At 36.2% G+C, this 144,179-nt stretch overlaps 4 protein-coding genes and 1 pseudogene across 4 annotated transcripts; 1 reads left to right on the plus strand and 4 right to left on the minus strand.

Moving 5' to 3' along the window:
- Positions 1 to 14,378: 14,378 nt before the first annotated feature.
- LOC148950776 (DNA-binding protein Ets97D-like) lies at positions 14,379 to 53,475 on the plus strand. The gene is made up of 6 exons (XM_089090449.1): positions 14,379 to 14,414; positions 32,341 to 32,683; positions 36,850 to 37,121; positions 48,593 to 48,706; positions 52,092 to 52,321; positions 53,313 to 53,475. Exons 2-6 carry the CDS (start codon positions 32,358 to 32,360, stop codon positions 53,466 to 53,468), a joined length of 1,098 nt encoding a protein of 365 aa, XP_088946575.1. The 5' UTR covers positions 14,379 to 14,414; positions 32,341 to 32,357; the 3' UTR covers positions 53,469 to 53,475.
- On the minus strand, positions 19,123 to 19,932 carry LOC148950777 (uncharacterized). Its single transcript, XM_089090429.1, has one exon. It carries the CDS (start codon positions 19,930 to 19,932, stop codon positions 19,123 to 19,125), a length of 810 nt encoding a protein of 269 aa, XP_088946555.1.
- Positions 22,008 to 22,349, minus strand: LOC148950778 (uncharacterized). Its single transcript, XM_089090431.1, has one exon. The coding sequence runs from the start codon at positions 22,347 to 22,349 to the stop codon at positions 22,008 to 22,010; it is 342 nt and encodes a 113-aa protein (XP_088946557.1).
- Positions 53,476 to 56,737: 3,262 nt separating the features above from the next.
- LOC148950779 (activator of 90 kDa heat shock protein ATPase homolog 1) lies at positions 56,738 to 104,331 on the minus strand. The gene is made up of 8 exons (XM_089090450.1): positions 104,119 to 104,331; positions 90,535 to 90,620; positions 85,517 to 85,713; positions 83,059 to 83,179; positions 72,591 to 72,799; positions 68,756 to 68,857; positions 63,895 to 64,031; positions 56,738 to 56,875 (listed from the first exon to the last, which is right to left on the minus strand). Exons 1-8 carry the CDS (start codon positions 104,196 to 104,198, stop codon positions 56,788 to 56,790), a joined length of 1,020 nt encoding a protein of 339 aa, XP_088946576.1. The 5' UTR covers positions 104,199 to 104,331; the 3' UTR covers positions 56,738 to 56,787.
- Positions 104,332 to 143,300: 38,969 nt separating this feature from the next.
- The window catches only part of LOC148950780 (cuticle protein CP14.6 pseudogene), a 25,410-nt pseudogene continuing 24,531 nt past the window's right edge, over positions 143,301 to 144,179 (minus strand).

The following is a 144,179-nucleotide window of genomic DNA, read 5'->3' on the forward strand; positions in this document are numbered from 1 at the left end:
TGCAAAAAATTCCTGAGATGAAGTAAGTTAAAATAATAAAAGTATTGAATTCGCAAAAATAAAAATAGGAGATATGCGACAGTACAGGTCAAACGAAATTAAGAAAATAGCGGAACTGTGGGGAAATATAGTAAAATCTAATATGACACCACAAGAGACTGTAATAGCATAGCATAGTGTCAGTATGAATCTAATAGACAAGGAAAATAAAGAGCAATATTATAGATTTGCAATAAGGAAGATAAAACTGCTCCCCAACACGATGCAAAAAATTCAAATATCACAGATGATTGAGCCAGTGGTTAGCAAATCCGAAATATGGTTTGCGACCCCATCAGTTGAAATTCCCAAAAATCTGCTATGCGAAGTACAGATCATATCTTACGACAAAGGAGGTTTTATTTGGTTAACTAATAACCACGAAGATGATAAAATTACAATTCAAAATGGGACGTGTTTAGTTCAAATCCAGGTTTTATCAGAGAATTATTTAATAGTTTGGAAAATTCTAAAAGAAACCTAGTTAATGGCATTAAAACCTCAAATAACAGGTACCCTCTAACTAAATCGCAATTTTTAAAAAAATTTAATATGGAGCACATTACGGACATGGAACTTAAGAAAAAATTATACGAATTATTATGGAATTTTAAAGATGTGTTTTCGGCATCTGAAGATGACATCGGGCTGATACCATTTTATGAACACTCAATTTTAACGACTGGAAATTCCGGAACGAGACAGCCATATCGTGTTCCGTATAAGCACAAAGAATGGTTAAAAAATAAAATCCATGAATTACAAAAAAATGAAATTATACGCCCCAGTATAAGTCCGTATAGTTCACCAGTGATCCTAGTACCAGAGAAGAATGGAGATCTTAGACTTGTAGTAGATCACAGACCCCTTAACATACAAGAAGTTAGCGAAAAATTTACTCTACCGAGAATAGCCGAAATTCTTGACTCGATTTCAAGCAAAAACAAAATTTTTACTTCTTTGGACCTTACCCAAGGCTACCACCAAGTGAAAATAGCTGAAAAAGATGTCCATAAAACTGCATTTCAGCAGCTGAATGTGGTTCATACGAATACTTAAGAGTACCTTTTGAACTTCAGACAAGTTCAAGCGCGCTATGTAGGCCCCTATTACACCTGTTAAGAGGATTAAAGAATATAATACATTTTGTCGACGATGTAATATGCGTGGGACAAAATGCTGAACAACACTTAGCAACGTTAGCTAAGGTGTTCGAGAAATTCAGACAGGGCAACTTAAAATGCCGACCTGAGAAAGTAAACTTATTTCAACCTAAAATTAAATTTTTAGGAGTAGTAGTAACACAAGGAGAGATATCCCCAGACCCTGATAAAATAAAATGTGTTGAAAACCTCAAACCCCCCAGAACTATGAAAGAATTAAGGGGAATTTTAGGTCTTACTGGCTATTTTAGTAAATTCATGCGCAATTACGCCCAAATTGCAAAAACCCTCACGAAATTCACTAAAGAGAAATTCCAAAATGTTACGTGGTCCGAGGAAGCTCAATTTTCTCTATACCGTCTAGAACGGCGCTCGCTTCAGAACCAATTTTATTACTTCCTGATTTCAAAAAAGGACGATTTGTGGTCGCAACCGATGATAGTTCAAAAGGCATTGGGGCTATTCTTTCGCAAATAATCCCCATGGGAAACCCTGATCCTTTACAAGGACTTTCTAATAAAAAAAATAGAAAAAGTTATATGCTATTCGAGTAGAACCTTATCAAAAGGCGAAAGTAGTTATTCCACCACAAACTTAAAATTATAATCTATAATCCATCACTTGGACAAATTTAGACACTACTTAATCGGTAGAAAATTTATAGTACGATCAAACCATGAAAGCTTGCAGTACCTACACAAATTTAAAAAACCTACGGGTATCCTAGCCAGATGGATTATGAAAACCCAATACATAGATTACGAAGTTGAATATTTAAAGGGTAAAGAAGATGTAGCTTGCGACCTTTTAACTAGATATCCAGAAAATATTCCGTCGGAAGCTGAAGAAAATGAAGTTAACGCTATCAATGCTAAGAGCAAACATAAATGTAAGAAAAACAAAGTCAAAGACATAGTAAAGGAAAATAAGGTTAACTATTGTCCCTTGTCATTAGAAAATATAAAAAGAAAGCAAAAAAGGACGAAATGTGTTCGGCGCTTATTAATTATTTTGTGAATGACGATGCGTTACCGGATAAATTCAAAACTCTTAGAAAAGAGATAGATAATTTTTACTATGATCTTAATGAAGAAATACTATGTAGAATCGTGACGGCTGAGACAAATACAAACCAAACCTCAATAATACCTGTATTACCACAAAACTTAATAGTGCCTGCATTTGAATATTTTCATTCAGATATAGGTGGACATTTAGGAGTAATGAAAACGTTACATAAATTTAAACAATATTTTTACGTGCCGTCGGCAATGACAAAACTTGAAGAATTTGTAAGTACATGCGAAGCGTGTAACTTAAGAAAAATACCCCCAGCTTATCTTAATCCTCCAATGGGAAGGGTCCCGGTAGCAAAGTACCCCTTCGATATTATGTCATTTGACTTATAAGGAACGAGCGGAGGCTTGCCTGTTTCTAGCAGAGGCCATACTTGTATTCTTTCAGCTATAGACCATTTTTCAGGATTTACTTTTGCAAAAGCATTAAAAAATCAAGGTGCTTATGCCACCAGTAAGGCGTTAGCAAAATTGTTTTCAAAATTTGGCGTTTCAAATAAGATTTTGAGCGACAACGGAGCTAATTTTGTTTCAAAGGTAACAAAAGACTTAATGAGTTTTCTTAATATAGAGAAAATGGTGACAGCTCCGATCCACCCACAAGCCAATTTTAAAATATAAAATAGGATTACAATATTCTCGAACGTATTAATTATTTATACGAAACACAATAGGAACGACTGGGTTCAATTCTTACCTTATTTAAATAACGTGGTAAGTACATCCTATTTAGAAACAACTAAGGACATTCCTTTTTATTTACTTTTCGGTCGTGATTTTAGAATCCCGCATAATGAGATTATTGAATCTCGGCAGTATTATAATAACTCGGAAGATTACAAACAAGAATTCATAAATAGGATGAGGAAAACTTATAAAATAGTTAGGGAAGAGTTGGAAAAATGTAAAATAAACCAAGAGCTAAGAAACCAACCCAAAGTCAAGGGGAATATAGATTTCAAAGTAGGAGATTGCGTCTACCTAAAGAACGAAGCAAAAACGGAAGGCAAAAAACTTTCCAACAAATATTCTGGACCGTACAGAATAGTCAAAAAGTACGATTACGATTATACTTTTAAAATGGAAAACCCAATAGTGGAAGAACTTACAAGGCTCATGTTAGCCAAATAAAAAGAGCCAAATTTCCAGAGAGATGGGTATCACATCCATCCTTTGCAGATTCATCAGATGCAGAAAATGAGCCCCCTAGATCAAGATTGGCAGAGCTAAAAACCTTTAATTTTAAACAAAGTTATTTCGAAGATTACAGTGACGAGAAAAACTTTGAAGAATTTTTATCAATGAAAAATCTAGTTATTCCCAAGAAAAAAATCCCTAATACCAGGGTTTTTTCCTGAAATAAAAGCGCCAAAAGATCCAAAACTTTATTCATCTGCGCGCGCAGGAGAACTGGATTATACGATATCTCCAAAAACCCAATTTTTCCTCGATAGAATTTCGACCCCTTTTCCCCCAAAAGATGTCCAGACGATATGGTTTCCCCTGCAACACCGATAGAAAGGCCCCTGTCTCTACAGCAGGAATTAAACAGAGCTGTAGAAACCCCCGGTATTACCGTAATGAAAAATCCTCCCAAAGATTCAAGTAAAACAAATCTGCGAGAATCTATGGATTTAATAAATTTCCCTATAAGAACAAGTCAAAGTGCATTGCCCGAGAATAAAACTACCAAGGATGACCAGCAAGGACAATATCATGATATAACTGTGTCCAAGGTCAAGCCTAAACAGTGGACTTCATGGAGGGAAACCCTAGTGCAAAAAATGCCCCATCCCCCTGAAGACATGGCATTCAAACAGTGGAGGAACCCCGCGAAAACTCTTGATTCCTCTCAAAGCGTTCAAGGATCTTTCAAATCTCCCGAGTTGAAAAATCAAAGCGAGGACTTAGAGAATAAACCTTCTACTTCCAAAGGAGTAGAAATTTACGAAGGAAGAGCAGGTGATACCTCAAAAAGTGCCACATCTAAAAGTTCTAACCCGGATTTGTCGGAAACTAGTTCCGAAGAGTCTGACGGTGAATCAGACCATATAGTAGTTAAAGAAATAGGGAAAGCAAGACCGACCTCAGCAGCCGCACACTGAAACAAACAAAATTAAAAGGGCAAGAATTTTTTAAAAAACAATACAAAAAGTTTGACATTATTTCGCTAAAAAAACCGGAAAAGAAAAAACCGCAAGAAACAGAGGAAAAAAATACGACCCAGTCAGGCAGAACGGTTAAAAAACCTGACAGATGGAAATATCCCTAATTAATGTAAAGGCCAATTTCAAATCCCTTATAAGAATCAACTTGTGATCCACCATAATAAATTTAACAGTGTGCAAGTAAAGTTAACCAAGTCAATATTAATGAAAAAAAAAAATAATAATAATAATACGAGTGATGTCAAAACATTGGTGATCAGAGAGAAAGGTGGGAACAGAAAAAACCAAAGGTAGGAAGCTCGTGGTAGACTGAAACCGACAAGTGGTGTTGGACCACGTTTTGTGGGAAGCCTGGCGAGGAACTCAAAGCCCATGCAGATTTTAATTTGTTGTGGGCGTGCTCGCCCACGGATTTTCTATGAAAAATCGACCCATGTCCTAACCAATATGGATATTATCCAAAATAAGAAATTACCAGTACAGAAGCGTCTAATTATATGAAATGTTTTGTCTTAGTGCAGACTATAATTATTTTAAGCCTACACATAACATAGGATACCAGTGTAATTACGTGCTGCACGCTTGCTTATTAATGTGTTTCTTACTCGAGAAATATAATGTAAAATTAAATTGTATAGCGATTATTAGCTACGCTTTAAAGTTATATCTCAACCAGTCATAGAGGTATATCACGACCAGAATAAAGCTCGGAAGTCCTAACTTTACTTTCCTAACCTATCTAATCCTAAAATACTTATTCTGTTTTACGCCTACAAATCATTTTTCTTTGGCCAATGCCACAAAATGATTATATAATAAAAAATAACCTAAGTTAAAAAAATTAAAGTGCCTTTGAAAAAAATAATAACAAAGCAGTAAAAAAACGAATTTTGCGAAAAACGGGTAAAATTAATAATAAATTAATTCTAGAAACAAAAAATAAGATGAGGCTTAAGAATATCATCATAATCCTCGTTGTTCACGCAGTGGCCCAAGATCGTGTAAAACATGGAGTAATATTCAAGCATGAAAATTCATTGCTAGCGAGCCATGACGCATGGAAGATCTTTATGAAATTGGACCCCAAACCCTTCGAGACCTTGTTTCAACAAGTAACAAGACTAGAAAGAAACACGAATGAATTTAAAGAATCGACCAATTTCTGGTGGAACATACTATTGGCCGTATTCGCGACTTCCCTGACCATAAGAACCCTATTGACTTGTAATTACGGAAAAATTCTGAGACTAAGAAGGCGAAAATCAAGAGAAGAACACGGGGAAACAGCTGAAATGCAGAGGTTAAACCTGTAACCCCATGAGAACGTCTAAGCCAAGAAATAGGGAAGACATTAGAAAACGAGCGGGTATAGAGGTCTCCACTCGTCCTTGCTGTCTTGTTCCCTCATTGTAGTATCGTTTAAGTAAAACCGTGTGGTTATGACGCTGCAACATGCGTTTCTTAAACAGCACGGACGTGCGTGAACAATGCAGGCATGAAATATGTTGTAAAATTAGACCTCAAATTTAATCATGTAGCATAAACTCTGTTTAAATGATTATTTTAAATCTAATGTAAAATTAACTAAGTGTTGAAAGAATTTAAAATAAAGTGTGTGTAGCAGTGTAGATTAGAAAGTATAATAAGAAGCCACACTTAAATCTAAAAATTTAATATTTTATATCATAGTTTGGCTAAAACAATTTAGAAAAAAATTCTATGTATTGAAGTTCCCAATGGTAATTATGCCATTTTATTATAACCAGAATGGTAAAGAATTTGTTTTGAGTCCTAATATCAGTATATTTATTTAATTCTGCTTTATATTGTAAAATTAACGTATTCAGTCGATAAGTGATATATTTGTACTATGAGTGTTTGATTTAAAGAACGTGTGATTCTACCTCCTTATTCTTATTACCGGAACGGGATTTAAATATCGGCTATTAACGATTACAATGAGTTGCGCAGTGCAGATACAACCTAGTAGCATCTATTTTCATCATACCTCAACCAACGAAGAGTACTCACCATAGACCCCAGGCAATTTTCATCCCAGTTTCGTCTACGAAAACAACAGTTACCTTTGATCATTATTTCTTCGATCACAAACCATATTACATATCAGGTAACATTATATTTGAATCTCAGTATCCAGTGCTTTATCGAACTATATAATCACATAAATTCGGAGAACCCCATCGACCAGTACAAGATATAAGTACATAAATGTCGCCTTTGATAATCATTATGGACCCATATACCATATGACCGTATAGTCATGATACTTGACGACCCCAAAAACTATTTATGTGTCACAGACTCACGCGTTAAATCCCTTTCGACCATCACTCGAAATCCATCCTATACCCTCTGTGTGGAAAATTCATATCTGTTATCCCATAAGTATTACGAGATAATTTCTGAACAATGGACCTGGAAACCAAAATTAACCCCAGTGACCAACCCCTTAGTGACAATAAACCCCCCAACAAGTTAAAGTCAATATGTTGAAGGAGTCACTAAAGTTTGATGTCGACCTGTTCCAAACCCAAACTTTAATTCCCCCATGATTAACCTAGGAGTTACCGCAAAGGTTAATAGACGCAAGCCATGAGCTAACCATTTTATAAGAGACACAAATGAACAATTTTGCGCGAGAATACATTCTCTATGTGCCTCAAAATATCCCAAAAATGATATGCTGAGAAGAAAATAAACGCACTCCCAGTGTTCCACCCCTTAATGATAAGGCACCCTATGAACTATTGAAAAGCAAGTGAGAATTAACTCTGATAGCATATTCCCACATCTGTAGTTGGAAGCATCATTTCCCAGTTGACAATTAGAGAAAGCCTGTCGTGTGAACACAATCGTGCTTGAACTGTCCCATGAAGAAACCATAACATAAGTGCTTCAAAAAATTTTGCCAAGACGAAAAGAGTGAAGGAAAATAATTTACAACAGAAGGATTGAGTACGCTAAAAAGACTCGAAGGTGATGAAATAGATGTGAATTTACATATGTTACTTCTTAACAACTTTGATAACTCAAAAATCCCAATATCCTATCATTAACGATGCGTAGCCAACATCCCCAGTGAAAGTGTTTTAATTTTACCAGTGAATATGGTAAACCCAATATTGTGTGTATTAAATCGTTTTTGTATGTAGTGTTAGATGTCCATATAGAGTTATGTGTAGCGTTGTCGAGCTATTCATTTAATGTAGCATAGATAGAAAGTAGTGTGCCATATAGACAGCAAAATAAAAAAAAAAGCCTTGTAAAAAGTGAATTCAAAAAAAAAATCTTATGTAAAGGTAGAATAGCCATAATCTTGTTGGAAATGTAAAAGTAATTGGTGTTAGACGTAGAAAAAAAAATCTTTAGTATAGTACCTAGCCTAGAACCATGAATAATCTCAGTCTGGTAGATGAATTTTAGATAGAGATGTAAAAAAAAAGAATAAGAAAAGTAATAGAGAAAATTTTTAGCACTCATGATCAAGCCATAACATAAATATAAAATAATTATGTAGAAGAAATAGTTAATAAATGTCGAACATTTTAAAAGCCCAAAGGCAAGCAAGTACTAATGACGGGACGTCATTAACTGATGGGAAGGGTAATATATACCGTGAGCAAAATGCGATGTATTAAAAATACCGAAATAAAGTTTCTTCCTTCCAAAGAAAATTCCGACTTCGTATAATTAAGTTAAACCTAGTTTAAAAAATAAAAAGTCCTTAATCAGCAAAGAAAAAAACTGCAGTTAGCTCCAGACGAAGAATGGCGCTATCCAAGCCTTAGATTCCGCTAAGATAGTAAGCAATAAAAAATATGCTACGCACAATATTTCTAAGGAAGTTTAAACGATAAGAGCTGTTTGAACGTCTAAATCATCAAAAATAGTTATGAAAGATTATTGGACGAAGGGTTCGCATCCTTGGGCCACTTGGGCCAATGGTGAGCCAGTTCTTACAGCGCAGGACTAAAGAGCTACGTTTGATAGTGGGGTAAAAGTGCTTTTTGAAGATATTCGTAATGTAGAGTCAGGATCATTTAGACATAATTATTTCGACGTTCAAGCTTTGCAATTCTTTCATTGTTGTATCTCAGTCACCCTTATGGTCATTTGAAGTGACCCATTGCTGTTCACCCTAATATGTAAGTTTCAATAAATCTATTGCTTTTTTACCTGTGTTTATTTCATTTTTTATGTCTGTAGCCAGCCTAGTAACAGGTAATTAGTTCGCAAATCTCCAAGGACGTTCCCAGGGAATCTGATCTACAGATCGCTCGAAGAAAAGAGGTCACATTTATATGGCTACACATGTTATTTTCTCTCAATAATTGAGGGTGGCGCGGTTATAAATTTACTTCATTCCCCATCGTTGTGGCGCAGGGCTCGATGGCACAATCTTTGGCGCTATAAGTGGCGCTATCGGAGAACTTATAAGGTGTAAGTTCGCAGTTTTAAAGTACGATATTAGATTTGACGGGGTCAATATTTATTACCGCAATCAAGCCCAGTCCTTTCTTTTACAGCCACATTTTTATAGTCACACATAAAAATCTCCATCGTTACATGAACAGCTTAATGGCTCAAAATAATTGTTGAGTATTTTTGATGAGTCAATGGCGCAATTACTTAACACGTGCAAGCTAATCGGTATTTGGTAACACTTTTGAGTCATTTTCTTTTCTACTTCCAACCAATAGCATACCCTTTGGGATTGATGGGGTGAGTTTAAATGAAACTATTCATTTTTCACTTGATCGAAAGATATAAGAAGTCTTATTGAAAAAAAAACACTTTTTACTCTAGCATTTTGGGCTTCCTTGGCTTAACAAAGGTGCAGGCTACATTTTTGTTTAGATCAACATGGCTTTGAAGTATTTCCAACGGAGCAACTGTAACTAAAACAACCAACACTTTCTCAGTTAACCAAGAAAAATCATTACTCTATAAAAACATTTAAAAAGGTCTATTCTTGTAAATTTTTTTTTATAAAATTCTCATAAGCCCAGACATACAGAACCAAATTTTTCAAAAAAGTACAAAAGGTATACTTGTGTTATTTTTGTTATAGTTTAGCCTATAATCTGCAAACTAATTTACTTACTTTTACTTCATTCTTCGCACACGGACTGGTGCATAAGGTGACTATGGTGCATTTCCTCGCCGACCTCAACTGAGCCTGCGGCTATAGGTCTTCCAAAGATGTTTCCGCCAGTGTGGTACCCTTCTTTAGACTTTGACCAAGAGCCCATTTCTACTGTCTCCTCTTTTGATACCGAAATGATTCTAGCACCGGACATCATGGAGGAGCCTATCATATGGCTGTAACACCATCGTCGCTTAATTGAAATTTTATGGGCGATCAATGATTGCTTTTTTCACGGATTTATTTGTTCGTAATTTTATTAAATAAGTGGATTCTCAGGATCCCCCAGAGGATCCAAACACTTCTGTAACTGTTTATCAAGTTTTTTTGTCAGTGTCAATGTACCGCATTCTTCTATTAGTACAGGGAGGATATTACTTTAAGAATATTGGGAATGTCACTAGTAGGTTTGAAATTTTGACAAAGGTGGCCTTAAAGCATTTGAAAAGAAACCAATTTAAGTTCTTATAAACTTAAACATATGAAGAAGAAGAAGTTCTAAGCATTCTTTTAACATTTTGCTAAACTGACATCGAGGCAAACCTTCAACATTACAACCTTCGTTAGATTTAAGAATGATTTGACTCTAGCCAAGTCAGAGAATGCGCTAAACTGTGATAAAATTACAAGAAAAGATATAAAAGGAGCATGAAAAAGTTTGTGACACCTTGGGTGTGAAGGAAGATATGTATTGTGAGGACGAATTAGTGATAGTAATAAAAGTATTAAAAAGTAATAAGACCCCAGGTGCCAATAGTGTGGTAAGTAAGTTTCTTAAATATGGTGTTTATAAGCTTAGACATTTGTTACTGAAGATTGCAAATATAGTTTTTGAAACGGGAAGTACTTAGCAATTTTAGAAAAACCCTAATTAAAATCCTTTGCATAAGAAAGGTGATATGAGTGAGTGTGGTAATTACAGAAGCATTAATTTGGTCTTTATAGGTAACAAATTACTTAGTAGGATGATAATTTTAAACATGGAGGTACTATATAGATAAGGTTTGAGCGATAATAATTGAGAAATGCACCATTACTCCTCAGTTTTATAGATTATGAGTTTTTGATTTAGATGATAGAGGAGCTTTAGCGAAAGTCTTATCCTCGTATTGCATACCAGACAAATACATTAATGCGATTAGTGCTATGTACAAGAATAACGCTGCTGCGGTTGACGTAGGAATGAAGTCAGTATGTGGTTCCTTATTAAATCAAGATCTAAGTAGAGTTGCGTTCTATTCCCATCTATAGAGATCATTCTGATAGACTTTTTTTAATGTAGGAAAGCTTGGAAAGCAAGCAAGGAAAGAAAGGAAAGCAAGGATTGAAGTATTGTAGATGAAAGTGTTAGCAAAATTAATGAAGGGTGCAACAACAGGCTTAAAAATTAATGATAAGAAGACTAAGTCGCCAAGGGTGGGAATAAGTGAAGATGAAAAGGTGACACTGGGTAACGAAAAGATAGATTAAGTGGACAAAAGTGGAAAATTTTTTGGAAGAATAGGAAGATAAGTGCGCGATTCAATGTTTGGTAACCGACTAACTGACCATATTTCAAACAGTAGGCTGTATGAAAAGTGTAGCTCAATCCCGCTTTGTAGGGCTATAATGAGAGAAAACTTGTGATGGCTAGAGCACGTTCTGTGGATGAAGAAGGACAGATTCATTGGTGAGTTGCTAGCGGTAGTAGTAGTAGTAGTCTTCATTGGTGCTTTTTAAAACTCAAAAAGCGGTATTAGCCTACAATCGGGACATTGAGAAGGAAATATATTAAGAAAACAATTCATACTTCATAATATGTATAAAAATGTATTCAACACATTTTGAATGTGCTTTCACTAGAATTTGCTCCCCTCCCCCTAAAGTTCAAATATATAGCCCAAATTATATATTTTCGATGCGCCATTCTTGTTTCAACCGTCTACCCGTAATTTGAATTAACGCTGAGGAAATCAAGAAACGGAAAATAGCTTTGGAAATATTCAATTTGGGCTGTCAATTTGCACATTAGGGGATTCATGGTAAAATATAGCGGAAGCACCTTCAAAAGTGGTAATTAAACTTTTTCTTTATTTTATGAAGTAAGAATTGTTTTCTTAACACGTTTCATTCTCAATAGCTCCAAATGTTGGCCAATACCCAAAAGGCAAATCAGGAAAACATGAATTGAGTATCTTCATAAAGGACAAAAAACCAACAAAGAGAAAAAAACTCAATGAAAAAAAAAAAAAACAAACGAGACTGTGGCCAGTGGAGAGAAAAGAATTGACAAATGCAAAACAACGCGGATATTTCGCCTGTATCACAAACAAGGCGTCTTCAGCAAGAAAGGCAGAAGAAGAACAAGATAAAAAAAAAACGAGTTAAAACTAAAAAAAAACATAAAACCACCACCAAGAAAAAAATTTTTTACAATTGGCGCAAACTGATCCACGTAGGGAAAAGATGCTATTAGGGAGTTACTTTAGAGAGAACACCAGAGCAACTGAGGAACAAAAAAATGGAAATCACTTTAACTATTCTGTTTTAAAATAATCCTTTAATTGGCTATTATTGAAGCAGTTTGTTTTGATCTAGCAGGTTAAATAGTCCCCTGGGGCTTATTTATAATCTTAACTCCCTTATTGACTGTTGACTCACTCTTTAGAAGATCATAACAAGTTGGGTCAATATTTAAACTACCTGTGTTAGCAAACATGTGTTTTTTAATTTCAATGGCTTCTTTCGCCCATTGTGTATACCCCTTATCATTTGAAATAGCTAGGGCCTCATCAAATTTTACAAAGTGATCTGGTTGAAACCAAATATGTTCAGCTAAAGCTGAAACAAATGCTTCTGGAGGCTTGCTTAATTGAAGGGTTTTTTCTATTGAATTTCGGTGTTCAATAAACCTTTCAACAAATTGTGTGGTAAAGCAAATTGGTGAGTCCTACCAATATAGAACTTCCCACAAGAACACGGAATTTTATACACCCCACTTACTAAATTTCCCCGGGTTAAATCCTTACCATAACTAAAAAAAACTACCTATTAGCCTGAACGATTGGAAACATTTATCAATACCAAATTTACACAAAATCCGTGAGGGTTTCTCACCCAAACCAGGTACATATGGCAATGAAATGAAACTTTTTGATATATTTAAATCTAAAGACTGAGAAACCCCAATAACCCTACTATCATGTTTTACACGTCTATTTTCAATTACTTTGTCAATAAACTTAATTGGGTAATTATTACAAAACAAAATATCCCTCAAGTATAACAATTCCGAATCCAGAAATTCCTGGGAACAAATTCTAAAGGCTCTATCCACTAGTGAAATTACAACCTCCCATTTCACCGATATAGGGTGGCAAGAATGAAAATTCAAATACCTATCATTCTGGGTAGGTTTTCTGTAAGTCGAGAAAAGTAAATGGAGATCCCTTTTAATTAACAAAATATCCAGAAAAGGTAATTTATTATTTTCCTCAAACTCAACTGTAAATTTAATATTGTTATCAAAACTATTATAGGTCTAAAGAGTCCAATCCATGTTTGCAAACGCAAACCACATCATCCATGAACCTCCCTCAGAAACAAGGGGATATTCTAAAACAGTATATAGCGGAGGTTTCAATAGCATCTATGAAAAGATTTGACAATAAAGGAGAGAGAGAAGCCCCCATAGGTAACCCAAAAATTTGTTTATAAAACTCTCCTCTAAAACCAAAATAAAAAGAAAATTTCATTTACAAGGATGATGACTTTCATAACGACTTCAATATCCAAGCTAGAATAAGTCACGTCTTGGATTATATAACAATGTTTTTCTAATTCACTTTTTTAAGTGTCCCCACACCTTTTTAAGTCCCAATATGAGTGCATTGGTAAGACATCAAAACTACAGAAAATGGAACTCTCCTCCAACGTGAAATTTCTCAATTTATTTGTAAGATCAGTCGAATTTTTTAAATATGATTTTTGTGTTCCCAAAAGTGTGCTCCCTTTGTATTCCAAAACAATTTGCTGCTTCTGTCAATTATTATTTGTCTTTGGTTAAAAAACATGCTAATTTGTTAAATCAACAAATTTTCTTAAAAAATTGCAAGAAGGAATCGGTGATTCCGAAATCTTTTAAAATATTTACCCATTTTGGATTTGAAAATGAAACAAAATTAAAAAACAAATTAAGCCTAATGGCTTTAAATCACGTAATTTCAACTGTCGTTTTAACTGTCTAACTGTCTAAGGACTTAAATTCTGTTGAAACCCTTTTAAGGAATAACCTTCCATTTCACATTTTTATGCGAATTAAGGAAATGGCCATTAGATCTTTTCTTCATGATTTTCATTTGTCTAAGGTTCGTCTGGTTGACAAGTGTTGGTTGTTGACTCTTTGTTGGTTTTTTTGTCATGGCTGGCCAATTCGGCTTAAGATCTTTCATTTGACAAAAGACAAATCCAAAGAAATGGAAAACGGTTTTCACCCGGGTGACTTCGGCTGGAAAAGCCATAGTTGAGACGGAGTTCTACAGAAAAATCCATGCTCCCCTTCCCCCCGAGAATTAATAACTTGCTCAAAACAACGCACAAATTTCTCAGATTTTCTGCGTAAATGCTAAGCCCCCCTATGAATTTTTCATGGGCAGCCTTGGCCTTGAACTGCTTGAACGCACTTTCCCTGCGAACTTGTGCTGATGAATTCCTTATGTTCATGGAAGGCTTTCAAACATCTTTTTAACTTTTGACAATGCTGCTCAAGACACGGGAGATTTCAAAGTAGAAACACGGATTCTTGACGAATAATGCCAGAAAAGTAATAGATAATTTTTTATTGTTGACAGGAGGGTTATTTCTGGTTGGGCAAGGTATAAGCCATAGGCCAGGAAAGACCTTGGGCCTTCTAAGTTTTTGTAAATGGTATGCTTGTAGTCAGGAGAATGAAACTACCAGGAATGTATAGATAGCCTTAATGATCTTCTTGGAGGATATTTTGAAGCACCTTCTCCTCCAGAATGTACTTTCCTTCTCCCTCCAGAATGCAATGACTGTTCAGGACCTCTGACAATACTTCTGTTAATAAAGTTAAGCTTGACAAAATAGCCTAGATCTTCTCCAATGCAACACAAGAAAAGTGTTTTGAGCCTTAGCCTAGGTTATACATTTGCTCAGTCTCAATTTATTAGGTTTTAAAGATGTGAAAATCTAGGTAAATATTTAACAAATCATATTATTGAGTAACAACTAAAGTGAATAGGCCTATACCATTTGATGCCTTTTTTTATGCTGATTACAAATATAGGCTAACAATCATTTCTATTGGAAATGAATTTTAACCCCCCCCCCCTATATATGTCAATTCAGGATATATATTTGCACATATGGGGGTAGGGGTTAGGTTAGGGGGGGGGGGCTGAAATTCATTTCTGATAGAAATGATTATTGTATTTGTAATCAGCATAAAAAAGGCATCAAATGGTGTATTCACTTTATTCCTAACTCAATAATATGATTTGGTAATTATTTACCAAAATCTATTTCTCAATTTTAGGAAACAACTTGGGTAATGTTTATATTAATGTATTATTCAGATAGCTAAGAAACAAATGGTAAAATTCTAGTTTAGCTACTTTTTGCTATCTTGTAAAGGGGTTAGGTTAAGAAAATGAAACTTTCAGGAATGGGCCAACAGACTAAAGTATGTCCTGAGAAGGTATTTTGAAGTACCTACCTCCACTCCTTCTCCCTCTAGAGGACCCTGACCTTTGATGACCTTTAAAAATCTTTGTGTTATCAAAATGAAACCTTGCAAAATAGATCTTCTTTTTAAATGAAGTACAACAAAACAACTGTTTTTATCTTCACAACTTTGCTGAATCTTAATGTATGAGGTTGCAATACACTCCCTATTGCATAAATGCAATACATTTATGAGGTGCAAATACATTTCCTAAATTTAGAAAATACCCATTGATAGGTCTGAAAATTCTACTCAAATAACAGGAATATTTTTTTGGTTCTGGATTCATTACTGAAATTTTAATTTTCCTAACCTATCCCCTTTCCAAGATAAAAAGTAGCTAAATTAGAATTTTATCCAACTAACTCACCTCTATAGTCAGAATTGCATCCTGAATCCAAATTTAATGTGCATTTATGTCAGAAATGAACTTTACCTTCACCCCTATATATACCTATTCAGGGTAAATTCCAATTCAGGATATATATTTGCACATTAGGGAATGGGGATAAAGTTCATTTCTGACACAAATGAATAGGCCTATTAAATTTGGATTCAGGGTGCAATTCTGACTATAGAGGTAAGTTTGTTTCTTAGCTGTCTGAATAATCTGTTAATATAAATGTTACCTAACAACTCATGATATGGCTTAAAATTCTACTGAAATAATAGGAAATGCATTTTCAAAACTAAAGCCAATGAAAAAGAGTCTCAAAACTTAAAATTCAGGTTAAACTTTTTTTGTCAGAATTCAGATAGGCGTAAACCTGTCATTTAATGCAATCTTCTCAGCCCTGGAAATAAGAAAAGAGTATACATAGTTGCTTGGTAGGCTAACATCTTTTTCAGGGTATGTTTATGGTTCAGGATTCATTCCTGAACGTTTCTTTCACCTAATTCAACTGCTTTCCAAAGGTAGCAAGAAAACCCTAAAACAGAATTTTACCAAAAACACAAAAGAAGAAACCTTAAATTACATCTTCTAACAACTAAGGCTCCAGGAGCTTGTATATGTTTTCAGGTTGTATTGACAAAAGTTCTTGGCTCATTATTTTGCAGATTATCACTTTATATGTATATACAGGATTGTTGAGTATTGGAAACACTTCATGGGTAAGGAATATTAGATGCTTAGACCCTGTTTGATGTTGCTTGTTCATCCCACTGTTTCTTCCATGGTTTGTTTTTCTAGTCATGGTTGACACTGACCTTGAAGCTTTTGTAAACATCTAATGGTTGACCCATTCTGATGGCAACATACTAATAAAATAAATGTAGGCTTGGTTAGTACCATTAGATTATTTATTTTATGTTCTTTTCAAATATCATGGTTTCTGCAGTATGTTTCTAATAATCAGACTCTTCCATTGTTATCCACTTTAAAATAATTTTTCATAACATTCATATCCCCAATTACATTGTTCTCACTGAGGCAAAACTAACTTCATCAAATCAAAGATGTGGAAACCTATATAAAAAATAAGAAGTCCTAGTTCATAATTAATCCTCTTCAGAAGGAAATGCTATAATATTCTGAAAATGACTTCAGTAAAGTTATAAAATTCTTACTTGTATCATTCCTAAGAGGACTTCCCTTTATTTACCCCTCCCCTCTATTTTGCAAATTTATAGCCCAAATTATATATTTGGTTTACATAGTATATAAATGTATATTGAAAAATGTATATAAAATATATAATTTGAGAATGCATGTTTGCACATTAGGGGCAGGGGTGTTGTCTGGGGGGGCAGTCGCCTCCCCCCAATAACGTTGAGGAAAAATATTATACATCCCATGCCCTTTGACTATCCAGATATGGGCCCTTCTTGCCCCCTCCCCCCCCCCCAATAAAAAAGCTGGAGATTTGCTCCTGATTAGGGGGCTGGGGTAAAGTGAAGTATAGTGCTTTCAGAAATTATATAAGTAAGTACGGTATTTAAACATTTTAAAGTTGTGCTCAGAATTTTATAGTGTTTTTTTTCTGAACAGATGTAATTATAAATTATGAACTAGAAAAATGACATCATCATTAGATTCAGCACACCAATTAGATATATTATTAGAGCAATAGGCTGTACAAGGCATTTACAGAATAAACAATAAAATACAAGTAGAACAATAGATAATTTTTTTCTATACTTACTTACTTACTTAAGTCCCATCCGTCCTCGAAGGTCGTTTTGGGGCCTCTTCATTCACTATGTTATTGATGTGGCGTCTGTATGAGCATCTATCTTCAGTCAGGCGTAGAAGTTGTGGCAGGTTGAGTGTAGAGAAGTTGTCTTTCCATCTCTTAGGTGGCCGACCGCTGGGGCAAGAACCATGCACGCGACCATCAAAGACTATTTTCAGCAGATGAGAATTTTCCATACACTGGATGTGGCCTAGCCACCTAAGTTGTTGCAGTTTTATTTTATCAAGTATGGTGTGTTTGATCTTGAGGCTTTCAAACAACCTAATATTAGAGATCCTGTCCAGGTATGTAATGCCAGCAATACGGCAGAGTGACTTCGTTTCAAATGTGGCTAGGTGACATTAGTCATCTGTTTTGAGGGTCCATGATTTACAAGAGTAAATAGCAATGGGGATAATCAGTGTGTTAAAGAGTCTTGTTTTCAGCAGTGTCAACAAATTCTTGTTCCTCCAGATCGGCATCAAGGCTTTAAAGCTAGAGTTTGCAAGCAGCAGGCACCTCTTAATATCTTTCAAGTGGTTTTTATCGGACGTTATAAGGCTACCAAGATAGGTGAAATCTTCGACCCATTCTATGTTGTCACCACCGAGCTGGAGGCTTAAGGTTTCTTGTTTTTCCTACTTTCGCGAGCAGAGCATGGCCTTCGTCTTTGAGGAATTGATGGTCATTCCAAAGGAGCTGGTGGTTGATTGGATGTTGTCGGCCTGGGACTGAAGATCCCCAAGGTTCTCAGCTACTTGGTCTATGTCGTCTGCATAAGCTAATTTATCAATCGATATTCCCCCAATGTGGACACCTGACGAGTTGTCAAGGAGTGAGAAGACAGCGGTAAGGAACAGGTTAAACAGTTCCGGTGAAAGCAAGCAACCCTGCAGCACACCAGTCGATGTTTCAAAGCTATTGGAAAGGCCTTTTCCTGTCATGATGCAGCTTCTGGATTTTGAGCACATATCTCTGATCAATGATGCTAAGTTCTGTGGTATACCAAAATGGAGAAGAATTTGCCATAGACCTTCTCTCCATATGAGGTCGAAAGCCTGCTTAAAGTCAATGAATAGGTGGAAAATACTACGTCCAAGTTCAAGATATTTTTCCATAATCTGACGTACCGTAAACATCTGATCAATCGTTGACCTGTTTGGGCGGAAACCAGCCTGATATTCTGGAATCACAGTTGAAGATATAGCTCTTATACGCTCCGGCATTACTCTAGTGAGTATTTTAGCGGCGTGGCTCGTAAGGCTTATAGGCCTGTAGTTATCACAGATTGCTTTCGAGCCTTTCTTATGGATTGGAACTATTGTGGCTTCACACCATGAGGAGGGGAAGTGACCTTCTTCCCAAGCAGCAGTAGCAATTTTTAGGTATAGGTTAACAAGGGGATTGCAATTTACTTTTAGTAATTCTGGTTGGATTCCATCTGGGCCTGCAGCTTTGTTTGTCCTTAAACCCTTGATAGCCGATTCTATCTCAGATCAAAGTGGGAGTAGGCTTGGGTCTGCGGCGATTGCGGGAAAGCTGTTAAGCACCGATGGGTCTGGGAGGATCGTTGAGTTTAATTTGCTCTCAAAGTGTTCTTTCCATCTGGTTCAGATCCCGTCTGTAGTTTGGATCTGGTTACCATCTTCATCAAGGAGGGTACAGGCTTTCAGTCCCTTTTTTTTGGCTAGTTCCCTCACTCGCCTGTACATGAAGTGAGAGTCACCTTTCTTGAATGCCATTTCGCATTGCTCACATTGTTCCCTTATATAGGAGCGGTGAGCACGGCGAGTGGCTTTCTCTACCCCACGGTTCAATCGTTTGTACATATCCCGACTTTCTCTATCTAGTTTGTTAGTGTGGTTGCGTTTTTCCTCACATAATGAGATTATCTCATCTGTGATCCAAGGTTTTTGGTCCGCCTTTTGGACTCCCAGGGTCGACTGGGCAACATCGCATATAACCTGCGAGCTACTCTTCACAAGATTGTCAATGTCATCTTTTGATAGAGTTAGTGGGGATGTAGAGAGGAGTTGAGAAATTCTTTTGGAAAGAGTAGCGGTGTAATTTTGTCGAGTAGTTTGGTCTTTTAAGAGGTCTACTCTGAATCTGGGAGGCTTTCTGGAGAGTTTCGTGGCCGCTTTTAGACGCATTTTAAAGGAAGTCATAACAAGCGAGTTGTTGCTATCAAAGTTGCCGCCAGCCAAAGTGACTGTGTTTGTGATGGAAGATTCCCAGCGTCTAGATACGAGGATATAATCTATTAGATTCTGAGTCCTTCCATCTGGGGATGTCCAGGTTGTTTTACGTCGGGCTCTGTGTTTGAAGAATGTGTTAGTGATAACAAGATCACTATCTCGGCAAAATTCCATTAGGCGCTCACCTCTCTTGTTCAGCTGGCCATGGCCAAATTTGCCCATCACGTCCTCGTTGCCAGATGGGTCGTCACCGACAATGGCGTTGAAATCCCTGATGACAAAGACTATATCTTTTTTTTGGTACGGAGTCCACTAGACACTGAAGTTGGAGATAAAAGTTTTCGGATTCTTCATCATCTCTGCTAGAGTCGGGTGCATATACTTGGATGATTGTAAGATTTGCTGGTGAGCCTTTCAGGCAGATCATGATCAGACGTTCTGAGATGGGTGTTGCTGCGATTAGTGATCTCCTAGCCTTACTGGAGAGTAAGAAGCCTACTCCCTGCTGGTGTTTCCCATCAGCACGTCCTGATAGTACAAGAGTAGCTTCATCAAGTTTTTCTTTGCCGGTGACTGGGAGGTAGGTTTCGGATATGCCGACTACGTCCCAATTGTAATGGTTTATCTCTCTCAGGAGGAGTTCCTTTTTTCCTTGTTTTGCAAGCATTCTGATATTAAGGGTACCAATTGATAAAGTCGATTTAGGTGATATAATAGCCTCCAGGGAGGGAGTTGTCAAAGTTGAGGTATTCGCGCGATTAGTGGTCGTCGTATCGTTGGCTGCCCCGAACGCGGTAGATCTAAACGCATGGCCTTCGTCGGTTTCCCTGGACGCGGTAGCAAAGGTTCTCACATTAATTTGTTTGCTAATTATCATCATAAAAGTGAAAAAAGGGGTTTCTTGGCTGCTGTCAGGACATCGGCAAGCGACTCCTGTCTGTCCCTAGCAGGGGCCGACTATAACTTCTACCGATAATGCGTCCTTATGGTATCCTGCATCACCAACAATTTACTCATTGCTGGGGGAGTGGATTGTGACTGGCGGGACGTGTCCACGCGCCAGTGGGCCCAGCCCAGTGCACATCAGAGGGGCCATCCTCCTCCTCCACCTGTATTTATGTCCCCCAGGTGAGGGTGTTTCAAGACCCCCAGAGACTGGGCCCCCTTGGTCCGCGCCTCCTCTCTCCATGGAGGTATCCTACATATATGTAGGAAGTTCCCCTATCCGCCACCTGGGGACGCGCTGAGTGGCCTGGGGGAGGCCCGGCTGGGAAGGTAACTCAGTAGGTAACTCAGTGGAATGCAAACTTTAAATGATTATTTTGACCAATATCCAAGGGTTATCCTCAGAAAAACAAATGAAAAAAAAAATATAAAAGAAACTCACATTAAAACTAAAATCTTTTCAAAAACAGTTTAGTCCTTATTGAACTTCCCTGAAGTAATGATGCTAGGACTTGTTTTAAAAAGATTTTAGTTTTAATGATTGTATTTTAATGTGAGTTTCTTTTATATATTTTTTTCATTTGTTTTTCTGAGGATGGCCCTTGGATATAGGGTAAAAATATTCATTTAAAGTTTGCATTCTGCTGTCTTATAGAAAAAATTTCCTATTGTTCTACTTGTATTTTGTTGTTTATGATGGAAAGGCAGTGCAGTATTTGTTGCTACTTACATTGACAAGATAACTTGTTTCATTAGCATTTTCCTTCAGAAGAGGCCACCTTACCTTATTACCTTAGTTCCTCCAATACCATCCAGGGCAAATAGGGCATCAGAAAGACTTTGCCATTCTTCTCGAAGCTGGGCAGCAGCTAATACATCCACCCAGTCTGGCAAAATTGCAGCGTTTATTGTTCCTTGGTCTTTTTTTTGTACATCTGGAGTAGAATATTCATCTGCTGGCCTCTGCGTCTTGAGCCCCCTGGATTCCATTGGAATGTCATCTTTGGTAGTCTACAGTCTGGCATTCTTAATACATGACCAAGAAAGTGCCATTATCTATACTTGATTACTTCTGTGACAGGTGGTTGCATGGCGTGGGTTTGTATTTGTTCTTATGTGATGGAAAGGCAGTGTGGTCTTTGTTGCTACTTACATTTACAAGATAAATTGTTTCATTAGCATCTTTCTTTCAGAAGAGGCCAACCACTAATTATTCACGAGGATTTTCCAATGAAAATACATAACTTACAGGAACAGTGCCTCTTACTAGGATATCATATCCTGTTATGGCACTCTCTAATTTTGGCTCAACATAGTGCACCTAGTGCACAAAGTCATATCACTTTTGTATGTTATGTATTGTGAATAAACACTTCTTTCTGTAGATGCTTGTCAAGATGGTTTTTTAAGCTGTTTAGAGTTGGTGCCAACACTACTTCTTCGGGGAACGAGTTCCAGTCTTTAACTGCTCTAAGTGACCAGATAGAAGATCTCTGTCTAGTTGATGCTGTTTGTTTCTGGATCTTTGCAGAATGAGCCATAGTATAGACATTAGTCTGACTACAGAAGAATTTGCCGAACTTGGTTCTAACTAGATCCTTTCTTGATTTGAAAATCTGGATCAGGTCCCCTCTTTTTCTTCTATAGTTTAGGCTTGGGACCTTCATTTGCTTCAGGTGCTCTTCATAGGACATTTCTTTTAGTCCAGGGAGTTGTTTGGTAGATAGATATTTATTTCGAGAAATTACTATCACAAGCCCTGAAGGGCCGAATTTGAATTTTGAAGTCCATAAAAAAACAAATAAACAAGAAAATCATAACAAAAGCATAAAAACTAAAAAATTGGCAAACAATGCAAAAAAAAAAAAAAAAACTATTGGAATGCTATATGATTCCTTTGTCACTTATATTAGAAACTGCAAAATGCAAAACTGCAAAATTATAAAACCAAGGAGTTTAAGAGATGTGACAGAGGTTTCAGGAGGAATAGGAGCAAGAAAAAGGGGAGGGGATTTAAGGAAACTTACTGAGACTATTGCGGATTTAGAAGGGTTAACTGTCATGTCAAGGGAAGAGGCCTCACAGGCAATATCTTGGAGTATGCCCATTGGGTTGCTAAAAATGTTTTTATGACATATCTCTAAAAATGTCAAGTTATCGACAAATTTCCAACTATTGTCACAAAGAGTTGAAAGGGTGTTAATCATAAGAGAAAAAGGGAGAGGGCCTAGAATAGTCACCTGAGGACTGCCATTAAATATGGGGAGATGATCTGAGAAACAATTTCGATATTTAACTGCTTGGGATCTATTAGAGAGAAAAGAGGCAACAAGCTTAACAAGGAAAGTTTCAATATGGAATTCATTTATAAATTTATCTATGAGTAAGTTGAGGTTAATAAAATTGGAAGCTTTATGAAAATCAATAGAAATCAGATTCAGCCAAGTGTTAGGTTTTTCAAGTAATTTACCCATGGTATCAACAAGATGGATCAGGTAATGAGAGGTTGACATGGATTTGAGATTACCAAACCGTCTAAAATCAATGAGGGGGAGGACTTTCATCTTAAGCCAGTCTGCAAGAAAACTTTCATACAATTTTGAAAAATTGAGGTGAGGGTAATAGGACAAATGCCAAAAAAGCCAGGCTTCCCATTTTCTTTTTGATTGGGGTAATTAAGCATTGTTTCCAATATTGAGGTAACTGTCCAGATCCGGTAATTTCATTAAACAGGGTGGATAGGGGTTTTGAGAGGTAATCACTGAAAGCTCTAATCAGAGGAACAGGAAAATCTAAAGGGCAAATGCTTGATCGTTTTAGTTTTTCAATTTTTTTACAACATCAAGTGGGGAAATATGTGGGAGTGAAAAAGGATCAGGAACACCTGGAAATGCATAAGATAGTTGTGGGAGACTCTGGACAATACAAGCCAGAAACTTATTGAGGTCATTAGTTGTGACCTTTGGAGGTTCATTTATATTAAAATTTAGTTGTTCTTGACTCTTGCCGGTTAGTTCTTTAATTTCAGAGTACCAATTCTTTGGTTTATCATGGCACAAGTTTTTAATTATTATTTTTTATAGTAGGCTCGGGCAGCTTTTCTAATTTGACTTTTTAATTTCTTTCTTAATTTATTTGCTTCAGCTAAAATACCCCTGTTAAATAAGCTTATTTTCGTATGGTTTAACATTTTTATGTGATTATCAAACAGTTTGTGGTAACGAACTGTAAGTAAGGAGCAACCCGGCTCAATGGTAACCGAAACTCTAAAAACCGGAATTTTGGTACCAATAGATACATCAAAAGAATCAGATTTTAATTCTGATTTCAAATATATAAGTTTCATCAAGTTTAATCTTACCCATCAAAACTAACGCGCCTGAGAAAATTTGGCTGATTTTTGAAAAAAAGGGGGAAAGACCCCTAAAGGCTATAGCACCATAATGAAAATCACACCATCACATTCAGCATATCAGAGAATCCCACTGCGGAGGTTTCAAGCTCCTATCTACAAAAATGTGGAATTTTGCATTTTTGACCAGAGGAAAGATCACAGATGCGTGTTAATTTGTTTGTTTTTTTGTTTTTTTTTTTTTTTTTTTTTCCAGGGGTAATCGTATTGACCCAGTGGTCCTAGAATATCGTAAGAGGGCTCATTGGAACGGAAAGTAAAAGTTTTAGTGCTCTTTTTAAGTGACAAAAAAAAATGGAGGGCAACTAGGCCCCCTCCCACGCTCATTTTTTTCTCAAAGTCACCCAATTAAAATTTTGAGATAGCCATTTTGTTTAGCATAGTCGAAAATCTAATAAATATGTCTTTTACGATGACTTAATCCCCCATAGTTCCCAGGGGAAGGGCTGCAAGTTATGAACTTTGCCCATTGCTTGCATATTGTATTGGTTATTGGGAAGTATACAGACATTTTCAGGGAAAAAAATTTTTTGGTGGGGGGGGGAGAGGGGCTTTAGGAGGGGGTTACTCGGGATAATCTTTCCGTGGAGGATGTTTCTTTGGGGTAAGGGACATTTCTATGAAGGGGGCGCCGGATTTCCCAGCATTATTTAAAAAACGATCAGAAATTAAACAAAAAAAAACAAAAAAGTTTTTTCAACTGAAAGTAAGAAGCAGCATTAGAACTTAAAACGAACAGAAATTATTACGTATATGAGGGGTTTCTCCCCCAAGTCAATACCTCGCTCTTTACGCTACAGTTTTTTTTAGTGTTTTCAAAAAAGCTATCTATTCTAATTAAACGGCCTTTGTAATTCTGGGGTTTGTTAATTAAATTTTTTTTTAACTTTTAACTCAAAGAGCGTGTTATTGAATAAGGGTATAACCCCTTTCATATATTGAGTAACATAAACGTAATAAAAAAAACAATAAAAAAAAAAACAAGCGATACGGCTCAATAGTAATCGAAACTTTTAAAAACGGAACATTGATGTCAATAAATGTATCAAAAGAATGGGCTTATAATGCTGATTCTGAATATACAAATTTTGTTAAGTTTAGTATTACTCATCAAAGGCTACGAGCCTGAGAAAACTTACCTGATTTTTTAAAGAGGGGGAAACATCCCCTAAAAGTGAAAAATTTTTAATTAAAATCACTGTCAGATTCAGCGTATCAGAAAACCCTTTAACATAGGTTTCAAGCTCATATCTGCAAAAATCTGCAACTTTTTATTTTTTTCCAGAAGAAAAATATACCACAATAGAAGTTCGTTACGTAAGTTAATCTGTAAATTACGTCAGAACCAAATTTAGAGACAGCCATTTAGCAAAAGAAAAGTAACATATTTATGCAAATTTTGTTTACTTATTCAATGACGGTGAGCCAAAATAAAAGCTGAATTAACTAAAAAACGATCATAAATTAAATAAAAAAAACAAGTTTTTTTAACTGGAATTAAGGAACAACGTTAAAATTTAAAATGAACAGAAATTATTCCATATATGAATGGGGTTGTCTCCTCCTCAACGTCTCGCTCTTTACGCTAAAGTTTGATTCTTTCTCACAACTCTGTTTTTCAAAAAATAAAAAACTTAAGCGTAAAGAGCGAGGCGTTGAGGAGGGGACAGCCCCTTTCATATACGGAATAATTTCTGTTCGTTTTAAATTTTAATGTTGCTCCTTACTTTCAGTTTAAAAAACTTATTTTTTTATTTAATTTATGTAAGGTTTATCACTGGAGCATTTTCTGATTTTTTTTTTCTGGGAAACATAATGAGTAGGAATCAGTTAGTTTTTGTGAAAAATCAAAATTTTATTATCAAGGTTATTAGAATTATAAAGGTCTGACCATCTTTCACTGGTCAGCCATGATCCAAAAGAAAAAAGGCCTGTGTGACTGAGGGGACGGCAAACCCCTATGGAGGTAGTAAAGGAATGTTCAATGACTGAAGAGGGAGAAAAAAAGACCATAGGGGTAACTGCCTCCTAATGGTGGCAGTGCTTGCAGGGAGTTGTAATACTTACTCATGTTTGAACAAATAACATCCAGAGAGGTGTTACCTTTTGTTGTAGATATTTTAATCAGTTGTTTAATATTAAGAGAGGTACAAATAGAGTCTATCCTCAGGTCATTTGCATTGCCAAGTAAGCAAATACCAGCATTTGGATACTTTGATAACACAAAGTCAGCACTTATAAGAAATTGTTGTATAAATTTGCGTTTCTGGTCAATACTTTGGTTAGGGGAATGATAAAAGACAGCGGTTACAATTAAATTGAAAGGGCGGGAAGTACTTTCGGTCTAAGGCTCAGCCATAGGATTGCATCATAATCTGATAAGTTTTGGGTGGGGATGAGTTTAGGTTGGAGGTTATCTCAGAAAAAAAATAAAATACCACCCCCTTTTTTCCCCAGAGGGTGATTGGGAGGGCGAAGTTTTATAAACTGAGTATAATTGCTGATTTTTAGGAAATCTGGGTTCTGGGACTGAACCTCTGTCAGAGCAATAATATTAATTTTATGAATTTCAGAAATACCCTCGAGTTTGGTAATTTTATCAAAATTCAGGCTCTCAGCAAAGTAGGAAAGTTGGAAATTTAAACCGATTTGAGTATTGGGATTTTTTTTTCAATTTGGGATGGAGTTATTTGGGGTTGGAGTTTATGAGAAGGATGATGTGGGTAAGGGATGGTTTTGAGGCACAATTAAAAGGCGGGACTGGACCAGCCTTGAGAGAAAAGGAGGACAGCAGACAAATTATGGGGATATTATTAAGTTGGGATGGAACTACGGTGGAATTCGTCTCACTATTTGAAGTTTTAGAAACTCTGCATGGAGGTGCTACCTGTGGATCATTCTGCCTGCTTACTCTTAAACCAGAGTCATACTGGTAGGGTAGCCAGGGGGGATAAAGTGCAAGGGAGGGGAGAAAGGTTTCCTGGTGATCTGGGAATAAGTCAAATTGGGAGTGTTCTTTATATGGGGGGGGGGCAAGATGATGCTGAGGGAGGGAAGTATGGTGGAGGGTGTCTGAGAGGGGAGGGGTTGGGTTTGTTTCAGCACATAAAAGGTGGAGTCCAGAACCGGCTGGTAACTTCTTGGACGCACGGAGAAGAAAGGAGTCGAAAGGAATTGGATTTTTGGGAGGAATATGAGTGAGGGGGGGTTTGGGGATGGTCCGAATTGAGTAAAGTGATTGTGGGGGTTGGACTGACTGGGCACGTGTGTAAGTACTTGGGGGGGGGGAGGATTGTTTTGAGGGATGGATTCCTGAGGTATACTGCTCTGTATCAGGTATGCAGGGGGATAAGACTGAAAGTCGAATGGAACATGAACTAGGGGAGGGCGGGGGTCGTGAATACTTTCGGCGTCTCCCTAAAAAACGTTGGGTTTTAAACTTACGCTCCAACCCTGAAGATGCATGAGTAAAAGTACACAACTTGTCAAAACAAGATAAAACAGAACACAGATCAACTTGGTAAAAAAAACACTTATCAGACACACAGACTCCCGAAATAAAATGACGACAAATATGTAGAAACTTGCTTTTTTTGTGAAACTTGCAGAAACCACTATTAAATGATTGCAGATCACATTTTCCTTTCTGCTTATTTTTACATTTATTTTCCTTTAATCCATCACTTTCGTAATTTTTTCAAAAATAATAACAATGTCATCGTCTGGTAATGACTTCTCCATAACCTTGTTAATCCTTTCGTTTTGTTCATTATCACCTGGTAATTTATGCAAAAAAAAACGGAAGTCACTGGACTATTCACGAACTCAAGGGCGTCATCAGTAGTCATACTACATGTAGGTATTTGTATGCTATCATGGGATACTTTGCAATTAATGCTGGATTTGCTGAACTCTGATAATTGATCCCCTAGTGTATTAATAATTGCTTCATTGTTTTTTAGGTCCTCTTGTAATTTGGTAATTTTTGATTTAAGGGTCACTTGATTGTTTTTTAGATTGTAGAGATCATCTTCCATAAGAAGGCGGTGGGAATTATGGGAGTTGATATTTTCACTTAATTTTATAATTTCCAGATCACATTCATGGAGTATATTGTTGCCAGTTTTTTGGTCATTGAGAAATATTTCAACTTGTTTTTTCAAATCTTCTATGGCTACTTCATGCTCTGAATTCTTCTCTAACTGGAAATTGTATTTAGATCGGAGATCAGCCAGCTGTTTGATATGTTTAACACAGTCAACACAAGGGGGGACTTGGAAAGCTTGATTTTTTTAAACTGATTTTGGGGTTTTAGGTTTTGTGACAGATTTGGGTGTAGTTCATGGTTTAGAGCCAGGGGGTAGAGAAAGTGGTATTAAAGGTGGTTCAGGGTCATCATTCAAAGAACGGGAGGACTTGCAGTTTAAACATAGCCACTCACCACATTGTTTTCTCTCCTCAATAGAAATGCCTGCACACTTTGGATGGAACCACTGTTGACACCAACTGCAGTGCATTGTTCCACTAGCAGCACGAAGTCTGCACTCTGGGCATGTGAATTTCATGGGCCTTGACATAATAGTGAAACAAAAAATCCAGATAATATAGCTCGAAACTGGTGGCATGTCCCTGCACCTTTTTGATTCTGATAGCATCGCTAATGTATGAGGGGCTCCAGAGTATGTTTCCATACTCAATGGTTGATCGCACAAGGGCTTTGTAGAGTCTGGTGAAAGTTTTAGTGTCTAAATGCCTAAAAGACTGCCTGATTAGACCAACCAGCCTGCTTGCCTTATTTGCAATGAGATCTGTGTGTTGGTGGAATTTTAGCCCTGAGTCTATAAAAATCTCCCTATCTCTTTCACAATCAGTGTGTGATATGACTGAGACAGTGTTTCTTCTTGCTAATGTGAGGGTGTCATCGATGTTTTTTGGTGTGGGTCAAATCCATAAAGGCTTGTACTTTGTAGCATTGGAGCTTTATTCTAGGCTCTCAAGATTACCATTCAATATGTTAATGTTGCACTGCAGGATAGTTATATCTTTTGGTTTTGCCTCTAGCCTGGAAAGCTTTGTGTCATCTGCAAATAGCTTGATGCAGCTGGTGATACCTTCAGTTGTGCTATTTATGTGGAGGATGAAGAGTATTGGCCCTATTACACTCCCCTGGATGATGCCACTTGGTACACTAGCTTTTGATGACAATATGTCTTCCATTTTAACAATCTGGCTACGGTCAAGTAGAAAGGAAGATATCCACAAAATCATCTGCTCACTTTTACCGAAGGTACGAAGCCGTGAGAGCAGGGTGCTATGGGGGACTTTGTCAAAAAGTCTTTTTTCTACATCAAACAGAAGCACCAGAATACTCAGGCCACTTTCAAGGCTGTTGTCCACTCGTCCAAAACTTTTAGGAGTTGATTTGTGCAGTTGCTTCTTTGCATGAAGCCAAACTGTTCTACACTAATCAGTTGATTTTCAGATACAAAATTCATAATCTTGTCATGGACTAATTTGTCCATAATATTGGAGAGCTGGGAAGTTAGGCTTATTGACCTGTAGTTGGAGGCACTGCATTCATCCCCCTTCTTATGTATGGGCACAACATTAGCTTGTTTCCATTTAGCTGGGACTATACCATGCTGTAGGGATGTAATAAACACGTGAGTAAGTGGCTCTGCAAGCTCCTCAGCAGCAATCTTCAGCCATCTTAGCGGTCAGTAGTAGTGCTGGCTTCTGGGGATTTGGTAGTTTATACTGAGCTGAAGAACTGGCTCAGTACTTCTGCTTTTCAGCCGGGGTGATGACTTTATTGCCATTATCTTGGTTCAGGTCAGGGATTCCAGTTCTACTAGTGAGCTTTTTGTTGACGTGTTTCCAAAAAATTTTGGGTTGGTTTTTGCCTTGCTGGCAACATACTGTTCCTGCTCCTTTTCAACTTTTCTGGATTCACTGCGGACTTTATTGCTAGCTTGTTGGTATGCTTTTTTGTTCTCCTCGCTCCTGAATTCTTGTAATTTCTTAAACTTCAATTGTTTAATGTTCATCAGTCGCTTCATATTGGGGTCTAATTTTGGTAGAGTTTTTAGGACTGTTTCTTGCTAGTGATTGAGCAGCAAGCAACTGCTGTTTTGATGATGTCAGTGACTAGTTGTAGCTGATTGTTTACATCATCTTCGAGCCTCATTCATTCCCAATCTACACTTTGCATCATGCTCTTGTACTTAGCTGCATCTAACCTGGTTATGGTCTTCTTTGTATATTTGTTTGGCTTTGCGGAGTCTGATGTCTGCTGATATGCTCAAACTACTCAGAAAAAAAAAAATTAATCCATAAAAGGAATTTTCCAGCTTTTAGGGGGGAGGTAATGCCACACTCCTCAATTGATGCCCCTGATCCGTATAAGTTGTTGTCCTCTTCCTTCAGAAGAGGCCAAACACTAATTATTCACTAGGATTTTGCAATGAAAATATCCAAAAAAGGAATTTTACAACTTTCATGGGGGAGGCAAGGCCCCACTCCTCAATTGATGCCCCTGCTCCCAGTACTAACATCTAGTCCATGGTTGTTATGGCATACATTTAAAACTTGTATGCCTATATGGATAGGCCTTCTAGGTCTACGAAAACTTATCTTTAACCAAACTTTTCTAGGATAACTTATCACATTTTAGATTTAGCTAATTTCAGAGTACTAACCCTATAGTAGGCTAGGCTACAATCTTGTGATTGTATCTCACCCTTCTTACTCTATCTTTTTTTCAGTCTGATACTAATTAAGAAAATGTTTCCTGCATTACCTTAAATTGCAATGTCCATCAAAGTAAGGAAGAATCCTGTAGAGCTGCTGGTCAGTGATGATGGGAAGCTGGTGTCCCATTATGTCTTCCATGGTCTGAAGGACCAGCTCTTGTTCATGATAATCTTAAATACATCAAAAAAGGGTGTGGTTACAGCTATCCCAGGAAGATTTTTCCAATGGGCTGCCACTCTTTTGGAGATGTAGTGGTTGTGGACTCTGGTATATACTCTCTTCCAGGATAACTTTTTACTACGCCCTTTTTGTCATGAAGAATTCAAAGAGCTGAAAGGGCTTTTGACAGGAGGATTTGGCATTCAAAAGCTTATAGGTCATTAGGAAACCACTTGTCTGGCATCTATAAATGAGTGTTGGGACCTTTAGCATTTTCAATTGAGATGGGTAATCAAAATTCTTGCATCCATCAACAACTTTTGTTACCTGCCTTTGGACTTAGTCAATTTTCTGCTGATTCCCCATGTTCAAGGATGTTGCAACACACATCCGAACTTCTAGCAGTTGTTGCAGGAGACCCTTTTACTGCATGACATAACATTGGGGGATCTACTATGTACAGTATGATAAATTATGCCAAGGATCTGAGATTGTTTAGCATATGCTGTTTTTGTATGACTGTAGAATTTCAATTCCTCATCAACAACAGTTCCCAAATCTCTATCAGCTAATTTTCCGGAGCCATCCCCTCCAATAATACAGTGCTGCCAGCTTTCATTCTTTCTTCAAAAATGCACTGTCTTACATTTTTTTTATAATTAAAATCAAGCTTCCCCTTGTGGGCACAAAGTGAGAGTGCATTTATATCTTCCTGTATGAAAGCTCTTGTCATTAACAACTCTGCAAATCCAATATATTTTCAGTCATCAGCATAAAGTCTCATCTTATTTCTTACAACTTTTGGAGCATAATTACTGTTGATATTGAACAAAATTTGACCCAAAATTATTCCCTGAGAAACACCACTAATATATACATTTCTCTTCAGTTCCAATTTGGAATGTTACGGTTATATTTTTGCATAGTTTTTTTTTCCCACAGTTTACTGGCAAATAATGGCAGTATCTGTCTTTTGCTACTGTGGTAATTTACACTTTGTAGATCTACAGGATGGTATATTTTTTTGCTAATTTTCTGCTGATTTTTCACACACTTTTTTATTTTTAAACTTGGTGCTTGGTAAGTGCTAAAACTGTGATCCTGCATTGAACATCTTTTGCATGAAAAATTGAGTTCCTGGGTTTTCCTTATTTTTTAAGAGGTATATGGTTGTGTAAGTTTCCAACTAACCAATTTAAAGATTCATTTTTATTTCATTTCATTTCATTCATCATATTTCATTTTTAGTGTCCTTGGCACTTTAACAACATAAAAAGTTATGTGTCAAGGGAGTACTTTGAGACTATTCAAAAAAGTTTAAATTTCAATGACTATTGCCACATTCCAACACTATTTTTTAGGATTAGTTCATGACAACATGGATGGAGCTGGATCTAGTATCATCATAGGACAAGAAACAGCATCCTTTAGTTTTCTGTTAGACTTTAATGAACCAGTTGGTACAATTGTAAAGAATCTGAAGGAATCATACAATGTTTGTGTAAATGAGCCAGAAATTTACCTTCAAAATATTGAATATCTTAACAAAAATACTAAGCTATCTGAAATATGCATTGAAAAAGAAGGCAAAGGCCAAATTCAAGTGGAGATATCAACTGGAGCAAATGGAAACACCAAAATAAATATCCTAGATGTGATTAGGCCTGCAGATGGAGCTGTAAGTGAAGAAGAAATTAAGACAAGGTAATTTAAATTTTTTACAGTTTTCCAGTTGCATTTTGTAAATCTTCATAGTCTTTATTTTATACTGCTAAGCATTAGAAAATGCTTAGATTTGAAAGCTAAATAAAATGTAATTATTTCCTAAAAAAAATTACAAAGAAACATGAGACTAAAACCAATCATTTAATGAGAGAAAATAAAAAAAATCCAGACATGGCTGGATGTTACTGTAAGCTTAAAGACACGAGTGGTTCTTCATAGTAGGTCTTCATAATTTAAATTTCATGCCACTTTACATTAGAAAGCACTTAGATTTGAAAGCTTGGTAAAGTTTGGGTATTTGCTGAAGAATTATGTTTTGTAAAACATAATTATTCCGTAAAAAAGTATGAAAAGAGGTAGGACCAAAGACAATCATTATTTCAAAACAAAATCTGATTATTTTGACAAAGCCTTTCGCCTAGTTTTCTGAGTATCCATGTCCCATGCACCCTAGTTTAGTATACCAATGACTGGAAGGGCCAAGATATACACTAAACTAGGTTTTTTATTTAGTGGAAGGGGGTGGATGTTGTTTTAAGCTGAAGAACTATAGTGGTCCATTCTACTGGTGTCAACAATCTTTCGTTTTATACTCCTATTTGCAAACTTATGAACAATTTTATTCATCGTGACAAAATAACAGAAAAGGCTCTTGTTCAGCTTCTTAGATTACCATGTGTACAGCGTTAAAGATTTCTGAGGGAGGGGTACAGCATTTCAGAGCCAAGCAGACATAGCTCGAATAGTTGCTTGTTTGCTGTCAGCTTTCTGTATATAGTTTGGCTACCTTAAAGTGCATTTCCTCATCAAATTAGAGAAATTTTGAAGGGGTAGATTCTCTATTGAGTCAAGCATGTAGATGTAGATTATTCCAGTTTCGGGCCATTGTTTCAAGAAACTGGGGGTCGTTAATACTCATTTGGTTTTGCCATTACTCAGGAAAAGATTAGTTTTGGCATCCCTTTGCCATCATCTAAAAACTGAAATTGTTTTATTTTTAATAATTTTAACATCCTTTATCAGGTATCCATGTGATTGCCCAGCAATGATCCCAGCTGGTCGACAAGTATAATAAAAACTGCCTAAATTGGACTTTACTTCTTCCTATAATTTTACATGATGAAAATAGAAAATAAGGCAAGAATAGTTAATTGAAAAGGGAATATAAAAAAAATTATAAAAACAACAGAGAAGAGACTATGTTTAGCTATTTGTTTTCACTCCAAGAAAAATCGAAACGGTTCAAGCATGCTTTGTATTGGTCTGGACAAACAGGGTGAAATTTACCGATAGGTTACTAGCCAAGGATCCACCTTGTGGTAGGGGGGGGGGTGAGTCAATCCTAATAAAGATTAGATTTAAGGTAATTTCTCATGACTAAAATTGTGACCAAGATTTATTCCAATTATTGCTGGCATGCTCAGCTGACAATCAAACAGTTTGTGGTAACTGTGTGTTGTGTGGTTTTACTTTAAGTAAGGAGCAACCCGGCTCAATAGTAGCCAAAACTCTAAAAACGGGATTTCGATATCAATAGATAGATCAAAAGAATCAGATTTTAATACTGATTTCAAATATATAAATTTCATCAAGTTTAATCCTACCCATCAAAAGTTACTCGCCTGAGAAAATTTGGCTGATTTTCGAAAAAAGGGGGAAAGACCCCCTAAAAGCTATAGCATCTATATGAAGGTCACACCATCAAATCCAGCGTATCAGAAAACCCTACTCAAGAGATTTCAAGCTCCTATCTGCAAAAATGTAGATTTTTGTATTTTTTACCAGAAGGAAGATCATGGGTGTGTGTTTATATTTTTTTTTTTTGTTTTTTTTTCCAGGGGTGATCGTATCAACCCAGTGGTCCTAGAATATCGTGGGAGGGCTCATTCGAACGGAAATTAAGGGTTCTAGTGCTATTTTTAAGTGACAAAAAAATGGAGGGCAACTAGGCCCCCTCCCACGCTCATTTTTTTCCAAAGTCACCCGATCAAAATTTTGAGATAGCCATTTTGTTCAGCATGGTCGAAAATATAATAAATATGTTTTTCAACGGGGATTTTTACTGGTTGTGGGTGGGGGGAGGTTCGGGGGTTATGTGGGAGGATCTTTCCATGGAGGAAGTTTTCATGGGGGAAGGGACATTGCTATGAAGGGGCGCCTGGTTTCCCAGCATTATTTAAAAAAACGATCAGAAATTCAATAAAAAAATAAACAAGTTTTTCGACTAAAAGTAAGGAGCAACATCAAAACTCAAAACGAACAGAAATTATTAAGTGTATGATTAGGTTCACCCCCTAGTCAATACCTCGCTCTTTAAGCCAAAGATTTTTAAGTACTTTCATAAGAGCTATTTAATCTAATTACCGGCCTTTGTGATTAAGGGGTCATTTTTAAAGAATTAGAACAAATTTTGAACTTTAGTGTACAGAACGAGGTATTGACTAGGGGGCGAACCCCCTAATATACGTATTAAAAAAAATGGACATAGAAGTTCGTTACGTAAGTTAATTCGTAAGTTACGTATATTGATTACTAATAAAAACGTTCGTAAATAAAATTAAACAAGTTTCGAGAAAGTTATTTAGCCAAATAAAAGTAAAATTAAAATGTAATTTTTTTTTCATTATTAATGTACGGTGAGCCAAAATCAAAACCTCCATTAATTCAAAAACGTTCAAAAATTAAATTAAAAAAAAAATTAACTGAAAGTAAGGAGCATTATTAAAACTTAAACGAATAGAAATTATTCCGTTTATGAAAGGGGCTGCCCCCTCCTCAACGCCTCGTTCCTTATGCTAAAGTTAGACTCTTTCTCACAACTCTATTTTTTAAAACAATAAAAAAACTTTAGCGTAAAGACTGAGGCGTTGAGGAGGGGACAGTCCCTTTCATATACGGAATAATTTCTGTTATTTTTAAGTTTTAATGTTGCTCCTTACTTTCAGTTAAAAAAACTTGTTATTTTTAAAATTTAATTCAGTAAAAAAATGACAAAGTCATAGGGTTTATTTATAACCAAGAGATGATTAACAAAATCCTAAAAAAAAGTTCATGTTGAAAAAACAAGAAAAAACAAAGAAGAAATCAAAGAAAAAAAGAAGAAAAAACAAAGACAAATTGAGCTACCAAATAGCATCCTGATAGTTTGAAACTATTTGGATTTTTTTTTAACTCGTTTTCCTCAACTCACCAACTTGTTTGCTCTTGTTTGTCATATAAATTTGTTAATATATGAGCCTTTTTTTTATCACTGCTGAAAGTTTAATTTCGTCGAAATTTTACAAGTATCTGCACTTCTGATGACCGTGCAATAATACAATATTTCTTGAAACTTTTCTTGCTTTGATTAGGTAAAATTAAGAAAATATCATAAACTGGTGATTGAACACACCAAAAAGTATAAACAAGACACTATTATACAAGTCTTGATGGCGTAGCAGTACGGGCACTTGCATATAGCTACGTGATTAAATGCTTTTATTACATTTTAGCTAACTGTTAACACTGAAATCTTAGCCTGAAAGTCTTATGATTAAAGCGATTATTAGATTCTACATTAAATATATCTTAATAAGGAAGCTTTCCGGAAACAAAAGGAGGGAGGGGAAGGTTAAAACAGCTATTCTTTCAGAGTCTATCCCAGACTAGGTTTTGTGGCAAAAATAGGTGAGTTAAATAGAAAATATAAGATCCTGCTTTTTTCAAGTTCAAAAACTTGAACCTGGAAGAAGCAGAACAATAACGAAATATTGTCGCTCTTACAAAACGCTTCCAGTTGTGCGTAAAGATTCTTTACAATTTAGTGACGAAATGACGCCATTATGACGTCATTATGACTTTACTATTTAATGACGCAAAATTATCAATAGGGACTACAATATCTGAAGTCTCATTGGAAATATTAAACAAATACGTTCCTTGATGTACAACCTATTTACTCAAATAGAGATGACAGTTATTCATCGGATTTTGACGAAAATGCAAGTAGATTGCCTAAGTAGCTTGTCACTTTCTACAATTTTACAAGTTGATGCAGAAAGACTTCTGGTAAGCAGATCGAAATCACTTGATTTAAGTTGAACGAGGTAATGTTATTTGATCAATTTGACTTTACAGGGTATATTTAATGCTTATTTATTTGATAGATGGGTTGAAGATCCTCTATTCAAAGCAGAACAAGAAAGATTGAAAATGCCTGATGATCCTTGCGAATGGACAAGGGAACATGTACAATTTTGGTTGAATTGGGCTGTAAAAAGGTTCTCATTGAAACAGATAAATCCAGCCATGTGGAAAAATATTGATGGTGTTTCATTATGTACAATGACCCACACAATCTTCAAAAAGTTGGTAAAAGTTGATGAAAATGATAATTTCTGGACTCATATGAAGCTCTTGAAGGAATGCAAGTTTGTTGGTAAGTTTCCCTCATATTCTCTTTCAAAATATGCCATGATCTACTGTATTGTAAACACTTAACAGAAGAAAGTACTGCAGAGGAGTGAAAGGGGAGGTGCCATTTCGAGTTTGCCAAATTTTACTGCTAGTTTGAGGTGCTAATTTTTCTGCTTGAGGTTTAGTTGTAGCATAGTGCTAATAAATAAAGTTCTACTGGCACTACTAACAACCATGGAACGCTAATTCAGAAAAATGTCGGAGAGGGCAACAAGGATTTTTTTTTCCAATTTTCGTTTAATAAAACTACAAAGAAAGGTATTTTGTTTGATTATTTTTTTTTGGGGGGGGGGGTGGTTGTTTTCAAATGACTGTACCAAAAAATGTAGGGAGAAAATGTTGCAGGATTTTTTTTTCAATAAAGAAAGAAAAAACGAGCAAAAAATTTTTCTTTTTTTTTATAGGCCAAATGAAATTACTGAAAAAAAAACACAACAAAGCTAATATTTTGAGAGGACAAACGCCTCTCTTCTTTAGTGCAAAACGAAATAATGTATCCAAAAACAGACGCGGAAAGTCAATGTGAAAAGAACCAAAAAACAAAAAACATAAAAGATGACTAAAATTCAATAAAATCCAAAACCTAAAAGAATTCAAACCAAATACCTAACAACCATAAAAGTGAGCTATTCGCCAACATCGGCAATTTGTAAAAAATCCAAAAAAATTTAAACTACCATCGACGGATACTAGCGAACAACTGAGAGAGAAAAGAAAACAATTCATTCACTCAAAAAACAAAACGAACCAGGATTTCTAGACAAAGACTTTCTGAGAAATTACACCGTTTAAAATTGAAAAACTCGCTAATAATCCACCTTTTGTCCCAAATGCGTATCCTGGTCCTGCTGTGATAAATCTCAGCTCCACGCCCCTTACAACAGAGCAAAACCAGGTTCTGTCGAAAGTATTGAAACTTTCAATAGCCCTCTTGAAAATACCTTACAGTGAAATCATGGCGAACAAAGAAGGGGCATTTCATGAATCTCCTGCGGATATTGGAGAGACTGCTGTGGTTAGAGCACAATTTGTTGAAACTTTGTTGGATTCGCCTTCTGTTAATAATCCAAATTTTAAAAAAATTTAGTAAAAATGAACACTTGGTCTTACACGCACTACATAAAGATCATTCCAGAATTATTACGAAAGCCAATAAAGGGAATACTGTTGTTGTCTTAGATTCAGAGGATTACGACAAAAAAGTCAGGGACATTCTAAGTGATCCTAACAAACATGACTAAAAACCTACCAATCTCAAAAAAAAATTTGTCATTGAAATCCGAAGAGATTTCTTATCTTAAAGGAAAAAAGGAGATCACAGATCAATTGTGCAAAAAGTTTAACACATGTGGATTTACGTCCCTACGCTCTTATAGTCTGCCTAAAGTTTATAAGCCCGGTAATCCACTTCGACCCATTGTTTCTTCTTTTAATTCTCCTACAGCAAAAATAAGGAAATTCTTATCAGTTGTATTTCGCCCACTAATTCAGGCTCAAAAATCCTATATTAAAAATTCCGCTGATATTTTTGCCAAGGCAAAGCAAGTTTCGGTTAAACCAAATACAAGAATTGGCAGTTTTGATGCAGATTCAATTAATACCAATTGTGATCCTCAAAAAGCCGAAATGATTTTGGAGCTTAAACTTAATTCTAACCCATCTATATCAGAAAAATCTACTCTTTTGAATCAGACACTTCTTTCTCTTACAGCACTTTGTAACAGAATTTCTTTTTTACTTCCATTATAGAGGCATTTTTTATAGACAGAAATATGGGCTTTCAATGGGTGCCCCCCTTTCTCCAATACAGGCTGATATCGTCATGGAAGACCTCGAAGAAAGGGCTATTTTGCAAAGTTTTTGTAAACCTGAATTTTGGGTTCGTTTTAAAGATGATATTTTTTATTTGTGAGAGCATACTGACGATTCTCTTGGTTCTTTTCTTCACTTGTTCAATTCCTTGGATCCAAAACTCAAATTTACTCAGGAATCAGAGATAGAGAGGCGTCTTCCTTTCTTAGATGTTCTGGTGCAACGAAATGATACATGTTTCGAGTTTAGTGTCTATGGAAAACCCACACATATTGACCGTTACTTAAATTATTCCTCTAATCATTCTCCTGCTGTGAAAAGAGGAGTTGTCACTTCTCTAGTTGATGGAGCATTGAAAGTTTGTTCAACACGCTTCTTGGATTTAGAGCTCAACCACTTTAGAGATATTTTATTTGGGAATGGGTATCCAATTAGTTTAATAAATTCTGTAATTGCAAAACGCATTAAAAGATTATCAGATAGTTCCACAGAAAACACAAATCAAAGGGAAAATTTAGTGTATCTTGGTCTCCCATATGTTAAAGGGGTTTCAGACCACGTTTCAAACCATCTAAGAAAAAAATAACATTTACACTTTTTATAGACCCAGAAAAACTATCAGGTCCCAAATTTATCAAGGTAAAGACCCTATCCCGATAGGTGAAAACTCCGGTGTCTACAGAATTCCTTGTTCGTGTGGTCTTTGGTATATCGGAAGAACTAATCAGCGACCAACGGATAGATTAAATCAGCACTCTAGTTAAGTTAATAATACACTTAAAAAGCGGAAAAAACCAGAAAATTTTGACTCTGCCCTTGCAGAGCACATTTTTCAAAACCTAGACTATATTATTCTGTTTAATCAAGCTAGCCTAATTTTGCATGACAAAGGTATTTTCCAGCACTACAGAGAAGCTGTTGAAAGTTATAAGTACCAACATTTAGGTCTAGCTTTGAACAGAGATTCTGGTGATTTAAGAATCCGATACTTTAGTAATCCCTGAAATAAACCTTGAACCACTTTCCCAGTTATATAATCAAACACGTGAACAACCCCTTAGGTCTCAAAGGGTGTCTGCAGGAAATGCATTAATTAAAATCCGAAGTCCGAAGTTCTCCGAAGTTCTCCAACTTATTTAATTGCTGGTTCGTTTTGTTTTTTGATTGAATGAATTGTTTTCTTTTCTTTCTCAGTTGTTCGCTAGTATTCGTCGATGGCAGTTCATACTTTATTGGATTCTGTACAAATCACGTATATTTGCGAATGACTCGCTTTTATGGTTGGTAGGTATTTGGTTTTAATTCTTTTAATTTTTGGCTTTTATTGAATTTTATTCGTCTTTTAAATTTTTGGTTTTTTGGTTCTTTTCACATTGACTTTCCGCGTTTGTTTTTGGATATATTATTTCGTTTTGCACTGAAGAAGAGAGGCGTTTGTCCTCTCGAAATATTCGCTTTGATGTGTTTTTTTTTTTTCAGTACTTTCATTTGGCCTATAAAAAAACAACATTTTTGCTCGATTTTTCTTTCTTTATGTGATGTCAGGCCAATGTGGTTTAAGAAATTGTCTTTTTTTTTCAATTTTTATTGAACCAAACTACAAAGAACGATTTTTTTTTTTTGGGGGGGGGGGTGGTGGTTCAAATGACTGTACCATAAAACTTATTTAAAAAAACATGTAAGGGGGGGGGAATACAATCTAGGGGGAATGTCTTCCTCCCCCAGTTTTTCGCTCCTGCTAACAGCTCATTACAGCTCGAAGCTGTTTAAGGTAAACACAGCATTATGCTGTATCAGTTTATTGACTGATTATTTACCTCATGGGTCGCCACTCCTCGAGTGAGAAGACCTTGCAACAAGCACGTTTGAATGAAAGTCCTCAGTGCTTCCAGGCAGGACTTCATCCACTGCGATATCTTAGGGGGAGTGATTGTAAGAGCTGAATAAGTTGGACATATGCACAAGAAGTTAGAAGGTTTGGTGCTATAATCCTTAAAAAAAACGGTAAGATTAGGTCGATTAAATCAATTGCCTATATGTATTATTTCAGTTTCAGCCCTTTTGGTAAGGTTTTGCTCCATTAGGTTGTTTGGGGAAAGGGCAAGATTCTGGGAATTGAAGGGAGGGCGTAGATTATGTTGAGCCTCGTTTTCTCGTGGAGAGAAAATGCATCACCCAAAGGGGCAATAATATATAGTTCCCTAGGATCCATTACAAAATCCTAACAAGGATTGGGGGGGGGTGGATCTTGGAGATAAATTGGGAGAGAGGTTGTCAATTATATTAGTTTCTCAGCTACAAGAGTACACCAATAAAACCACAAGAATAGTCACCCTCCCCCCCCATCCAAGTTGGCTCCATGACACAAAAAAACGGAAAAATGGAAAGAAAAATTAAATAAAAATTAAACAGTAAAATAAGAAAAAAACTGATGCCGTTAATCAATTTTAATCGGACGATACGTGGCCTCACACTCTCTTCCCCCCAAGAAAAAAGCAAATTAGAGATAAAAATGTGATACTACTCTCTTACAGCCAACTCGAAAATAAAAATGCATAACACCATCCTTTCATAATCAACTTAAAAAAATTAACTAATTTCGAAAATCAATCTTTACACACATAAATAAAGAAAAAGTAACAGTCTTAATTAATGTATAACCAAGCTATGTGAAAATAATAAAAGACTTTGTCAATCACTATTTATAGATATAAATTAATGTTTAAATATTCAATCGGGTGCCAAAGGAATGACAGGCCAATGGTCACAGTGATGGAAGTGTAGTTTTGAAGATGCCACCAGAGAGTGAAAGTGATACCGAACGTAACGCGTGGCAGGGACCTTTATGCTGTCAGAACATCGTAGGCAATACTACGAGCTGTCAGATATGAAATAGGAGACTAGAAGACAATTGAAAGTTTCTGATGCAGTCGTGTAAAATTAAAAGAAGCAGATGGAAGGACATAAACTGATCTAAGGTTTGAGATGGCTGAACAGCAGATGAGTTTGCTAGCTTCACAACGAGTTTGGCCTCTTTACGAAGAGACGCTATACTCCGTAAATTCTACTGGAAAGTAGAAATTCATATGGTAGAACAGTAAGAAATATATCATCGGATCAATGTGAAGAAATAAAGCCATAGAATACATCTGAAGAATATGTACTTCAGCTTACACATGGTGTTCATATTCCTGGTAGTTTTGGCTTTTATTGCATTGACATATATCAATTTGAAGACAAGTTCTCATCATAAAGAATTCCATGGAAAGAGAAATAACCATTTTCAGAACTGGCTGTATCACTATAATGCCGTGATAAATTATAGAGAATCTGGAAAAAACCTAGACCTGGAAACATGAAGAGCCAAGTAATTCCCATCAAACAATGAAAGAGCTCTCTCTAATTAAGCAAGAAGATTTGTCCTCAGCAAAGGTTCGTCAAATGCTATCGTAGATCAAGTACTGTCATCAGTAATTGCTTTTTTCATCAGGATCTTACTGGGATCTGGTTCATGAGCGTGAGAGGGGTAGCACAAACGGAATACAACTCAGTGGCGGATCCAGGGGAGGGTCGACCCCCCCCCTAACGTAGTCTAAAGTAGTGCAATTTACTTAATTAATGCAAGTTTGCGTTAATTAAACTCGCTCCTAACGCAAGTTTATCAAATCAACCTATTTTGCCCCCCCCCCTAAAAAAATCCTGGATCCGCCCTTGATACAACTTCGGACTGCACATTTTTACTGCATAAAAGAGCTCATTAACGTCAATCCAAAAAAAAGTGGTTGAGCCCAGGATGAAACGCCATGGGACTCCAGGTTTCAACGTCAAAGTCATTTAGAGTGTTCTTGCCAACGAAGATCTTCCTGCTAGAAAGATACGAATGGAACGAAGAGTGAGCAGTTGCTCGCACTCTGACGTTGTCAAGTTTTTCAAGCAGAATGACGAATGTTAAGGAATCGAGTGTCTTCTTTGCAACTACAAGTAAAGCAGCTGGGATTAGTCCAGAATATAAGGCCGAATGGATGAAATTAAAAACCTCAGAACATGCGTGCTCTGTAAAATGACCAGTACGAAACTCAAACTGAAATTTATGAAGAAATTGTTTTGCGCCGAGAAAGCTTGTGAGCCTTGACAGCATAGTCTTCCCCAAAATATGACTGAAGACTGATAGGAGAGACATCAGTCTCTAGTTTGAAGGGTCGTTTCAAGAAAAAAGAACTAAAACTCTTGTGCTTCTAAGCGCTTTTGGGAAAATATCAAGATCATAAAAAGCATGAACAACCTTAGTTAAGGGTGAAAGAATTGATGACAAAATGAACTTAATAGCCTTAGTCGAAATGTGACTTTGTCCTGACGAGAAAGCGTCCTGTAGTGAAGGAACAGTCTTAAAGCTTTCCAGCGCCGTTAATTTTAGACAAGTTAGGCCTAATAAGGTTCGTAATCAGGATCAGAAGGCGCTAGAGAAATACCTGCTGCTTCATTTTGACTAACATCAAAGACATAAGACTGTTGGTGACTTTTGACAACTTCTTTACCGAATACCAACTAACCGTTGATAACTAGACTTTCAGGTAAAACTGATTTTGGAAAATCTGGTTGTAAGGCCGAATTAATAAGTCAACAAGTTTTAGTTTTCACAACTTTCCCAAATTCACACAAAGTTCTAAAATAGAAAAAAAAAGTCTGAGTTTGCTTGGTGAATAATTGATTTAAAATGGTTCCTGTAACTCTTATATTCATCCAAGTGACGGACATGAAAAGATGTTTTCTATTTCCTCCAAGATTTTTTTTCCAGGTCTTGAGTAAACATAGAATCATCTTAGGGGATAAATATATGTTACCGAGTGTCCGAAATTCGTGAATGTCGACATTCACCGGTGAATCACCGAAATACCCTTTTTTTTCCTTGGATTTAGTCAGCGTTGCCAGTCAACTTTTATAGTTTAATGCGAGGTTTGATGATGATGGGTTAGGTTAGATTAGGTTTGGATAGGTTACTTTGGGTTATCTTAGGTCAGGTTTTTAACCCATTTCTGATATTTAACCCATAACCTAATCTAACCTAGCCTAAACTAACATAATCTAACCTAACTTTAACTTTTACCTTTATAGCTTGCATAAGACTGAAAATCTGACTCGCAAAGCTAATTGAATCCAAGCAGATAAAAGTGAATTTCCGACATTCACCGGTGAATGTCGACATTAACTGGTGAATTTCGATATTAACCATATTTCTGAATTTAACTATATATATATATATATATATATATATATATATATATATATATATATATATATATATATATATATATATATATATATATATATATATATATATATGTATATATATATATATATATATATATATATATCAAACAGTTCGTGGTAACGAACTGTAAGTACAGAGCAACCCGGCTCAATAGTAACCCAAACTCTAAAAAACGGAATAATGACACCAATAGATAGATCAAAAGAATGAGATTTTTATGCTGATTTCAAATATATAAGTTTCATGAAGTTTAATCTTACCCATCCAAACTTACGCGAAACAAAATTTGCACTTTACTGAAAAAAAATATAAATGTTTCTATTTTTATAACCCTAATAAATCAAATAATATAAACATTTTGATCACTAAATATCAGTATATGTATATTAAACTGACAATGCACAATCATTTGTATTTTTTCAGTAAAGGGCAAATTTTGTTCTGGCCCTGGGAAGGCATAGGGATTTTGCGCCCAACTTGTGCTAATTTCTGTTCGTTTTGAGTTTGTCTCTGTTGTTTATTCTAATTTGTGGTCATTCTGGTTTTCATTCAGTTATCGATGCTGATATGCGGTAGTTTCACGCTTGGTAAGTTATTTGATTTTATTTTTGTTCAATTTTTTTTCCATGAGGTTCTTCGCATTGCTTCGAAAAACTACTTTTGTGGAAAAATGGTTTTTTTTTTAACTAATTTCTGTTCGTTTTATATTGACATAGTCTTTTCAGGGAAAAATAAAATAGCACTTTAAATCTTTTCGTTTTTTAAGACTTTATAGTTTGGCCTGCTATTTGTATGCTGGAGAAAAATTTTCAGCAATTTTTAACAACATACACCATTTTAAAGATCTGGCACCAAATAATACTGTTTAATTTAGTTTCGTACCTCATCTATTAGACCTGAAATGAAAAACTTGACAGCATCCGCCAAAAAATAAGGTTACTGTCTTTGATAGCTTAGATAAGCGGACGCTATTTTGGTTTGGTTAAATCTCAAGAGCAGGAGCAGCCCAGAAAGTATGAATATGGTTCCCCCAGTTGCTTTTGGGATAATCCTGAGATGCTTTATTGGGAATTAGCATTATCACGGTGCATTTTTGTTTAATCTTAAGGCAATATTTAGTTTTAAACATAATGGGCAAATTGGAGGGTGTGCGTGGGAGGGTGGGAATAAAAGGGGGATTGGTTGCCCTCCAATCACTTTCGACTATTAAAAAGGGCATCAGCCCTTTCTATTTTTAATCCAATCAGCCCCTTTCGAAGTTCCTACGACAACTCCTTCGATACGAAGTGCTCCGGTCTAAACAACAACAACAACAAAAAATATTACTAATCACTTTCGACTATTAAAAAGGGTACTAGCCCTTTGAATTTCAAATAGAATGAGCTCTTTTTCAAGTTTCTACGACAAAGATTTCAATAAAAACCTTATATGCCCCCAGGACATAACTTAAAACCCTTGCCCTAAGGGCTGTTGGGGAGTATCCTCCTCAAAACATAATTTTCTATCTGGAAATCAACTACGCTGAACAAAATGGCTATCTCAAAATTTTGATTGGATGTGTTTGGGGGAATAATGGCCTTGGGGAGGGGGCTAGTTGCCCTCCAATAACTTTTGTTTATTAAAAAGGGCTCTAGCCCTTTGAATTTCCAATCGAATGAGCCTTTTTTGAAGTTTCTACGACAATGTCTTCTATAAATACCTTATATGCCCCCAGGGCATAACTTAAAACCCTTGCCCCGAGGGTCGTGGGGGAGTGTCCTCCTCAAAACATATTTTTTATCTGGAAATCAACTACGCTGAACAAAATGGCTATCTCAAAATTTGTATTGGATGTGTTTGGGGAATGATGGGCGTGGAGGGGGGGCTAGTTGCCCTCCAATCACTTTAGACTATTAAAAAGGGCACTAGCCCTTTGAATTTCCAATCGAATGAGCCCTTTTTTGAAGTTTCTACAACAACGCCTTCTATAAAAACCTTATATGCCCCCAGGGCATAACTTAAAACCCTTGCCCTTAGGGTTGTGGGGGAGTTTCCTCCTCAAAAACATTTTCTATCTGGAAATCAACTAGGCTGAACAAAATGGCTATCTCGAAATTTTGATTTGATGTGTTAGGGGGAATGATGGGCGTGGGGAGGGCTAGTTGCCCTCCAATCACTTTTGACTATTAAAAAGGTCACTCGAACTCTCAATTTCCAATCGAATGAACTCCTTTTGAAATTTCTACGACGACCCTTCCATCTGAAGTGCACTGATCTAAAGGAAAAAAATAATAAATAGTACATTGTGCCAACATCGTTCTTATGTGCCCTCGGGGCGTAACTTAAAACCCTTGCCCAGAGAGTTATGGGGGGGTTTCCTCCTTAAAAACATATTTTCTATCTGGAAATCAACTACGCTGAACAAAATGGCTATCTCAGAATTTTGATTGGATGTGTTTGGGGGAATGATCGGCGTGGGGGGGGGGGGGGCTAGTTGCCCTCCAATCACTTTCGAATATTAAAAAGGGGACTAGCCACTTCAATTTCCAATCGAATGAGCCCTTTTTTGAAGTTTCTACAACAACTCCTTCGATACGAAGTGCCTGGCTGAAAAAAAAACAACACATTGTGCCCACATCGTTCTTTACTTAGGCAGTGCTAGCGCGCTGTCTATGATTGTTTTTTTGCTCTTTTGGATTCCTAAAAAGCCTTACTTGTATTAAAAACTGGTTTTCAATAACAATTAAAAAACAAAAAAGCATTTTAAAGTTTTTTGGCTTCCTTATAGAATATATGTCATGTAGACTAGTGCTGAACTGCTGCTGTTTTGGATTGCTTTTGGCTGTTGGATATTATTCATTTTTTCTTTAGGGGATTCATTGCAAGTTCGAAACTCATAAATATCTAATATCATTTAAATTATAATCTGCATCTAAAAGGAGTAAATTGGTCAAATTGAAAAATACATGATGGTGAAACACTTCAATTACAATGAAAAAAAAAACACTAATAAAAGTTATAATTTTCACTTGTAATAGCTTGTAAATACCTTATATTAGAAGAACTTCCAATTGCATAAAAAAGCACAAGTATCAAGTTAAAGCTACAATTTGAAATTTCTCCAATGACAATGAAAAAGAGGTTTGTTTCTGTTTTATCATGATTATTGTCCAAAAGTGGGAACAGAATTCATCCCAATTTCAGATTGTAAGAAATCCAAAAATACCCAAGACAATGAACAAGTCCCGATGGGGGGGGGGCGTGGGTCTATTAAAATACAGTAGTTCTATAGTTTCCCAGGGAATTTGATATCATTTTCTTCCGTCTCCGATTTAAATTAAAAAAGAAAATTAACTTTTTGGCATCCCTGCTTTCAATTAAAAAAAATTCATGGTATTATCATTTAAAAAAGATAGCCCCCTACCCCCTCTGGATACCGTCTTGATAAGATACCCTCTCTGCTTTAAATTAAGAAATAAATAACTTTTTTTGGCACCCCTGCCTTCAATAAAAAAATCGAGGTATTTTCATTGAAAAATTAAAACCCCCTATCCGTCCCTCCTTTGGATAATGGCTTGATAGGATACTGTCTCTGCTTTAAATTAAAAAAAAAAAAATAGTATCCATGCTTACAATAAAAAAATTTCAGGTATCCCTACCCCCCCCCCTGGATACCACTCTGATAGGATACCGTCTCTGATTTAAATTTAAAAATAATTAAATTTTTGTCATTCCTGCTTCAATAAAAAGAAATTCGAGGTATTATCATTTAAAAATTATAAAGGTCGAACAACAAAAATGTCGAAATTATTCAGACATACCTCAAATTACTGGAAAACTGGGTCATAGGTTCGCCATGGCATTCAATAAGATCCAAGGAATCTAATTAAAAGGGACCACAACAAAAGCCAAATTAGGCCAATAGCCTATGAGAAATCCAGAAATACCCAAGACAATGAACAAGTCCCAATGGGGGGCCCTGGATCTATCCAAATATTTCTATGGTTTCCCGTGGAATTTGATATCATTTTCTTCCGTCTCCGCTTTAAGTGAAAAAATAGTTATCTTTTTTACATCCCTGCTTTCAGTTAAAAAAAAATGAGGTATCATCATTAAAAAATGATAGCCCCCTATCCCCCCTCCCTATAGACAATAATATACAATTTTTTTATGAATCATATTTTTGGGGTTACTTCCGTTTCAGTCTTCAATTCCCCAACCTTGTACATAGTTGGCGGCGTTTGGTTGATGCACTGACATGGCGCCGGGGTCTATATATAGAATTTGAAAAAAATAAAGTTCTATTGAATGCTCATCTTTATAATTACTCAATTTAAGGTGATGTATTTATGATATTTTTCTTAATTTTCTAGGCGTTTTACATAAATCTGGTCAGCAAAAGAAGCGACCTGTGGGCAGTGCTACCGTTCGACCGCGGATTGAGGGTGGACTTTCGCAATATGACACGATTGATGGATATCGAAAAGGTGCGATTAATTCTGTCCCTTGCTTTTTGTTTTTCAGGATGCATTAATAAGATAAAGGTGGAGAATTAATTCTATTTTATCGTTTCTATAAAATAAAAGGAAAATTCTGTGATTTCAAATGTAAATTTCAAGTTAGTTTTCTCAGAATTTATTATACACCTTCACACAATTCCAATATAAAGTAAATTCAGATGAAATAGAATCCGCCCTTTTTGGAAGCTCGTTAATTCAGTGGTAACAATCCTTCATGGTCAATTCTTACCTTATTGATTCGAGCTGAACCAGATACACAATACGCTTATTATGGTAATAATTATTTACTAACTAATATGTATTAACTATTAATCTTATTTTATATAATTGGGAGGTCCAATCACTAAAAATGCCCGACCAGTCATTAATCTGAAAACAACCATGTGATGCTAAACAACGGGTAACGGTTTCTCCAATGTACTTTTATAATCAGAGTCAATAGGTTTATAGGAGCTCACAAGAGAGTTTGCGTTTTCACTCTCTTTATACCTGAAGCCTAAAGGCGAGGGAATATTTCTCTTTGTATAGATTGCATGTAGTAAGTGCATATATGATGGGTTGTGTGTAGTAGTAGTAGACTATACAGGCTACTGCTTTGTCTCACAGCTCGGGTGATTGATTAGAAGTTTCCTTTATTTTGGGGGGGGGGGTGCAAGGGGACTTTGATGTGTTTGTATTTGGGGCGAAAGGGCAAGCCATTTTGTCAGGTTCTTACAAAAGGGTATACGCTGTGATTTCTTTTTCTTTTTTATGGCTGACTCTTGGGCCAGCTAACTAATAATGATAATTAGCTAGATTAAGCAATTAACTAATCATTATTAAATAAGAGAATTTCCTTGTGCGCTCCAGTCCTGCAACTTTAAAAGCCTTGTGTGACTTTGGTTTAAACAGGGCATGATATATCCACCATTCGTAAAATACATACTTAACATCTTTTGATCCTGGGAGATATTAGGGCACCAAACTAAAACTAGGCTACTTTATTTTATCCTGAAAAAAGTTAAAATAAAATTTCTACGTCACATAGATAACTCTGTAACTATGTCATGAACTTGTGATATTTATTTTGAGATTTTAGATTTAACTGACATCCAGCTTTTAACTGACAATGCTTTGAGCAAGCTCCCAGCGAAGTAATTCCATTATATCCTCTTAAAACCCCTTTAATAGGGATCGCAATCGGTGTAAAATTAATAATTGCCAGCATTAGCGACAATGTGCCTCGTCCAGGGACAAATTACAAGGGAGTGGTATGCTATCCATGATGAAAGTAAGTATTTCAGTAAACCCATCTTTGGGGTTATCAGTTGGGGCTACTGGTACTGAAGGTATATCTTATTTGGCTGGCAGTTTTAGATACTTTGTAAGGAAAGTATGATCGTTCTATTAAGGAATGAGGTTTCATTTCATTAATATGAGGTTCATTTCATTAATGAGGTTTCATTCAAATGAATTGACTCATTTCATTTGTTGATGCCCTTTCAGATGTTGGCAAAACGTGAAAAAAATTGACATGAGAATCGAATGGAAATTTACAGGGAGTTCTTTTTCGGTTGGGGGGGGGGGCTAAGGGAACTTTTCGTATTTTGGAGAAGAGGCATCGTGATTTTTCTCTGGTCATTGGAAAAGAGTATACACGACGATTTCTCTTCTCTTGATGCCTGTTTGTTTGACGGAATTAACTTTTGGGAGAAAAATTGGAAATATCAAGCTTAGAAATTCGTTTTCACAGTTTTATGTTGATTAAGCTATTAGCAATAGTTTACATTTTTACACCATACTGCAATAGTTGCATTTTTCGTCTCTGACGATCAGTCTAGGGTTGCCGCTTAGGGATTAACCATTTCTCAAGACTCACTAACGAAAAATTGATTTGAAACTAAAACGAGAAATCAATCAATAATTATAAACATACGTATTGTAAATTGTTGGTTAATATTTAATATATATTTTATCATATATTTTTAATTATACTTATTTTCTACTTATTATTTATATTATTTGATTACATTTACTTATTTATTGTCAAGTCATAGCTTGAAATATTCTCTCCATTGTTACCGGTTTTCGTAAATGTATTCTTATTCACATTTTCTTTTGACGAACGTTTTTGGCCTTAATTATTATCGTAATTATGGTAAAATTATAGGAAGTTTTCGCATAAAATTATAGGAACAGCAGGCATCAGAAGTGCATAAACTGCTAAATTTTCGAAGTAATTGAACATTCGGAAGGGGTCGAAAACGATAACTAGAGTCTCTGTATTTCTTCTTTTTATTTTTAAGCTCTTTCCAACTTTAACTTTTTTTTAAGATTTTGTTTATCGTTTCTCGGTTATCAACAAACCCTATTATTTTTCTTTTTTTTACTCAATTGTCGACTGAGCCATGCCAAAAATTGGAATAAATCTTGGTCACAATTTTTATTATAAGAAATGGGCTTAAATCTAACCTGTGTTATAATTGACTCAAGCCTTTTCCCCTTAAAAGGCGGGCCTTAGGTAGTAGTCCATCGGTAACGCTAGCCCTCTTTGTTCCAGACCAATATAAAGTATGCCCAAACTGTTTCAATTTTTCTTAAAGTTAAAGAAAACTTGCTATATAAAAACTTGCTGTGTAAAAAACTTTTTATATAAAAAAAAACTTGCTATGTAAAAAAAACTTGCTATGTGAAAAAACTTGTTATATAAAAAAACTTGTTATGTAAAAAAACTTGCTATGTAAAAAAAACTTGTTATATGAAAAAACTTGCTATGTAAAAAAGCTTGCTATATAAAAAACTTGCTATGTAAAAAAACTTGCTATATAAAAAAACTTGCTATGTAAACAAACTTGCTATATAAAAAAACTTGCTATATAAAAAACTTGTTATGTAAAAAAACTTGCTATGTAACAAAACTTGCTATATAAAAAAACTTGCTATGTAAAAAAACTTGCTATATAAAAAAAACATGCTATGTAAAAAAACTTGCTATATAAAAAAAACTTGTTATATAAAAAACTTGCTATGTAAAAAAATTGATGTATAAAAAAACTTGCTATGTAAAAAAAACTTGCTATGTAAAAAAACTTGCTCTATAAAAAAACTTGCTATGTAAAAAAACTTGCTACATAAAAAAACTTGCTATGTAAAAAGACTTGCTATATAAAAAACTCGCTATGTAAAAATTTTCTATATAAAAAATACTTGTTATATAAAAAAAACTCGCTATGTAACAAAAACTTGCTATATTAAAAAACTTGATACTTATAGTCTCTTATCTCTTATTAGTTTTTGTAAACGTTTTTTTAAATCCACTTTTTAATTAACTTTCTTTGCCTTAATTCATGTTTTGTCTATGGCAAAATTATAGGAAGCAGCCAAGTCCAGCTGTGGCAGTTTTTATTAGATTTGTTGACCAGCTGGGAGCATCGCTGGGCGATCACATGGGTACCTGATAAAGGATGTGAAGGTGAATTTATTCTCTTGGATCCAGAAAGAGTAGCAGAACTGTGGGGGTCAAAGAAGAACAAACCCAATATGAACTATGAGAAATTATCTCGCGCACTGAGATACTATTATGAAGGGGATATGATTACAAAGGTATTTAACAGCTTTACTTTCTTGTTAAATTGCATAGAGGTAAGAAAGAAATTACTAAAAAAAACTTTTCATACAGGGGTGTCATGTTCTGAACTGGAAAAAAGTTACATAATAGGTTTTAAAATACCAAGGACATCAAAATAAAAATATTTTTACTTTCTGGGCCTATCTTTGGTCTATTAATACCTGAAAACCAGGATTTATTAAGATTTCTCTTTTGGTTGTTTCAATATTATAAATTTTCATGGGCAGTATCACATTTTTGCCAGTGTTGCCACGTTGAACCGTGAAAATAACTAAGGAAAACTAATTCGTTAAACTTGAAGATTTTTGCCCATAAAAATTCGAACATTAGCAATTCTTTGGTTCCCAAAAAACAAATACATCTTTAAATGAAAGCTACACCTTCTTAAGCTGGTTGCTGTCATATTTTTTAGCTTTTTTTGCTTATTTTCACCCAAGTCTTTTTGTTTTTATTTTATTTTATGCCCACTACTACCAACAAAACTTTGGCTAATTTTTGTATGTATATATAGGTATATATATGGTTGCGTAAGTTTTCAATTGACCAATTCAAACAGCTAGATACACTTTTCACTGCCATTGGTGCTTCAAGAGAAAAAAACACAGGGACGCAACATATTGTCATTGACGTCAAAATAGTACGGAGCTAGGAAATAGTTAACATTGATTTTAAAATTATTAACTTTAAAATAGATAGGGGTCAGCAGGGTCGTATCCAGGATTTTTTTTTGGGGGGGGGATTTAAAAAAAAATTCGGGGGAGGGGCTTACAGAAAAACCTTTTAAAAACGCATCAAAAATTAGTTTACATTCATTTTTGTACGCATTTACGAGTGGAGCAAACATTTCGGGGGGGGGGGGGTTAGGTTGAGAATTGATGAACCCTTCTTGGTAAGTATCGTGATGACAAGAATCAACTTAGGCACTCTAAACTTAAGAAATTAAATTTATCCCATTTTATTTCATAGGTACCAAACAAGCGATTTGTCTACAAATTTGTCTGTGACTTGAAACAGCTTCTCGGATTCAGTGCGCAAGACTTGGACAAAATGTTGGGTCAGTGCGAAAGAAAAGCATTTGTCCGATACGGTATACAGAGACCCCTTGATGAGAATATTGGCTAATATCGGTCTATCCTTCAGACACTAAAATTTTGTGGATATTTAACCGGTGACTGAAATGAGAGGTAGAGTTGGACGTACGGATGGAGCCTGGATTAAATTACTCAATCTTCCAGCTGCTTTGACATATGTACTTGTTTATTATGGACACATGTACGTGTATTCGGAATAATGCCCGTTAATTGTGTTGCTATTCGTTATAATATTTTACGATGAATATCGCTTTTTGATTGTGAAAACCACATCTCAACTTAAGAGAAATTAAATTAAGTAAATTAAACTTTATTTACAAAAAAAAAAGATTAATCAACCGTATTTGAATAATCAGTTTGCGTGTTGACATGATGGGGGAATTATGTGCTAAAATTCCTACAAAAGCTTTCAAGCTACTATTTAATGCCTATAACAAAGATTATTGCTATAGTTAAGTTGTGCATTGTATATTTTATAATTTGACGTAGTTTATTTATTGCTGCAATCTTATTTTTTTCCGGTTTTTCACAAAAAGTTCTGTTTACTCAGACTTTTCATCGATAATTTGAACATGCTCCCGCGTTAACTATGAATAACTTTCGACCGTCTATACCAGAAACCTCGAATGTCCTCGGGGGTTGAGAGTCAAACCCTTGTTAATTTAGTTTGCCTCTAGGCCGTTTTTCCTACTTGAGAGTTTGCCAGGATAAAGAGCTCATTTGCGTAGAATGTATCTAGAGGCGTTATGCATTGAAAGTGTTTTTGAAAGAAATAGTGTGTGGATAGGTAGGGGCATTTGAAATATGTATTACCTGACTATGAAAAAGGTGGTAATAATTTGAAAAAAATAGTTTGTTTTTTGGAAATTAGAGGGGTTTTGAATATCTTAAACAACGTAGACGCATTGAAAGACTTGTTCATAGTCGAAGGATAGAGAATTGGAAATACACTTTAGTTAAACGTAATTGTTGGAAAATTGTGAGTTACAATTAAGCACGTTTGACCAGTTCATATATGGCTAATTTATATATATATTTCTATTGACCACCGAAAATTTTCCGATCATCTCTAAAACGTTCCAGCAAGTAGCAAAGTATGTAATTGTTGAGACTCGCATATACATAACTCGATTTTCACTCGGCGGCATTTTGGCCCACTTCAAACCAAAATTTTTGCTTTACTGCACTGTCTAAACAGAAGGTTTTACTCGATGATGGTAGCCTTACTCGTTTAATTTCGTTTTTATTCTTTTGAAGAATTTTTTTTTGTTTCTCTGCTTTCGATTTTTTTAGCGGGTCAAAAACAAACACACATAAAATAGTAGAAACCGCCACTTTGTTGCCCTACAAACGGCTGTCTCATAAAGAGGGCTAGAAATCTCGCTTTAATTTCTAATGATCCCTCTTCCGATATTTTGTGACAGATGGTTCAGTACAATTACCATTGGCTGAAAACCGTAATTGTTCTTCTTTAGAGACTAGCATTTCTTGGAATGAAATTAACACAAAAATTAACTAATCTGCAATGTGAGTTGGAGATGGGACTAAAAATGTGTACGGCTTAAAACATTCGATCGGATATATCCATCCGATCCGAAAGTAGAAAGTTTCTAAGTGTCAAGGCTTAAAAACATGCATCACGCTAGTCGCTGGAGAAAAAGCTGCTAGAACATGTTTTGAGTAATTGCCGTTTAAAGTTTTATAGACATAACCAGCCAGTACAGCAGAGTTTATATTACTATAGTACTGTATGACTATATATTACTATTTTAAAAAAAGTACTATATATTAAGAGTATATATTACTATGTAAAATTAATGTCGCACAAAACCTGTTTTTTTAGAAGGGCTATTTGGTACTTGTATGGAATCGGGTAAACACGCGAAGAGAAACGCATGTAGAATGTCAAAGATACTATTCAAAACTGGGTTTCCGCTAGCTAGTGAGTTGTTGTTCACTTCGTGGAAACTATTTAATCTTTAGTTTTTTCGGGTTCAAGGGGCAAAAAAAGGTACCCAGGTTTGGTTGCGTATTTAATATATTATATGCTTTACCAACCCCCCCCCCCCCCCAACCCCTAATGTGCGAATACATAGCCAAATTTGTTTCTTAACTATTATATTTTCATCCTATTTTTTTTATTTCATTAGCATTAACCAAACTTCACATTTCGCCTGTTTACCAGATTCCGTGCAAGTACCGGCTATTTTTATTTTGGGATGCTGAATTGTGTAAAGTAGGCAATCTTAGTCTGATCTTGCCAATAATTGAAGCTAGTGTTTACTTTTGAAGTTAATGAAGCCATGGTATTTAAAAAATACCACGGAGGGATTGTAACACCCTAGGCATTTACGTTAGGAAGATTTAATATTATAGATTCTGTGTCGTGTTTTATTACTTGTTATTGCTTATTGTTACCTGCTATCATTTGGATTATGTAATTACCATTAAATAAGCGTAAAAAATAATGGTAGAACATTGTCCCTCATTTGATAAGCCCACAAAACGCTCCACTTACAAATGCATCTTTTTGGCGAAATCAGTTTTTTTGTAATGGGTATTATATACCCATTATAGGAATAATACATTTATTCCACTTAAAGACTGCCTTTCTACAGTGACGCATCTTCAGGCTGTAATGTATGTTGTCAATTTACCTGAGTTCACACCATTTTGTCCTGCTTACGCGCCATTTTTTTTTTTTTTTTTTTTTTATTGCAGGCTGTTTTTTGTTTGCATGAATAATGATTTTGATGGTTCAGCGTTGTTTAGAAATTCAGACTTTGTTGAAGGCTCTTATATTGGTTTCATTTTTGAGAAACAGTCTGATTCTCTAGGACGAAAAAAGACAACAGATTTTTAAATTTTTTTAGTTCTTTCTTTATACCTAATCCGACCTTCACATTTACGTCGCTTGTCTTTTAATAGTTTTGATGGATCGATTCGTTACAGTTGTGATTTTTCGCTGCATGCTTTCGCATCACCCATTTTCTGCAACAAACAGGCGCAATAGTGTGAGCTCAGGTTTGGTTTAAGTTGAACCCTTATATTCATACCCGCAATTATTGTAAATAATCATTGTGCAACGCATTATAACATGTTTTCTTTTCCTTTTTTTCAAATGTATTGTTTTGATAATTTAAGCACGGTGCAAATTTTGTTTTGGTTGATATTGATCGTCGATAAACGCAGTTGATTTTTTTTCTTTTATTACGTTATGTTTATTTGAAATAAAACTTGACATTACAAAAAGAAATTGCAGGGATGTTTAAATAAGCAATGTTGCCAAAGAAAATAACTTCGCTGAGAGGATCGTGCAAATTCTGGCTATTCCGAATATTTGATCTATTCTATAAAATAGGTGCTCCAAATCCAAAAGTTTGCCGAATTGACTCCCAATAATATCTATGCCAGCCTTGTTTCGTCTCCTCTAAGTTGCTACAAAAAAGAATGTAAAAATCAGCCTTAAAATAAGTTTTTCACGCAAATACACGACAGTTTTTAAAAGATTAAGGATGAACGCAAAGGTGCATATCTAGGTACAGGTTCGATATAGAGGAGGCACAGGTCCGTTTCAGGGGAGGGGTCATGACCTGTTAAGGACTTGAATAAAGATAACAGTTTACTAGAATTACTGCAAAAAGTTTACAAATTATAAGTTTGTTTAGTTTTTATTTAAAAGGGGGAAATAAACAAACAAAACATTGCTTGAGTTTGAATGATTTTTTTCAATGTGAAGACCATTACTTACTGACATATCTGACTGATATTACATGTAAGGTAACATTAAAAAAGCCAAACTTATTCGCATGTCTGCAGAAAAAGTGGGACAGGGGAAAGGAAAAAGGATATTTAAGCCTAGGTATGTACCCTTTGGTTCTTTAGAATACCCTCCTCATGGAAAAAAAATTGATGTTTTTCTCAGGACAACTTTAGGTAAAATATTAACTTCCAACAAGTCTATCACAAGCTATAATAGAGCAGGAATTGTTTCTTATGTCAATTAAATAAAAAAAACAAGTTTTTTAAACTGAAAGTAAGGAGCGACATTAAAACTTAAAACGAACAGAAATTATTCCGTATATGAAAGGGGCTGTCCCCTCCTAAACGCCTCGCTCTTTACTCTAAAGTTTTTTATTGTTTTCAAGTTGTGAGACAGAGTCAAACTTTAGCGTAAAGAGCGAGGCGTTGAGGAGGGGACTGCCCCTTTCATATACGGAATAATTTCTGTTCGTTTTAAGTTTTAATGTCGCTCTTTACTTTCAGTTTAAAAAACTTGTTTTTTTATTTTATTTCTGATCGTTTTTTAGTTAATGCAGCTTTTATTTGCATACAAATTTTACTTTTCTTTTGCTAAATGGGTGTCTTTACAAATTAACTTACGTAACTAACTTCTATATTCGTATATTTTTCTTCTGGCAAAAAATACAGATTTTTGCAGATTTTTGCAGATATGAGCTTGAAACCTATGTCATAGGGTTTTCTGATACGCTGAATCTGACGGTGGGATTTTCATTAAAATTCTTTCACTTGTAGGGGATGTTTCTCCCCTCTTTAAAAAATCGAGTAAATTTTCTCAGGCTCGTAGCCTTTGATGAGTAATACTAAACTTAATAAAATTTATATATTTAGGATCAGCATTATAAACACATTCTTTTGATACATTTATTGACATCAAAATTCCGTTTTTAAAATTTTCGATTGCTATTGAGCCGTATCGCTTGTTTTTTTATTGTTTTTTATTACGTATATGTTATTACGTATATGAAGGGGTTCTCCCCTTAGTCAATACCACTCTCTATAAGTTAAAAGTAAAAAAAAAAATTTGATTCACAAAATCCTGAATCATAAAGGCCGTTTAATTAGAATAGATAGCTCGTTTGAAAGCAGAAAAAAAAACTGTAACGTAAAGAGCGAGGTATTGACTTGGGGGAGAACCCCCTCACATACGTTATAATTTCTGTTCGTTTTAAGTTCTAATATTCCTTCTTACATTTCAGTTGAAAAAACTTGTTTTTTTTATTTAACTTCTGATCGTTTCTTAAATAATGCTTGTAAATCCGGCGCCCCCTTCATAGAAATGGCCCTTCCCCCAAAGAAACATCCTCCACGAAACTATTATCCAGTGTAATCCTCTCCTATATCCCCCCCCCCCACCAGAAAAAATCCTTCCTGAAAATGGTTGTATACTTCCCAATAACCAATAAAGAAAGCTGGCAAGTCCGGCGCCCCCTACATGGCAATTTCCCGGCCCGCATGAAAACTAACTTCATGAACAGATCCTCCTCCAGAACCACAGACCCCCCCTTCCCACCCACTACCCGAAAAAAAACCTCCTGAAAACGTCTGTATACTTCCCAATAACCAATACTATATGTTAACATTGGGTAAAGTTCATAACTTTTAGCCCTCCCTCTGGGAACTTCGGGGATTAAGTCATCCTAAAAGACATATTTATCATATTTTCGACCATGCTGAACAAAATGGCTATCTCAAAATTTTGATCGGGTGACTTTGGGAAAAAAATAAGCGTGGGAGGGGGCCTAGTTGCCCTCCATTTTTTTGGTCGCTTAAAAAGGGCACTAGAACTTTTAATTTCCGTTCCAATGAGCTCTCCCACGATATTCTAGGACCACTAGGTCGATACGATCACCCCTGGGGAAAAAAAAACAAACAAACAAATAAACACGCATCCGTGATCTTTCTTCTTGCAAAAAAATGCAAAATTCCACATTTTTGTAGATAGGAGCTTGAACCTTCTACAGTAGGGTTCTCTTATACGCTGAATATGATGGTGTGATTTTTATTAAGGTTCCAAAATTTTTAAGGGGTCTTTCCCCCCATTTTTGGAAATCAGCCAAATTTTCTCAGGCGCGTAACTTTTGATGGATAGCACTAAACTTGATGAAAATTATAAATTTAAAATCAGCATTGAAATATAATTCTTTTGATATATCTATTGGTATCAAAAACCCGTTTTCTACAGTTTCGGTTACCATTGAGCCAGGTCGCTCCTTACTTACACGAACTGTTACCACGTTACACGAACTGTTTGTTACCACGTTACACGAACAAACAGTTCGTTACCACGAACTGTTTGATTAAACAGAAAAAAATTAGGAACACAAAGAAACCCTAATATTTACTGGAGATATTGAATTGTGTATATCAAATTTACGGCGAAGAGTTTTAAGACCATGGGGTGGAAAATTTAAATAATGGCAAGACATCAACTGTACTGTCAATAATGAGTGCATAAATTTGTTTAGTCTAATTCGCTCTGTTTATGTATAAAAAAAATTCCTCTAATGTAAGTTCTCACACCAAATGGTCTTATAGGTCGTCAACCATGTACTTCTAGCTAGATCTTGCAACCCTAATCTGGGTTTCTTACAACCATATGGGTCACTAGATTTTTCCTTATTCAGTTATCTGTTTTTCCCTTTAATATATGAAGAAAAAATTATTTATATTTTTTTTAGTACCACCAAATAATATTTATAATGCAAATAGAGCCTAAAAGTCTTTAGACAGCATACTCTAATTGTATTATTGATATGGGATAAATAATCGCATCTCGGACGTAGGCTGTTATACTTGTAGGTTACGATGCCACCAGTATTGGTGTGGTAAGGTACGGGTGTCACCACTTATTGGTGCAAAAATAGTACTAAACCACATACTATAGGGAAAAGCCCCTGGCGGCGCCAAATTTTATGGGATGCCCGTGTCTACCACACCGGTTCTGTAAATATCGGGTTTGGTAATACTCAATTTACAGTATACCCTGCCCCAGGGTATGATAATGTGATCAAGCGATCAAATGGCCACATTCTAATGCCAAGGGTGTACCAACCCCGGGTCACAACTAAAAAATCTCTAACTATCTCTTTGGAGGTAACGAATCCCCCTGTCAATATAATAATGACGGTATCTCGCAACTCTGTTCCTACCCTTTCCAGGTTCCTGGAAAAATGATCTCACATGGCTGTAGAAAATAGCTTACTAGTATTCTTCAAAAAGGCCACAACAAACACATCTATAAACTCTTATTACAGACTCCCTATGCGGTGTTTCAAAGTAGACTAAACGAAAAATAATATCCATTCTGTAAACAAACTCTAAATAGGGGTGGACCTTTGCTTGGCCCTGATTAATCCTCGAAATCCCCATTCAAAGTCCATTCTACTTTTTCTCAACTTTACCTTTCTATGACTCAAACCAGAAAGTCAAAAATAGAATTTAGTTCAAAGATTACTTATTGCGAAAGAATTTAACTTAGCAACCAGAATTCAACATAGGATTAAAAATTATCTTATAGGCAAATTTAATTACAGAGAAGAAAATGGGTCATTTATCTGAAAAGAGAAGAGACAGGGGATGGAACCCCAACACAGGCGTATTCCAGACATGGGGGGTGCCCATTTCCGACTATAGAATTAGTAAATAACGCGACTTCATTTCAGGTTATGGTACGATTTTCGTTGATTCAGTCCAACATAGGCGGTAGACTATTTTTCAAGTACTGTTAAATTGCTTAGTCGTTCAATTGCTTTAAGGTTAATATTGTGCCATTTTAGTGGATATTATAGGTTATGGTACTGAGGGCATGTAAATCTTTTAGATGGTTATATAAGTTTGATTAGTTATTAAGAAACGAGTTTCTCGAGAAGCAATTCTAGGTGGAACACAGCCAACATTGAATGGAATGAGCGGGAGGGCATAAGAGAATCTTTTCAATGATGGAGGGCCTTCAGACTAAGATAGGATGATGGGGGCTTGGACTAATTTGGAAGGAAGAATTTTACCTACTCCTGTATGTAGGCATGGCGACCATGATTTTCATCCTTTCAACGTTTCAACTACAAAATCAAAATATCTCCTGTAAACTTCCCAAAGCGGTGGAACTAGAGTTTGTTACGTTCTTTTAATGAACAGTAATTCTTAGTCCCTAGAGCTTACTCCTCCACAAACTGGATGGTGTTCTGCTAAAAATTTCAGATAACTATTGCAAGTGCCAGCTCAAAATAAATACGAGACCGGCCGCAATTCCATCACTGAGTCTCCGTATTTTTTACCTTAAAAAAAGCTCCCCTGAACATACTGCTGTGTAATAGCCTGTCTAACTACCATTTATAGTTTTAACCAAGAGCGCTTAGTCTACATGTTTTAATGAGAATAATATAGTGTAATGCAGAAAGAATCGACTCAGCAGCAACCTTGCGATTCAAATATTCAACTTGAACAAATCAACATATAAAATCAAACAAGTACATTAGTTGTGGTCAGACACGTACATTAGTTGTGGTAAGTAAGGAGGGGAGGGGGTGGGGGTCGAGACCTCTTTCTTCAAGAATTCTAACGCCAGCAATAACGAAGTCAATTTAAAACGAGGAAATGTTCCAAATTATAGACACCAACTTACGACAACTTATTAAGTTTTAGTATTTTTAATCTATCCAAAAAGTTTGCAAAAACGCTTGTAACTTTAACTGGAGTATTTTCTAGGGGAGTCTTTTCTTCTCCTTTTTTCATAATTCATACGTCATATTCAGTTTTTAATTCATATTAAATATTTCATACGAAATAAGATAGCAATAAGTACGCCTTCTTCCTAAAACAATTTAGATAATATATTTTAGTGTTTTGTCGAAATTCCTGTATTAAAAAAAAAAAAATTACACACCCCAAGTGACACTTTTGAACATCTAATACAAAAACCTAATTACGCATGGTAATGAACGGGAAGTTAAGAGCTGTCCCTATCAACAGCAACGAGATCTATAAAAACCGACATTTCAAAAAAAAAACATGCTTAGACAAATCTTCTTATACGCTAATTACTAAGCTGTAAAATAAACCAAGTTTAAAGTTAGTTTTTACAACATCGCTTTCTATAAAAACCTTACATGCCCCCAGGGCATAACTTACAACCCTTGCCCTGAGGGTTGTGGGGGGAGAAGATCGTCATCCTTAAAGACCTAATTTCCAAAAATTTCAACTACGTTGAATAAAATGGCTATCTAACAATTTTGATCGGATGTGTTTGGGGAAATGGTGGGCGTGAGAGGGGAGTTAGTTGCCCTCAAATCACTTTCGACTAATAAAAAGGGCACTAGCCCTTTGAATTTCCAATCGAAAGAGATTTTTTTCAAGTTTCTACAAAGATTTAAATAAAAACTTATATGCCCCCAGGGCATAACTTATAACCCTGGCCCTGAAGACTGTGGGGGGAGTGTCCTGCTCAAAGGTATAATTACCTGAACTTTAAACTGCGTGAAAGGGGGTTAGTTGTCTTCCAATCCCTTTCGACCATTAAAAAGGGCACTAGCCCTTTGAATTTCCAATCGAATGAGGTTTTTTCGAAGCTTCTACGACAACGCCTTCTTTAAAAACCTTATATGCCCCCATGGCATAACTTATAATCCTTGCCCTGAGGGTTGTGGAGGAGTGTCCTCCTCAAAAATATATTTTCTATCTGGAAATCAAATACGCTGAACAAAATGGCTATGTCAAAATTTTTATTGGATGTGTTTGGGGGAATGATGGGCGTGGGGGGGGGGCTAGTTTCCCAACAATCACTTTCGACGGTTAAAAAGGGCACTAGCCCTTTGAATTTCCAATCGAACGAGCTTTTTTTGAAGTTTCTACGACAACGCCCTCTTTAAAAACCTTATATGCCCCCAGGCATAATTTAAAACCCTTGCCCTGAGGGCTCTGGGGGAGTTTCCTCCTCAAAAACATATTTTCTATCTCGAAATCAACTACACTGAACAAACTGACTGTCTGAAATTTTTGATTGGTTGTGTCTTGGAGTCTGTGGGGCCTGGGGGGGCTAGTTACCCTCCAATCGCTTTCGACTATTAAAAAGGGCAGTAGCCACTCCAATTTCCAATCGAATGAGCCCTTTTCGAAGTTTCTACGACAACGCCTTCGATACGAAGTGCCCGGGTATGGAGAAAAAAAAACACATCGTTCTTTACTTAGGCAGCGCTAGTGCGCTGCCTATGAAAAATAAACAATTTCAGAGAAATTTGGACTAGGGTTAATTTACATTACAATAGGATGAAAGTTGACATTTCTCGGTAAGTAAATCGTTAATCAGCATTTTTTTTCTTTCAAAAATTATATAGTCAAAATACAGTGGGTAAAAAGTAGGGATAGGCTAGCTTGGGAAAATTACGGTAGAAGTAGGCTAGTTGACTTGTCGGTAAGTATGCCTACTGGGAATATAATTTTATTTTCGCATCTTTTTCTGCATTTTAATGTACCTCTAAAGGCAAGTATACAGAAATTTTGGGTCAAATAACATAACAAAGCCTAGCAGCGTTGGTGACTTTTATTTTCGAAATTATCGCCAGTTTCCACCCTATAAGCTTCTCATACTCTTTGCCCTATCTATAAAACTATTTCAAAAACTTATGGACGGCTAGAAATAATTTTGAAAAAAAACGAACCTTGTGGGCACTCCAGTTTGATGAACAATGAGATCAGTGGAGTCACCTTTATCTTTAAACGCAAGTGTTACAGTTGAATAGTGCTCATCAGGCCAAGATTTTAGTCTCCATTTTTGGACAAGCTTTTCATTAGGGACCTAAAATATTCGTGTCAGTAATACAATGTCACCATATTCATTAGCCCTAAAAGCCCTTTCAATTAGCCCTAAAAGCCAGGCACATATGCAGGACTTTTTCGAGAGGGGGAGGGGCAATAATAAATTGCCTGAAATTCTGAAATTCGCAAAAATTGAAAACCTGATATTCGCTAAAATTTTTGAAATTCAGAGGCCCACCCTCGTAGGACACTGAGAAAAGTTCCATGAGCCATGTTGATACAACAAATTGACCTCAAGAAAACTATGTTTAACGAATGTATCCTTAATTCCAAAAAATTATATAACGTAAAGAAAACGCTGTTGTACCGTGTCCAAACCAACCAATATTCTCTATCTCCCCACAAAATAGAGAACCTTACGTCCGAGTGGGGTTAGAGCATCACAGTCCGGGTATCACAGAATAAGACAGGAAATAAAGGAAGAAACGGTGTCCACCAGGAATGTCACAAATTGCTAGAATAGAAAACTGAGAAACATTGCTATGGTTATTAAAAATTAAATTAATGGCCAAGCCAAATAAAACATTGTTCCTGAACATAGATTCACAAGTTTCAGGTTTTCATAATCTGCCAATTGCATAATTGGTAATTATTGTGATAAATCTAACGCTTGACAAGTGCATTTTTAGATTAACTCATGAGATGTCCTCCAGTTAAATATGGACGAGGATGGTGCTAGAAACCCATTACATCCCTATATCCGGAGAAAAATATTTAGAGTAAACGAGAGATGGATATTTTGAAGGAGAGGATTGGTAGATACTTTCATATATAGGGTAGTTTATGTTTTTTTTTGGGGGGGGGGTTTAAATGTCAATCCTTTGTTGTAATTGATTTTTTTCTTCTTTATTTAGCAATAATTCGGTTAGCGCTCCAGACTAGAAATCCTGAGGTCAGGGCTTCGAGTCCTGGTGTCGCTTATTTTCTTTGGAACGGGGGTAAATGAGGTTACTCTGCTCAGCGGTGCCAGAGTTGACACTCTAGTACCTCTACGTGGGTACCTGGGGAAATTTGAGGGAAAAACACGGGAAGCGTCGGATGATTTGCCCCCAGCCGCGTATTGCACTCCCAACCGAAGACTTTGAATCAGGATATCGGTACCTGCACAACGCAGACCATTGGTCTGCATGCGAATGTTTTTTTAAGTTTTAGTTTAATAATGAAAGCAGAACAAAAAGTAGTTCAAAAGCCATAATATTTAAAAAAAAAATTAGCCAACGTGAGGTAAATGCAGAAAAACAGATTAAGAAAGAAGAGATTAATTGTGAAAATAATACTGGTCGTTCTTTGCAATTCATAAATTTTTCCATAGAGAAAACACTGATACTGGATTTCTGAAATTCAGAACACATGATACCAACTTCGGCTATCTAGATGCGACTCAAGTTTCACCAAAAACGAAAAACGTACCAATATACATAAATTCACATATAATCCTAGTTATAGGACTTGTACTAAATAAAGTAAGTAACCAACAAATAAACATAGGACGCTTTTGGTTAAAAAAAAAGGAAGTTACATCTAATTCTCCTACAGTAGTTGCTATAAGTGGGTGCGAGCATGTTTTGGCTTATAAGTTTTGCGATTTTTCTCATTTCTTGTACAAAGTGTCTTAACGATTAATTTACTTATGGTCCACCATATGACAAAAAAAGTAGAATAAAACACAACAACACCAAAAAAATGCATACAACAATCTTTTCCTGTAACAAAATCAAAGATAAAAAAAAGACAAATGCAAGTAAAAGCACACTCACGACAGGATTAAAAGACCTACAAGTAAATCCCATTCAATTTCTAATATGACAGTTTATCTGTTGTGATAACTTATCTGTTGTCTAAAGTAGTGTAATTTACTGAATTCACGCAAGATTACGTTAATTAATCTTGCTCCTAACGCAAGTTTATCGGATTTGTTTACCGCGTTGTTTTCCATTTGTCTTTTCTTTTCTCTCCACTGACCACAGTCTTGTTTGTTGTTTTTTTTCATTGAGATTTTTCTCTTTGTTGTTATTTTTTGTCATGGCTGGCCAGTTCGGCTTAAGATCTTTCATTCGGATAAACCTATTTTGCACCCCCCCCCCTAAAAAATCCTGGATCCGTCCCTGCTGAACCGTCTGTACACACCCTTCCTCCATCCCAGTTTATTCAGGATTACCCTCTTTAAACCCTACCAAGCAGTCACAATTTCTTGTAAACCCTTTTTACGACCTCTACTCATCCCACTCGGGGACGACCTGCTTTTCTTTTGGCCCTAGATGGATGGTCGAAAAGGGCAACCTTTGACAATCTGCCATCCTTAATCTATAGAGCATGTCCTAGCCATCTGAATCTTTCTCTCGTTATAGCCACTTCTGAGGTGCTCAATCACAGTACCAACAATTGTAAATATAGATATTTTTTTCTTGGTTTTAGATTGTATTTAAATTTAAGTTAAATTAGATTTTATCTTTGTTTCTTAGCGTTGAAGACGCCTTGTTTTATACAGGCGAAATATCCGAGACGTTTTACTTTGTCTTTTCCTTCTACTGACCGTAGTTATAAGAGCAATATCTTCTAAATGAGCCGTTAAACATCTCTCTATGATGGTGCGGTAGCCCGCTAGCCTTGTAGTGTGCTGGTGAGCAGACGATTTACAAAACTTACTAAACGGAAAGGGAAGGGGAGTATACAGGAAGGGTTAAAAAAAACCTGTTCAAACCAGTTAAAAAAAATTACAAAACGCATTAAAATGTGTTCATTCCTGTAACTTTTTACGACTCGGTCAAAAATTTCGGAGGAGGGGGTTCAAACCGGGTAGCCTCCCCCTCCTGGATACAGCCCTGTTCATAAGTCTCAACTTTACTTTATGAACTTTACTGTTCATAAGTCTCAACTCAAGATCAGTATTTTAACAAAACTTGAATTCATTTACATTAAGAAAATTTCTACCTATCAGTTTTCAAAATAGAAGGGGTATTACCTTTTTAAGCCTAGGAAAATCAAAATCTTATAAAATTTTCATAAAAGGTGAAAAAATGATAGACAAAAAAAATGCTCAACTAGTCTTCTAGCTACAGGGCAACTAAAATAGCAATTTTACCCTAAGGATGACCTTATTTTACCTATTTTACTGACTGGTTTTCTATTTTACGGTGATTTTACAACAGTGGCCATAACTAACAAAAAAAAAAATATTTTCGACGATTTGAAAATAAAAAAAGATACATTCTACAAAGAGTTAGAGACAGTACTAAGAGAATTGAAAAGTAATTAGGCCTCGATCGGGCTCTGATACCTTGGTTACATCCATGTTAAACGCAGCAGATTTTAATTTTTTTATTATTTATTTTCTATTGCTCTGAATTTTTTTTCTTTTGTGGTTTTGAAATTTTTATTCCTTTATAGAAGAAATCGCGAGTAATTCTTTAGGAATACGTTATTATTTTTTTTTCCAATTTATCATTAATTATTTATCTATACAATTATTTGATTATAATCAGAACTAATGTGAAATAAATGAACTGAAAAAAAAATGAAAAGATTAGATTTTAATAATCTAGTAAGTTGCTTTAGTAATAAACTGCAAGTAAGATTAAACATTAACGATAGCTAGACCAACTTAATTTAGGCTACCAAAGCCTAGCATGGATAGATTAAAGCACCCTTAACGTTTCACTGGGACGAGGGAGGGGATGTTGCTGAATTACAGAAATATCTGGATAGGAGGGCCTTCAATTTCCCGGCTGCTTCCCAAGGCAAATATTTCTACCCAAAACGAGTCTCAGGCAAGACCAGGGAAGCTAAAGCCACTACAGAAGATCCCAAGTTTTGGTACCAAATTGACACCCGACATAATTGCAACAGCAGCAAATATAGCAATTATTGGAAAGAGAATTAAATACAGAATATATTTGCTTATTTATCTTTTGTAGTCTTATAGGTAAATTCTTTAAAAATATAATAGTCATTGCAAAAGCCGATCCTAGCGAGATGACGGAGGCAAGAAGAAAAAGAAAAGAAACGGCAAAGGAGACTCCTTTGCTAGTATAGATATATATAGGAAACCAAATATGCGTGTGTGTTTTTGTGTGTAAACTGTTTCCTTTGCATGACAGAATCAGCTAAACTTATCAAGGGAGAAACGTAAAATATAAATGCAGAACGTGGCCACATTGTCACAAAATTTCATATTTAAGGATTTCTGAGCCAGCTGGTAACCATCATGAGGCTAATTTAAATAAAATTAGGACGAGTCCTCAAAAAGCAGTTTTTTGCAAAAAACAAACAAAATTACCCCTTACATTTTGAAAATGCAATTTTGCCCCCCCCCCGTAATTTCCGTGGATTTACGCCACTGCTCAAAATTAAGTAATAACAACAAAATTGCCAACCCCTACATTTTTCAAATACGATTTTTTTAGGGAGGAGGGGGAATTACCTCCCAAGGTTTGCACCTCCCCTCTCTGAGTTTCAAGAATATTTTTTTCGGTATTTGCATGAAAAAATGGCTTTTTTTGGCATTTTCAATCAGAAAACTGAAAAAATACACCTCTACATTTTAAAAATACGATTTTGCCCCCCTCCCCCAGTCGTAAATTCTGTGAATTAACGTAACTGCCGAAAATTAAGTAGTAATAACAATAAAATGTAGTTCCACGTCATTAAAAATAGAGCAAAAAAAGAAGGAACTAAGGAGAAAAATAAATGAAACACTGTACTTACTATGTCTACAAAACTACCACAAACAAATCCATTGAAGAATGAGAATTTTCCTCCCTTTTCCACATCCATTTTTATAGGCCCTCGTGTAAATCCTTGAACCATCTGAAACAATAATAGTGAAAATACAAAATCAGTTAATCGCTGTCAATTTTCACGAAATCTTATAAAATTAGATACCTAATATAAAAGTGCTACAAATTTTGACACTTTGTGACTACAAAATTTGTGATTTTTTTTCAAACAGAGGTTTCTTTTCATGTAAGGTAATGTACTTTTTACTGGCATTCATGGTACATGCATGAGGTACATAGTAATGTATCTCTTACCTTTTCATCAGCATTATATTTTCGACGTGCTACCTACCACCAGACCGTTATGATTACTTACTGATCAGCATTATATTTTTGACGTGCTACCTACCACCAGACCGTTATGTTTTCTTACTGACCGTTATGTTTTCTTACTGTTTTCTTACTGATCAGCATTATATTTTCGACGTGCTACCTACCACCAGACCGTTATGTTTTCTTACTGACCGTTATGTTTTGTTACTTACTGTTTTCTTACTCATCAGCATTATATTTTCGACGTGCTACCTACTACCAGACCGTTATGTTTTCTTACTGACCGTTCTGTTTTCTTACTGTTTTCTTACTTACTGTTTTTTTTTACAAATCAGCATTATGTTTTCGACGTGCTACCTACCACCATACCGTTATGTTTTCTTACTGAAACACTTAATTTTCAGCAGAGTAAGGTGAGAGTAGGCAAGTAGGTTGTTCATTCGTGACATCTTAAAATAAGGTGGCAACATTCTTTATGTGGATGGAGGTCAGTGGCGTGACCCTGTAAGCTATGCGAGAGAACACGATGGCTGGTACATAGTTCCATGGCTGAAGGAAGTCTGATATCACATAGTTCACATTATTTATAAAGAACTTATGAATTTTCGAAATAACTGGTGCAAGGACTTCCAATGGTATATACTACTTGAGTTTTAATAAATTGTAATCCAAACTATCTTATATGTTAAGTCATAACATATTTTTAGGTGCTGGCATCTGATTCTGTGTAAGCCCTTAAGATGGCGAGAGAAAACCTGATATCCGAGCTTAAGTTGGGAGGACCAACCCCATTATTTTTCGTACATGGTGTTAATGAAAAATTTATTTCAATTGAATTTTTCGAGTAATTTTCTCAGAAAATTCACCAATGGCAGACAATATAAACTAATATATACAATATAATATATACAAAATAAAGTAATATTAGATCTAAAAAAATCCATGAATATTCCCCCTCCCCCCTTTATATACATGTGACGTTCACCCTTTCTTTATGAAGACTGTAACTTTATGCTACAAAGAACAATCAAATAATGAAAATCAACGTCAGATTCCAACAAAATAAATTAGTACTTTTTTTTATTATTATTATTATTTCAGGGCTGTGCTTTCTAGAACTATTATTTACAGTTAAGACCTAGTAATTCTGTAAAACTTGAAGCAAAAAAGAAATCCTCTTCTGATCCTTCTGTTTTTTGCTGTAAAATATTAAAATTGATAATAAAATAAATGCAAACATTCATAGTCAACAACTAAAATCAGTCTTTGCCTATATGGAATTATGTTACTGCCATTTCAGTCTATTTTCATTTACGTCTGAGTGCATATTATGGGTTTTTATGTCAGTGCTAATGTTTTACATTTTTCAGCAATTTGTGTTGTATTTGACATGCATTAAGCCTAAATATGCAAGCTTTACCCATAGTCTTTTATTAACCAGAATTTTTCCACGCTAAAAATTCCAGACTCCCGTCCCAAGTATGTCAACGCTGACATTACTATATTTTACGGCGCTGATATGATTGACTTCCGATAATACACAAAGCTAAGCTAGATACATTTCCCACATCTGTGAAAAAGTAAATTGTTCAACAATTCAGCACTGACTTACTTGACCTAAGTCCCATCCGTCCTTGACGGTCAGTTTGGAGCCTCTTCAAATTTTATATTATTGATGTGGCGTCTGTACGAGCATCTATCTTTAGCCAGGCGAAGAAGTTGCGAATAATTTCTGAGACCACACTGGCTAATCATGATAAAACACAAAATCACGAAGAAAGGAAAAAACGAGGACAGTTAACAGCCAGTAAAAAAATTGAAAAATTATGCAAATATTTCGGTCAAGACCTCCGCTTGACCGTCCTCAGTACAGAATAAAACTGATAAAAATATAAAAACCAAACCTTAAGATAAAAACACAAAACTAAAATTGGACGATCCTTTCTCAGTAACGGTGAGTTACCCTTTCACAGTTACTTTTTTTGTTCTTTTTTTTATATTTTTACCAGTTTTATTCTGCCCTGAAGACGGTCTAGCGAAGATCTTGACCGAAATATTTGCATAATTTTTCAATTTTTTCACTGGCTGTTAATTGTCCTCGTTTTTTTCCTTTCTTCGCGATTTTATGTTTTATGAAGACGTTGCGGCAGGTGAAGCATCAAAAAATTATCTTTCAATGACTTTGGGGGCCAACTCTAAGGCCAGAACCATGCACGTGACCATTGAAGACTATTTCCAGAAGACGGGAATTTTCCATACCATGGGTGTAGCCAAGCCACTGAAGTTGCTGTATTTTGTTTTATCAAGCACACTGTGTTTGATCTTGAGGCTTTCAAACAGCTTAATTTTAAGAACTCTCTCCAGGTAGCTAATGCCAGTAATGCGGCGAAGTGACCATGTTTTAAATGCGGCTACACGACGTTGGTCGTCTGTTTTGAATGACTCACAGGCGTATATGGCAATTGGAATAGACAGTGTGTTAAGGGTCTTGCTTTCAGTAGCGTTGCCAAATCCGTCCTCCAGATTGGCATCAAGACTTTAGTTTTAGTTTTAGAGTTAGCAAGCCAAAGGGGTTGTCTTAATATCCTTAGAATAACTGTTATTGGGCTTTAAAAGGCTGCCAAGATAGGTGAAATATTCGACCCATTCTACGTTGACACCATGGAGCTGGAGGGTTTAACTTCCCTGGTTTTTCGACTTTCGCAAACAGAGCATGGCTTTTGTTTTTGAGAAACAGATGATCATTCCAGAGCAGCCGGTGGTTGATTAGATGTAGTCAGTATGGGATTGAAGATCCTCAAGGCTTTTGTTTATTCGGTCTATGTCATCAGCATAGGCTAATTTATCAATCATCATACCTTCGATGAGGACACCTGATGAATTGTCGAGGAGTGGCAGGACAGCGATAAAGGACAGACTGAACAGTTCCGGTGAAATTAAGCAGCCCTGCAGCATATCAGTCGATATTTTATAACTATCGGCAAGGTCCTCTTCCGTTATGACGCGGCTTCTGGACCTTGAGTACAAATTTCTGATCAATGATACTAATTTCTGTGAGGTACCAAAGTGAAGAAGAACGGGTCACAGATCTTCGCTTTATTTTCAGCATTTACTGTACTATTGATTTAAAATAAAAATCCCATATAAAAACGGTTACGGAGGAGGGAGAGAAAGGGAGAGAGAGAGAGAGAGAGAGAGAGAGAGAGAGAGAGAGAGAGAGAGAGAGAGAGAGAGAGAGAGAGAGAGAGAGAGAGAGAGAGAGAGATAGATACATAGAGAGAGAGATAGAGAGAGTGAGATAGTGAAAGAAGTATAGAGAGAGATAGAGAAAGAGACAAAGAGACAGGGTGTATGAGAGAGGCAGAGAGAGAGATAGAGAGAGAGAGAGAGAGAGAAGGAGAGAAAGATGGAGACAGAGAAGAGACGAAGCAAAACAGAGAGAAACGAAGATAGAGTGAGGAAGGATGCAGGAGCAAGACACAGCGACTTACTTCTGGGATGGTCAAGGCATTGTAAAGTTCGTTTACAGTACACTTGAAATTCAGCTCATCCTTTAAGGCTGTAGTTTCTATTTTGACGCCTAATCCTTTTGTTTCTTTTGACTGCACAGGAGTAAAAACTCTGTTAGTTACATTTGTCTTATTCACAGCAGCCCTTGTTGTTTCTTCCTTCTTTGGGAGAATCATTCCTTGAGAAAATTCTGAAAAGGAAATCATTCAATTATTAACAAGACAAAAGATTATCCAGAGTGATTGGCTTTTATGAATCCCACGGATCTATGGTAATCGCTCAGACGCGTATGATAAGAACTCTTGCAGTTACTTCTTTGGTAACTTTTCTAAGAGCCCCATCTGCAAATTACCTCCTGGAAAGTGCCAGCAACCAAAGCAATCCTTTTTGTTCCCTCTACAAGCTTCTAGCCCTCAATCTCCAAGGGTATAACTCACAATCGCTCCTGCTGGTCAGTCAGTAGTAAATTCCGAGTCACCTGAACTATTAAATCCTTATGATTACACTCCGATGGATGAAACCAACCTAACAGAAACCTAACAGACATCTTGCAGGATTTCCAGCAGGATTTAGATTGCAGGAAAATCTAACAGGATTTCCGGCAGTCCTAAGTCTTCCCATGACTTCCAAGAAATGTATTCCCGAAAATGCTGAAAAAAATAGTAAAAAAAAAAAAATCCACAGATTCAAATTGATTGCCCAATTGCCACCTTTCGCCAAACATCTGTCTGCCAAATTGAACCATTAAACCAGTTAAACCAATTAAATTTAAACCATTAAACCATTTAAATCATTAAATTGGGTTGAAACGTTGCCTTCTGGAAAGTTATTACTGATTTAAATTTCTTTTTCCCATTTTGTGATTTTTGATTGGTTAAGTATGAATATATGTTAGTAGATTATAAGGATGGACACAACCCAATGGATTCCCCTGATGATTGTTGAAGGATGGTATTATCTTTAATGTAGCTAATTATTTTTGTTAATAAATTTATTTGTCTCTTGTCTTTCTTATCATTGGCAGCGCTTGCGCTGCCTAAGTAAAGAACGATGTTAGCACAATGCATTATTTTTTTTTTTCCGTACCAGGGCACTTCGTATCGAAGGAGTTGTCGTAGAAACTTCGAAAAGGACTCATTCGATTGGAAATTGGAGTGGCTAGTGCCCTTTTTCATAGTCAAAAGAGATTGGAGGGCAACTAGGCCCCCCCCCGCGCCCATCATTCCCCCAATATCCAATAAAAATTTGTTCAGCGTAGTTGATTTCCAGATAGAAAATATGTTTTTGAGGAGGACACTCCCCCACAACTCTCAGGGCAAGGGTTTTAAGTTATGCCCTAGGGGCCTATAAGTAGTCCCCGAAGTCGCGCCACGCCGACATGACGGCGGCGAATTTGTGATTTATTATCGGCGGCGCGCCAATTTTTCTGATTAAAAATAATAATAAAAATTCCACTTCACCAAGCATATTCAACCTCAACTTGATCTCAGTAGGGATTTTTAAATGGTTAGTTGAAAACATACAAGAACAATATGACAAAGCAGGACTTTGTTGGGCCATGTAGATAGTGGTTATGTGCACCGTCGATTAGACCAACTAGAATTCTCATTTTTAGCCACTAGACCCAGGGAAACCTATGGTGTGTTTATGTTTAACATCGGATTGTTCCTATAAAATCCCGTGTTTAGTCATTTTCTTCTTGTTAATGATGTGGGCTAATGTGTGTATAACTTTCAAAGTTTGAAGTTCAAACATCTCCTTTTCATCAAATACATACGAAAAGGAAGTGAAAAAAACAAATAACAACATCAAAAAAACACTGTATAGAAGTCAGATACCACGGCTTAACAAAACAACAATTTTAAATCAGGGGTTACATCACTTCAGTTACAATTGATGTAACAAAAGTGAGTTTGTTCACTCTGCCTGGAGCCATTGATCTTTTTGCAGTCACTATCAGTCCTGTCGGGCTAAAAAGCCGTTTAGCTGGGGCACTTGTGGCTGGGACAGCCAGAACTTGACGAGCGTAAACTGCCACTCGCGGGATCTGATACTAGCATTGGACCTTGGGATGCCACATATTGCTGGAAATGATCCTCTCCTTTGTATCTTCCGAAATAAGTGGTTTTTATTAGGGAGAACTAACCCGCACCATTGCTATAGGGCTCGTGCGCCCTACGTCACAGGGGGAACTAAACTGCACCTTTACTTTCTTTTCTTATCTACACAGAATACCCCTCCAAAATTCTTTTCTGAAAGAAGTGGTCAAGTTATGAAGTTTTAAGTCAAAGTATAAGGCTGCTTCAACTTCAGTGTGCTTTGCTCACTGTGCAAAAAAAAATGTAATTAATGTTTATAGATATATTCCTATACTAGCTATACTAGCTAGTATCTATACTAGCTCTTTTCCAGATTAATTAAAAAAAAATTTCCACAAAATAAGTTTTTCAAAGATAAGTGAAGAACTCCATTAAACAAAAATGAGCAAAAATAAAATCAAATAATCTACCTACCGGGAAATTCTTGCGAATGACCATCAATAAACTAATGAAACCCAAAATGATCAGAAACTACATTAAATAACTGAACCACACTCAAAAGGCGGAAGAATCAGCATAAGTTGGGCTCAAAACCCTTATGCCTTCCCAAGGCCAGAACATAATTTGCACTTTTACTGAAAAAATACAAATGTATAACTTTTATAACTTTAATAAATCAAATAATATTAACATTTTGATTATAAATAAATTGTTCATTTTGATGGCAGCACGGGGACCTTTCATACGCGGGGCCCGATTGGGTCCAATCGTTCCACTCGCCCTTTATCCGGCCCTGCGGGTCACACCGTACGTATAATTATAAAGTTGTTTCTAGTGGAGAAACTGTATTTATTAACAATAAAATGTATCCTTACTTTTGATGGCTAATAGTAAAACATACCCATCAAGTCCTTTCATTATTTAGCTATGCTCCAATTTCAGCTTGGCAAAACCTACATTGGATGTTGAAGGTATATTAAATAAAAAAACAAGTTTTTTCAACTGAAAGTAAGGAGCAACATTAAAACTTAAAATGAACAGAAATTATCACGTATATGAGGAAGTTTAAACTGTCGTCAATACCTCACTCTTTACGCTAAAGTTTGGACTTTGTTCGAATTCTTTAAGAATGACCCCGGAATCACAAGGGGTTTAATTAGAATAAATAGGTCTTATGAAAGTACTAAAAAAAATGTTAGCTTAAAGAGCGAGATATTGACAAGGGGACGTACCCCTTCATATAAGTATATATGTATACTAAACTGACAATGCACATTCATTTGTATTTTTTTCAGTAAATTGCAAATTATGTTCTGGCCTTGGAAAGGAATAGGGGTTTTGAGCCAAACTTATGTTAACTTCTGCTCGGTTTGGGTTTCATTTATTTAACAATGTTGATTTGCGGTAGTTTCATGCTTGGTATATTCTTTGATTTTATTTTTGCTCATTTTTTGTTTAATAGAGTTCTTTACTTTTCTTTAAAAAACTCATTTTGTGGCAACAATTTTTTTTAACTAATTTCTGTTTTTTTTAAATTGGCATATTTTCAGGGAAAGATAAACTAATACTTTAAATTTTTTCTTTTTGTAGGAATTTATAGTTTTGCCTGCTATTTGTATGCTGGAAAAAAATTCTCAACAATGTTTAACAACATAGACCCTTTTAGAAATCTGGACACAAATAGTAGTGTTTAATTTAGTTTCATATCTCCTCTAGTTGACCTGAAATAGAAAACTTGATACCATTCACAAAAAAATCAATTTTTACTTTCTTGGATAGCTTGGATACACTTACGCTATTTTGATTTGGTTAAATTTTAAGAGCAGAAGTAGCCCCGAAGGTTTGAACATAATACCCTCATTCGTTCTTCGGATACTGCCGAGAGGCTTTATTGGTAAGTAACATTAATACAGGGCATTTTGATTTTATCTTAAGGCAATATTTAATTTTTATACATAAAAGCAAATAGAAGAGTGGGTGTGGGAGGGGGATGGATTTCGTTCCAGTCACTTTCGACTATTAAAAAGGACATCAGCTCTTTCTATTTTCAATCAAAAGAGCCCTTTTCGAAGTTCCTACGACAACTTCTTCGATATGAAATGCCCTGGTCTAAACAACAACAACAACAACAAAAAATCATACATTATACCCACATTGATCTTTACTATAAAAATGTCAAGCCTTCCAATCACTTTCGATTATTCAAAGGGCACTAGGCCTTTCGATTTCCAATCAAATGATCCCTTTTTGAGTTTCTACGACAACGCTTTTTATAAACACCTTATATGCACCCAGGGCATAAATTAGAACCCTTACCCTGAGGGCTGTGAGGGTGGTTGTCATCCTCTAAGACCTAATTTCCAGAACTTTCAACTACGTTAAACAAAATGGCAATCTCAAAATTTTGATTGGATATGTTTTGAGAAATGGTGGGCGTGGAAGGGGTGTTAGTTGCCTTCCAGTCATTTTCGACTATTAAAAAGGGCAAAAGTCACTCCAATTTCCAATTGAATGAGCCCTTTTCGAAGTTTATGCAACAATATTTTCGATACGAAGTATCCAGGTCTAACGGAAAAAATGATAAATCATACATTTTGCCAACATCGTTCTTATATAATCCCAGGGCATAACTTAAAACCCTTGCTTAAGAGTTGTGGGGAGTAACCTCCTCAAAAACATATTTTCTCTCTGGAAATCAGTTACTCTGAACAAAATGGTTATCTTAAAATTTTGATTGGATGTGTTTGGGGAAATGGTGGGCGTGGAAGGGGTGTTAGCTGCCTTCCAATCATTTTCGACTATTAAAAAGGGCACTAGCTATTCCAATTTCCAACCATGAACCCTTTTCGAAGTTTCTATGACAGCTCCTTCGATACGAATTGCCCTGGTATGGAAAACAAACTAAAACAAAAAAACAATACATTGTGCCAACATTGTTCTTTACTAACTTAGGCTAACTTAGGCAGCGCGATTGCGCTGCCTAAGTATGATAACATCCTGAATTTGTAATAACATCCTGTTATGATAACATCCTGAATTGCCTAATGCTCTTTTACCTACCTCTTTTCATCTGAAAAATAGAAAGAAAAATGAAAAGAGTTTTAAAGTGGAAGGTAGAATTTTTGTTTCAAGAAAAATTTCTTCTTCTTCTTCTTCCTACGAACCGATATACATAGCAAGCCCAAGATGACAGTATTGATGTTTAAGAAACAGATTAGCCGTGATGAAGGCTGAAGCCCGAAGGTCGATATCGATAAGCAAAAAAGAGACAAAAAAAAAAACAAAAAAAAACGGTGGCGTACTTGTGACACCGCCGCCGATAGAATCAGCGGCGGCGTCAGCGCGCTGATGCAAGCTCGGCGGCGCGCCACCGTTTTGTTTTCGGCGGCGCGCCGCCGACTTTTTGGCGCGGCTTCGGGGTCTACCTATAAGAACGATGTTGGCACAATGTATTATTTATTATTTTTTTCCTTTAGAGCAGGGCACTTCGTATCGAGGAAGTTGTCGTAGAAACTTCGAAAAGGCTCATTCAATTGGAAATGGGAGTGGCTTGTGCCCTTGTTAATAGTCGAAAGTGATTGGAAGGCAACTAACATCTCTTCCATGCCCACCATTTCCCGAAACACATCTAATCAAAATTTTGAGATAGTCATTTTGTTCAGCGTAGTTGATTTCCAGATAGAAATGATGTTTTTGAGGAGGACAATCCCTACAGCTTTCAGGCCAAGAGTTTTAAGTTATGCCCTGGGGGAATATAATTTTTTTTTAAAGGGCGTTGTCGTAGAAACTTCAAAAAAGGCTCATTCGATTGGAAATTCAAAGGGCTAATGCCCTTTTTGATAGTCGAAAAGATTGGAGGACAACTAACCCCCCTCTCACGCCCACCTTTTCGCCAAACACATCCAATCAAAATTTTTAGATAGCCATTTTGTTCAGCGTAATTCATTTCCAGATAGAAATTATGTTTTTGAGGGGGACACTCCCCACAGCCCTCAGGGCAAGGGCTGTAAGTTATGCCCTGGGGGCATATAAGGTTTTAATAGAACGCAATGTTGTAGAAACTTCAAAAAGGACACATTCGATTGGAAATTCAAATGGCTAGTGCCCGTTTTAATAGTCGAAAGTGATTGGAAGGCAACTAACACCCCTTCAACACCCACCATTTCCCCAAACACATCCAATCAAAATTTTGAGATAGCCATTTTGTTCCACGCAGTTTAAAGTTTAGGAAATTATACCTTTGAGCAGGGTTATAATTTATGCCTTTAGGGCAATATAAGCTTTTTTATTGAAATCTTTGTCGTTGAAACTTGAAAAAGGGCTCATTCGATTGGAAATTCACGCAGGACTAAAGTCCTGTTTAATAGTCGAAAGCGCTTTGAGCAGGCAACTAACCCCCCACAGTCTTCACGACCCAGGCTTATAAATTATGCCCTGGGGGCATCCAAGTTCTATTGAAATCTTTGTAGATAGCTGAAAATGATCTGTTTCGATCGGCAGTTCAAAGGGATCAGTGCCCTTTTCAATAGTCGAAAGTGATTCGAGGCAACTAACTCCCCTCTCACGCCCACCTTTTCCCCAAACACATCCAATCAAAATTGTCAGATAACCATTTTATTCAACGTAGTTGAAAGTTTTAGAAATTAAGTCTTTAAGAATGACAACCCCGCCCCTTAACCCCCTCTGAGCAAGGACTGTAATTTCTGCCGTAGCGGAATGTCAGGTTTTCATAGAAATTTATGTTGTAAAAACATCAAAAGGACTGATTCCAGTGGAAGTTGAAAGGGCTTAGGCCATTTTAATAGTTAGAAGTGATTGAAGGGCAACTAACTCCCTTCTCACGCCCACCATTTCCCCAAACACATCTAATCAAAATTTTGAGATATCCATTTTGTTCAACGTAGTCGAAAGTTCTGGAAAGTAGGTCTTTTAGGATGATAATCCCCTCAGAGCCCTCAGTGTAAGGGTTGTAAGTTATGTGCTGGGGGCATATAAGGTTTATATAGAAATTTGTTGTAGAAACTTCAAAAAGGGCTCATTTGTTTGGAAATTGAAATTGCCCCTTTTTAACAGTCGAAAGTGAGTGGAGAGTAATTGACTCCCTCTCACGCCCACCATTTTCCCATACACATTCAATCAAAGTTTAGAGATAGCCATTTTGTTTAATGTAGTTCAAAGTTCAGGAAATTATGTATTTAAGGATGACAAACCCCTCAGAGCCCCCAGGGCAAAAGGTTGTAGGTTATGCGTTGGGGGCATATAAGGTTTTTATAGATAGAGTTTTCGTAAAAACTTCAAAATGGGCTCATTCAATTGGAAATTGAGAGGGTTAGTGCCCTTTTTAATAGCCGAAAGTGATTGGAGGGTAACTAACCACCCACTCACGCGCACCATTCCCCCAAACACATCCAATCAAAATTTTCAGATAGCTATTTGTTTCAACGTAGTAGAAAGTTCTAGAAATTAGGTCTTTGAGGATGACAGCCCCCCAGCTCTCAGGGCAAGGTTTGTAAGTTATGCCCTGGGGGCATATAAGGTTTTTATTGAAAGCGTTGTCGTAGAAACTTCAAAAGGGCTCATTTGATTGGAAATTGAAAAAACTAGTGCCCTTTTTAATAGTTGAAACTGATGGGAGAGCAACTAACGCTCCTCTCACGCCCACCATTTTCCCAAACACATCCAATCAAAATTTTGAGATAGCCATTTTGTTTGACGTAGTTGAAAGTTCTGGAAGAGGATGACAACCACCCTCACACCCCTTAGGGTAAGGGTTGTAAATTATGCCCTGGGGGTATAAAAGGTGTTTATAGAAAGCGTTGTCGTAAAAAACTCAAAAAGGGCTCATTCGATTGGAAATCGAAAGGCCTAGTGCCCTTTTTAATAGTCGAAAGTGATTGGAAGGCTTGAAACTTTTATAGTAAAGATCATTAATGTATGATTTTTTGTTGTTGTTCTTGTTTAAACCAGGGCACTTCGTATCGAAGGAGTTGTCGCAGGAATTTCGAAAAGGGCTCATTCGACTGAAAAAAGAAAGGGTTGATGCCCTTTTTAATAGTCGAAAGTGATTCGAGGGCAACTAATCCCCCTCCCACGCCCACCCTCCCGTTTGCCCATTATGTTTAAAAACTAAATGTTGCCTTAAGCTTAAATCAAAATGCACTGTGTTAATGCTAATTCCCAATAAGGCATCTCAGCAGTATCCCCAGAACGATTGAGGGTATTATGTTCAGACTTTCGGGGCTACTTCTGCTCTTAAAATTTAACCAAGTCAAAATAGCGTAGGTATACCCAAGCTATCAAAAAAGTAAGCAGATTTTTTTGCGAATGCTATCAAGTTTTCCATTTCAGGACAACTAGAGGAGGTATGAAACGAATGAATGTGCATTGTCAGTTTAATATGCATATACTGATATTTGGTAATCGAAATGTTAATATTATTTGATTTATTAAAGTTATAAAAGTAAGAACATTTATATTTTTTCAGTAAAGTGCAAATTATGTTCTGGCCTTGAGGAGGCATAGGGGTTTTGAGCCCAAATTATCTTAATTCCTGCTCGTTTTGAGTTTGACTCGGTTATTTATTGTAATTTCTGTTCGTTTTGGGTTTCATTTATTTATCGACGCCGATTTGCGGTAGTTTCACGCTTGGTAGATTATTTGATTTTATTTTTGCTCATTTTTTGTTTAATGGAGTTCTTTACTTTTCTTTGAAAAACTTATTTTGTGGAAAATTTTTTTTTAATTAATAGTAAATAAAAACACAAACATAATAAAACCGTTAGTAATATCGGTAGTGAAGTGACAGTGAGCATTATTAACAGTAAGTAGTAGTAGCACAGTAATAGTAAGCAGCAATGATATGTATTAAGTCATAATAATAATAATAATGTAGCAGTAGTAAATAAAATATATAAAATTGAAACAAAACTAGTAGCATTTACTGACCAAAAAGCCGTTAAACCAGTTTAATGACAGACACACGAGAAAGTGCTAAACGCAAACAGCATTGTGGGATGTCTAAACAAATACAGATGATTGGTCTCCCTGAAAAATGTCTAGAATAGCCGTATACACATCCCAAAGGATATACCCACTCCCTTTCAATTTGATTGGCTAGCAAATGATAAAGAAAATTGCACTAATTGCGACTTCGAAACTTTATTTCCTCTTTTCCTATTTAGTAAAAAAAAAAACAAGGGGCATATAAGGGCAATAAAATCAGACGAATCTAATGCCAGAACTGTTTCAAATTTGGACTTATTGCTAAATTCTGCCCCTCAAATTTCCCAGCGTGCTCCAAGTTCAAAATAATAACCAAAATATATTAACTGCAATGGTCACCTACATTAGAGCTATACGACCTAAAAACAGAAAGGTCACTGCGTTACAAAGTGAGCCCAAAAGTAATTCTACTTAATCTGAAGCCAAGGAACTGCAAATTTTCCAGACACCTGTATCATGACCAGCTAGATATTAAACAAGTACTCAAAAACCTCAAGTTTATTACACAAAATTCTTCCCTTCAAAAACAGATGCCCCTAGCCATTAGCACGCCCAGCAATATAGCCGTCAAAGTATCATATAAACAAACTAGAACTTACGACTTCTTAGAGAATATTATATTGAGGCTCTTGTTTGCTCACTTATTATTCTCCTTTTTCCTACCATTTACAATTACTTCTTCCCATCCCATTCCCCTCCAATTCTGCGTCCATCTTTGAATTCTGAACTGAGCTGCTGCCTTTGGCGAAAGTCAAACATCCGCTGTGGAGCTGAGCCGTTGCAAGTATTAGCCACAACTCTGTATTCTAGTCAAAGAGCCAGAGGAGGATAAGAGGTCTGCGATGGTACAACCGCGTTAGCAATGAGAAGTCACTCCAGTACACTAATTAGTCTTATTTTGCGACCCAAACAGCCGAACAAACCTTAGGACGGTTCGGTTAGCTCAAATCTAACGTTCGGGAGATACGCCCCACAATGACCATCTACCTCACCTTACAACAGCCGGTTGGAGGCGACCTTATCTTTAACCAAATTAACAATGATTTGGCAGCCTGTCCAACTAATTTTCTGGCGATGGCAAGCATTGGACTTGGCTAAGCACAAATGCACACCATGGCCTGTCACCCTTCATCCATAGAACGTGACCGTGATCTTAAGTTTCCTTCAATATGTCCCTAGAAAGTAAGCTCGAACCAAATTTTTTTATGCAGCTTATTGTTCGATTACGGTCATACAAACGAAAAGTTGATACTATTCTTAAACTATTTCTCTAGAAAACATTTATCATCCTCTAATCCTCTAACCTCTCGAATCCTAATCGTCTCGAAGCACCCACGTTGGACCCTACTTAATCACCGTCATTACTGGCACGCGGCTAATCCAAATAAAAGCAATAATTATAAGGTACCTTCTTTGAGGGTTGCAATATATGCAGTCAATTGTTCCCGTATTTTTTTAGCACCTGTTTTCTTCATAAACTCCTTAAGTTTATCAGCTTCGTTGCCAGAAGTGCTTACAGTTACTTCAACCTAAAATTAAAAAAGACACAGTTTCAAATTTAAACATAAGAGAAATGCAAAGGGTGAATCAAGAGTGAAAATACCCAACCCTAAAACAGAAAATATAAATAGGTGACAATTGTTTCAGGATAGGCTGGAAATCACAAAGTACTTGGGGGTTCAATACCCTTATTTGTCATATGGCATAGAAAATACAGAGCTGTGCAGCCTCAAAGCAGTCCAGTTTCGATAGCATTATCATTAACAAATCATAATGTCAAATCATTATTGTCATGTCAAATGTCAGAAAGAAAATGTCAAAGCATTATCAAACGACCAGCATTATCAAATAACAATCTTGTCATTATTCGTCACGCTCCGGCGGCTAAACGAAGATCTTTAACACAGTAGCGAAGAGGAGTTGAGGGTGGCCCCTTCAAAATGAGAAACCTGCAGAGAGCAAATGGGAGTCGAATAATAGAGGTATGTAGGCCTTTTTTTGACGCCCCTTCTCTACTAGGAAACTGCTCTTAACCACATACCCTTCCCCCCCTCCCTCAAAGAAGGCACATTTGTATAATGGGCAATCCTTGGTACCATTTAGAAAAGATTACAAGGCACTCTCCTAGACTGTAGGTTTGGAAATAAAATTGAATGAAATATAAGGAATAATTATAAAAGTATAATTCATTAATATATGCCTTATTGATACAAAAATGCACAAAAAAAGAAATTAAATTCGATGATATTGAAAAACTTATTGATAATTTTACGATTTTACACACACAGTTTGTTTTAATTATCTTGACAGCGTAAATGTTAAATAAGAGCCAGAACAAAACTAAGCATACTGAATTCAAGTTGAAAATGAAAACAGGTTCCATCTTAAATTCTTTCTAAAACAAATGCCCCTATAAAAAAAATTAAGCAGTTTTTAAAATAAATTTAACGTCTTATGTACCCAGAATATTATATACCTTATTCGATACAAAATGATAAATTTAGGAACCAATGAAAATGTTTATATATATATATATTGAATATATATGAATATATATTTTTGTGTTCTAGTAGTTCAGAGGAAATTGCTGATAACGTTTACTAGTAGAACTAATAATAGTCAACAAGCTATGTCAACAAGCAAACGATGGTTGAAGCATGAAAGACTTTCCGATATTAGTCTAAATTGGTTCAAACTCTACTACAGCTGGGTTCAAACCCTGGGTCCCGCAATACCAAGCCAAAATCAAACTCACTCTGCCACCACAGGGCAGCATATTGGGCTGATAGTGGCTTTAGCTTATATTTAGATTTGTTAATCTTGAATTGGCACCCAATTGGATCGTACGTGTGGGAATCCAGCATTTAGTACCATCTTTTTTCTTCAAACATAAAAATAAAGTTGAAAAAACATAGACTAAAAAGATGATTTCCTGTCTTTCTATCCTTCCGTACTCTCAAAGGCTCTCCGTGCTCCAAATCCCTACGCTCCAATTTTGCAGAAGATATTATATCCAGCAACACGGCCACGTAAACACGAATTTATTCTGTTGAACCAAAGAAAAAAAAACATTTTGAGCTATAATAAAAATTGAGTAGTTAAGAATATGGTTTATGGTTTTCTTTTTTTTTTGGGGGGGGGGGGCACCATTTTGAGCAGCTAAAAATAAGGTTTTGCTTTAAAGTATTTCTGACGAGCACCATTTTGAGCAGCTATAAATATAGTTTATGCTTTGAAGTGTCTTATAAGGAACACCATTTTTTGTATAAAAAATACTTAATAGAACAATTGGATCAGTCACAATTCTTTTAGCTACCAAAATTAAGAGTTAATATTAAAATTTAAAATTCAAGTCTCAAAATTAAGAAAGTCTCTTTCTGCTTGAAGGGGGGGGGTGCTAAAAAGTTTCACATTTCTTAAAACTACAGATAATGCCCAAAGCTCCTTCTCCAATTTGTTTCTCAACAAAGTTCCTCGGACCAGGCTTACAACTATCTATTTTGTCAGTGGAAAAATTGCCAAAGTGTAAATCATAATGCTATAACTTCAATGGTCCTTGTTTAACACTAGTGAAATGACGTTTTAAAGCAATGCTACTTGTAAGCAATTTAAGGTGATTAAACAGTCTTAAAAATGGCTATTTTTCTAATTTTTCAGAAGATTCCTTTAGATTAATTTAAGTGCCCCCCTCCCCCTCTCCCAAGGTTTAAAAGATAGATTATTCTGATGTGAGCCTTCCATAATAGAACCATTAAAGAATAAAAATATGACTAATCAAGGAAAATATGATTACGCTTTATCCAATAAAGATCTGGTTATGTCTTAGTAAAAATGGCTAAAATACAATTCAAAAATTAAATGCTTACGTCTACTTCACTTGGGTCGTTTTCTTCACTAAGATTGGGAATGTGAACTTTACCCTTGATTTCTTCACCACTTTCTCCAACAGTGCCAGTCCAGTTGAGATCAATGGTCCATTCATAGAAAAAGATTAGCTTTGCCTTCCTATTATTTGCTACAGCTTCTCCCTCTAATTTATCAATATCGGTAATTGTACACTTGGCTAAAGTTAAAATAATAAGTTGTAACAAAGGGCTGAAATATACAGAGAATATCTGCATCATACAAAGACATAATCAGCAACACAATCATACTTTTGATAAAATTGGTTCAAAAGCCCTCTCTCGACCCCCCCCCCAGAAAAGCATTGGATGGAACAAAAACTATATATATATATATATATATATATATATATATATATATATATATATATATATATATATATATATATATATATATATATATATATATATATATATATATATATATATATATATATATATATATATATATATATATATATATATATATATATATATATATATGTATATATATATATATATGTATATATATATATATATATATATATATATATATATATATATATATATATATACATATGTATATATATATATACATATATATATATATATATAAATATATATATAAATATATATATATATTACTGTATATACTTTATATTATATACATATAAATAATATACGTGTTCGTCTCTTGTAGCAGTCAAATTTTGTGTTGGAATATTTTTCCGTAAGTCGAATTTTTCCAACTGACACCACAAAAACTTGCAATTATAATAATAAATTTTGCTGAGGATGAGTGTCTGTGTTACATATTTTAAAAAGCACATTACGATTTAAATTGATTATGGATAATATACAATAATTTGTCAGTATAAACATGCAAAAAGGTTTGCTGAATAAAATGAAATTAAAGTTCTTTAAAAAAAAAAAACATCTTTTATTTCACCAAGCAAAGCTTGGTCCCCTGGTACTCTTAAATAGAGGGTAGTTTCTAAACTGCATAGATGATTTGTGGTGATCTAAATTAGGCTCAAAAAACAAATTTAAGCCACTTAATATTTAAGTAAATAAGTAATAAAGCCTTATAACAGTTATTGGATAAGTGAATCTAAGCCTTATATCAAAAAAGAAACATTGAAATCAATTCAGAGAGAGTCTGAAAGAGGTTATTTTGACAAAAAAAGAATGGTTTCATCCATAACATGGATATATCTTTGGGATAGGTAGGATTATTTTTCTGGGGAGTAAAAGGTGCAGGATTCCCACACATTTCCCATATTAGGGATAGGAGGGCTTCTTTCAACCAATCTTTGAAGAAATTCATTCCTGTCTGTAATTTGTAAAGGTATACTTTCTGCTTCCCAAATATTGCAAAATAACAATCCTACTTAGATTCAAAAGATCCTTGGGATACTTAGTTACTTGGGCAAAAGAGTATAGGGTTGAAAAGAAAGTGCATAGATTGGAAGCAAAAAAACTAAAAAGGCACCTAAGTGTACCTGATATGAACAAGCACTTTATAGAGAAAATCTAACTTTAATAAAAAAAACAAATACATTATTCTGCCTCAACGGTTCTATTTTTTTCTATATTTAGAAAATATCCTTGTCTTAAAATACACCTTATAAAATCATAGTTATATACTAGCTATTAGAGAGAAATATCTGCCTCAGTTATGCCCTCTGTGTGTAATGCTGGCTGAGGCAGCAGAACCATATCACTGACTCCCACCCCAAGCCAAAGGCTTGATTGGAAGATTCCAATCTTCCAATCTTACGGCAGCAAAAAATATGCGAGCCATGGGCGCACAGAAGCGGTCTCTTGCATTAGTGATGAGCTTCCTTCAGGACAGAATGCAGTGTGTATTTCCATTGTTTGAAGGTGACTTGATCTCATTCTGGTCTAAACTTACCTCTGGAGCCTCTCAGTGTACAAGACTTGCTGGTTTCATATTTATCTCCCTCATCAACTTCCTCCTTCAGAATTTCGAAGAGCGACTCAAATTCGTCGACGATTTATCATTTTTCCTCAAATACCTCGTGAGAGAAGGTGTAATCAAACGTCAATTCAGCTAGACCCTTCTGGCATCTTTCTTCTCTGAGGACTGAACGTTACAAGCTGACACTGAATTCAGATAAATCAAAGATCCTCTGGTTTTGCCCCTTGAATCGTGATTTGGAATTCCCGCAAGTCCCTTTCCCTGTTGTTCCATCTGCAAAAATCCTTGGAGTCACATTATCGATGGACTACACATTCACCGAACACGTGGAGAAGGTTATTAAGGCTGGCAATGCATCACTTCAGACCCTAGTCCTGATGCGCAGGTTTGGCTGCGACACTCAAAGCCTAAAAAATGCCTATATTACGTGTGTGAGACCTCTACTCAAATACGCCGTCGCTGTCTGGGGACCTTTTGTCCAGAGCACCCACTACCTTTGCGATGACCTTGAATCTTTGCAGAAACGAGCTGTTAACATAATCGTTGCTAACAGAAGTGACGACTACAACTAACTCTTGCAAGAACTGAACCTTGAATCTCTCAGCGACAGACGATTATCACTGATCATGTCCCTCGGCAAGTCACTGCTATCTTCGCCCCATCACAGACTGATCCTCCCACCCGATGCTCCTGTTAACCAAAGAACCAGATCCCAGTCGAAGCTACAACCCCCGGTCTGCAGGACCATCCGCTACAAAAACACGTTTGTCCCCTTTTTCGTAGAAGCATACAACAAGACTTAGTGTTATTTGTATTCACGAGTTAGTGTTCTTAAAGTGTTATTTGTATTTTTTTTTTCCATATTGTTGTAAAGACGACATAAATTAGCCATGGCTACGCTGTTCGATCTTAATAAACCTATGTCTATGTCTATGTCTGCTACACCAGGACTCAAACCCTTGTCCTAGATGGCACAGGATTAATCCAGCTAATTTCTCGATTTTGAACTCAACAGTATAATTGAATCATGGTTGATTTTCTCAGATGAAAAATAATTGCAGTTTATTTGTATTTGTCTATTTTTTGCAACTAATTTGTTAGTTATACTAGATCAAAACGATTACATTAAGATGTTGCTTCTGATTTAAACTGTGCTTTGACATTGGTGGCATTGTGACTGCAATTAACCTTCGGAATATACAAGTACTCTACATTTTCTAGAAGTCCCCATGTGTATTGTGGAGTTCAAATTGTTAGGATAAAAAAAAACTTAATATAATTACAATGTGGATCAGCAAAACAACATCAGCCAATCAATGGGATTCACTATATAGGAAAGGAAAAAATCAAACCAAAATATAATATAGACATTTTGCTCTTCCAGTCAATATTACTTAGCTTCTAGAATGGATATAACTTTACAAACATCACAATCTTTTTAAACTACAGTTATATTTCTATGCGCAGAGTTTACTCCTAAACCGACAAACTGATCCCTATAAATTTTTGAGTGTATATTCTAGGCAACACACATCAAATGTACATTAAGATGTACATTACCATGGCATTCTTTTTGAACACTTTCAACTAGATTATGTTTGTAATTGAATTGAATACCAATGTTTTAACTGTTTAATGCTGTTTAATTTTAACTTCTTAATGTTTTAACTAATGTTTGTGGCTGAATACTAATGTTTGCCTGGTTAGCCCTTTTAGCCCTGGAAAGAATCACCCTGCCGTCCCAGCTGAAGTCGGATATTGCCAGTGAGATAGCCACAACCACAACATTGCATTATTAGAAGGAGTTCAAAGGAGATCTACTAAATTATCAGCTCAACATAAAGATATGACATACCCTGACTGCTTGAAGAAACTTAACCTGCCCTCATTAGTTTACCGATGCCAAAGGGGGGATGTAATTGCTTTGAAGAATTTATTTCACAATAATATGATAGACCTGTTAATAAGCTCTACATTATATCCTTCAACAAGGGGTCATTCATTAAAGCTGCAAATGAAACATATAAAAAGACAAGAGAGACAGAACTTTTTTTGTATTTGAGCAGTGCCAGCCCGGAACAGTCTTTTAGATTCTACTGTTTCAACTTCCTCTATAAATTCTTTTAAAAAAGCTGTTGATTTTAAGTGGGCAAGTGTCAAGTGGAAATATCACTGGAATGCTCCTGTGATATTCAGATAACATCATTTCCAACCCAGCGAGAACTATATGAGGTTATAGCCAACTTAACTTGCTGGCAAATGCAATTTAAGGTAATAGTAATTGCTTGAAATAACCTCAACAATCAATAACTGAATTGTATTGGCTTTAAAATGGCAAAGTTTAATTACTCTACAGATGTGTATAGTTGTGCATTAATGGTGTACACACATTATTATTATTATTATATGAATAACTATATGAATATTATTATATGAACATTATATGAATCAGAATTATATGAAATTCATCCTTCTAAAGAAAAGAGTCAATATGGTTTATCTAAATATCTACCTATATATCTATCTAAATATCATCATGTTTTATCTAAATTTATTAAAATATCTGAGACTCTAAAGGGGTTTTAAATGTTATTGGCAAGTTGCAAGCTTAATAAAAACTTTTAAGCTGTTTTAGTCATAACTTCCCCCTCAAACTGAACAAACTATCTATAAAGCAATTATTCATATCCAGAAATTAGTTCGTATCAACCACAATAGCTGTAATTAAAACCCATCCAAAGTGATGGAAGGGCTTGTATAGCTCCAACCATAGGAAGAAACAGTATTGTCTCCAAATTTCGAATTGCCTCAAAGTAGATGCCATCAGTGAATGGTATACAAGTGCGCTAAATAACAAACTGCAAAAACTTAAACAATTTCCCGAAAAAAAAAACATAATAAAAACAAAGTTTGCATTAGTTGCAAGTCAATAAGAGTGCCGCTAAAATAATAGTATGTCAGTAAAAGTTGGTTTACTTATTTTGAAATAGCTATATAAAACAAAACAATAAATTATAGCAATTCCTTAACATAATGCTCATAATAGAAAATCAAAACTTACCTGATGTAGCTTCATCTTTAATAATTAAATTATTCAGAAGGTTTTTCAATTTATCCTTAGACCATGGGGTAGCATCTTTCTCAGTCCTACAAAGACATAATGATTGTTAGTGAAGAAAACAGTACAAATAAGAATATCTTACATATGAGAAGCCATATTTTGATTTTTTAATGTTTTTTGGAATCTAATTATTTCAAAATTTTACAACTTGAAGTCCTATTTTGATTCAGATCTTGTCATACAAGTGGTTATGACTGGTCAAAGTCATGGTTTAAAATCAGATTTTAAACGAAAATTAAGATGCACTTTTAACTTATTTTGATTCTTCCAAACTTTAAAGTTATATCTTTAAAAATATTATAAATAATGATTTAGTACAATTCTTCACACCTTCCATATTGTTCCTAACCACAACTTTCACAGAATTTCAGGCCTCAAGAAAATGTGAAGGTAGGTATAATATATTTTTGTATGATACAGACACAGTGAATAAAAGAAATACATAATTTGATTTGCAATCTAATCCTCTCAGTAACTTTTATTAAAAAAAAAAAAAAAAAAAAAAAAAAAAACTTTTCTGAACTAACTACTATAACAACAACGAGTAGCAGCTACTATTTTATTCTCTATGCAACACTTGTTCTGAATATAGTTCAGGTACTACAACAACAGTTTTCATGCTCCAGTTGTTCTATAAAGAATAACAAAATCAGTAACTTTTTATACTGCCTATCACAATATCCAGGCATTTAAAAGAAGCGGGTATAGTTACAACAGAAGTAGTCTGGAAAATCAGTTTAGCCTATATTTTTCTGAATTCGATGAAGTAAGAACTTTGTCAAAGCAGGTGTTTAGTTCAAAAGAGCCCATGCATAAAGACTGCCTTTAATTGTCCTTTTTCTGCACTGAACCACCTTACAGCCACAATTAAAACCCCCTAAAAAGTGCCAGCAACTGATGGTTATTCATTAATATCTGTATCCTATATTCTATAAATACCCTCTGGTAGCACAACGGATTGATGCTCTCCTTGGCAATACAGGGCCCAGGGATCAATCAGAGATACCACAAGGTTGGACAACAGGCCTGCTAGGCTACTTGTCCATGTAATAATAATAATAATAAAAAAACTGAAACATGAATTTGACACTGTAGGCATCAGCAATGACTTTGTCCTTACTTTTTAATGAAATTACCTCTACAGGTAAATCCCAAATTGTTGGAAATTAGGTTTTATTACTCCCATAAAAAAGAAAGGTAACAAGCAAAATTTTGATGGTGTCCATCCCGTTACTCTTACTCCAGTTTTTTCCAAGTTATATGAAAGCTTATTAGCTAAGTGGTTGAAAGTAAAGATACCAAATGTTGACCAATGACAATTTGGAAACCTACGTTCTACTTCTACTACCCACTATCTTGTTCACCTTATGGACACTATATGTAACACACTCGAAAAACCCAATACCTGGCTCAATGTTATCACTGTTGACTTGCAACAGTGTTGTTCACTGTTGTTCTGTCATTCACTGTTGTTCAGTTTCGTTTCAGAGTTCAGTGAGGTAACACCAAAATTGAATTGGATATTATTCCTGTCTGGATTTATTTTGGTGAGGTCATAATTTATTCTAAGTGAGTTGTTGACCTGAGTTAACTTTAAGAGGATTGTAAAATGGAATCTATTTTGCTTCTAGTTTGACCTGTATTTCGATATTCATTAACTCAGTATTTTTTCTTGAATTAATATTGAGACTTTTTTATTTGTGTGGTGATTGCGATAGCCATGAAAAGCTCTGACGAAACGCCTAATCATGTATATTCCCCAGTGCTAAATTCTATTCAAAGCAATTTGCTAAACGGAATTGAGGAGGATATTATCAAAAAACTTGGTATGGAGTTTTTTTGATATGAACACAGTCAAAAAAGCTAAGAATTCATTGTGGCAAATAAGTGCACCTGATTTGGATTGCCCAATATGTAAGGGGAACAATGCACTTTCTAGTCATTTTAGTGGCATTATTTCTCTGTTAAGATCTCTTGACAGTAGCGACACTTTTGTACCTGTTTGTGATAAAGCGACCTACCGAGGTGCCATGTCTCCCTGCAAATGCTTATACTTCTTTACTCTCTAAGTTTAATGGGCTACAACAAGTGGTTGTTGAAATGCCAGGGAAACTTGACAATTATCAGTTGAATTTTCCTAAACTTCCGAAACCTACCCCAGCAATTGACACTCATACGACAGTTATTGTCTCTAAAGTGCCTTCAGATCTGTCTGATCCGATTAAACGCAAATCTGTTCTCGATCAAACAGTTGGGCATGAATTAGTTTGTAGTGTGAAACCTGTTAAAGACAGATGGTATGTCAATATCGATAAATCTGCAACTGAAGATTTTTGTACATTGGTTCAGAAATTTATTATCGCAGCAACAGTTAAAGTACGATCCAAGCGCTTTTTTGGGATTCTCAGAGGTTTCCCAGTTGATGTTGACCTTTCAGTTATTAATAGACTGCAAGGTATAATAAGTGCAAATCGACTGGACCAGACAATGTCCGTCAAGCTTGAGTTTGAAGACTCGTTCACTCAGTCTGCTTATTTCAATGAAAAAATTAAAGTTGGATATGAATTTTTTCAAATTCACGTATTTAAAGAAATACCTAAATGCTACTTCAAATGCCGATCATACGATCACTTTCAAAGTGCTTGCACCAGCAATGTCCCGAAATGTGTCAGATGTGCTGGGCCACATCTTTCTACTAAGGATAGTCCTTGTAGCGCTGCTCCCAAGTGCGCCAACTGTGGTAAAGATCATGCTTCTTATAGCCTGTCCTGCCCTGCATCTAAGGAACTAATGTCACGCTCCCACTTTTTGCAATGACTTTGGAGTTTTTAATAATATCGTTTAATATTAATGGTATAAAGGATAAGGACTTCGTTATTGATGAGCTCTACAATGATTTTGATTTGGTCTGTTTACAGGAGCATCTTCTTACAGGCTTTAGTATTAACGTTTTGCGTCGGAGCCTTCATCATGATGTGTTTTTTACTACTGCCAGAGCCACAAGAGGCCACCCATCTGGCGGGCTAGCTTGTGTTTTTAAGTGCAATCCTAATTTGGTTTTGCTGGTGATTTTGTACTCGAATGAGTTTTTTTTTGGCTGTTTGTATGGGCACTATAGTTTTCATTAATTCTCATCTGCCTTATGATGACCGTTCTTCCAGATCAATGGCTAGATATACTAAAGCCTGTAACACGTTGAAGTTTTTAGTGGAAAAAATTCTTTCTATTTCTCTAGATTATATTATCATTGGTGACTTCAATACGGATATAAATAACTCGTCAGTGAGAAGTGATTTGTTGTTAGATTGCCTTCCATCTTATCATATTATACCCAAAACTCATCTGTATTCTTATATTCACCATTCAGGCAGTAAGAGCAATATTGATCACATTATTTGCTCTACTAGTATTACTACATCAATAGTGTTTGTACATGCTGAAGAACAAGACTTAGACCATCTCCCTATCTCCCTTACTCTCACGCTGAATTTAAACCCTGCAAGTTTTTGTAAAGTACCCTGGTCTTCAAAATGGTTTGACAAAAGTAATTGAAAGAAAGCTGATGTTCCTCTCTATGCGTTTACACTAACAAGCCTGCTGTCTGCTATACGAGTTCCCTATTATCTGCTTCAGAGCTCTATACAAGTGAATTGCAAAAAGGACCTGGATTGCTATTATAATCAAATAATTAAATGTCTAAAAGATGCCGAGATGCAGTTGCAGTGCCGCTGCAACGTGTAAGATGTGGTACGGAAAAACCAATTTGGTCTTTAGATCCTAATTTAAAAACTTTGAAAAATAAAGCTAAGTTTTGGTTAAAAGTCTGGAATGAATGTGATAGACCACCTTGTGGAATTGTATCTGACCTTAAGCGTAAGACGTGCAGTGAATATAAAAAATATCTTAAGTCAATGCGTTATCGTGGTATAGATTTTCCAGTGTCAAAGAGAGAATGGCGAAAACTTATTAATTCTGAGTCGATTAGAAGTGATGTGCCAAGTAGTGATTGTCTTCCTGCATCTGCTTGGCATGGCCATTACTCGTCTGTTTTTTCTAATGTTAATTACCGTGTGCATTCTTTGTATACTCATTCTCTTTCTGCTATTTTTAGTACCCCTCTATCTCAGCGTCTTTGTGTTCCCATTTCTCTTTCATCCGTAGTTGAAGCAATTAAGAAACTTAAATTAGATAATGTTGATAATGATGGTATATCTAGATTTCACCTTTTATTAGATTTCTCCCCCCTTATTGACCATCTACACCTACTTCTCCAGATGTGTATTGGTACTTATAGTGTACTGAAGAGTTTTTTGTGTGGTACTGTTTCTTCAATTTTAAAGATGGGAAATTCTCCTTTAATTTGCTCTTCTTACCGACCTATTACTGTCTCTTGCATTTTTAGTAAAGTTCTTGAGCATGTATTACTACCTTTTGTGACTAATAATATGCTTGAGAGAGATAAACAGTTTGGATTTAAGCCCGGAGTAGGTTGTCAACATGCACATTGTGTATTATCTTCTTTGCTCCTCAAAAATTCTTCTAAGGGAAGGAGTATATAGCTTTGTACTTTAGATCTATCAAAAGCTTTTGATAGTGTATGTCATAGTCAGCTTTTTTCTGCTCTTTGTGGTTGCGGTGTCAATCTATTGGTTATTTTGCTTCTTAGGTACTGGTACTCTAATTCTTTTCTTTGGCTGAAATCTGTGCCAGCATCTATTCTTCTTACGATTAACAGTCGGTGGGCTTTCCAGTAATATTATTTAGCCCTTTTTCTTTTGCTTCACTTTGTTGACTACAGGGCTACTGGATTGATTACCTCATGTTTAATAGATATATTCATATATGATTAAGCAGATGTTTTGACTCTAGGAGTTCAATTATGGGATGGAAGATGTCGATTTTTATGCTCTGTGTGCAGGTATAGTTGGCTAGGCTCTTGGCTGATCGTGAGATTTTGTGGTGTTTGAAGCATTTTAACACTTTACAAAGCAAGGTATGTTGTGCAGACGTCAGCATATTACATTCAAATAGGCAATGGTCAATTGTTTCATTATTCATATTACAATGCCTGCAAAGAGGGGACAGGGGAATTGAAACACTTGAATTAGAAAACTTATACGAGAATGCAAGAAAATTTAGTCCATTTGTTCCATAACGAATTCTATGGTAAATTTTATAAAAATACTTTTTGGGAAAGAGGGAAAGGATATGATTATTCTTATTAAAATTAATCTCTGATAGTCTCCAACGGGAAATATTTCTACACGGGATTGGTCTCCCACTTGGCTGGTCAATATTTATAGCATTTTTTTGCTATTTCATCAACCCGATGACTACCTCTTATCCCAGAGTGCCTAGGAATATACTGAAAATAGGTTCTAATGCCCCTTGAAGCAATTATATCTATAATACTGAGACAATTATAAGTGTCAATCTCCAACTTATACTGAGAAGCTAAAGCCAGCAACTCAGGGCTTGATAAAGAGTCGGAATATACTATAATATTATTTGAATTTGCAATCAAACGTTGGTTTTTCTTAAGGTGTTCTAGTGCCATGATCATGATATTTAAATCATCAGACATTAAGATACATTATTATATAATCTCTCACCCTCTGCAATTTTCAGATGAGCAAGGAATACATCACTTGCTACCTTCTCATTCATTTTTGATCCATCACCAAATATTTGGAAGTGATTTTTATAAGTAATTGTATTAAGTTCAGCAAATTTTTTCTGGACAAAAGCAATGGGGGTTAGATCTATATTCCACTTTGAGAAATCAGCATTTATTATGGGAATCAACCAATTCCATGGAGGGGATTGGGGGAAAGTAGGTGCAATTGACTTTGCTGGTACAGGGAACTTCTTCTGAATATTGGCATACTCATCTGCAATGCCTCTATAAATGGCTGGATTTCTCAACCAATTACGTAGGGTGTGTGAGCTATTTGATTCAATTTTTGTAAGATGTTTTGTCAAGAGAAAGCTACGTCTCTCCCTTATTGTTGTTAATCCACTCTCCATAAGCAGAAACTTGGTGCTTGTGGGTTTCCTAAGACCAAATATCAGACGTATTATATCATTTTGTGTTGTTTCAATTTTCTGCATCTGGGTCTTTGCACATGCACCATAGACAATGAGCCCATAGTCAATATGGGGTCTTATATGTGATTTGTAAAACTGGAGTAAGGTTTTCTCCTTACAGCCCCATGGTGTGAAAAGAAGTCTTTTTAGTACATTTGTTTATCTATAGCATTTTTTTTTACTGTGTTTGAAATGTTGAGGTGGGAATTACGTTCTTGCTCAAGCATGAGACCTAGGTAATTAATATGATTATCTTCTGGAATAGTTGTTCCATTTAGAGTTAGTTTTGCATTAACATGGTTCTGCTTTCGGTGAAATTGGATTATTTTTGACTTGGTAGGTGCAATGGGTAAATCTGAATGTTGTGAGAATTTTTCAAATTGGAAAAGTGACTTTTGCAGATTTGACTGTGCTATCTCAAAGGTTTTGCCAGATGACCATTATTAATGTATCTATTATTAAATTGAAAAGAGGTTTAAGGCAAGGTGGAGTTTTATCTCCAACCCTTTTTAATTTATGTATTTCAGGAGTTCTGGCAAAGATATCGGCTACCTATCTCTCCGGTTTTTCTGATGTTTCATACTGGCTTATGCTGATGATCTGCTTCTTATAAGCCATACTAAAACTGGTTTATCTAACGTGGTTTCTTGTGTTGCCACTTCTTTTTCAGACATAGGCCTTTCTCTTAATTTAGATAAATGTAAATTTCTTTCTTTTAATAACATTTCTAGTACTTCCCTTTGCTGTAGTGGCTTTACTATCCCTCTCGTAGATTATCTTCGATGGCTCGGTATTTCTATTACTAATAGTCTTTTGAGCTTGCGCCAGCGTACAGTCTCAGATATTAATATGAAAATTAAATTAGGATATGCTAAGATTGTTGCCAATAGAGGTAAATATAATAAACTCGTGTTGGCCAAGCTCTACTCAACTTTTGGTGACCATTTCACATCTTTTTGCTTCTTCTTAAGAAAATTTTTCCCCTTCTTAAGAAAAATGAGTTAAAAAGAATCCAGATTAATTATTTTAGATTTTGTAAACTTTTGTTGTTTCTTCCACCTTGGACCAAAAACCGGGTAGTTATTAATAAATTTCTTGTTCCTAATATTACTGAAAAACTGGAAGCACTACACAGAAAACTTTCAAATACTGCTTTTATCCGTTTTTCTCTGCACCATCACTTATCAGGTTTTTTTCAGTCGCAAGTTATTTTTCTTTAATTTGTTTAGTTGTTTTTATCTGTTTGGTCACTACAGATTTTTTAGTATTGTAAGTAGTGAGTAGAAATCAAGAAAGGATAACATCAATGAAAGCGTGCGTCCCTATTTCTGCCTATTACTGCTTATTGGATTCTGCAAGTTGTGAGTTTTTTTTTCTCTCTTCCTCTTTTCCCCCTCCTGTCATGTTATTTCTTTTTTGTTTTCAGTTCTTTTAAATTATTATGTGTTACACTGTAACTAGTAATCTTTGATTTATATATTGATTTGTGTTGCATTTTATGTGTTTTTCCTTGTGATACTCCACGTATTGTACCTCTGTACAGTGTGGGTTAGAAATAAATAATAATAAAAAGCTATTTATTTAATTAACCACAACACACTGGTAGAAAAACTATCTAATGACTTTCAACTTGACCCTTATTTAATTAGAATAATTGTGTCTTTCCTCTCGAATAGAACACAAGTCATGAAATACCTGAATGTATATTCTGATCCCCTCCCAATTTATAATGGTGTGTCCCATGGAACCCTCTTAGGTTCAACTTTATTTCTTACAATGATAAACAACCTGGGTGTTCCCTTACATAGTTGACATTTTCAATTAGTGAATCTTTGCAGCCCCCCCCCCTCTCTTTTACCATATAATTTTTAATTTTAATGTTCATTTTGCAAATTTGAAGGTTTTTATTTATTTCTTTGTCACATAAATAACTCACGTTTTTATTTCAATTTTTTATCCCCTTTTTAATTTTATGAGCTTTCATTTTTTGACATTTTTGCTGATTTGGCATTGACCTTCTAATTTTATGAGTTTAATTTGCTTTTGTTTTAACATTTTTACATATTATGCATTGACCCTTTTATAATTTTCTGTTGTTTGCTTGTTTTTGGTTCTTTTTTTTTGTTCTATTGACACTAAAATACAAATTTAGCCCATTTGGGCTTGTGATAGTTCAGCAATAAATCTTATCTTACTTTGGGAGATTTTTTTTTATTTTTGGTAAATTTCTCAATTTACAGATTATTGAGAATAGACTAGGTCTAATAATAGACATACCTTTAGGATCCAAACATCCTGAACTTGAAAATAATATTCCTTTCCATTATAAATTTACTTTACCCTCTCACCTCTAATGATCAAATATAGGGTAAGACTGCCAGTACTTGACCAGTGCCTAATCTTGGCCAGATGTTTGGATTAAAAATTATGCTTTATCTCCTGATCTTGGACACTATGTTTATAGGGTTAGATAGTTTTTATTGGCTGATGGTTAGGACTAGACCAGTTGGAATTGACTGACAAAAATATTGTAAAACACCTGGTCTTTCCAAAATTCGAATCAAGACAAAAGTTACCTCTAAACTCTACTACTACTACTACTACTACTAGGAACAACTCCCAGCAGCACCAAGAAGCCTGAGGCCAACACAGCTATGCACACTTCTCCTCTACCCCAATCTATTCAAAGCCTCCCTTTTTACACCCGCCCACGAAGTTCCCATTTCCTTTAAATCTTCCTTCATGACGTCCTCCCACCCCAGATGGGGACGACCTGCTTTCTGTTTAGCCCTAGATGGTCGGCCAAAAAGAACAATCTTTGGCAATCTGTCATCCTTCATCTGCACAATGTGCCCTAGCCACCTCAACCTTTCTGTCATTATAGCCCTAGAGAGTGGTATTGAACCACATTTTTGTATAGCCTATTGTTTGAAATATGGTCAGTCAGCCAGGTAACCAGAACAATCCTTAAGCAATTTCAGAGTCATATTTGACCATTGTCATCACTGTAGCTTCTAATATTCTAATCTTGGGTTGCAGACTTATCTTCCTATTCTTCCAAACTTTTTGTAACTGTGAAAGCCTGAGTCTTGGCTATTCTACTTTTAACATCTTCACTGCTACCACCATCTTTACTAATAATACTACCAAGGTAATCAAAATAATCCATATAAAGGGGGATAGAACACAACCCTGCTTAACTCCTGATTTTATACAAAACCAGCTGCTAACCTCAATTTCTACCTTAACCACAGCAGAGTTATTCTCGTACATAGCACTAATCACTTTAATGTATTTGTCTGGTATACCATACAAGGATAAAACCTTTACAAAGCTCTTTCTTTTCTCTAAAAAAGAAAAGGAGATAGCCAAAACAGAAAGAGCACTGAAAATACTTTTTAAGAAAGAAAACAAAACTGAAACTTTAAAAACAAAGGGAAAGTACCTGAATAAAAGTGAAAAAGTGCCAAGAAAAAAAAAACAAGAAAATAAAGAAACAATCTGAAACTTACAGCAGTGATTATGACAAGTTTCCTGACTGTGAAGGTTTATATTGTTGTGAGTTTTACTCAAGGTCAACTGAGGGTTGGGTTGCCTGTTCCATATGTAAAAAATGGGCTCACAATTCCTGTGCAGGAATTGATAGCAAGGAGGATGAAGCTATCCTTGTATCTGAATTTCGTAATTCAGAATGAGATTAATTTCATGAAAGAATATGTTAAACTAGTTTTGTTGGCTTAAGCAAAATGGAAAAAAAAGCCAAATTAATTTTTTTATATTTTAATTAAATAAATAATAATTGTGTTCACTTCTTACAATATGAGTGTGAAACTTTGTTTACAACAATACAAGGTATTTTATGAAATTTTGTAGCCTTTTATATTAACTCCTTCTAATTAATAAAAATCATTTTAAACTTAGTACCCTGTTCCACCCTGTGTTCCCCTATATAGCCTAAATTATATATTCCCCATGTTTTTTCTGGCTCTCAATTTTATAACAGTCAATTCAATTTATGGATAAACCAGTTTAAACAAGAATGATACTAACAGCAGTATATAGAACAAGAGAAAAAGGTATAATTTTTGAGGATCTGTAAAGGGTTTAAAATTGAATTTCCGAGTAAAGTGATTATTATATTTAAAAAAAGGCAGCAAGTGGTATATTCACCTTATTTGTTAGTCAGTAATATAAACTGCCCCAAACTTACCTTTTCAACATGTCACTCTTTTCTTCAAATTGATTTAACAGCAAACAAGCAATATAACAGAAACTTTACCCCCCCCCCCTCCAACTAATGATCAAATATACTGACTATTGTGTTTAATCCTAGAAAAAGTAAGGTTGTTGTGAGCAAATTCAAGGGATCTTGTTGTTAAGTTTGGTGATAATGATGTGGTACTGTCAGATTCTATTATTTATTTAAGGATGCCTATTGGGTAAAGTACCCTATTTTTGGCTATGTCTCCATTTTGGAATATTTTTTCCAAAAGTTATAAAAGATAGCTATGTTCAGTTTTATAACTGCAAAATTACTGTTTAATTTATGACTCTGGACAAAGAATAATAATAATAATATAATATATATTGAAAACCTGTCGTATACAATAAATGTACAATGACAGAGTATACAAAAATGCAAAAAGAGGAAACAAAACGATAATATACTAAAGAAAAAAAAATAATAACAAAAGCAACAACTTCTAAAATAGTATACAAAATAGTACAAAAAGTGGAAACTGAAAGATAACATACTCAAAGATTAAAACAGAAAAAACAACTTCTTCGAAAATAGCAACAAAGATAACAACTTTTGAAAGGAGAAAAAAAAAAAGGAAAACAAGAGGGAAAATTAAACAAGCAATCTTGCCCACTCGTGCTTTAGAATTGCTGGTTTTGTTTTTTGCCGGCTAATAAGTGTCTCAACAGCTAGATTTGGGTCTGCTAGGCTGTAGCGCCAAATCAAAAAACTATTTTTTGTCCAAGGTGGCAATTTTAGTAGGTACTTTGCAAAACGGAAAAATAAAGAGCAGATTTTAGACTTTTCATGGTTGGCCAATAAATTCCAGAAAGGGGTCACATTAATATATGTGGCAGAGCGGTAGCGTTGTAAATACCTGCCAGTAGTGGATGGTTGCATCTCAGAGTGGATTTAACAATCAAAGCATAGGAGCTGGATATTTGCCGTTCAAGATGTGAGATCAGGAGGGAGCGGGTATGCTGTAATGAGGAACCTATTGGCAGCCCAAGATATACTATTTTATCAACTGGTTTTACTGAGCAATTACCTAGTGTGATATTAGTAGGAGGGTCATTCTTCCAATTGTAAAGCAAGACTTCCAACTTTTGGGAGTTAAATCTCAGACCGACTTTCTCGTAGTTGGACTGCAGACATGAGAATATTTCTGAAAGGCGGTTAAGCATCCGGCTGAGATTCAGCATGTCATCAGCATAGCATACTAGGGAGATGTCAATGGAACTGAGAATGCATGATGAAGGACAGCTGTCTTGAGGTTCAATAATGTAGTTGTTGAAGAAATTGGGGGATAAAACTGCTCCCTGACAGGCACCTTTATAGACTGGTATCAAAGCTGACTGTGGGGCTGGCGGAAGGCCTTTATTGGGAGGGAGCTTGAGTTGCACGCAAAGGCAAGAATAAAGATCACGGAAAGCCCGGATGATTTTTGAGTTCACTCCTCTTTTAGCTGAGTTCAGCAACATAAGCACATGAATCAATGAATTAAACGCTCTCTGCAGATCTAAGCCCCCAATTGCTAGACTTTCTCCTGATTTGTGTGCATCCAGGAGTGCATATGCAACAACATGGGGTGCTTCTGCACAACCAATGCCGTGTTGGAAACTGAATTGTCTTGGTGGACTGCAACACAGTTTTTCAAACTCATCTACAAATAAAAGTTCAAATAACTTGCAGAGAGAGGTAGCAACCATGATTGGATGGAAAGAGGAGCATTGCATGATAATGCAATGCTCCTTTTTTAGGAACTGGCATAAGATCTCCAATTGAGAAAGTGGTTGGGACAATACCCTGAATGAGGATAATCTGCATCAGGAGGGTTACATGACTAATGAGAGTGGGCCCACCACTTTTTAGATGGAGAGCACTGATCCCGTCAATCCCAAAAGATTGTTTAGGTTTTAGGTGAGAGATGGCCTTGCACACAGCTCCCTCCATTACAAGATAATCACTCCAAGGACAACTATCTAAAAGTCTCATGTAGGTTCAGCATTATTGACCCTATTGAAGCTCTCATTAAGCATCAGCCAGAATTCTTAGTCAATTGAGACCAGTAGGCATATCATTTTGATTTGTCCTTAAGTATATGTTTGTATGTATAGGCTAGGCTATAGGCTAGTAGGATAAAAAACCAGTATCCAATTATCCAAACAGTATCCAAACAAATAAAGTGAATGCACCACTTGATGCCTTTTTTTATGCTCTTTCCAAATATAATAATCCTTTGTCAGAAATGAATTTTACCCCTGCCCTTATATATACCAAGTCAGGGTGTATATTTCCACATTAGGGGGGTGGGGGCAAATTTTATTTATGATGTAAATGGGAGGTAAGTTTAAACTTAACCCCCAGCCCCCTAATGTACAAATATATACCCTGAATTGGTATATATAAGGGTGGGGTAAAATTCATTTCTGACAAAAAGGATTATTATATTTGTAAAGAGCATAAAAAAAGGCATCAAGTGGTATATTCACTTTATTTGTAAGTCAATAATATGATTTGGTAAAAATTTACCTATATTTGACCATTACAGGGGTGGGGGAAGTAAATTTGTAATAGAAAAGGATGCTAAATTTTGATTCAGTACAGAATTCTGGTTCTAAGGCCATGTCTATTTCCTAGCCATTTCAATGACCTGTGAGCTGAGAATTTTAGCCTAAAATATTATACACTAGGCTGTAAAAACACTAGCCTATGGCTAATAAGGCAGTGCTTTTCTAATGATAAGGTAGCTGGCCAGTAACAACTACATTAGCTGGTAAATATTTACCAAATCATATTATTCAGTTACAACTAAGGTGAATATAGCCTACCACTTGATGCCTTTTTGGTAAATTTTTACCAAATCATATTATTGAGTTAGGAATAGCCAAAAGTGAATACACCATTTAATGCCTTTTTTATGCTGATTACAAATACAATAATCATTTCTATTGTAAATGAATTTCAGCCCCCCCCCCCTAACTTAACCCCCACTCCCATATGTGCAAATATATATCCTGAATTGACATATATAGGGGGGGGCTAAAATTCATCTGGCATTGAGTGGTAGCCTATAGGCCTATTCACTTTAGTTGTAACTCAATAATATGATTTGGTAAATATTTACCCATTAGCCTACTTCATGTTCTTCTTGTTTGATTTCTGGGTTACAGGATAAATTTACCAAAGATCCTTACCAATGCCAATTGTTCACATTTGTAGCATCAGGTCTCTCTTCTACAATCCACCTAGGGTCTCCTTCTCCCCACTTGGCCATTTCACGTTCCTTATCGATATAGTTCTAGTATTTCCCTTGGTTGGTGAAATATAAGTATTTTAATCAGAGGCGATCAGGGAATTCAGAAATTAAGAACTTTCTAGAATTAACTCCAAAAATGATTTACAAGATAAATAAGTATAAATATATACATATTCCTTATGGAAAACAATATGAAAATATTATTTGAATAAATACTTAAATATCAACATCTATGGCAACAAAATCATTTATTTCTATCAGTATATGTATTTATTCACGTTAACTACAGGTATACTTTAGTATTATTGTATATATTACAATGGCTTGCATTGTCATTAAATGCTCGTCATCTAAAGCGGCGTTCACAAGCCTGTCTAGCTGGAATCCCATGTCTAGCCAGAATTCAATGTCTAGACAATGACCGTTCACAAGTAAAATTCAGTGCTTAGATAAAGCTACAAATTTAGTTTCAAATTGTCATTTCTAGCCAATCAAGAGAGCTTATTCGGGCAAAACTTTCAAAATGGTAATCCCTATTTTTACTGTCACAAGATAATGGATGAGATTCTATATTATATAATTCCGTAATATATAATTCCATAATAAGGTAAATTCAAAATTTCTCGAGTGCTTTCCCAAACATAGGGATTCCCTAGTAGGGAATAAATCTGCCGCAGCAGCAGTAATTCCACAGACCTCTCTGTCCATTCAAAAGCCTCTCCCACTGAACTCCTCAGTTTTGACGGCTGAACTGGCAGCAATAGTTGAATCACTAGAAGCGGTCAAAAATATTCCTCTCTATTTCAGCAAAGTAGCAATTTTCTCGGATTCTCAGACTGCTCTTAAACTAATCCAAACCTTAACCTGGAAAACAAAGGACACTGATTTGTAGGAGATAAGATAAAAGCTTGACTCTCTATACAAGATTGACAAAGCAGTGGCTTTCCAGCATATTCCTAGCCATGTAGGGATCCACTATAACGAAAAGTGGACATTCTTGCTGCAGAGACTGCAAAGTCAATCAACCCACAGCTCACTCAAAATTTGGCAATCGCACTTAGAGATGCAATTAGAAACCACCATCCTTATAGAAAGCCTCCTCCTGCTTTGTCTACAATTTTCAAAGAGCCTGAATTAAATTGTGATTACTTTAAAATTAAAAGCATAGCAGTAATAGTTAAAAGAGAACAATTCAGATAGAAGCACTTTAGTGACCCCAATTGTAGAATCTGCAACCTGACTGAAGAAACTTTTCAACATCTTTTCTTTGAATGCTCTGCACATACTCCTGGAATTTATAAACTTCTTAGGCCTACCCTATCTCAAAATTTTTAACTTCTACCAAATATTAAACTGATTGTGGATGCTTCCTTGCCAGCCTCTATTGAAAAGAAGTTTTACAGAGAAGCAATTGATGTGTTAATGAATTTAGATGTTCTTTGACTGAGTAATATCTTCCAAAGTATTGTAACTAATAATGATGAGGGGTCAACAAGCAGAAGAAGGGGAGAGTCCTGTCACAAGAGCCGTAGAGGTACCTGCCGAGTTTTCTCTTAAATTGCGGGGAAATGGTAGCAGGACCCTACGCTTCCCTTGTTTGGCCCTTATGAGAATGTCATTTTTGTTTTCTCCCCCCCCCCCCTTTGAAGAATTTAAACTTAATTATATGGAGGATAATCCACTAACATGGAGGCCAGAAAGACACCAAATGTTTGAGCCCAAGTGATTTCTAATCAAGAAGAAGAAAAGTGCAGTTGGAAGCCAAAAGAAGTCCGTTTAGGATTCCAGGTGCTTATTTTTGAAGAGGAAGAAGAAGAAGAACGTAAGACTAAATTCAAGTGGTTCAATTCCCCTGTCCCCTCTTTGCAGGCATTGTAATATGAATAATGAAACAATTGACCATTGCCTATTTGAATGTAATATGCTGACGTCTGCACAACATACCTTGCTTTCTAAACTGTTAAAATACTTCAAACACCACAAAATCCCACTATCAGTCAAGAGCCTAGCCAACTGTACCTGCACACAGAGCATAGAAATCGACATCTATCATCTTATATTTGAACTCCTAGAGTCGAAAGATCTGCTGAAAGATATCTGAATATATCTAATAAATATGAGGCAATCAAGCCAGTAGTTCTGTAGCCCACAGAGTGAAGCAGAAGGAAAAGGGCTAAATAGTTTTACTGAAAAGCCCGCCCGCTGTTAAATAGAAGAAGAAGAAGATTCTGTTCTAGTGATAAACCATACGTAAATTCAAAAATAAAGCAACTGATATAACATAAATTGCACCTAATACGAAAAGGTCAAGTGAACCAAGCAAAACAGTTGGCAAACCAAATAAAATGGAAAATCAAAAAGGTACAAGCAAATTACTATGAAAATGAAGTTGACCATCTTTTGGAGTCCATGCCGTCACAGTTTTTCAGTAAAGTAAAAAGTCTGACTGGCAAAAATTCTCAACCAGTTGACTTCATGAAGGAGGAGCCTCTAGAGAAAACTGCGAATGATTTAAATGCCCATTTTGCTTCAATTGTGCAGTCTTACCCCCGTCTTCCACCCGAGGATCCTCCAGTAAATTTAACTACTCCTTCAGATGATAATTTAATTGCTAATATTTCATGGGCAATTATAATCCGTAAACTCTCTTCGTTAAAAAGAACTTCTGTTGCCCCTTTTGAAATTCCAGTTGCTCTCATTGAAGCATTTGCTAAAGAATTATCATTTCCCCTTCAGATAATTTTCAATAATATAACAAAAACAGGATATTTTCCAAAGAAATGGAAGAAAGGGTTTATTACTCGCATTCCAGAGAAAGGAGCAGCTAAGGATTTCTCTGGTGTAAGCCGATCACAGTTACGTCAGTTTTTAGCAGAATGTACGAAAGCTTTGTTGCCACATGGCTGAAAAAATATCTTTTGAAAGTAACTGATCGAAAGCAATTTGGTAACATCCCTAAGTGTTCGACAGTTCATTACCTCGGTAATTTAATTGATTTTATTTTAAAACACCTGGATGAACCTGGAAAATGGATAAGTTTAATTGCAATTGATTTCAGAAAAGCATTTGACCTTGTTGATCACAAAATCCTTTTAGAAAAAATGGCGGAAAAAATATACCCAGCTTTATTATTAAAATCATGAAGAGCTTCTTAACAAATAGAGAGCAAACTGTTAAGTATAAAGACCAATTTTTCACTTCTCTGCCAGTTTTTTGTGGAATTTCACAAGGAACTGTGATCGGGCCGCTGGGCTTCCTCCTCATGATAAATCAAATTACTGCTGAGCTGGAGGACAGATGGAAATAGGTTGACTTGTTCTTAATGGAAGTCGTTCCTAAGGATCCAATAAGGAATATTGTCGGCTTTGTTGATCAAGTTGCCTCAGTAGTGACTGATCTATAAATGGTCGTGAGTAAAGACAAATACTTGTTAGTAATACTATCTAGACTTAGGCATACTCAACTTCTTTTTCAACCTCCTATCGCTTCCGAGCTAATAAACTATAAAATAACATTACTTGGTGTGGTGATTTCTTCTGATCTCTCTTGGCGAGATAATAAAAAGACAATTGTAAAAAAAAGCTAACAGCGCATTCCAAATGCTAAGGAGCCTGAAAACATTTTGAGCTCCTAATAACAAGCTGAGACTAATATTTCACACTTTCATCCGCCCCTTAGTGGAATATGCTTGTCCGGTTTGGCACTTTGCCCTTACCCAGGATGAAATTGATAAAATAGAACGAGTTCAGAAGAGATCACTGCAAATCATTTATGGCGGTTCCTCTCTACCTTACTCCTTTTACCTAAAGGAATTTAAACTTGAATCCCTTTCTTTCCGCCGAGAAAAATTATACCAAAGATTTGTCCCCCCCCTCCTTCAACATCCCATCTAACGATGAGTCCTCCCCCCAACTTGTGCCCCTATGAGAGCTCGTCCCCCAGGGAAGTGGCTGAAAAAGCTCCGAAACTAACCCCAGTCCACTGTAACACCATGCACTCCAGTAAAAGCTTTGTGCAATATTACAATGATCTCTAGTGTTTTTATTGTTTAGTTTATTTTATCCTGACGAAGTTTTATCAGACAATTTTATTCTCAATCTCAAGTGTTTTTATCCTTTAGTTTATTTATCATGACGAAGTTTTATCAGACAACTTTATTTTGTTAATAAATGAATTTGAATTTGAAATTTAGATAAGCGGAGCAATTGCCTTAGTGTGCTTCACCTTTATGCCTGGTGGTTCATGTTTGCCTAAAATGAAAAAAACAACTAATGAGAAAACAAAAATTAAATTTCAGTTTAAAAATGTAAACAAAAATGATGAAATTAGTGGAACTTGACACATTCTGATTTGCTGTTATCGAAAATCCTAGGCATTGAGTTCTAGAGTCTAGAACTCAATGTCTAGCCAAGCGCCTTGTCTAGCGTGTCTAGCTAAGCGCCTAATTTTACTTGTGAACGGTCATTGCCTAGACATTGAATTCTGACTAGACACGTGTTTAGACATGGGATTCTAGCTAGACACGCTTGTGAACGCCGCTTAAAGCTAGTTCTGATAAGCCAAAATACAAATAGTGGATCATGTCGGGAGATTTCAGTTTATATTTGAGGAACATCGTATATGCTTTCCTTTTTATATATTCTATACCAACAACTCACTTTATCTGTTTTGTTGCTATTTCTGATCGGTAGCTTATTTTTTGATCGGTAGCATAATAGTCACTCCATTTATTGTGCTAAACAAGGACCTTACCTTCGATCCTCTTATAGCCTCCAATGTCACTTAAGGCATCGACAAGGAGTCTCAAGTCTTCACTGTAGCCTGGTTACCGCCAGAAAATCGTTCTACTCGTGTTGCAGAACGTGCTAAGAGAGCAAAATTTGCTTCCAGAGCGGTCTCAGAAGTCTTGCCGAATTTTAATTTGGTGGAGGTGGGAAGAATTATGCCTGTGCCACATTATAGTCACACTTGTCGATAAAAATCAAAATTACGTGCGACTACAGCGCCAATTACGTTCGCCGTTCGTAATTTATCGATTTCAACATTGTTCAACTTTCAAGCATAAATTTCTTGACTGACCAATCAGAGTCAACGCTTAAGGCACACTTTTTAGAATTAGGAAAGATGGAAACTTAGAACAGCGGTTTTCTATCTAGGAGAGGAATCTGACAAAATTTAAAAGGAATCAGTATTAGTAGAGAACAGTTGGACACAAATTGCCGTTGGAGCAAACTCTGTAAACTAATTTCTTGAAAAGTTGATTTTTTGCTTTTTAAACACAAGTGTGACGCTAAAATAAAGAAAATTGCCAGGTCATTCATGATATTTGGCTTCCTTTATCGATAGATGCGACTATGATGTGGCACGGGCATTACAGTCAATGTGCCCCGATTGCGGAAAAAAAGTTTTCAGTGGCGTGCCGCCGAAAACTGATAAATTATATGCCGTCGATTGGTCAGTGTTCGTTTTATTTCTTAGCATTTTTTTACTATCTTTCAAATCTTTGAAAATACTTCTTATCGGAATACCTTCTTACTGCTAAGCTAAAGCTCTTATGATTCACAATTTATTTTCATCTTCACTAGCATAAACAAACGGGCAAGGAAAGGAGATGACGTCAAGTTTAACTCCTCCTAAACATTCTGTTAATTCGAAGTATCGACAATTTTTTACTACTACTGCAACTATTACTAATTACAACTCTCTGCAGCACTAAGTCACCTGAGACCAGAACAGCTACGCTTGCTCCTCCTCCACTCATATCTATTCAAAGCTTCCCTCTTTGTATCCTTCCAAGAAGTTCCAATTTCTCTTAAATCCTTCCTTGCGACCTCCTCCCACCATTTCGGGGACAAGCTGGTTTGTTTGTGGCCCTAAACGGTTTGGCAAAAAAGACGATCTTTGGCAATCTGTCATTTTGATGTATTTATATATATATATTTGATATATTTTTCTTTTTTTTTCTTGGCTACATAACTACTGATATTTTAACCCCATGTTTAATTTTGCTTTTTTCTCTTTTTCTTAGCCCCATAGCTGCAGCTATTTCGACCAGTTGCTGTTTTTTAAACCCCTCTTAGGTAATTTTTTTTTGCTCCATAGTTTCTGGTATTTCTACCCCTTGAGTCATTTTAATTTCCTTTCACTTTTTCTTGGCCGAGAGGCTGGTGGTGTTTTGTTTGAATGTATTATTTCTCTTTAGCTCAATAGGTCTTGGATCGATTAATCTCATTATAGTTTTTGTTGTTGTTGTTTTTTTTTTCACTATTTTCCTCATTCAAGTTGGTCATAAGTTTCTATTTTATCCTAATTTTTGATTATATAATGGCTCCCCCCTCTTGAATAAAAATTCTAGGATTCATTTTTATATATTTGGCAATTGAATATTTGATATATTTATATTGAATATCGAACTAATCAATTTTGAATATATGTTGGAGCTTTACTGAAAACCAATTTTATTAAAAATATTTTCTTTTGTGCTTAATATTGAAAATAAACATTAAAATTATAGTAACATTTTGAATTGATGAGCTTATCATTATACATCAAATATTTAGTTTAATTTATTAGTTCTTTCTAAAGTTGTTCAAGACGAATATAGTTTCGCTACAAACAAGAGTTTGGATACTGCCCCCTTCCTTAACTGCAAATAAAAACCAAAAGCCTAATGCGTCATTGGCGCTTAACTGAAAACAAATTATAATATAAATATTTTCTTTTCCAGTTCCTACAGCATTGCAAATAAAAATAAAATTACAGTGAAATAAATTTTTGAACTGATGGATCTTTCAACCGTTAATGTCATTATACATCAAATATTGAATTTGATTTTTCTTATGCTTTGCAGGACTGTTCGAGACAGACGTATTATTCATTAAATCGCCAATTACGCAGTAGGTTTTAGACTTTTAAATTGAGAGAAGGAGGTGATACACAAAATCCTCTGTGTAGTAATTTTTGTTCGTTTCCGTCTTGATTTGCATATGCAAATTAAGTTTCACTCGTTTTAAGATTTATTTATTTATTTACATTAATATCTATTGTATGTTTGTTAGCATTGATTGTTTATTTAATTTCTTTACGTTTTAAGTTTCATTCATACTTCAATAGCAAAATTTATTTTTGTTTTAAGCTTGATTTTCATATTCAATCTAAGCATTACTCGCTTTAATATCTATTTATTCATTTATATTATTACTTGTCGTAGGTTTTTGATATGATTGTTTATTTAATTCTGTTCGTTTTGGGTTTCATTTATTCTTTAATAGTAATTTCTGGTCGTTTTGAGTTTGAATTTTATTAGGTATCTGTATCTGCTGAGCTTAAGTTTAAAATGGCCTTTACTTTTCTTAGAAAAACTTATTTTTCGGATTTTTTTTTTGTTAATTAATTTTTGTTCATTTTTGATTGCAAGAAGTTTCAAGTTTTTAAAAATTCCTTATTTCAAAATCAAACTTAAAAAAAATCAAATGTTAATCAAAGTTTTAAAACTGGTATAAAAGTAACAATATCAAAATGAAAAAAATGGGTTTATGTCAACCTCGGAGTTTTTATTATAATAATTAAAACAATTTTCCACAAAATAAGTTTTTCAAAGAAAAGTAAAGAACTCCAATAAACCAAAAATGAGCAAAAATAAAATCAAATAATCTACCAAGCGTGAAACTACCAAAAATCAGCATCGATAAATAAATGAAACCCAAAACGAAAAGAAATTACAATAAATAACCGAGTCAAACTCAAGACGAGCAGAAATTGACATAAGTTGGGCTCAAAACCCCTCTGCCCTCCCAAGGCCAGAACATAATTTGCACTTTACTGAAAAAAAATTTAAATGTTTTTACTCTTGTAACTTTAATAAATCAAATAATATTAAGATTTTGATTGCTAAATATCAGTATATGTATATTAAACTGACAATGCACATTCATTTGTATTTCTCAAAGACCTAATTTCTAGAACTTTCTACTACGTTGACCAAAATGTCTATCTGAAAATTATGATTGGATGTGTTTGGGGGAATGACGGGCGTGAGAGAGGGGTTAGTTACCGTCCAATCATTTTTAACTATTAAAAGGGCACTAGCCCTCTCAATTTACAATTGAATAAGCCCCTTTTGAAGTTTATACGACAACTCTATCATTAAAGACCTTATATGCCCCCAGGGCATAACTTACAACCTTTGCATTGGGGACTCTGGGGGGTTTGTCATCCTTAAATACATAATTTCCAGATATTTCAACTACGTTGAACAAAATGGCTATCTCTAAACTTTGATTGAATGTGTTTTGGGAAATGGAGGGCTCGAGAGGGGGTTAATTACTCTCCACTCACTTTCGACTATTAAAAACGGAAATTTCAATTTCCAATCAAATGAGCCCCTTTTGAAATTTCTACAACAACTTTCTATATAAACCTTATATGACCCCAGGGCGTAACTTGCAACCCTTGCACTGAAAGCTCAGATGAGGTTATTATCCTCTAAGACTCAATTTCCAAATCTTTCAACTGCGTTATAAAAATGGATGTCTCCATATTTTGATTGGACTTTTTTTGGGAAGTGGTAAATATGAGAGGGGGGTTAGTTTCCGTCCAATCACTTTCGGCTATTAAAAAGGACGAAAGCCCCTTCAATTTCCAGTTGAATGAACCCTTTTTGATGTTTTTACAACATCGTTTTCAATAAAAACCTTACACGCTCCCAGGGCATAACTTAAAACCCTTGCCCTGAGGGTTGTGGGGGGGATGAGTTGTCATCCTTAAAGACCTAATTTCCAAAACTTTTAACTGCGTTGAATAAAATGGCTATCTAAAAATTTTGATTGGATGTGTTTGGGGAAAAGGTGAGCGTGAGAGGGGGGTTAGTTGCCCTCAAATCACTTTCGACTATTACAAAGGGCACTAGCGCTTTGAATTTCCAATCGAATGAGCCTTTTTTCATGTTTCTACGACAAACATTTCAATACAAACCTTATATGCCCCCAGGGTATAACTTATAACTCTTGCCCTGAAGACTGTGGGGGGAGTGTCCTGCTCAAAGGTATAATTTCCTGAACTTTAAACTTCGTGAAACAAAATGGATATCAAAAACTTTTGATTGGATATGTTTGGGGAAATGGTGGGCGTGGAAGGGGATTTAGTTGGTTTCCAATCACTTTTGAATATTAAAAAGGACGCCAACCATTTCAATTTCCATTTGAATGAGCCTTTTTTGAATTTACTTCCACAACGCGCTAAATAAAATCCTTATTTGCCCCAAGAGCATAGCCTGCAGCTGCTTGCTCGAGGGCTGTAGGTGAGTATATTGCACAAAAACATAATTTCTACCTGGACAGCCACAACACTGAAAAAAATGGCTATCTCAAAATTTTGATTGGGTGTGTTCGGGGAAAAGGTGGGCGTGAGAAGGGGGTCAGTTACCGTCCAATACCTTTGAACTATTAAAAAAGTCACTAGCCCTCTGAATTTCAAATCGAATGAGCCTTTTTTAAAGTTTCTACGACAACGCCTTCTGTGAAAACCTAATTTGCCCCCAGGGCATAACTTAAAACCCTTGCCCAGAGGGTTGTGGGGGAGTGTCCTCCTCAAAAATATATTTTCTATCTGGAAATCAACTACGCTAAACAAACTGCCTATCTCAAAATTTTGATTGGATGTGTTTGGGGAAATGATGGGCGTGGGGGGGGCTAGTTGCCCTCCAATCACATTCAACTATTAAAAAGGGCACTAGCCCTTTGAATATCCACTCGAATGAGCCTGTTTTGAAGTTTCGACGACAGCGCCTTCTATAAATACCTTATATGCCCCCAGGGCATAACTTAAAACCCTTCCCCTAAGGGTGTTGGGGGAGTCTCCTCCTCAAAAAGACATTTTATATCTTGAAATCAACTACGCTGAACAAAATGGCTATCTCAAAATTTTGATTCGATGTGATTTGGGGAATGATGGGCGTGGGGGGGGGGGTGTAGTCACCTCAAATTTTTATCGGATAGATTTATCCATCCAATAAACCAGAAGGCGTGGAGGGCGGGAGGGGCTAGTTGCCTGCCAATCTTTTATTACTTTGGGAAAATGAACTAGAACTTTTAATTTCCATTCAAATGAGCCCTCTCTGAAGTTTAAACGAGCATCCCTTTCATAAGAACCATATGTTTGCCCAAGGCATAAGCAACGCCTGCCCCCTGGCCCTGGGTGGTTTTGTCGATACCTGTTTTTTTTATCTGACCTTTGAACTATTTTTAACAAAATAGCTATCTCAAAATTTTTATCGGATGCATTTGGGGCAAAAGGAGCGTGGGAGGGGGGGGGGAAAGTTGCCCTCTGATCTCTTTTGACTCTTAAAAAATGAACTATAACTTTTAATTTCTAACCAAATGAGCCCTCTCTGAAGTTTATACGAGCATTCCTTCCCAAACAGCTGTATAAGCTCTCCAGGCATAACTTACAACGCTTATCCCGGGCCCTGAAGGATTGTCTTGACCCCGGAGTTATTTTGAATAAAATGGCTCTCTCAAAGTTCTTATCGGACGGGTTTAAGGAAAATAGGACGTGGAGAGGGGTACTAATTGCCAGGGGGTCCCGAAGGGAGGCGGGAATGGAGCCCCCCCCCAAACTAGGCGAAAAATTCGACAGAAATTTTGCAAAATCGGCTGAAATTTAGCAAAATTCTTGCTTTCTGCAGAAATTTCGGCATAAATCAGGTAGTGTTGCGGTAAAATATACTAAGATCGCCACCCCCTCCCCCCAATAAAACAAGCCTCGGGACAACCCTGCTAGTTGCCCTCCGATCTCCTTTGACTAGTAAAAAGTGACCGAGAACTTTCAATTTCCAATCATATGACCGTTCTCCGAAGTTTATACGAGAATCCCTTCCATAAGAACTATATATGCCCCCAGAGCATCACTTACAACGCCTGCCTTCGGGCCCTGGAAAGTTGTTTCGACCCCGGAGTTTTCATTATATGATCTTTGAACTATTAAAAAAATGGCTGTCTCAAAGTTCGTATCAGACGGGTTTGAGGAAAAAAGAGCAGGGAGGGACGGGGGGCTACTTACCCTCCGATATCTTTTGGCTCTTTGAAAGAGAAGTAGAACTTTCAATTTCCAATCAAATGAGCCCTCACCGAAGGAGAAACCAAATATGGCCCCAGAGCAATACTTACAACGCCTGTCCCAGGCCCTGAGGGGCTGCGTCGACACAGGAGTTTTTCTTATCTGACCTTTGAACTATTTTTAACGAAACAGTTACACGTAAAGGAGTTTTTGTCATATGATCTTTGAACTATTTTTATCAAAATGGCTACCTAAAATTCTATATCAGATGTACTTAGGGAAAAAGGGCTTGGGGAGGGGTTAGTTGCCCTCGGATCACTTTTGAATCTTTAAGAGGGCACTAGAACTCTCGATTTGCAATTGAATGAGCTCCCTTTGAAGTTAATACGACGACCCTTTCTATATGAAGTGCCTCTGGGAAAAAATAATTGGAGTGTTGAGGGAGGCTAGCTGCCCTCCGATCACTTTTGACTTTTAAAAAGTGAACTACAACTTTCAATTTCCAATCAAATGAACCCTCTATCCAGTTTATACGAGCATCCCTTCCATAACAACCATATATGCCCCCAGGGCATAATTTACAACGCCTAACCCGGGCCCTGGGGGGCTGTGTCGACACCGGAGTTTTTGTTATCTGAACTTTGAACTATTTTTAACAAAATGTCCATCTACAAATTTTTATCTGATGCATTTAGGGCGTGGAGGGATGGGATTAGTTGCCCTTCGATCTCTTTTGACTCTTAAAAAGTGAACAAGAACTATATCCGTAAGAACTATATACACCCCCAAGGCATTACTTACAACGTCTGCCTCCCAGCCCTGGTGGGTTGCGTCGACACAGGATCTTTTCTTATTTGACCTTTGAACTATTTTTAATGAAATGGCTATTTAAAAAAAAATTTATCGAATGGGCTTGGGGGAAAAGGGTGTGGGGGGGGGGGGTAGTTGCCCTTGGATATCTTTTGACTCTTAAAAAGTGAACTAGAACTTTCAATTTCCAATCAAATCAGCCCTCTCTTGAGTTTATAAGAGAATCCCTTTCATAAGAACCATACAACCTTCCAGGATGGGTTTGGGGAAAGAAGGGCGTGGAGGGGGGGGCTAGTTACCCTTAAATTTCTTGACTCTTAAAAAGTGAACTAGAACTTTCAGTTTCCAATCAACTAAGCCCTCTATAAAGTTTATATGAGCATCCCTTTCATAAGAACAATACATGCCTTTAGGGAATAACTTAGAACGCCTTCCCTCGGGCCCTGGGGGGGGGGTGTATTGACACCAATGTTTTTTTTATCCGACCTTTGAACTAGTTTTAACAAAATGTCCTTATCAAAATTTTAATCAGATGGGTTGGAAAAAGAAGGCGTGGGGGGGGGGGGCTAGTTGCCATCGGATCTCTTTTGACTATTAAAAAGTGAGCTCGAACTTCCAATTATATGAGCCCTCTGTGAAGCTTATACGAGCATCCCTTTCATAAGAATCATATATGCCCAAGGGCATAACTTACAACGCCTGCCCCCGGGCCCTGGGAGGCTTTGTCGACACCTGAGTTATGTTATCTGACTTTTGAACAATTTTTAACTTAATGGCTATCTCAAATTTTTTATCGGATGCAGTTGGGAAAAAGTGTGTAGGGGGGGGGGGGGTAGTTGCCCTCCAATATCTTTTGACTCTTAGAAACAGGACTAGAACTTTCAATTTCCAATCCAATGAACCCTCTCTGAAGTTTTTACGAGTATCACTTCCATAAGTACCATGTATTCCCCAGGGCATAACTTACAACGCCATCCCTCGGGCCCTGGGGGGCTGTGTCGACACCGGAGTTTTCGTTGTATTGTCTTAGGGCTATTTTTAAAAAAAAGGCTATCTCAAAGTTCTTATTGGATGGGTTTGTGGAAAAAACAGCGTGGAAGGGGGGACTAGGTGCCCTCCAATCTCGTTTGTTTCTTAAAAAGTGAACTAGAACTTTCAATTTCCAATCAAATGAGCCCTCTTTGAAGTTTATACGAACATTCCTTAAATAAGAACCATATATGCCCCCAGGGCATAACTTACAACGCCTGCCCCCTGGCCCTGGGGAGCTGTGTCGACATCGGAGTTTTTGTTATATGATCTTAGAAATATTTTTAACAAAATAGCTATCTCAAAATTTTTATTCAGTGCATTTAGGAAAAAAGGCGTTGGAGGGAGGGGGGCTGGTTACCCTCTGATATTTTTTGACGCTTAAAAAGTGAACTAGAACTTTCAATTTCCAATCAAATGAGCCCTCTCTGAAATTAATACGAGCATTCCTTCCATAAGAACCATATATGCCCCCAGGGCATAACTTATAACCCTTGCCCTGAAGACTGTGGGGGGATTGTCCTGCTCAAAGATATAATTTCCAGAACTTTCAACTACGTTGAACAAACTGGCTATCTCAAAATTTTGATTGGATGTGTTTGGGGAAATGGTGGGTCTGGAAGGGGTGTTAGTTGCAGCCCAACGCCTAACCAGGGCCCTGTCGACACCGGAGTTTTCGTTATCTGAACTTTGAACTATTTTTGACAATATTTCTATCTCAAAATTTTTATCTGATACATTTAGGGCGTGGAGGGGATGGGATTAGTTGCCCTTCGATCTCTTTTGACTCTTAAAAAGTGAACATGAACTTTCAATTTCAAATCAAATGAGCCCTCTCCGAGGTTTATACGAGCATCCCTTCCATAAGAATTATATATGCCCCCAGAGCATTACTTATAAAGCCTGCCTCCGGGCCCTGAGGGTTTGCGTTGACACAGGAGCTTTTCTTATCTGACCTTTGAACTATTTTTAATGAAATGGCTATTTTAAAAATTTTATCGGATTGGCCTGGGGGAAAAGGGTGTGTGTGGGGCGGGGGGGGGGGAGGGACAGTTGCCCTCGGATATCTTTTGACTCTTAAAACCTGAACTAGAACTTTCAATTTCCAATCAAACGAGCCCTCTCTGAAGCTTATAGGAGAATCCCTTTCATAAGAACCATATACGCGTCCAGGACAACACTTACAACATCTAGCCCCGGGGCCCTGGGGGGGGGGGGTTGTGCTGACACCGGATTTTTTATTATCTAATTTTTGAACAATTTTCAGAAAACTGGCTGTCTCAAAATTTGTAGCGGATGGGTTTCGGGAAAAAGGGCGGGGGGGGGGAGAGGGGAATAGTTGCCCTTAATTCTCTTGACTCTTAAAAATTGAACTAGAACTTTCAATTAACAATCAAATGAGCCCTCTATAAAGTTTATATGAGCATCCCTTTCATAAGAACAATACATGCCTTAAGGGCATAACTTAGAACGCCTTCCCTCGGGCCCTGGGGGGGGGGGTATTGACACCGATGTTTTTTTTTATCTGAACTTTGAACTAGTTTTAACAAAATAGCCTTATCAAAATTTTCATCAGATGGGTTGGAAAAAGAAGGCGGGGGGGGGATAGCTGCCATCGGATCTCTTTTGACTATTAAAAAGTGAGCTCGAACTTCCAATTAAATGAGCCCTCTGTGAAGCTTATACGAGCATCCCTTTCATAAGAATCATATATGCCCCAGGGCATAACTTACAACGCCTGCCCCCGGGCCCTGGGGGGCTTTGTCGACACCTGAGTTATGTTATCTGACTTTTCAACAATTTTTAACTTAATGGCTATCTCAAATTTTTATCGGATGCATGTGGGAAAAAGGGTGTAGGGAGAGGGGGGGGGCTAGTTGCCCTCCAATATCTTTTGACTCTCAAAAACTGGACTAGAACTTTCAATTTCCAATCCAATGAACCCTCTCTGAAGTTTTTACGAGTATCCCTTCCATAAGTACCATGTATTCCCCAGGGCATAACTTACAACGCCATCCCTCGGGCCCTGGGGGGCTGTGTCGACCCCGGAGTTTTCGTTGTATTGTCTTTGGGCTATTTTTAAAAAAAAGGCTATCTCAAAGTTCTTATCGGATGGGTTTGAGGAAAAAAGAACGTGGAAGGGGGGACTAGGTGCCCTCCGATCTCTTTTGTTTCTTAAAAAGTAAACTAGAACTTTTAATTTCCAATGAAATGAGCCCTCTTTGAAGTTTATACGAGCATTCCTTCCATAAGAACCCTAGATGCCCTAAGGACATAACTTACAAAGCCTGCCCCCCGTCTCTTGGGGGCTAGGTCGACATCGGAGTTTTTGTTATATGATCTTAGAAATATTTTTAACAAAATAGCTATCTCAAAATTTTTATTCAGTGCATTTGGGAAAAAAGGCGTTGGAGGGAGGGGGGCTGGTTACCCTCCGATATTTTTTGACGCTTAAAAAGTGAACTAGAACTTTCAATTTCCAATCAAATGAGCCCTCTCTGAAGATTAATACGAGCAATCCTTCCATAAGAACCATATATGCCCCCAGGGCATAACTTATAACCCTTGCCTTGAAGACTGTGGGGGGATTGTCATGCTCAAAGATATAATTTCCAGAACTTTCAACTACGTTGAACAAAATGGCTATCTAAAAATTTTGATTGGATGTTTTTGGGGAAATGGTGGTTCTGGAAGGGGTGTTAGTTGCACCCCAACGCCTAACCAGGGCCCTGGGGGCCCTGTCGACACCGGAGTTTTTGTTATCTGAACTTTGAACTATTTTTAACAAAATGTCCATCTCAAAATTTTTATCTGATACATTTAGGGCGTGGAGGGATGGGATTAGTTGCCCTTCGATCTCTTTTGACTCTTAAAAAGTGAACAAGAACTTTCAATTTCAAATCAAATGGTGGTTCTCTCCGAAGTTTCTCTCCGAAGTTAAACTCTCCAAAGTTTATACGAGTATCCCTTCCGTAAGAACTATATCTACTACCAGATCGTTACTTATAAAGCCTGCTTTCTGGCCCTGATGGGTAGAACTAACACAGGAGCTTTTCTCACATTACCTTTGAACTATTTTTAATCAAATGACTATTTTTAAATATTTATCGGATGGGCCTGGGGAGAAAAGGGTGTGTGTGGGGCGGGGGGGGGGAGGGGAGGGACAGCTGCCCTCGGATATCTTTTGACTCTTAAAACCTGAACTAGAACTTTCAATTTCCAATCAAATGAGCCCTCTCTGAAGCTTATAGGAGAATCCCTTTCATAAGAACCATATACGCATCCAGGACAACACTTACAACATCTAGCCCCGGGGCCCTGGGGGGGGGATGGTGCTGACACCGGAGTTTTTATTATCTAATTTTCAAAATTTGTAGCGGATGGGTTTCGGGAAAAAAGGGCGTGGGGGGAGAGGGGGCTAGTTGCCCTTAAATCTCTTGACTCTTAAAAAGTGAACTAGAACTTTCAATTAACAATCAAATGAGCCATCTATGAAATTTATACGAGCATCTCTTTCATAAAAACAATACATACCTTTAGAGATTAACTTAGAACGCCTTCCCCCGGACCCTGGGGGGTTATATTGACATCGAATTTTTTTTTATCCGACCTTTTAACTAGTTTGAACAAAATGTCTATATCAAAATTTTCATCAGATGGGTTTGGAAAAAGAAGGCGTGTTGGGGAGGCTAGTTGATTTCGGATCTCTGTTGAATATTAAAAAGTGAGCTAAAACTTCCAATTTCCAATCAAATGTGCCCTCTCTGAAGTTTCTACGAGCATCCCTTTCATAAGAACCATATATGTACCAGGGCATAACTTACAACGCCTGCCCCCGGGCCCTTGGGGGCTTTGTCGACAACTGAGTTTCTGATATCGGACTTTTGAACAATTTTTAACTTAATGGCTATCTCAAATTTTTTATCACATGCATATGGGGGGAAAGGGGCGTGGAGGGGGGATAGTTGCCCCCCCAATCTCTTTTGACTCAAAAACGCAACTAGAACTTTCAATTTCCAATCAAATGAACCCTCTCTGAAGTTTTTACGAGCATCCCTTCCATAAGAACTATATATTCACCCAGGGCATAACTTACAACGCCATCCCTCAGACCCTGGGGGATGTGTTGACCCCGGAGTTTTCGTTATATGGTCTTTGAACTATTTAAAAAATCGTTATCTTAAAGTTCTTATTGGATGGGTTTGAGGAAAAAAGGGCGTTGAGGGGGGGGGGGCTAGGTGCGCTCCAATATCATTTGACTCTTAAAAAGTGAACTAGAACTTTCAATTTCCAATCAAATGAGCCCTCTTTGGAGGTTATACGTGCATCCCTTCCATAAGAACCATATATGCCCCAAGGGCAAAACTTACAACGCCTGTTCCCGGGCCCTGGGGGGGGGTTGAGTCGACACCGGAGTTTTTGTCTATATGATCTTAGAACTATTTTTAACAAAATAGCCATCTCAAAATTTTTATCGGGTGCATTTGGGAAAAAAGGGTGTGGGGGCCGGTTATCCTCCGATATCTTTTGACGCTTAAAAAGTGAACTAAAAATTTCCATTTCCAATCAAATGAGCACTCTCTGAAGTTTATACGAGCATTCCTTCCATAAGAACTATATATGCCCCAGGGCAGAACTTTCAACTACGTTGAACCAATTGGCTATCTCAAAATTTTGATTGGATGTGTTTGGGGAAATGGTGGGTGTGGAAAGGGTGTTAGTTGCCTTCCAATCACTTTCGACTATTAAAAAGGGCACTAACAATTTAAATTTCCAATAGAATGAGCCCTTCTTGAAGTTTCTACGACAACGCTTTCTATAAAAACCATGTATGCCCCCAGGGCATAACTGTGGGGGGGTTGTCATCCTCAAAGGCCTAATTTCCAGAATTTTCAACTACATTAAACAAAATGGCTATCTCAAAATTTTGATTGGATGTGTTTTGGGAAAATATGGGTGTGAGAGGGGGGTTAATTGCCCTCCAATCACTTTCATCTATTAAAAAGGGCACTAGCCCTTTGAATTTCCAATTGAATGAGTCCTTTTTGAAGTTTGTGCGACAAAGCTTTCTATAAAAACCTTATAAGCCCCAAGGGCATAACTTACAACCCGCGCTCTGAGGGCTGTTCGGGGGATGTCCTCCTCAAAAACATAATTTCTATCTTTAAATCAGTAGAACTACGAGAAAAAGAACCATATATGCCCCCAGGGCATAACTTATAACCCTTGCCCTGATGACTGTGCGGGGAGTCTCATGCTCAAAGATATAATTTCCAGAACATTGAACTACGTGAGTAGAAATGACCCTAAAGGTCCGGAACGAACTCCTTATATGGGCATAGAATACGGAACGAACTCCTAATATGGGCATAGAGGCATTAGGGAGAACACGTGGTTAATGGGGTCAATGACCTCTTTTTCCAATGTCGATTTATTTGATGTTTCTATGTGTAATAACTCCGGAACGAATGTTGCACATGCGCATTGAATTCTAACAGGAACAATGTTATTGATCTAGGACTCGAGGGGGAAGTGAATTTCCGAGAACTTGATTGCGTAATCGATCGTGAATGTTATGATCCAGAAATAGTATTTGTTGTTGTTGCTCTCGCCAAATGCTATGAGTTTCCCGGAAACAGTTAGATCACATGTTTCCTTCTCAGCCAATCAGCGAGTCGGTTACATCCCCCTTCTCAACCAATCAGAGGGCTTGTTACATATGGTTTTCCCCGTTACATAACAATTCGCCCATGAGATTTCGTATATAACGGGCATGCGTTGAGGTTCACTAAGTCTAGAGTTAGCAGTGTGATAACATGAGTGAACAAATTGAGTTAGAAAAATCCTTTTATTGCAACTGTTCTATATGTAAAGGACAATATCATGATTTTGAACATTCTCATGAACCTACTACACGTTTATACAGTGTAGACATAGAGATAGAGGAGAAAAATCTGGAGGAAATAAGGAGAAAAATCATACATGATATGGAGAGAAATTTATAGAGATTGCAAGCAAACTCGCATAAAACAAGGTTTGATATGACAGAAAAGGAAGATCGAAAGAAGATACTGGGAAAAGAGGGCTTTCTCTACAGAGATACCTCAAAATATAGTATAAAAGACAATGATGAAAACTCGAAGAAAAACGTGCATAGTGCAAGATATAGCAGTGAATATTATAATGAATATGATCTAAGAGAAGGGAAAAGTGGCCCTTTAAGAGACAACATAAGAGTTTATTCATTGGAATGGATTTTAAACATCAAAAATCGTTCTGGAAGAGTTCTCATATACCATTTTACAATAAATCTCATTATTGATTTGATTGATAAATTATGTATCGTAACCTTGCAATAAATTTGTTTGTACTATAATAATTTTCTCCTAATCGATAAGCCTAGAGTACGAATAGCAACAGAGACTTCAGTACCTGAATAGTTTATATTAAATAGATCACCACATAGACTGTTATCAGTCCTCAGCCATGTTTTCTAACAAAGATAAAAAATAAATCATTCTTCTAATAATCTTACTTACTATGAAGTGGTACTTGAGGGTTTATATTAAACTAAAATCATCGTCAAAGTGCTAAATTCAGTTAATAAATTTGTCCGACATTTCGTTGTCCACCATTCCCCTTAAAAAGAGTGTAATCTCTCATTACCAAAAATTTACAGGAGGGGAAATATAATTATAAGCCTAAACTCATCAAATCACTAAAGTCAGTTACTAAATTTTTCCGAAATTTCCTTATCCACCCTATTTTCATGTTTTTTACAAGCCATTCATATTATACCTTAACTGCATTCAGATATTTTCTTGATACACCATGGCTGTATTGGCCTCAGTTGTCCTTATATTTCAGCGAGTTGTGAGTAATATCAGTATTTCATGTTTTTGTAAGTCATTCATGCTTTAATCTATAAATTTTTAAATATTTTCTTGATAAAACATACATTTGTTGACCTCAGAAGCATTAGTAGCGCATTAAGTTGTTAGTACTAGTAGTATGATCATGTTTTGCAAGCCTTTCTTACTATACATTCGCCGTTTTGAGATATTTTCATGATAAAGCATACCCATTAGCATACACAATTCAAACATCGCACTAATCCATTCGACCAACAGATTTTATTTTCACTGTCCTCGATGCTTTAACAGTAAACAATAAGTCAGTATGGGAGGATCTTACTCCAACTCAGCCCCCCGAATCATACTATGAGGTTGTACATGAAAGTTTATAGTTTCTAGTCATACTCCCAGGTATCTGAAATCCTCATACGATGCTTTTTCACAAAGAATTCCCAGGTGACTAACCCCCCCCCCTCGCGAGGTTATTCTAGGCAAAAATAAAATTTAAACTTACATTAATTACATCGACACAATGTAGGGTATCAACTGTTGCCATTGAAGGACCGGAGACTACACTAAATTTATTCATTTCAATATACACTGAAGTATCACTATTTTCACATAATGGATTATACAACTATTAATACACCTTTAGAGAGTGGATATAATGGGGAGTGTTATCACCATTCATCATTATCTGACTAATCGTTACTCATCCACATTCGATGATCCCATGAAATGGGATGTGCTTTATTTCGCATTAGTGGATATCTAATACACTTGTCCACATGTGGTATCATTTCAGGTACCCATTGCATAAAAACCTCACCTCATCAATGGGACGATGAATCACATTGGGATATTTTTCACATCCATAGTCCTCCAAGCTAAACAGGGGGATATTAATGTTGAATTCTACGATCTTGTGCTTATTTGTACGGATATTCGTTTTAACGTATAACGCTTTTACTCCAAAAAAGCTGCAAATTCCATGGACTTCTTCTTATACTTGATTTAATTCTAAAGTATTTTTAACAAAAGGTTTTTTTTTCTATCGTAGAGTCAAAGTCCGTTTATACGTCGTAACTTAGTACTTCATAAGCGTTTAACATAATCAAACAAGTTATAGTTAACATCCCAATGATAATTGTATGTTTCTCTATGATCTTCACCCAGTAATAAAAACAAACACTCAAAAATTACTCCACAAGATGAATGTTTTATGCCAATATATTCAGAATCGATCAAACCGTACATGATGAAATGAATTATTTTATAATTATGTGACTCTATTCTAAGCATAGAATTGGAGAAAAAACTTCTTTTGACATCAGTTGACAATCAGAACAAAGAGAGTCAGGAAAAAGCTCCATTGACACATCTGTCAGAAAAGCAAGAGGATCCGTTTGGACACTGAGTGAGGTCACATCCATCTGAGAATAGAAGAATTCATACACATTTTCAACTAGCTAAGGGTAAGTGTTTTAAATATGAGCCATTCTGTCGCGAAAACACACAAAAGTTAGAAAAAATACAAATATTCCTATATTACCACAGCAAAACGGCTAAAAATGAAGAATTCATACACATTTTCAACTAGCTAAGGGTAAGTGTTTTAAATATGAGCCATTCTGCTGCGAAAACACACAAAAGTTAGAAAAATACAAAATATTCCTTTATTAACTCTGCAAAACGGCTAAAAATGAAGAATTCATACAAATTTTCAACTAGCTAATGGTAATTTTTTTAAATATGAGCCATTCTTTTGCGAAAAAACAAAAAATTTAGAAAAAATACAAAATGTTCCTTTATTACCTCTGCAAAACGGCTAAAAATGAATAATTCATACACATTTCAGACAGCATTTTTGGGGGGAGGAGGGAGGGGGCAATCTTGAATCTTATATTCTGTGGGGGGGGGGGGGCAAAACAAATTTTTGTTAGTCCTTAAAAAAAGTATAAAGAGTACTGCGGTTTTGTATTCAAGTCCTCCAAATAGCTTCGCTGCAAGTTAACGTAAGATCAGCAACAAAATGTCATGTTATGAAATCTGTGACAGTTACAGATTTGAGGGTAGAGATTGAACGAGAATACACACAGATGCCAAACGACATACTTCAGTTGGATATCATTAGATTGTGCCAATCAGTTTAGTCAGTGCTATAGCCATTTTGTTCAGAGTAGTTGATTTCCAGATAGAAAATATATTTTTGAGGAGTTCAGGTTGAGGATGACAAACCCCCCCCCCCAAAGCCCTCAGGGCAAGGCTTGTAAGTTATGTCCTGGGGGTATATAAGGTTTTTATAGAACGCGTTGTCGTAGAAACTTCAAAAAGGGCTCATTCAATTGGAAATCGAAATGGCTAGTGCCCTTTTTAATAGTCGAAAGTGATTGGAAGGCAACTAACACCCCTTCCATGCCCACCATTTCCCCAAACTCATCCAATCAAAATTTTTAGATGGCCTTTTTGTTCCACGCAGTTTAAAGTTCAGGAAATTATACCTTTGAGCAGGACAGTCCCCCCACAGTCTTCAGGGCAAGGGTTATAAGTTATGCCCTGGGGGCATATAAGTTTTTATTGAAATCTTTGTCCTAGAAACTTGAAAAAGGGCTCATTCGATTGGAATTTCAAAGGTCTAGTGCCCTTTTTAATAGTCGAAAGTAATTTGAGGGCAACTAACCCCCCTCTCACGCCCACCTTATCCCCAAACACATCCAATCAAAATTTCTAGGTAGCCATTTTGTTCAGCGTCGTTGATTTCCGGATAGAAATTATAATCTTTAGGAGGACACTCCCCCACAGCCCTTGGGGCAAGGGTTGTAAGTTATACCATGAGGGCATTTAAGGTTTTTATAGAAAGCATTATCGTAGAAACTTCAAAAGCCTCATTCGACAGGAAATTCAAAGGGCTAGTCCCCTTTTTAATAGTCAAAAGCGATTGGAGGGCAAGTGACCCCCTCTCTTGCCCACCTTTCCCCAAACACATCCAATCAAAATTTTAAAATAGCAATTTTGTTCAACATAGTTGAAAGCTCTGGAAATTACGTCTTTGAGGATGACAATCCTCCCACGGTCCTCAAAGAAAGGGTTGTAAATTATGCCCATAGGGCATATAAGGTTTCTATAGAACGCGTTGTCGTAGAAACTTTAAAAAGGGCTCATTCGAATGGAAATTGAAATGGCTATTGCCCTTCTTAATAGTCGAAAGTGATTGGAAGGCAACTAACGCTCCTTCCACGCCCACCATTTCCCCAAAAACATGCAATCGAAATTTTGAGATAGACATTTTTCCACGCAGTTTCAAGTTCAGGAAACTACACCTTTGATTAGAACACACCCCCCACAGTCTTAAGGGCAAGGGTTATAAGTTATGCCCTTGGGGCATATAAGTTTTTATTGAAATCTTTGTCGTAGAAACTTGAAGAAGGGCTTGTTTGGTAAAGTTATTTTCGAACCATTATATCTACCAAAGGTTCAATACCTGAGTTAAACTAAGATTTTTAAATTTCATGAAAAAATTACATTTTGACAACATTTGAAAATTTACAAAATTTAAAGTTTTGTTTAGTTTCAAAATGTTTTCTGTCACTCATATTCTTTTAATCATTCACAAACAATACTAAAGAAATCCACTTCCCACGGTTTATTGATTTTAAATTATTAAGAAGGCTATTATTTCATTGAAATATACATTTTACATTTTTAATTTTCATGCATTTGATAAGTATCTTGTCCTTTTGGTGTAAATTGCAGCTGAAGGCTTATCGCAAAATCACTGTTTCAAGTTTTTTCATAATTAAAGGGTACGAATTAGAACCAGGGGAACATAATTTCATCATATTTTGCTTATTTTCGTTGGAAAACACACTGAAAAGACATATTATTGAACTCACATCAAACATTGCCGGGCTTCCATTATTTTCTATCTTGTCATCTATTTCAGCATATACTGACTTTTAAAGCTTTTCAAAGCTCTTAAATATACTAACCTAACGGTTATTTATTTACGAAATTGTGCAAACTGTTGATTTAGAAACTAAAATGTTTTCTGTCACTCATCTTCTTTTAATCATTCACAAACAATACTAAAGAAAACCACTTCCCACGGTTTATTGATTTTAAATTATTAAGAAAGGCTATTATTTCATTGAAATATACATTTTACATTTTTAATTTTCATGCTTTTGATAAGTATCTTGTCCTTTTGGTGTAAATTGCAGCTGAAGGCTTATCGCAAAATCACTGTTTCAAGTTTTTTTATAATTAAAGGATACGAATTAGAACCAGGGGAACATAATTTCATCTTATTTTGCTTATTTTCGTTGGAAAACACACTGAAAAGACATATTATTAAACTCACATCAAACATTGCCGGGCTTGCATTTGAAGAACCTTCCATTATTTTCTATCTTGCCCTCTATTTCAGCATATACTGACTTTTAAAGCTTTTCAAAGCTCTTAAATATACTAATCTAACGGTTATTTATTTACGAAATTGTGCAAACTGTTGATTTAGAACAATAATTACCTTTCTATATATCAATTAACACTCACTAGAATTGCCACTTTTCACTCGCGGAGAATGGTTTCAAAACAATACTTCTTACATTGCATAGACTAAATGTGTCAAACGAGACATCTTCAATGCAGATTAATTAATTGTTACGTTCGATTTTGTTTTGGACATAGGAGTGCATCAATGGGAAGTGAGAATTTCTGTAAAACTATCAAAGATTGATCAGACAAAAAGTTAGGTGTATGGTTAGGCTAGATTAGATTATGTTAGGTTATGTTAGGTTTGAGTTCAATAATATGTCTTTTCAGTGTGTTTTCCAACGAAAATAAGCAAAATATGATGAAATTATGTTCCCATGGTTCTAATTCGTATCCTTTAATTATGAAAAAACTTGAAACAGTGATTTTGCGATAAGCCTTCAGCTGCAATTTACACCAAAAGGACAAGATACTTATCAAATGCATGAAAATTAAAAATGTAAAATGTATATTTCAATGAAATAATAGCCTTCTTAATAATTTAAAATCAATAAACCGTGGGAAGTGGTTTTCTGTAGTATTGTTTGTGAATGATTAAAAGAAAATGAGTGACAGAAAACATTTTGAAACTAAACAAAACTTTAAATTTGGTAAATTGTCAAATGTTGTCAAAATTTAATTTTTTCCTGAAATTTAAACCTCTTAGTTTAACTCAGGTATTGAACCTTTGGTAGATATAATGGTTCGAAAATAACTTTACCAAACAAGCCCTTCTTCAAGTTTCTACGACAAAGATTTCAATAAAAACTTATATGCCCCAAGGGCATAACTTATAACCCTTGCCCTTAAGACTGTGGGGGGTGTGTTCTAATCAAAGGTGTAGTTTCCTGAACTTGAAACTGCGTGGAAAAATGGCTATCTCAAAATTGCGATTGGATGTTTTTGGGGAAATGGTGGGCGTGGAAGGGGTGTTAGTTGCCTTCCAATTATTTTCGACTATTAAAAAGGGCACTAGCCATTTCAATTTCCAATCGAATGAGCCCTTTTTGAAGTTTCTACGACAACGCGTTCTATAGAAACCTTATATGCCCTATGGGCATAATTTACAACCCTTTCTTTGAGGACCGTGGGAGGATTGTCATCCTCAAAGACGTAATTTCCAGAGCTTTCAACTATGTTGAACAAAATTGCTATTTTAAAATTTTGATTGGATGTGTTTGGGGGAAAGGTGGGCAAGAGAGGGGGGTCACTTGCCCTCCAATCGCTTTTGACTATTAAAAAGGGGACTAGCCCTTTGAATTTCCTGTCGAATGAGGCTTTTGAAGTTTCTACGATAATGCTTTCTATAAAAACCTTAAATGCCCTCATGGTATAACTTACAACCCTTGCCCCAAGGGCTGTGGGGGAGTGTCCTCCTAAAGATTATAATTTCTATCCGGAAATCAACGACGCTGAACAAAATGGCTACCTAGAAATTTTGATTGGATGTGTTTGGGGAAAAGGTGGGCGTGAGAGGTGGGGTTAGTTGCCCTCAAATTACTTTCGACGATTAAAAAGGGCACTAGACTTTTGAATTTCCAAACGATGAGCCCTTTTTCAAGTTTCTAGGACAAAGATTTCAATAAAAACATATATGCCCCCTGGGTATAACTTATAACCTTTGCCCTGAAGACTGTGGGGGGAGTGTCCTGCTCAAAGGTATAATTTCCTGAACTTCAAACTGCGTGGAACAAAAAGGCTATCTCAATATTTTGATTGGATGAGTTTGGGGAAATGGTGGGCGTGGAAGGGGTGTTTGTTGCCTTCCAATTACTTTCGACTATTAAAAAGGACACTAGCAATTTCAATTTGCAATTCAATGAGCCCTTTTTGAAGTTTCTACGACAACGCGTTCTATAAAAACCATATATACCCCCAGGATATAACTTACAAGCCTTGCCCTGAGGGCTTTGGGGGGGGGGTTTGTCATCCTCAACCTGACCTCCTCAAAAACATATTTTCTATCTGGAAATCAACTACTCTGAACAAAATGGCTATAGCACTGACTAAACTGATTGGCACAATCTAATGATATCCAACTGAAGTATGTCGTTTGGCATCTGTGTGTATTCTCGTTCAATCTCTACCCTCAAATCCGTAACTGTCACAGATTTCATAACATGACATTTTGTTGCTGATCTTACGTTAACTTGCAGCGAAGCTATTTGGAGGACTTGAATACAAAACCGCAGTACTCTTTATACTTTTTTTAAGGACTAACGAAAATTTGTTTTGCCCCCCCCCACACAATATAAGATTCAAGATTGCCCCCTCCCTCCTCCCCCCAATAATGCTGTCTGAAATGTGTATGAATTCTTCATTTTTAGCCGTTTTGCAGAGGTAATAAAGGAATATTTGCTATTTTTTCTAACTTTTGTGTGTTTTCGCAACAGAATGGCTCATATTTAAAACACTTTCCCTTAGCTCGTTGAATATGTGTATGAATTCTTCATTTTTAGCCGTTTTGCAGAGGTAATAAATGAATATTTTGTATTTTTCTAACTTTTGTGTGTTTTCGCAGCAGAATGGCTCATATTTAAAACACTTACCCTTAGCTAGTTGAAAATGTGTATGAATTCTTCATTTTTAGCCGTATTGCAGAGGTAATAAAGGAATATTTTGTATTTTTTCTAACTTTTGTGTGTTTTCGCGACAGAATGGCTCATATTTAAAACACTTACCCTTAGCTAGTTCAAAATGTGTATGAATTCTTCTATTCTCAGACGGATGTGACCTCACTCAGTGTCCAAACGGATCCTCTTGCTTTTCTGACAGATGTGTCAATGGAGCTTTTTCCCTGACTCTCTTTGTTCTGATTGTCAACCGATGTCAAAAGAAGTTTGTCCTCCAATTCTATTCCTAGAATAGAGACACATAATTATAAAATAATTCATTTCCTCATGTACTGTGTAAACGATTCATAATATACTCGTATAAAAAATTCATCTTGTGGAGTAATTTTCAAGTTTTTCTTTTTATTATTGGGTGAAGATCATAGAGAAATATACAATTACCATTGGGATGTTAGCTATAACTTGTTTGATTATGATAAACGCTTATGAAGTACTAGATTACACCGTATAAACGGACTAGGATTCTACGATAGAAAAATAAAACCTTTTAATAAAAATGCTATAGAATTAAAGCATGTACAAAAGGACGTCCGTGAAATTTGTAGCTTTTCTGGAGTAAAAGCGTTATACGTTAAAGGGAATGTCCCTACCGATAAGCTCATGATCGTAGAATGTGACATTAATATCCCCCTTTTTAACTCAGAAGACTTTGGATTTGAAAAATATCCCAATGTGATTCACCGTCCTATTAATGAGGAGAGGTTTTGTATGCAAAGGGTACATGAAAAGATACTAAATAGGGACAAGAGAGTTAGAGACTCAAGCATTCAACATAAAACACGTCCCATGTCATGGGACAATCTAATGTGGAGGAGTAACAATGAGTCCGATAATGATGAATGTTGATAACACTCCTCATGATATCCACTCTCTATAGGTGTAGTGATAGTTGTATAATCCATTATGTGAAAACAGTGATACTTCAGTGTATATTGAAATGAATAAATTTACTGTAGTCTCCGGTCCTTCAATGGCAACAGTTGATACCCTACATTGTGTCGATGTAATTAATGTAAGTTTAAATTTTATTTTTGCCTAGAATAACATCGCGGGGGGGGGGGTTAGTCACCTGGGAATTCTTTGTGGAAAAGCATCGTATGAGGATTTCAGATACCAGGGGGTGTGACTAGAAACTATAGACTTTCATGTACTAATTCATAGTATGATTCGGGGGGCTGAGTTGGAGTAAGATCCTCCCACACTGACTTATTGTTTACTGTTAAAGCATCGAGGACAGTGAAAATAAAATCTGTTGGTCGAATGGGTTAATGCGATGTTTGAATTGTGTATGCTAATGGGTATGCTTTATCTTGAAAATATCTCAAAATGGCGAATGTATAGTAAGAAAGGCTTGCAAAAACATGAACATACTACTAGTACTAACAACTTACTGCGCTACTAATGCTTCTGAGGTCAACAAATTTATGTTTTATCAAGAAAATATTAAAAAAATTTTTGATTAAAGCATGAATGTCTTACAAAAGCATAAAATATTACTATTACTCACAACTCGCTAAAATATAAGGACAACTGAGTCCAATACAGCCATGGTGTATCAAGAAAATATCTGAATGCAGTTAAGGTATAATATGAATGGCTTGTAAAAAACTCGAAAATAGGGTGGATAAGGAAATTTCGGAAAAATTTAGTAACTGACTTTAGTGATTTGATGAGTTTAGGCTTATAATTATATTTCCCCTCCTGTAAATTTATGGTAATGAGAGATTACACTCTTTTTAAGGGGAATGGTGGACAACGAAATGTCGGACAAATTTATTAACTGAATTTAGCACTTCGACGATGATTTTAGTTTAATATAAACCCTTAAGTACCACTTCATAGTAAGTAAGATTATTAGAAGAATGATTTATTTTTTATCTTTGTTAGAAAACATGGCTGAGGACTGATAACAGTCTATGTGGTGATCTATTTAATATAAACTATTCAGGTACTGAAGTCTCTGTTGCTATTCGTACTCTAGGCTTATCGATTAGGAGAAAATTATTATAGTACAAACAAATTTATTGCCAGGTTACGATACATAATTTATCAATCAAATCAATAATGAGATTTATTGTAAAATGGTATATGAGAACTCTTCCAGAACGATTTTTGATGTTTAAAATCCATTCCAATGAATAAACTCTTATGTTGTCTCTTAAAGGGCCACTTTTTCCCTTCTCTTAGATCATATTCATTATAATATTCACTGCTATATCTTGCACTATGCACGTTTTTCTTCGAGTTTTCATCATTGTCTTTTATACTATATTTTGAGGTATCTCTGTAGAGAAAGCCCTCTTTTCCCAGTATCTTCTTTCGATCTTCCTTTTCTGTCATATCAAACCTTGTTTTGTGCGAGTTTGCTTGCAATCTGTATAAATTTATCTCCATATCATGTATGATTTTTCTCCTTATTTCCTCCAGATTTTTCTCCTCTATCCCTATGTCTACACTGTCTAAACGTGTAGTAGGTTCATGAGAATGTTCAAAATCATGATATTGTCCTTTACATATAGAACAGTTGCAATAAAAGGATATTTCTAACTCAATTTGTTCACTCATGTTATCACACTGCTAACTCTAGACTTAGTGAACCTCAACGCATGCCCGTTATATACGAAATCTCAAGGGCGAATTGTTATGTAACGGGGAAAACCATATGTAACAAGCCCTCTGATTGGTTGAGAAGGGGGATGTAACCGACTCTCTGATTGGCTGAGAAGGAAACACGTGATCTAACTGTTTCCGGGAAACTCATAGCATTTGGCGAGAGCAACAACAACAACAAATGCTGTTTCTGGATCATAACATTCACGATTGATTACGCAATCAAGTTCTCGAAAATTCACTTCCACCTCGAGTCCTAGATCAATAGCATTTTTCCCGTTAGAATTCAATGCGCATGTATAACAGTCGTTCTGGAGTTATTAAACATAGAAACATCAAATACATCGACCATGGAAAAATAGGTCATTGACCCCATTAACCACGTGTTCTCTCTAATGACTGTATGCCCATATATGGAGTTTGTTCCGTATTCTATGCCCATATAAGGAGTTCGTTCCGGACCTTTAGGGTCATTTCTACTTACGTGGAACAAAATGGCTATCTCAAAATTTTGATTGGATGTGTTTGGGAAAATGGTGGGCCTGGAAGGGGTGTTAGTTGCGTTCCAATCACTTTCGAATATTAAAAAGGGCACAAGCCACTCCAATTTCCAATCGAATGAGCCCTTTTCGAAGTTTCTACGACAACTCCTTCGATACGAAGTGCCATGGCCTAAAAAAAAGAAATACATTGTGCCAACATCGTTCCTTACCCAGGCAGCACGATTGCGCTGCCTATAATAATTTTGATGGGCTTTGTCTTAAGGAACGCAACAGAGGCTAGGGAAGAAGATGGATTCAAATGGGAATGTAAAAATCTTCTTGACTTAGATTGCACTGATGATTTGAGCGTCCTAGATGAAAATATTAGAGTTGATATTAGGTAACAAGAAGATCGATTGAATAGATAGCTTGACTTACCTAGGTGGTATCAGAGGCAACACTATAGCGTTGCCTATAGTAAAGGCCATACGGCTCCAATGTTTTGTTATTATCTTTTTTTTCCAGAGGCACTTCATATGGAAGGGGTCGTCGTATAAACTTCAAAGGGGGCTCTTTCGATTGGAAATCGAGAGTTCTAGTGCGCTTTTTAAGGGTCCAAAGTGATTGGAAGGCAACTAATACCCCTTCCACGCCCACCATTTCCCCAAACACATTCAATAAAAATTTTGAGATAGCCATTTTGTTCAACGTAGTTCAAAGTTCTGGAATTTATATCTTTGAGCATGACACTCCCCGCACAGTCCTCAGGGCAAGGGTTATAAGTTATGCCTTTTTGTTCAGCCTAGTTGATTTCCAGATAGAAATTATGTTTTTGAGCAGGACACTCCCCCATATAAGGTTTTTATTGAAATATTTGTCGTAAAAACTTGCAAAAGGGTTCATTCGATTGGAAATTCAAAGAGCTAGTGCCCTTTTTAGTAGTCGAAAGTGATTTGAGGGCAACTAAACCGCCTCTCACGCCCAGCTTTTCCCCAAACACATCCAATCCAAATTTTTAGATAACCATTTTATTAAACGTAATTGAAAGTTTTGGAAATTAGGTCTTTAAGGCTGACAAATCCCCCCCGAAGCCCTCAGGGCAAGGGCTGTAAGTGATGCCTTGGGGTCATATGAGGTTCTTATAGAAAGCAATATTGTAGAAACTCCAAAAAGGGCTCATTCAATTGGAAATTGAAAGGGCTAGTGCCCTTTTTAATAGTCGAAAGTGATTTGAGAGCAACTCACGCCCACCATTTCCCCAAACACGTCCAATCAAAATTTTGAGATATCCATTTTGTTCAACGTAATTGAAAGTTCTGGAAATTAGGTCTTTTAGGATGATAACCCCCTCAGCACCCTTAGTGCAAGGGTTGTAAGTTATGCCCTGCGGACATAAGGTTTATATAGAAAGTTGTTGTAGAATTTTCAAAAAGGGCTCATTTTATTGTAAATTGAAAGGACTAGTGCCCTTTTTAATAATCGAAAGTGATTGGAGGGTAACTAACCCCCCTCTCACGCCCACCATTCCCCCAGACACATCCATTCAAAATTTTGAGATAGCCATTTTGTTCAACGTAGTTGAACGTTCTGGAAATTAGGTATTTGAGGATGAAACCCCCCCCCCCAGCCCTCAGGGCAAGGGTTGTAAGTTATACCTTCGGGGCAAGTAAGGTTTTTATAGAAAGCATTGTCGTAGAAACTTCAAAAGGGCTCATTTGATTAATTGTTGAAAGTGATTAGAGATCAACTAACCCCCCTCTCACGCCCACCATTTCCCCAAACACACCCAATCAAAACTTTCAATTAGCCCTTTTGTTAATGTAGTTGAAAGTTCTGAAAATTAGGTCTTTGAAAATGACAGCCCCCTTCCACAGCCCTCAAAGCAAGGGTTGTAAGCTATGCCTTACGGGCATATAAGGTTTCTATAGAAAGCGTTGTCGTAGAAACTTCAAAAAGGTCTCATTCGATTAGAAATTGAAATGGCTAGTGAAATTTTTAATAGTCGAAAGTGATTGGAAGGCAACTAACACCCCTTCCAAGCCCACCATTTCCCCAAACACATCCAATCAAAATTTTGAGATAGGCATTTTGTTCAACGCAGTGGAAAGTTCTGGAAATTATACCTTTCATCAGGACAGTCCCCCTGCAGTCTTCAGGACATGGGTTATAAGTTATGCCCTGGGGTCATATAAGGTTTTTATTGAAACTGGAAAAGGGGCTCATTCCATTGAAAAATCAAAGGGCTAGTGCCCTTTTTAATAGTCGAAAGTGATTGGAGAGCCACTAACGCCCCTCTCACGCCCACCATTTCACCAAACACATCCAATCAAAATTTTGAGTTATCCATTTTGTTCAACGTAGTTGAAAGTTCTGGAAATCAGGTCTTTTAGGATGATAACCCTCTCAGAGGTTGTAGAGGTTGTAGGTTATGCCCTGGGGGCAAATAAGGTTTATATAGAAAGTTGTTGTAGAAATTTTAAAAAGGGCTCATTTGATTGTAAATTGAAAGGGCTAGTGCCTTTTTTAATAGTCGGCAGTGATTGGAGGGTAACTAACCCCCCTCTCACGCCCACCATTCCCCCAAACACACCCAATCGAAATTTTCAGATAGCCAATTTGTTCAACGTAGTAGATAGTTCTGGAAATTAGGTCTATGAGGATGACCCCCCCCAGCCCTCAAGGCAAGGGTTGTAAGTTGTACCCTCGGGGAAAATAAGGTTTTTATTGAAAGCGTTGTCGTAGAAACTTCAAAAGAGCTCATTTGATTAATTTTTGAAAGTGATTGGAGAGCAACTAACGCCCCTCTCACGCACACCATTTCCCCAAGCACATCCAATCAAAATTTTGAGATAGCCATTTTGCCAGTTGAAAGTTCTGGAAATAATGTTTTTGAGGATGATAACCCCCCCCAGGGCTCTCAGGGCAAGGGTTGCAAGTTATGCACTGGGGGCATATAAGGTTTTTATAGAACGTGTTGTCGTAGAAACTTCAAAAAGGGCTCATTCGATTGGAAATTGAAATGGCTAGTGCCGTTTCTTATAGTCGAAAATGATTGGAAGGCAACTAACACTCCTTCCAAGCCCACCATTTCCCCAAACACATCCAATCAAAATTTTGAGATAGCCATTTTGTTCCACGCAGTTGAAAGCTCTGGAAATTATACCTTTCAGCAGGACATTCCCCCCAGAGTCTTCAGGGCATGGGTTATAAGTTATGCTCTGGGGCCATATAAGGTTTTTATTGAAATCTTTGTTGTAAAAACTTGAAAAAGGGCTCATTCGATTGGAAATTCAAAGGGCTAGTGCCCTTTTTAATAGTCGAAAGTGATTTGAGGGCAATTAAGCTCACGCCCACCTTTTCCCCAAACATATCAAATCAAAATTTTTAGATAACCATTTCATTCAACGCAGATGAAAGTTTTAGAAATTAGGTCTTTAAGGATGAAAACCCCTCCCCGCCCCCCCTCAAAGCCCTCAGGCCCAGGGTTGCAAGTGATGCCTTGGGGACATATGAGGTTTTTATAGAAAGCGAGTTGTAGAAACTTCAAAAAGGGCTCATTTAATTGGAATTTGAAAGGGCTAGTGCCCTTTTTAATATTCGAAAGTGATTGAAGGGCAACTAGCCCCCATCTCACGCCCACCATTTCCCCAAACACATCCGATCAAAATTTTGAGATATATATTTTGTTCAACGTAGTTGAAAGTTCTTGAAATTAGGTCTTTTAGGATGATAACCCCCCTCAGAGCCCTTAGTGCAGGGGTTGTAAGTTATGCCCTGGGGTTATATAAGGTTTATGTAGAAAGTTGTTGTAGAAATTTCAAAAAGGGCTAATTTGATTGGAAATCGAAAGGACTAGTGCTCTTTTTAATAGTCGAAAGTCAGTAAAGAGTAATTAACCCCCCTCTCACGCCCACCATTTCCCCAAAACACATTCAATCAAAGTTTAGAGGTAGCCATTTTGTTCAACGTATTTGAAAGTTCAGGAAATTACGTATTTGAGGATGACGAACCCTCCAGAGCCCCTAGGGCAAAGGTTCTAAGTTATGCCCTGGGGGTATATAAGGTTTGTATAGATAGCGTTGTGGTAAAAACTTCAAAAGGGGCTCATTCAATTTGAAATTGAGAGGGTTGGTGCCCTTTTTAATAGTCGACAGTGATTGGAGGGTAACTAACCCCCCCCCCTCTCATGCCCACCATTTCCCCAAACACACCCAGTCAAATTTTTCACATAGCCATTTTCTTCAACGTAGTAGAAAGTTCTAGAAATTAGGTCTTTGAGGATGACACCCCCCCCAGCCCTCAGGGCAAGGGTTGTAAGTTATACCATCGGGGCATATAAGGTTTTTATTGAAAGCGTTGTCGCAGAAACTTCAAAATGGCTCATTTGATTGGAAATTAAAAGGGCTAGTGCCTTTTTTAATAGTTGAAAGTGATTGGAGAGCAACTAACGCCCCTCTCACGCCCACAATTTTCCCAAACACATCTAATCAAAATTTTGAGATATCCATTTTTTGTAACGTAGTTGAAATTTCTGGAAATTAGGTCCTTGAGGATGACAATCCCCCTCACAGCCCTTAGGGTAAGCGTTTTAATTTATGCCCTGGGCGCATATAAGGTGTTAATAGAAAGCGTTGTCGTAGAAACTCAAAAAGAGCTCATTCGATTGGAAATCGAAAGGCCTAGTCCCTTTTTTAATAATCGAAAGTGATTGGAAGGCTTGACATTTTTACAGCAAAGATCGGTGTGGGTACAATGTATTATTTTCTGTTTAGACCAGGGCACTTCGTATCGAAAGAGTTATCGTAGGAACTTCGAAAACGGTTCATTCGATTGAAAATAGAAAGGGCTAAAAAAGGGCTAATAGTCGAAATTGATTGGAGGGAAACTAATCCCCCTCCCACGCCCACCCTCCCATTTGCCTATTATGTTTGAAAACTAAATGTTGCCTTAAGATTAAATCAAAATGCACTGTGCTAATGCTAATTCCGAATAAGACATCTCAGCAGTATCCCAATAACGACTGAGGGCATTATGTTCAAATTTTCGGGGCTACTTCTCCTCTTAAAATTTAACCAAATCAAAATAGCGTAAGTGTATCCAAGCTAACAAAGAAAGTAAAAAGATTTTTTTTTTTGCGAATGGTATCACGTCTTCTATTTCAGGTCAACTAGAGGAGTTATGAAAGTAAATTAAACACTATTATTTGTGTCCAGATTTATAAAAGGGTGCATGTTGTCAAAAATTACTGAAAATTTTTCTCCAGCATACAAACAGAAGGCCAAACTATAAAGTCTTAAAAAAACGAAAAGATTTAAAGTATTATTTTTCTTTTTCCCGAAAAGACTATGTCAATATAAAACGAACAGAAATTAATTAAAAAAAAATTCCACAAAATAAGTTTTTCAAAGAAAAGTAAAGAGCTCCATTAAACCAAAAATGAGCAAAAATAAAATAAAATAATCTACCTATCGTGAAACTACCACAAATCAGCATCGATAAAAAAAATGAAACCCAAAACGAACAGAAATTACAATAAATAACCGAGTCAAACTCAAAACAAGCAGAAATTAACATGAGTAGGGCTCAAAACCGTAATGCCTTCCCTAGGCCAGAACATAACTTGCACTTTACTGAAAAAAATACAAATGAATGTGCATTGTCAGTTTAATATACATATACTGATATTTAGTAATCAAAATGTAAATATTATTTGTTTTATTAAACTTATAAAACTAAAAACATTTATATTTATATTTTTATATTTATTAGCTTTTAAGACACATTATAGTAGTTTTTTTTTTATCTGTTGTTATTTTCGCTTTATTGAGCCAGAATTAAAAAATTCAAGACAACTAACTTGAAATGAAAACTCAAACTCTTTCCTTAAAAGCTTTGACAAGCTTATAGTTGTTATGTATATAAATGGCTTGTTGCTCGGAACCACACAACCTTTCTTGCCAAAGTAGCAATCCATGATAACAGAGCTAAATAACTTTCCCATAAGGCAAGGGTTGTCAAGACTAGTGATATTTTGCATTGTCTGTAGAATTTAAAAAACTAGTGCTTTACCGAAAGCACAAAACTGACACACACAAAAAAAAAACAGGATACTGCTTCAGGAGAAAAAAAAATTATACGACAGACATGCACAAAACAAAAATTATCATATAAATGTCTCAATAGTCCTTCAGCGACCACGATACCCATAAAGTTTAATATACAAATGTAATTCTAAAAAAAAAGCAAGCTCAGTTTCAGCAAAGTTAGTTTTATAAATTAAGATATAAATTAATTTTAAAAATATTTTTTCTAATGGAAGTAAATAATGGAAGTAAAGAGAAAAGTCAAAACTTGAAACGAACAAAAAATATTGCTTCACCGATTACGCAAGTAATATATGCAAGACTAGCTAAAATAAACTGATCCATGATACTTTGCAACGTCTGTAGAATTCTAAAATATAGTACTTTACTGAAGACACAAAACCGACGCCAAAAAATAGGATGTTGTCCTGGGAGCGAAAATTCTATGACTAATCCGCATAAAACAAAGATTAATTTAAAAAAAGATTTTAGTTTAATTGATGGTGAAACTAAACAGGTGAGCACAACTTTTTTTAAGGTAGCTAATTGGGGTGGGGTTGGTGCCATATGACGGTGTGGCACTTAAAGGAGGAGTTATAAAGACCAATTTACACAAGGCAGTACCTTTAAAAACTATTGTCGTTTTTTAAGATGTGGGCATAAATATTCTATCTGGAGTTTAATACCATGAAAAATTGGGCCTAGAGGAATTGACATTCTTAAGTGTTTTGACCCTCTTTAATGAATCATTAATATTTTATGGCTCAAAGTGGCAGAAAACGCCACCTTGCTGCGGCACGATCTATTTTCTTACTTAAAAATGTTTATATCAGATGATAATTGATAAACAACCTGGGTAGTCACTGCAGCACGCAGGTCACTCTCAGCTGACAACTTATGAAAAAACATAGAACACCCATTGAAATTCAAGTCATACTGTAAGGCTGAGTCCATAGAATCTAGTTCCATTTTCCAAGAAGTGGTAGGGGGCTCAAAACTTCCTACTCAAGACTTTAGGACATTAAAATTGATTGCCCGTTTTAGAATTTGCACTTCCTTGCAACTTGACCCTCTTTGGCCATAAATAGATGTTTATGGTAAAACTAGCAGAAAACGCGATCTTGCGGCGGCATGATCTGTTTTATAATTTGAAAGTATCAGCATCTCCTGGCGATCTATAAAAAGCCTTAGCAATAACTGCGGTATTCAAGTCATTATCAGCTGACAGCTTGTGAACAAATGCAGAGGTCAGTGTAGTCATATTTTAGAGGCATTTTTCAATATGGGGGGGGTAAAACTTCCTATTTAGGTTTCTAGACCAAAATTTGCATTTTTCAGCAATTTGACCCTGCTTGGGGAGAAATGATGTTTTGTGGAAAATGGCAAAAACACCACTTTGTTGTTGTATTGGCAAGATGGGGGACTCAAAACCTCCCGTTTAGGGTTTTGGACCATGAAAAATTGATAGGCTATCTCAAAATATCTATTCTCTGGGATTTAATCTTTGTTGGTACGAAATAGCAAAAAAACTACTTTGCTGTAGTGCTGTTCGAATTTTTAATTCTCATTGGAGGAAAGGCTAAATTAAAAGGAACAGAGCAAAACTGAAAGGTGTAGTAAGGTTTAAACAAAAAATTAGAATAAATACAATTTATCTTTTGACAGTCTTTGGGCTGCAGTTTTCTGGTCCTTTTCGAAGCCTCTACCCACTCTAAAAAAAAAAGCAAACTTTGGGACCTTTTTACGCAAAGAACGATCCCTAAAAACGCAGCCAATTTACAATTTAACAATTAAACAACGCACAGCCAATTTAAATAACTCCCTTTCCGATACAAAGCTTACGTACAAGCATTCAAAAATTTTCACTACTTGTGACCCTTCGCTCAGAGGTTGTGGGGCTCATATTATCCATCCTTCAGCTATTTTGAACATGATTTCTAATGTAACTGACCCCCCTTCCAAACTTCTATGACCACTCTTCCATGAGAAGTGCCTGGGAAAAATTATCTTTTGCTTTAAGCTATAGTTTCACAGCGCTTTAAAATTAATTCTTATTCCAATTTAACGACTTTTATGTTAAAAAAAAAAAAACACTCTTAAATAACTAGAACCGACGTCAAATTTTGCGTAAGAACTGGAGGGAAGCTCCATTCATATGAGGAATAACTTAAGTTTGTTTTATGTTCTTATTTCGGACTCTCATTTAAAACTATTTATTTTTATTTCATAATATTTTTGTTTTTTCTAGATTACCTGGTGCTGCCCCAAATGTGAGAATGATTACTATGCACTTCAAATCTTTCAATCGATGTTTAACTTTTGCGCAGTATTTTTTTTTAGAACTAGACTGTATTTAGTGCATTTGCTTTTCTTTGACAACCTGAATTCACTTAAACTCTTTTGATTTCCTACTAAAAATTTAGTACTAAAAGTAGTAGTCGTAGCATTAGAGGTAGTACTATTGGCGGTACTAGTAGTAGTAGCAGTTACCGTAGTATTAATAGTAGTAGCCAACTTACAGATCACTGTCATGAACTGTCTAATAAGATTATGAAGATATTTTCTACAAATAGAATTCGATAGGAAAAAATATTGTTTTGTTATCGAACAGAATTTTTTTTACCAAGGCCATTTCACGAAAGCCATTCAAAAATTATCAAAAGAAGACACCAAACAGACTCTGGATAAATATATCCGCTACATGTTTGGGGTATTTAATAAAAAACCAGCATTCAACATTTTTAACATAAATATATCCGCTACATGTTTGATGTATTTAATAAGAAAAAACAGCGTTCAACATTTTTTAACTTCTTTTATTTCTAATAAGCTTGGTTAATGTAACCTTTGAACGAATCAGCTTTGTAATTTTTTTTCAGTATTGTTTACCCATGGTAATTACCCAATTTTTTCTATTTGACCAAAAAACCGGGCTGTGCTATAAACAATAAAACTTCAGAGCTATACAAAACAAGTCTCGATCTATCCAAAGAAATAAAATACAAAATAGAAGGTAGAAAAATGAATGAATTTATCTTGATGTCTGGATCAATTTAGAGAGGAGCTCAGCAACGTATGCTGGGGGCTCTGGGGCAACTGGAAGGTGATCTGCTTTTGGTTGAAATCCATTTTCGTCTGCTACATAGGTCACTGTGTAAGTTTTCCATCATCACCAACAAAACTATATGATCCAGATACAGCAGTGCCAGGCTCATCGTCAGGTAGGCTGATCTGTCTTCCAATCTCAGAAGCTTTAACACCATTGCTGAACTCATAGCCGATACCGTAGGTGCCAGCACCGTTAACTTCTTTGACGTAATTGACGATTGATACATCATCGTCTTTACCACCAGGGAGTTTATCAGCGTCGGCAACAAGCATGCAGAGACACAAGATAAGTACCTGAAAAAAATAATAGTTTGACGAATATGCAAAAAAGTACTGCTATTATCATAGGCAGCGCGCTAGCGCTGCCTAAGTAAAGAACGATGTGGGCACAATGTTTTTTTTTTCTTCCATACTCAGGCACTTTGTATCGAAGGAGCTGTCGTAGAAAAATCGAAAAGGGCTCATTCAATTTCAAATTGGAGTGGCTAGTGCCCTTTTTAATAATCGAAAGAGATTGGAGGGCAACTAGCCTCCCCCCCCCCAAGTCCATCATTCCCCCAAACACATCCAATCAAAATTTTGAGATAGCAATTTTGTTCAGCGTAGTTGATTTCCAGATAGAAAATATGTTTTTGAGGCAAAGGTTTAAGTTAGGCCACAACCCTAGGGGCAAGGGTTTTAAGTTGTGCCCTGAGGGCATATAAGAACGATGTTGGCACAATGTACTATTTATTTTTTTTTTCCTTTAGAAGTGGGCACTTCGTATGGAAGGGGTCGTCATTAAAACTTAAAAAGGGGCTCA

Source organism: Artemia sp. Qi Xiang Cuo, chromosome 6 (assembly GCF_049724085.1).
Source record: "Artemia sp. Qi Xiang Cuo chromosome 6, ASM4972408v1, whole genome shotgun sequence".
Classification (NCBI taxonomy): domain Eukaryota; kingdom Metazoa; phylum Arthropoda; class Branchiopoda; order Anostraca; family Artemiidae; genus Artemia; species Artemia sp. Qi Xiang Cuo.

Bases quoted from the DNA above. Each gene is read 5' to 3' on its own strand.
- LOC148950777 (XM_089090429.1), bottom strand. From the start codon at position 19,932: ATGGGCAAATTTGGCCATGGCCAGCTGAACAAGAGAGGTGAGCGCCTA.
- LOC148950778 (XM_089090431.1), bottom strand. From the start codon at position 22,349: ATGTCCTATGAAGAGCACCTGAAGCAAATGAAGGTCCCAAGCCTAAAC.
- LOC148950776 (XM_089090449.1), top strand. From the start codon at position 32,358: ATGGATGGAGCTGGATCTAGTATCATCATAGGACAAGAAACAGCATCC. The intron at 32,684-36,849 runs GTAATTTAAATT...TTTATTTGATAG, and splicing joins GAAGAAGAAATTAAGACAAG to ATGGGTTGAAGATCCTCTAT. The intron at 52,322-53,312 runs GTATTTAACAGC...TTTATTTCATAG, and splicing joins AAGGGGATATGATTACAAAG to GTACCAAACAAGCGATTTGT.
- LOC148950779 (XM_089090450.1), bottom strand. From the start codon at position 104,198: ATGGCCAAGTGGGGAGAAGGAGACCCTAGGTGGATTGTAGAAGAGAGA. The intron at 83,180-85,516 runs GTAAGCATTTAA...TTTTAATTTTAG, and splicing joins ACGACCCAAGTGAAGTAGAC to GTTGAAGTAACTGTAAGCAC. The intron at 64,032-68,755 runs GTAAGTACAGTG...CGAATATTTTAG, and splicing joins GTGGTAGTTTTGTAGACATA to GTCCCTAATGAAAAGCTTGT.